General features: G+C 41.8%; 1 protein-coding gene and 1 non-coding gene across 6 annotated transcripts; both read left to right on the forward strand.

Moving 5' to 3' along the window:
• Window positions 1-28,565: 28,565 nt before the first annotated feature.
• LOC128067591 (U6 spliceosomal RNA) lies at window positions 28,566-28,668 on the forward strand. The gene has a single exon (XR_008201404.1). It is a non-coding gene; the product is annotated as a U6 spliceosomal RNA (small nuclear RNA).
• A 1,549-nt stretch (window positions 28,669-30,217) lies between these two features.
• On the forward strand, window positions 30,218-111,826 carry ARK2N (arkadia (RNF111) N-terminal like PKA signaling regulator 2N). Of its 5 annotated transcripts, none has more exons than XM_052660343.1 (6): window positions 30,218-30,509; window positions 64,552-65,334; window positions 85,448-85,630; window positions 98,143-98,269; window positions 101,392-101,459; window positions 107,827-107,957. In XM_052660343.1, the coding sequence occupies exons 2-5, from the start codon at window positions 64,620-64,622 to the stop codon at window positions 101,417-101,419; spliced, it is 1,053 nt and encodes a 350-aa protein (XP_052516303.1). In that variant the 5' UTR covers window positions 30,218-30,509; window positions 64,552-64,619; the 3' UTR covers window positions 101,420-101,459; window positions 107,827-107,957. The 5 variants fall into 5 exon arrangements, with proteins under 5 accessions (XP_052516303.1, XP_052516302.1, XP_052516300.1 ...); XM_052660342.1 differs by having other exon boundaries at window positions 101,392-101,452; window positions 107,827-107,940; XM_052660340.1 differs by lacking the exon at window positions 101,392-101,459 and having other exon boundaries at window positions 107,827-111,826.
• The last annotated feature ends 531 nt before the right edge of the window (window positions 111,827-112,357 follow it).

The raw sequence follows: 112,357 nt of genomic DNA on the forward strand, positions 1-112,357 counted from the left end.
TATTTGAGGTTCTTACAAATAAAGTTGCTATATATGTTCTCATACATGTCTTTCGGTGTACAGACATTTACATGTATTTGAAGTATATACTTAGGATTCAAATCTCTGATACATTCAAATCTAGAAAATACTGTGAAAACATTTCCAAAATTAATTTACATTCTCACCAGCTATGTGTGAGGTCCAGTTGCTCCACAGCTTCATAAATCCTGGGTGTTATCATTAAAAAAATTTTAAGCCATTTTGTGAGTGTTGGTATTATCCCACTTATAGTTTCAGTCTACATTTAAAAAATATTTCTGCATTTTTGAGAGGTGAGCTATGTTTCCCTGCAGTGCCCAGGCTTCTCACTGCCGTGGCTTCTCTTTTTTGCAGAGCACGGACTCTTGGGTGCAGCAGGCTCAGTAGTTGTGGCTCACAGGCTTAGCTGCTTCACAACATGATCCAACCCATGTCCCCTGCATCGGCAGGCAGATTCTTAACCACTGGAACATCAGCAAAGTCCATTTGCAATTTCTTGATGACAAATAAGGCTGAGAACATTCTCACCTGCTTTTTGTTTATTTGCATACTCTAATTTGTAGATTGCCAGTTTAGTCTTTTGCCTACATTTCTTTATTTCTTTTTTAAATTATTTATTTATTTGGCCATATCGAGTCCCTGTGGGCTTAGTTGCTCCAGGCACTTGGGATCTTAGTTCCCCTACTAGGGATCGAACCTGCACCCCATGTATTGCAAGGCAGATTCTTTACCACTTTACCACCAGGGAAGTCCATGCCCATTTTTCTATTAGGCCGTTTGCCTTTCTCTTACTGATTTGTAAATTATTTATATTTTCTGGATATGAGTTCTTTATCAGCTATAATTATTACAAATATCTCCTCTCGTTCTGTGACTTGTTTTACTCTTTTAACAGCATCTTTTGATGAACAGAATTATTGTTAATATCAGTGAATCAATCTTCATCTTTTCATGAGTGCTTTTTCACCTTCATTTGAAAAGTTATTTTCACTGGGTTTATAGTTATAGATTGGCAGTTATTTTAACACTTTAAATATATGATTCAAATATTTTCTTACTTCCATCATATATTAGTTTTCTATTGCTATATAGCAATATTATAACTAACTTAGCATCTTAAAATAAAACACATTTATGATCTCACAGTTTCTGTGGGTTAGACTTCACAGCTTATTTTTGTCCTCGACAAGGCTGTAATTAAGATGTTAGTCAGGACAGGGTTCTCATTTGGGGCTTGACTAGGAAAAGGATCTGCTTCTCTGTTCATTTAGTTTATTGGCCTCGTTCAGTTCCTTGAAGTTGTAGGACGATAGACATCAGTTTTTTGCTAGCTACTAGGTGAGGCCAACCAAAGTCCTGGCCAAGTGAGATTCCCCAGTATGGCTCCTTACTTCTCAAAGACAGCAAGGGTGATGAGACCCCAGTAAAACAGGCACTGTGATCTTACGTAGTATAACCATGCAATATTGTAACTAATCTAACATACTCACACAGGTAATTACGTGCGTCTTGTCACCTTGCCGTATTTATTGGCCACAGGTCCCGCCCGTGCTCAAGGGTGGGCGACATGAGGATGTGAACATCAGGAAGCAAGGGACCTTGGGGGACCTGCTGAGTCTGTCCACACCTTTTCACTGAGAAGTCACTGTATCTCTTGCACACTATATATCTTGTACACTATTGTCCATTCTTTCTTCTCTCAATTTTTTAATATCTTTTTCCTCTCCTTCAGTATGGATATTTTTACTAACCGACCTTCCAGATTACTGATTTTGTTTTCAATCTGCTGTTAGACACATCTAATGCATTATTAAGTTGAGTTGTATCTTTTCCAATTATAATTTCCATTTTGTTCTTTAAAAAAAAAAAAACATGGAACTTCTAGTTCTCTGGTGAAGTTCTCCATTTTTGTCTTTTCTTTTCTTGAACACATCAATCACATGTACCACTTCAGCTCACATCCTTTTATAGGAAGCAACTATCATCTCACAGTCCTGATATCGGGCTGTGAGATGGTACATACGTCAATACATATATTTATAACTTACAGATCTCAGCAACACTGTGAACATATAAAGTGCAAACACTGCAATTCATCATTCATCTCCTCTTTTATTATGCACATAGGACGTGAGTAATAACACACCCATTCACCTCAACATTGGTTACATGAAACCCTAGTGAGAAAACCTCTAAGCCCTTGGTTCGTCTAATAAAATCATTGCCATGGAAGAAATTCTGGAAGGGAGGTATCCAGGTTTGCTCTCTGAGCAACAGTATCTATTTGGAATAAGATGGTCAGAGAAGGAAAAATATAGTAATACATCCCTTATATGTGGAATCTAAAAAAGAAATGATACAGATGAACTTACTTACAAAACAGAAAGAGAGGCACAGACTTATAAAATGAACTTATCCTTGCCAGGGGGGATGGGATAGTTAGGGAGTTTGGGGTAATCATGTACACATTGCTATACTAAAAATGGATAATCAACAAGGACTAACTGTATAGCAGAGGGAACCCTGCTCAACGTTATGTAGCAGCCTGGGTGGGAGGGGGGGTTTGGGGGAGAATGGAAACATGTATATATATGGCTGAGTCCCTTGGCTATTCACCTGAAACTATCATGACATTGTTCATCGGCTATATCCCAATACAAAATAAAAAGCTTTAAAAAAAAGATTAAAAAATAAATAAATGAAAAAAATGGCAAAAAAAAAAGGTTTCTCAAGAAAATTTATGAAGGAGAGTATGACAGGGGCCTCTGAAATGACCCCTGCCTTCTGGTATTCTCTTCTTTGTCTATACCTCTCACCTTGCCCGTGGACTGAGCTTATCTATTTCCTTCTAACAAACAGGACTAATGGGGCACAGTTATGCTAGAACTGTTCTTGTTGTTTATCAAATATTCAAATTTAACTGGGTGTCCTATATTTTATTCTATTTGCTAAGCTGGCAACCAGTGTGTATTCTCCACTTATGATGTCTCTAAATTAGAATTTCAATTATAAGTAGGCAATGTTACAGAAATTTTGACAATGGGAGTCACAACTTTGGTCATTTATGCAAGTAAAAATAGAAAGAAATTAGGTTTTAGGGGACTTCCTTCATGGTCCAGTGGCTAAGACTCTGCACTCCTAATGCAGGGGGCCTGAGTTCGATCCCTAGTCAGGAAACTAGATCCCACATGCCACAACTAAGGGTTCACATGCCACAACCAAAGACCCTGAATTCACAACAGAGGTCAAAGATCCCGAGTGCCCCAAGACCCGGTGTAGCCAAAGATATAAATATTTAAATCTTTTTTTAAAAAAAGAAAGAAAGAAATTAGATTTTGAAACTAACCCCTCATTCTCTTATTGTCCTAATATTTTTTCAGTGTATTCTCTTGACTTTTCCAGATATGTAATTATTTCACATGCAAATAATATAATTTTACTTCCTCCTTATCAATTTTGGATCTTCTCATTTTTTTCTCAGCAAGAACTATCATGTCAATGTGGTCATGGTGGTATTAATAACAGCAAAAATTTTAGTCATTGTTACTGTACAATGACTGTTTCCCAGGTGGCACTAGTGGTAAAGAACCCGCCTGCCAGTGCAGAAGACAAGAAACACGATCCCTGCGTCGAGAAGATTCCCTGAAGGAGGAAATGGTAACCCACTCCAGGACTCTTGCCGGGAGAATTCCATGGTCAGAGGAGCCTGGCGGGCTACGGTCCCTGGGGTCACAAAGAGTTGGACATGGCTGAAGTGACTTGGCACGTGTGCATGGACTGTATAATGAACTACCCCAAATGGCATAAAGTAACTGGATTCTTTGGGTGAGCAGCCGAGATGGGGCACAGTGGGCATTATTCACGTTTGCTCCATCCTGTCTGCAGCCTCAGGTTGGGAAGACTGAAAGCCTGGGGATGGTTAAAGAGCTGAGGGGTAAAATCACCAGGGATGCTTCAGTTGTTTGCCTGGCAGTTGTTGCTGGCTTTGGGCAGGATCTCAAGCTGACAGCCTCGGGCTGAAATATTAACACCTGATGTCTTTGTGTGGTCTCTTCACGATGGCTGATTTGGGCTTATTTCCAATTTGATAGCTGGTTTTTAAGCATTTTAACAGAGCAAGGCAGAGATATAATAGCATTCTTATGACCAATCTTGAAAGTCACAAAGCCTCAATTCCATCATCACTGTATTAGAAGTCCACCCACAGAGTCAAGAGAAAGGGACATACACTCCCCAGCCAGTGGTTGGAAGGTCAGGATTACATTGTAAGAAGAGCGTGGAAGATATCACTGTGGTCATCGTTGGAAAATGCAACCTGGCAAAAGGAACGACTTCGCTGTGTTCCTGAACTGAGTGGAGATCCTTCTACTAAAGTGCCTTCACCTTTAAGCCTAGGTTCAGATTTATTAACATGTCAAGGAAGTCCCTCTGTTCAGAAATAATTGAGTTTTTAAAAAATAAAAACTTGGTTCAGTTCAGTTCAGTCACTGAATCACATCCAACTCTTTGCGACCCCATGGACTGCAGCATGCCAGGCTTCCTTGTTCATCATCAACACCTGGAGCTTGCTCAAACTCATGTCCTTTGAGTCGGAGATATCATCCAACCATCTCATCCTCTGTCATACCTTTCTCCGCCTGCCCTCAATCTTTCCCAGCATCAGGGTCTTTTCAAATGAGTCAGCTCTTTGCATCAGGTGGCCAAAGTATTGGAGTTTCAGCTACAACATCAGTCCTTCCAATGAACATTCAGGACTGATCTCTTTTAGGATGGACTGGTTGGATCTCCTTGTAGTCCAAGGGACTCTCAAAAGTCTTCTCCAACACCACAGCTCAAAAGCATCAATTCTTCAGCACTCAGCTTTCTTTATAGTCCAACTCTCACATCCACACATGACTACTGGAAAAACCATAGCCTTGACTAGATGGACCTTTGTTGGCAAAATAATGTCTCTGATTTTTAGTACACTATCTAGGTTGGTCATAGCTTTTCTTCCAAGGAGTAAGTGTCTTTTAATTTCATGGCTGCAATCACCATCTGCAGTGATTTTGGAGCCCCAAAAAATAAAGTCAGCCACTGTTTCCACTGTTTCCCCATCTATTTGCCATGAAGTGATGGGACTGGATGCCATGATCTTCGTTTTCTGAATGTTGAGCTTTAAGCCAACTTTTTCACTCTCCTCTTTCACTTTCATCAAGAGGCTCCTTAGCTTTTCTTCACTTTCTGCCATAAGGGTGGTATCATCTGCATATCTGAGGTTATTGATATTTCTCCCAGCAATCTTGATTCCAACTTGTGCTTCTTCTAGCTCAGCGTTTCTCATGATGTACTCTGCATATAAGTTAAACAATCAGGGTGACAATATACAGCCTTGATGTACTCCTTTTCCTATTTGGAACCAGTCTGTTGTTCCATGTCCAGGTCTAACTGTTGCTTCCTGACCTGCATACAGATTTCTCAAGAGGCAAGTCAGGTGGTCTGGTATTCCCATCTCTTTCAGAATTTTCCACAGTTGATTGTGATCCACACAGTCAAAGGCTTTGGCATAGTCAGTAAAGCAGAGATAGATATTTTTCTGAAATTCTCTTGCTTTTTCAATGGTCCAGCAGATGTTGGCAATTTGATCTCTGGTTCCTCTGCCTTTTCTAAAACCAGCTTTAACATCTGGAAGTTCACGGTTCACGTATTGTTGAAGTCTGGCTTGGCGAATTTTGAGCATTGCTTTGCTAGCATGTGAAATGAGTGCAATTGTGTGGTAGTTTGAGCATTCTTTGGCATTGCCTTTCTTTGGGATTGGAATGAAAACTGACCTTTTCCAGTCCCGTGGCTACTGCTGAGTTTTCCAAATTTGCTGGCATATTGAGTGCAGCATTTTCACAGCATCATCTTTTAGGATTTGAAACAGCTCAACCGGAATTCCATCACCTCCACTAGCTTTGTTCATAGTGATGCTTTCTAAGGCCCACTTGACTTCACATTCCAGGATGTCTGCCTCTAGGTGAGTGATCACACCATCGTGATTATCTCGGTCGTGAAGATCTTTTTTGTACAGTGTATTCTTGCCACCTCTTCTTAATATCTTTTGCTTCTGTTAGGCCCCTACCATTTCTGTCCTTTACTGAGCCCATCATACTGGTATTTGCATATATCAGAGAAGGCAACGGCAACCCACTCCAGTACTCTCGCCTGGAAAATCCCATGGATGGAGGAGTCTAGTAGGCTGCAGTCCATGGGGTCACTAACAGACGCGACTGAGCGACTTCACTTTCACGCATTGGAGAAGGAAATGGCAACCCACTCCAGTGTTCTTGCCTGGAGAATCCCAGGGATGGCGGAGCCTGGTGGGCTGCCATCTATGGGGTCGCGCAGAGTCGGACACGACTGAAGGGATTTAGCAGCAGCAGCAGCAGCATTTACATATATAATTTTAACCACCAGGGGGCACTCATATTTTAAAAATACTTTCAAAGGGGAAGAAAAAGAACAAACCCTTTCCTTGAAAGGCTGTCCCTGGGGTTCTGGGGCCAGAGGCAAAAATCACATGGTGGAATTCAGTCCAACGGGGACACAGCGCAGCAGTGTGCCTCTTCAGGCCTGCGGATTGCACCAATTTGCCACGAGGCTCTGGCGCTTTGAGTGGAGGATGATGTAATGAAACCTGACCTAGGTTGTAAGGAAGTAGATCAGAGGATATCCTAAGCCAAACACTTCAGAGGGAGTGAACCGCAGTTAGCCGTTACCCTGGAGGGAGGGGTCTGGAGCACCCCCACCCCTTCCACCTTTCAAGTCCTCCCTGAGAAATCAGTGAGGGAGCACTTATTGAACACTGTCTATTCAGCAGCGGGGTCAGTATCTGGTAGGAGAAAAGCTTTCTGGTTACAAAGCAAGGCCTCCATTGCACACGTTATGAGAGAGCAGTAAGGACGGCTGGAGCCAACAGTGTCCAGTCAGGAGCCAATGGTCTGCTCCAGAAGCAGAGGCCACCCACCCTGGGCCCCAGCTCGTCTAGATGCAGGCTGGGCCCTAACCCTTGGGGTCCTGCCAGCAGAACTGTGCTTCCAGGAGCTCCAAATCTTTTCTCTCCCTAGCCTCGGGTGAGGCATCTATTTCCAGTGTTTTGATGTGTCTTGTTTTGGGTTTCGCTTGTCCAAAGTGGTTTATCAAAGCCCCACGTCCCCTCCCCATTTGGGGCTGGAACAGCTTTGGTGGCAGAGAAGGTGGAGAAACTCCCAGGCTCCTACCCCATCCAGCCTCCCCTGTTACCAAGGCTGCTGCCCCAGAGTCATACCCTGCCCCTCCCTCAGAGAGAAATGGATTTCTCTTATCTAAGTTTCAGGAAGAAGCTGCAAAGAGAAAAAACAATTTAGAACCAACCAGGCCCAAGATGATGGAAGATTTGATTTCCAGTGGACCTTGAGCCTCAATATATGCTCTTTCTAATGCATTAGAATCTGAATGACAAGGACTTCCTTGATGGTCCAGTGGCCAAGACTCCCCATGTACGGGGCTCAGGTTCCATCCCTGGTCTAGGAACTAGATCCCACATGCTCCAATTGAAGATCCTGCGTGCTGCAACTAAGTCCCAGAGCAACCAAATAAACACTGAAAAAAATAAAGAATCTAAATGACATACCCACAGGCACAATGACAGTTGACAATTGTCTTGACGACAAGTAGCAAAGCTCAGCTAATTCATGAACATTCCTCCGACTCTTTCCAAATCCCTCCCTTTTACTCGATCCTCCTATACTGTATATTTGGTGTTTCAGCCCTAATCAGGTTGAGAGATTGATTTGTGAACCAGGTTCCTGCCTCTCCATTCATTCAGTTCAGTTCAGTCCCTCAGTCGTGTCCAACTCTTTGTGACCCCATGAATCACAGCACGCCAGGCCTCCCTGTCCATCACCAACTCCCAGAGTTCACTCAAACTCACGTCCATCAAGTCAGTGATGCCATCCAGCCATCTCATCCTCGGTCGTCCCCTTCTCCTCCTGCCCCCAATCCCTCCCAGCATCACAGTCTTTTCCAATGAGTCAGCTCTTCGCATGAGGTGGCCAAAGTATTGGAGTTTCAGCTTTAGCATCATTCCTTCCAAAGAATACCCAGGACTGATCTCCTCTAGAATGGACTGGTTGGATCTCCTTGCAGTCCAAGGGACTCTCAAGAGTCCTCTCCAACACCACAGTTCAAAAGCATCAATTCTTCGGCGCTCAGCCTTCTTCACAGTCCAACTCTCACATCCATACATGACTACTGGAAAAACCATAGCCTTGACTAGATGGAACTTTATTGGCAAAGTAATGTCTCTGCTTTTGAATATGCCATCTAGGTTGGTCATAACTTTCCTTCCAAGGAGTAAGCGTCTTTTAATTTCATGGCTGCAATCACCATCTGCAGTGATTTTGGAGCCCCCAAATATAAAGTCTGACACTGTTTCCACTGTTTCCCCATCTATTTCCCATGAAGCGATGGCACCAGGTGCCATGATCTTCATTTTCTGAATGTTGAGCTTTAAGCCAACTTTTTCACTCTCCTCTTTCACTTTCATCAAGAGGCTTTTTAGTTCCTCTTCACTTTGTGCTATAAGGGTGGTATCATCTGCATATCTGAGGTTATTGATATTTCACTTGGTAATCTTGATTCCAGCTTGTGCTTCTTCCAGCCCAGCATTTCTCATAATGTACTCTGCATAATTTAAATAAGCAGGGTGATAATATACAGCCTTGACATACTCCTTTTCCTATTTGGAACCAGTCTGGTTTTTCCATTCATTAGCCACTGAATAAAGCTTGTGCTATTCCGGCAACCCACTCCAGTGTTCTTGCCTGGAGAATCTTGGGACGGGGGAGCCTGGTGGGCTGCCGTCTATGGGGTCGCACAGAGTCGGACACAACTGAAGGGATTTAGCAGCAGCAGCAGCAGCAGCAGCAGCAGCATGCTGGTCTTAGTTTGTTTTGTTTTTTGTTTTTTTTTGGCTGCACAAAATCAATTGAAAAAGAACCCCCCTGGATGAGATAAGGGGTCTTAGCCTGGGCTAGAACTCCAGAGTAGATCCAGTTAATCAGTTTGCTAACACTCCAAGTTACCAGTTTGGTAACCCCCAAGTCAGTAAATACAGAGCTCACTTGAAAGAGAAGAAGGAAAGGAGAGGAAAATGATTGATATTTTGAAAATATCTCCCTCACAGGATTTTGAGAATGCACAAGGCTTAGCCCAAATCTGTTGTGAGCAAGAACTCAAGGGGTATTAGTTATTAGATGTCCACAATCCTTTACTGGAATTTCCAAAGTCCCAAAGCTTTAAAAACCCAAAAGTCCTTCATAATTCATTTGGCAAAACCTAATCTGACCTAAGCTTATTTGGCAGCAAAACCTCACCTGAACCACCATGCAGCTAATTTTGGTTTACATGTACAACTAGGTATGAGTAATCATATATTTCATTGCAGAAATCTACAGTGATTACAGAGTGCCGTCCCAGACTACACCAAGGATGTTGTGAGTCTATGGTGTAACTGTCTGATTGTCTTTCTAAAATCTAGAATAGTCTGAATTCTGAAACATAACTGACCCCTGAAACCTGTTTCTATATGAACCCTAGGTTCTCTACCTTAACTCTGCTTTTATCTAGCAGGGTGACATGTGGTGATATGGTGACCCTAAGCTTCATGTCTCCCACATTTATCCCTGTTTCCCTGGTGGCTCAGCTAGGAAAGAATCCACCTGCAACGCAGGAGACCTGGGTTTGATCCCTGGGTTGGGAAAATCTCTGCCCTTTGAGCGTGGGCAGGACCTGTGGTCTAATATCTAACAGAATATGGCAAAGGTGAAGAGATTTTTGAGGATGTAATTAAGATCCCAAATCAACTGATTTTTATTTAATCAAAGAGGAAATGAGTGTAAGTGGGCCTGGTTTAATCAGGTAAAAGCTTCAAAAGAGGGACTGCGGGCCTTCCCTGAGGCCAAGGCTCTCTCATGTGTTGGCTTTGAAGAAATTTCGATGCTGTGAGAGGATCTATGGAGAGGCCCTCGGCGAGGAACTGCAGGCAGCTTTCAGTCACTGAGAACACTTGGCCGAGTACCAGCACGAAAACAAAAGACCTCAGTCCTGCTACCGCAGGAGAGGAATTCTGCCAGGAGCCCGAGGGAGCTTGGAAACGGACCTTTCCCCACTCGAGACTCTGATGAGATGGCAGCCCACCTGACACCTTGATTTCAACATATCACAACGCTGAGGCACAGGACCCACTAAGTTAAAGTCAGACCCCTGACCCAAGGAAGCTGAGCTAATAAGCGTGTGCTGTCTGTATCCACCGTCTTGTGGTTGCTGGTTATGCAACAGCGAGAACCAGCACACTGGAGAGAGTCCTTAATCTCCCTGGGCTCCAGCTGCTCATCCATAAACTGGGGGAATGGGTAGACTAAGGTCACATCCATGAGTCTTTCTGGATCCAGCTTTTGGAGACCCTCTGAGATTTTGGGTGCTTTGGTTTTGGCAGAGAAGGGAGAATGGTCCTCCAGTGGGTGAGCAGACATGGGGCAGGGGGCCGTGGGTGCCAATAAAGTGCACACGCAGACAAAAATGCAGACAGCCGAGAACTTCCCGAGTGCCCAGTGACCCATCGTCTGCTAGGCTGGACACTGCCCGCAGCTGGCACCATTCCTGGCTACAGAGGTGATTGTCTTTCAAAAACAGGGAAAACAAGCATCCTCTTTTCCCTGCTCTGTCAGAAAAGCTCCACACCACCCTGAACACTGCCCCATCTCTAGCAGTTTAGGAGGTGCAGGCGAAAGGTCCATTCCCAGCCATCTTCTTCTCGAGACCGCTTTGGGCTGCTGGCCGCAGGACAGGGAACCACAGTGAGCTGAGTCAGGGCGGGCATCAGGTTTCCTGTGAGTTCTTGGCAAACCTCTGGAGAGGGTAAGCTTGTGCTTCCACGTCCTCTCACCAAGCCCCTAAGCCACGTGTCCCTGCTTTCCACACTCCCATGCCTGTTGGGGGGCCTGGACCACCGACGTGCCCCAGGGGTGGCACAGCAAACTTCCCTCCGCGAAGATGCCCTGAGACCCAGATGACACTCTCATTTCACTGGCTGAAGGGATGGTCCCTTATTAAATTCCTTGGGGGATGATCTCATTAAGCCTTGTTATGGGTCACTTCTATTTTAGGGAGAATAAATTTGCTGGAATCTTTCTATGGGCAGCTGGTTAATTGAAACCTGAGGTGGGGGTTGGGGGAGGGGTGTGCACAGGTGAGGCGGTAGAGAAAGCTTGAAAGGCTGGGGAGTGGGGAGCAGGGAGCTGGTTGGAAGAAGGAGGGGAGGGGCGGGGTGTACATATGAGGGGAGCCCATAAGGAGGAAGCCACAGGCTGAGGAGGGGGAGGGAACCTGAAACAAGCGTCCACTGCAGGCTGATCCACTTAGATAGCCTCCTAGCTGCCGCATGGGCCTCTGTGCTCAACCCTGCCAGACACGTGAGTCCAGACCAGCGTTGATGTGATAAGGGCCTAGGCCAGGATGCAGCAACAGAGATGGAAAAGAAGGAGATACGAGAGAACTTGGAAACAAATTTGATATAGGGATGGAAGAGAGGAAAGAAGCCGAGATGACCTTGAAAGATGCCTGCAGGATGGGGAGAGGTGTCAGAGTCAAAGCCCAGCAGAGGCCGAATCAATGCCAAGTTCAGGGCTCTATTGTTTGAAGAATCCCTCTTCACCCACTTCTGGAAGAAACACTTCCTGTCTCCAGTCTTCTGGCTCTTCAAGCGTTCATGCCTGCAGGCAGCTAATGTGAACTGAGTACCTGCTGCTGGTGGCACCCAGGCTGAGCACTGGCCAATGCAAATGTACTCAAACACACGTTTTAGGCCAAGTCACTTGAGTCCCTTCAGAGCAGTTAGCGGCTCAGCATCTCTTTCACTTCAATTTCCTTTTCAAAGAGTTGTGCTGATCTTCAGGATAGGTCCTACAGAGAAGCGGATATAAAGATAATAGAAAATCTTGGGTTGGGGACCATAAAGTCAAATGAATCGCAAGTGGTCACAGGTGACCACTAATTAATTGTGTGACCCTTGCCTGGACTGCAATCAGGCCTGGGTTCTTTCATCTGTAAAAGGAGTGAGTATGGTTAGGTGATTTCTGAAAACTCTCCTACCGTTCTTTGATGCTTTTTTTTTTTAACTTAAATTTTTTAATTAAAAAAAATTATTTATTTGAATTTTAAAAATTTTGACTGCACTCAGTCTTTGCTGTGGCACGCAGGCTTCTCTAGTTGCAGCACTTGGGTTTAGTTGCCCCATGGCATATGGGATCTGAGCTCCCCAATCAGGAACTGAACTTGTGTCTCCTGCATTGGAAGGTAGATTATTAACCACCCACCACCAGGGAAGTCCCTCATGCTTTGATTTTGATGTGACAGTGTTATGAAAAGTTTGGCTTCTACATAAATGTGAGGTAGTGCTTTATTTCAGAAAATGATAATAATGTGAGCACCCACAGAGGGATGTGGGTGTGACATGGGAAATCCCATGGACGGAGGAGCTGGGTGGGGTGGAGTCCATGGGGTCGCAACGAGGAGCACATGACTTAGTGACTAAACAACAACAATGAAGTTAAATCGGTGTCCTTACAGGAGATCAGGACACAGACAATACAGACTCGGGGGCGCCCACGTGGAGACACGGCAGGGAGAAGGCCGACGGTAAGTTTCAGAAGAAGCCGAACCAGCTGACACCTTGATCTTGGAATTTAGCCTCTAGAACTATGAGGAAATACATTTCTGCTGTTTAAGTCGCCAGTCCGTGGTACTTCAGTCCTAGTGGATTAATAAACACTCTGTGTAGGGCCTGCCCACTTGCAAAGGGACTATATTCTGGGCTGCTCACCAGGCAGTAAATCCACTAGTTGGGGGAAGGTCTGAGGTTGTCCAGTCTGTCTGCAGCTGGGTGAATACCATCTACAGTTGCCGCGACGGATTAGGAAGACTGTGGGGCCTGCACACTTCTCTCTGTCCTCCTATTTAGCTTTTATTTACCATAAAGTTGACATGTAAATGTTCACCTGTTTTCTGTGACTTATTTTTCAATTGGTTCCAAACTTTCTTTTTGAGGAGAGGGAGAGAGGGCTATTTATTGCACCTCTACCCCTATCCTAGCAAGAAAAAGGAAAGAAAAAACCATCTCAGCCCATCTTACAAAAATAAGTCTTCCTCAGGGACTTTATTCTTTTTTCTAAACTCCTCTTTCACTGTTGCCCTCATCACTGCCAAATAAGCACTCTGACCCCAAGCCCACTCTTCCCCAGAATGGCTTGGCTCTTTTTGACATCTGCCTAGAAGACTTACCTCCTCTCCTCGATGCTGCAAATTCTCTTCATTCTCAGAGTCTTGGCTCAGAAGCCTTCTTCCAGCCGAGTCCTCCCTGGGCACAGGCCACGACTGCAGCTTCCTGGTCTCAGCTCCCATGACTCTGGGTGCACACTCGCTTTATGTTGTCACATAGTCCTAAAGTTAGGTGAACCCATGCCTGTCTTCCCCACTAGGACAGGGTAGGCTGAGTTCTGAACCTGGAAGGGCTCTGGGTCTGTGTCCCCAGGGCTGGCACGGTGCTTGGCCCCAAAGCAGGTCCATAAAGTGCTGGAGAATGAAAGAGTGGCAGGGTGATATTTTGACTTATTGATTTAGGTTTCTTATAGTATTCCAACTAACTCTTCCATTTCAAGTAGACTGCCAGGTTGGTAATTTCTTGTTTCCTTGATTCGGGTTCGGTGCAAGGCAGAAGGTTGAGGTCAATGACTTTCTTGTCCTTTAAAAAAAAAAAATCTAAACTCAATGAGTTTCATGTACGTTGTAAAGGGAAGGGCCAAGGTAAGAAGGGGAGATGGCCTTTGAGACAGAAGAAATCTTGAGGGCCTAGAAGATAAAAGAAGTGTGAGTAACGTTATCATTGTATAGATGTCCATGATGGAAGTGGCCTGCCCACCTTCGTGGGGTGGGAGGCCTTTGGGGATCCAGTGTTGGCAAAGATTTCTCTCCATGCATCACATGGAAACAGACCCCAGCTACTGCCCACCCACTGTGCTTTGGTAAATGACGGATTGATGTGCGTGAGAAAACAGGCCCTGTACTAATTTTGCAGGCACTTGGGCGTCCTGAGTACAGAAGGGAAATGAAGCTTCAGCAATGACTGCCATGGACTTTCCTGCCAGGTGGGGGCTTTAGAGTAGAAATTAAATTGGTTTATAGACCATAAGGAAAGGGAGCTGAATACAGATGGCCAACATGCACATGAAAAGATGGTCAACATTGCTAAATATTAGAGGAATGCAAATCAAAACTACCGTGAGGCACCACCTCATCCGTGTCAGAACTGCTGTTATCAAAGAGTCTACAAATAATAAATGCTGGGGACGGTGTGGAGAGAAGGGAACCCTCCTACATTGTGGGTGGGAGTGCAAGTTGGGACAGTTACTATGGAAAACGCTACAGAGGTTCCTCAAAAAACTAAAAATAGAGTTGCCCTATGATCCAGTAATCCCAATTTTGGGAATATATCTAGACAAAATTGTAATTCAAATAGATAGATGCACCCCTATGTTCATAACAGCATTATTCATAATAGCCAAGACAAGGAAACAAGCTAAACGTCCATCAACAGCAACGTGAAAGGATAAAGAAGACGTGGTGCACACATACAGCGGAGCACTATTCAGCCATAAGAAGAATCAGTGATGCCATTTGCAGCAACAGGGATGGACTTAGAGATTATTACCCTAAGTGAAATCGGAAACAGAAAGATAAATACCATATAATATCACTCAGATGTGGAATTTAAAATGACACACACGAACCTATCTAGGAAACAGAAGCAGACTCACAGACAGAGAGGACAGACTTGTGCTTGCCAAGGGGGAGGAAGGGCGGGAGGGGGTGGATTGAGAGGTTGGGGTAAGCAGATGCAAACTGTTATATATAGAATGGATACTCAACAAGGCCCAGATATATGCGGTGCAGGGAATTATATTCAATATCTTGTGATAAACCATAACAGAAAAGAAAATTAAAAAACATATGTATAACTGAATCACTTTGCTGTATAGCAGAAATTAGCACAACATTACAAATCAAGTATACGTTAATTTCTTAAAAAGGCTCAAAAAAAAAAATGTGAGCTGGGGATCTAGATTATAATCCACTAGAAGTAGACTCAGTGAATTCCCCAACCAGGGATTGGACTCTGGCCTCAGCAATGAAAGCCTGGCATCCTAACCACTAGGCCACTGGGAACTCCCAGGAAATTTTGCTAAGGCCTGATCTGGTACAAAATTGACTTCTTCATCCCTTTACCTGTTGCCTGGAATGTGGCTGTTTGGGGGTGAGCTGGTGAGGAGTGCACTCACAGTAGCCTGAGGCAGCCCAGGAAGGAGAATCTTTCAGTCAATGGATGGTTTCTGCCAGGTACTAAAGGCCCCAGGAGGGAAAGTTCTTCTAGAGAGCACAGTGAGGACCGTGAGACACACAGACCTCTCTCCACGCTGAGTCACCTCCAGCCCAGTTCAGTCTCCTCTCGTCTCCTCTTTAGCCCCACGCTGTCCCTGATGCCTCCCTCTCCCTTGATGCGGAGACCAGGCTCCCCAGGGATAGTCCGGTGATGGAGTCTCTAATGCCTCACTGGTGGTCGGCCTGGGACATACCATCTGCCTGGAGGGAGGCAGGGGAGGAGAACGTACTTTGAGAGGAGGACAGAGCAGCAGAGAGAAGAGAGGAAGCTGAGTGGGGCTGGGGGAGACAGGGAGAGGAAGGAGAGCGGTGGGCTTGGGTTCGCCCAAACCAGAGTCCAGGACAAGAGTTTGTGCACAGGCCGTGGACTTGGGGAAGTTCCCCAGGAACAGAAGGGAGTAGCTTCGAAGAGTAACTCAGGGAGGCAGGAAGGGCCACCGCAGGGGTCTCCAGAGAGGCCTCGGAGCATGGTCCTGCTGGTGGCCACTAAGGAGCCCGGCAGAGACGGCTTCAGACTTATCTGCCTGCAAGAAGGCAGCCAGACATTTATCCCCCAGCTCTGGCCTCTGCTAGCTTGAGGGTCACCCTGAGGGGTAGTAATAATTCCTTCTCTCCTTCAGTTTATCCAGGGTCCTCCAAGTCCTGGGAGCGAAGCCCTGGGACAGGGGACAGCAGGCAGCTGAGTGACGATAAAGACATGATGGGGCACGTGCAAGAGAGGAGGATGAAGATGGAGCAAAAGGCACGGCTGCTGCTGCTGCTGCTGCTAAGTCGCGTCAGTCGTGTCCGACTCTGTGTGACCCCGTAGACGGCAGCCCACCAAGCTCCTCTGTCCCAGGGATTCTCCAGGCAAGAACACTGGAGTGGGTTGCCATTTCCTTCTCCAATGCATGAAAGTGAAGTCGCTCAGTCGTGTCTGACTCTTTGCGATCCGTGGACTGCAGCCCACCAGGCTCCTCCGTCCATGGGGTTTTCCAGGCAAGAGTACTGGAGTGGGGTGCCATTGCCTTCTCCAAAAGACACAGAGAGGAAGGCAAAGAGGGCGGTGATGGGAAGCCGAGGCAGGGCAGACAGGAGCTGTCCCGTTTGAAGGGAGTTGGAGGGGAGCAGGTTTTCTCAGGTGATGACAGTGGTGAAGAGCTGTCTGCCAATGCAGGAGACAGAAGGAACATGGGTTTGCGTGGCTCCATGGGCTCGGCCCAGGTCGGGAGAGGCCGGCTGGCCGCCCAGAGCCTGTCCTCACCATCCTCAGCCCTGCCACCGAGGAGCCTCCAGCAGCAGGCACACTGTGGGACCCCTGGCCTCCCAACCCTCCTTCCCCCGCCCCCGCCCCCGACGAGAGAGGTTCCTGATCAAGGTGGCAGGGCGGGTGGCCTGCCTGGGCCCTGGGCCCTACCTCTCCACACCACCCACCGCTGTGGCCTCTTCCCGGCTAACACAGTTCACCACGAGGACCCCCTTCATGTGCCCACATGCTGAAGCCCTGTGGGTGCCCAGGCCCTCTCCTCACCTCCCAGCACCACCCCCCTGCCACCCTGCTGGCCTGCTGGCCCAGCTCCCGCTGTGGCTGATGCCAAGGGCCAGTATCCAGCCATGTGCCAGCGCCCCTCCGTCACTGCCGTTTTGTCTTTAGCTTCAAGGAAAGAGTCATTGTGCCATTGCAGCCGTCCCCCACACTTTCCCCCGGCCTGGAAGAGCCCCGCTCTCCCTTGGGGGCTGGGGGGCACATGCTCACTGCCCATCCCTCTGTGCTGGCCGGGACCAGATGGGGGACGAGGGGATGGGCAGTGCGGTCTTTCGGTGCCAAACACAGAGCTGAGGGTTGGGGAGGGGGGTGCCCCGTGATGCCCCGGGACTTGGGGCAGGCAGGGTGCGGGCTGGGCTGGGCAGAGGACAGTGACCCGGGCAGGGGTGCAGCCTGTGGGGACATTTGGGGCAGGAAGCCCACTGCTGTGAGCCTTTGGTGCCAACACAACTGCCTAACTCAGCGTGTGGGTCAGTCGGCCACACACACAGACACACGCTCATCCACACTCACGGCGAGCCCAGGCACAGCCCACACCGAGCATGACCATGCAGGCTGCTGACCCTGTATCTGGCTTCTGGGGCTTCCGGTGAACCACCAAGTGAGCTGAGCCATTGACAGAGTGGCCAAAACCCCGGGACTTCCAGAAGCTCCCTGGACAGCGCACCCTACCCCGTCCACTGGACGCTGTGGGCACTAATTGGGCGCCCCTCAGGCCTCCATGCACCAGTCCTGTGGGGGTGGGGATGGGGACAGCCCCCCAGGAACAGCTCATGTCTCAGGATTCTCTCAGCTGGGAAGGAGCCAGGCAGCAGAACGCAGCCCCTCCTTTCTGGGGGGGGGAAGCCTCTAGGCCACAGAGCCCACTGGCAGGGGGGTGGGGCTGCCCCAGCTAGACCACCCTGGGGTGGGGGTGCACCCACCCTGCCTGGCATCTGCACTCATGTTGATTGCGAGAAGGGACCTACTTCTGGGGGTGGGATCACTGAGGTGGGACCAGAGGCCCACGGGTGCAGGTCTGGGCTTCAGGGGGCGATGCATGTCTGTGTTTACGTCTAGCCGACGTGGAGCCCAATGCCTAGGCCCTGTGCCCCTCCCTGATGTTCACGTGTGTGAGGAGATGCTAGTCCTGGTGCCCCCGCCACACCCCACCCCCATGCTCCGCATAGCTGTCCCCCGGAAACAAGCAGTCCGTTCACCCCACCTCCGTCCACCCCCTTACCCCGCCATGGTGATCACTGTACAATTTTTTTATTTACAAATCCATGCTCCTCTCCCCTTCACCCTTCACCTTGGGATCGGTAGCTTGTTTGTCTGGCTTCTTGGAGGCACCTCTGTGCATTTGTCCTCAGTTGGTCTTATGGATATTTTTCAAAGAATGGTTATTTTTTATGATTTGTCATGGAATTTGTTCTGATAATCATTCTATTATGTGGCAAAAATAAAAGAAGAAAGAAACACAGGTTTAATCCCTGGGTCCAGAAGATCTCCTGGAGAAGGAAATGGCAACCCACTCCAGTATTCTTGCCTGGAGAATCCCATGGACAGAGGACCCTGGTGGGCTACAGTCCATGGGGTCGAAAAGAGATGGACACGACTGAAGCAACTTAGCCCAGAGGGGAGCAGAGGCAGGAGTAAGACAGGGCAGAGGCAGCGGAACGGGGACTGGCTGGGGTGACTCCTTGGTGCCAGTCTCCTCTTGCCCTGGACTCTGGCAGGCCCTCAGGCAGGGACTCTACATCCTCCACCCTTGTAGCCACGGGCAATCTCTTTTGTGCTTTCCAGGTAGATGAGCTGTCTCCTAGGTGTTCCTGGCTTTTATGCCATAACAATTCAGGATTTGGCTGAGAACACGTTTCTCCCAAGGGGCAGTTGAAGGCAAGTGATTATACCAAAGGATGTGACCTGCCAGCCTGGAAGCGAGCTCCCTGCAGTTCTTGTGGCGATGGGAAATCCAGTTTGGGTGATTTGAGGAGAGAGGCTCTTGAAACTTCTGAAGTTTAATGGGCGTGCAACGTTCCTTATTTGTGTTCCACCTACACTTCAGACCCAGTCTCATCCCACCATCGAGGGGGACTCCTCCCACACAGCATCAGTCGTTTCCTTCTCTGAGTTATCATAGCACTCATAACCAATAGCACCAACTCACTTCTCAGCTCTCATCCTATTCTCTCTGGGATATTTTTGTCTTCTCGGGTTGTAAATTCTAGAGCTTCTTGGTATTTTCCAGGTTCCTGGTACACCAGGAATGCAAAATATTTGGCGTTAGGCCTTGGTGAGATCACACAGATGACTCTGTGTTAGACTGGCTCTTCTAGGTCGTCAGAACGTCGTGATTTGAGAATGCTGAAAAACCTGGTGAGCTAAAAATACCTTCCTCTCCCCAGCTGACCTGGCCTGCTGTCTGAAACGCCTTCCTTTTATGTCACTTCCTGACAGCTTCTAGGGAAGTGTTTATTTTCGTTGGACAAAGGATTCCATCACCTCAGAGGGGTAATCTGCTAGTCAGCTATCACTCTAGCAAGAATTAGGTTCCTTAATTAATTTTTTAAAACAAAGAGTAGAAACTTTAGAGACTGAGCCCTAGACCAGGAAGTCTTGGTTGTCAGAAGGTGGGGGAGAGAGACAAGGAGGGCTAAAGTCCTACGGCCTTGAGCGGCAGGAGGTGAAGGCACTGACTGGGTTGGGGGGTCGGGTACGGAAGGGCGGTGCTGGACCTAGTGGGTAAACACAAAGCAAACTGTTGGCCTTCTGTAAGGCCCCTTGCATAGTGGAGGTAACTTGTCCAGGAGACACTAGGGTCCATTAGCTCTCTAAGGGCAGGGATGGCCAGCAGACATCCCTCTGTCTCATCTGCGGTACAAGCTGAGTGTTTTCGTGCATGACAAGGATGGAGCCAGCTCGGCACACACTCTCCAGCTTTGCAAACATCCTGGACTTGTGGTGAGCCTATACTCACCCAGGGCGGCCTCCCGGTCACTTCAGAAAGGGACCTTGAGATGACGCCTGCAGAGCTGGCCTTTGGCCTGTCTACGGACTATGAAGGCCTCAGGGCAGAAATCACAAGCAGAATTAAAAAGCCAGAACGGGGCTTCTCTGGTGTTCCAGTGGTTAAGAATCTGCCTTGTGATGCAAGGGACACCGGTTTGATCCCTGGTCTGGGAAGATCCCACATGCCATGGGGCAACTGAGCCCCCGTGCCACTGCGACTATGGAAGCCCTCGATCCCTGGAGCCCGTGCTCTGCAACAAAAGAAGGCATGGCGATGAGAAGCCCACTCACAGCAGCTAGAGAAAGCCCGCGCACAGCGATGAAGACACAGCACAGGCGAAAATAATAGATCAACAATTTTTCTTTTTAAAGCCAGAACAGTTCCACTAAGTGTTTTAAGAAACATTTGTCTCCAAAAAGGATAATTAGTAAACATATACTAGTTTTCTGCAAAATAAGAGGTGATCTCTAAGCCTCCTTCCTCGGCCTGGTGGCTACTCATGCTTCCCAGTGAATCAATTACTCGAAGAGGAGGGGAGGCTTGTATCCCATGTTCCTGGGGACTTGCCCGCCTGGCTGGTGGGGGCCCTTCCCGTCTGCTGCCTCCCACACAGGTTCTGTAAATCTCTGCTTTGTCTTCCTCCAAGAGAGCCCCATCCTGTTTTCCCAAAGCCTGGTGCTTTTGCACCGACTCCTCAAGAGAGGAGTCACATGAGATACTCTGCTTCGTTTAATTTTAGATTATTGTTGCTGCTGTCAGTCTATTGAAGTACTTTAATGAATGCCTGTATTGTTCTCAGGCCCCAAGCCTTTTTCAAACGATCAGCACATTATAAAACACAATAATGAGCCTAATTCCCTACCCTCAATACACACACACACAAACACACACACACACACACACACACACACACACACACACACACACACACACAATGACATTGCTAAGTCCCCCAGCTACAAACAGGAGTGAAGAGTCTGGGATTTGGAGGCTGTAGAGAAAAGTGGTCCTGATTCTCCTATTTAGTGCTGGTGACCTTGGATAAGTTGTTCAGTCATTGATTCATGCAAAGCAAACATTCAATGGGACTTTCCTTGTGGTCCAGTGGCTAAGACTCTGTTCTGCCAGTACAGGGGGCCTGAGTTCGATCCCTCGTCAAGGAACTAGATCTTGCATGCCACCATAAGCCATTTGAGTGTGGCAGCTAAAAATCTCACATGTGCCAACCTAAAGACCCTGCACGCTGCAACCAAGGCTTGCTGCTGCTGCTAAGTCGCTTCAGTCATGTCTGACTCTGTGTGACCCCATAAACGGGAGCCCACCAGGCTCCTCTGTCCCTGGGATTCTCCAGGCAAGAATACTGGAGTGGGTTGCCATTTCCTTCTCCAATGCATGCATGCATGCTAAGTCGATTCAGTCGTGGCCGACTCTGTGCGACCCTAAGGACAGCAGCCCACTAGGCTCCTCTGTCCACGGGATTCTCCAGGCAAGAGTACTGGAGTGGGTCGCCATGTCCTTCTCCCAACTAAGGCTTGGTGCAGCCAAATAGACTTAAAAAAAAAAAAAAAGAACAAGTATTTATTCAGAATCTCCTTGTATCAGTTGGATATATAATCTCTGTAAGCTATTAACAACACCCACCTCACACTACCCTTCAGGACCGCTTGGAGCAGCTAATGAAGTGGCCAAGATAAGCTCTAAACAAGAGAACATTGTTGGAATTAATCAGTAAAAAGATAAAAACAAAACTGGAGGGTGGGTGATGAGGTCCCAAACCACAATACCTGATCCATCACTTGTGTGAGAAACACACCTATTTCACTGTCTGGTGGTACCTGTGCTTTTAGAGTGCAGTTCCCTCAAGCCAGACCTGATTTACCCAGGGCACCTTTCTCTTCATCTCTGTCCTTGGAAGCCCTGCTCTTTCTCCAAGCCCCTGGTCAAAAACTTCCTCTTCCTCAAGGAATTAATTTCTCCTCCCTCATGTCCCTCCTCTGCCTCTGTGAAGTTTTTCCAGATGGAACCCTGTTATGCATGGTCTCTAGGGAAATAACATGTTCTCCTCCAGGAATCCTGGCTCTGCCCATTTAGCTCCTGTGGTCTTGGTCAGGCACACTGTCTTCTCTGGGCCTCTGTGTCCTCTTCTGTGAAACCTCCCTCCCCTTGCTGGTTGTTGTTGTTTGATCGCTCAGTCGTGTCCGACTCTTGGCAACCCCATGGACTGCAGCACGCCAGGCTTCCCTGTCCTTCACCATTTCCCAGGGTTTTATCAAATTCATGTCCATTGAGTCGGTGATGCCATCCAACCATCTCATCCTCTGTCGTCCCCTTCTCCTCCTGCCTTCAATCTTTCCCAGCATCAGGGTCTTTTCAAATGAGTCAGTTCTTCGCATCAGGTGGCCAAAGGATTGAAGTTTCAGCTTCAGTATCAGTCCTTCCAATGAACATTCAGGACTGATTTCCTTTAGGATGGACTGGCTGAATCTCCTTGCAGTCCAAAGGACTCTCAAGAGTCTTCTCCAACACCATAGTTCGAAAGCATCAGTTCTTCGGTGCTCAGCCTTCTTTATGGTCCAGCTCTCACAGTGGCTCAAATGGTAAAGAATTTGTCTGCAATGCAGGAGACCTGGGTTCAATCCCTGGGTCGGGAAGATCCCCTGGAGAAGGGAATGGCTACCCACTCCAGTATTCTTGCCTGGAGAATTCCATGGACAGAGGAGCCTGGCAGGCTACAGTCCACAGGGTCACAAAGAGTAGAACGTGACTGAGTGACTAACACTTGCTGACTGTGGTGAGGATTGAAGCAACACCACACCTAGGGCCTACGGTGTGCCTTGCGCTTAGTAGACAGGACTCTGATGGATGTGTGCAGAATGAGACTGAATGGCAGGCATGCTTTCCTGGGCTCTCCTAAGACTCTTAGCTGACGTGCTGCTTACCACAGGCAAATGAGGAAACTTTGGATCCTCCCCATCCAGGAATGCTTCCTGCACTGTCACCAGGAGAGAGGAATTGCTCAGAGGCACTCCTTTCTGTTTCCATACCACGGGGACAGGCAGGCGTTGAACTTGCCTTCCAGAGGCTTGGGTGTTGACAGCATCGGCTGCCCACGAAGAGGGAGATGCCGTCACAGGGAAGGGAGGTGAGGAGTCTGAAGAGAGAATTGTCATGTTTATTTGAAACCAAATATAACGTATTTATTGCAAGTCAAAGCTTAGGATCATATGTGATTTCTTTTCTGACACCAGTTCTCCAACGACAACTGGGTGTCCAGCCATTCAGTTCAGTTCTGACACTAACTGCCCAGAATCAGCGCAGGTCCTACAGGTTCAGGGCTCAGCCCTACGAGACTGTCCCTCTTCTGATGCCACGTGCAAGCAGCGGTCCTGGGCTTATGGGACTCCCACTTAGGTTCTGCAGACTATCACAAATTCAGGAGTTCTGTGGTTCCTCCTTGTATGTGTGCAAGTCACTTCAATCATGTCCGACTCTTTTCGACCTATGGACAGTAGCCCGTCAGGTTCCTCTGACCACGGGGTTCTCCAGGCGAGAAGACTGGAGTGAGTTGCCATACCCTCCTTCAGGAGATCTTTCTGACCCAGGGGTCGAATCCGCATCTCTTACGTCCCCTGCCTTGGCAGGCAGGTTCTTTACCACTAGCACCGCCTGGGAAGCCCTTACCTTTGATAATTCGCTAGAATGACTCACAGAACTCAGGAAAGCATTTTTCTTACAGTTGCTGGTTTATTACCAAGGATACAAATCAGGAACAGCAATGGATGAGGGTCGTGGGGGTGGGGCTGGCACAGAGCTTCCATGCTCTGTAGGAGAGAGCATCCCAGCATCTGAGTGTGTTCAGCAACCTGGCAGCTCTCTCCACCCCATCAGGTGGGGCTTATTTAGGTTTCAGAATGTAGGCATTGTTAATGAAACCATTAGCCTTTGGTGACTGAACTCAACCTTCTTCCCAGAAGTGGCAGTGGGGCTGAAAGTTCCAACCCTCTCTCTCCTCAAGGGATAGTTCTGAGAAACTGCCCCCCCATCCAGAAGCTACCCTAGGGGTCCACCAAGAATCACTTGCTTTGTAAATCAATTATACTTCAATTAAAAAAAAAAAGAATCACTTCCTTAGCCTGAATTTGGGCTTCTTACAAATAACAAAAGGCCCTCCTATCACCCAGGAAATTCCAAGCATTTTATGAGCTCTGTGCCAGAGACCTGGGACAAAGAGCAAATATAAGTTTTTTAATTACACCCAGAGTCCCTTGATGTTGTTCCCACTTAAAGGCTGCAGGTTTTGGAGCTGCAGGGGAGAAGGTGGAGGACTAGAGATGCTCTCCTCAAAGCCGGTGTCACCCAGAGGCTTTTACAAGTTTTTGCTTCCCGATCACTCTGTGTTTTTGGAATGTGTCTTATCTGCCACCCACAGGGAAGGTCCTTGGGGCTCCAGGTACTTCTGTTACCAGTCTGGTAGGCCAATGAATTCGAGAGATGAGGTGCTGAGACAAGGAAGAGACTTTAATCGGGGAGTCGGCTGACCGAAAAGATGGCAGGCTACTGCCTCAAAACAACCATCTTACTGGGGTCTGGATGCCAGGTTCTTTTATAGATCAGAGAGAAAGAAGCAATGAGGAACTAAAGTCAAAAGGCAGAATAGGGAGGGAGAAGTAGTGGGGAAGCAAAGTGAAAGGGTCTTCAGTCTTGCAAAACATCTCCAAGGGAATGTCCAGCCTTCAGAAGGGGTGTGCTAATCTCTTCTATTCACAGGTGGGCAGGGACAAACTATCCCTCCCCGAACTGAACAAAGGCACTTCAGTTTACAGTCAAGCAGAGGGGCAGGGTCCTCCAGGCAAGCCATTGAGTATGATTATAATAATAAAAGCAATTCAAACAGTTTCCAATATGGAGTCAGAACTGGCTTCCTCCCTGCGACGCGTCCTTTCTTTTCTAAAGCTTTCCTTTCTTTCTCTCCAGTGGCTGGCAATTCGACTTTCTCCCTCCCTCCCTCAGCTTTCCTACCCCCACTGCCATGGACAGTCTGGGGTCCATGTTCTCCTTCCTCTCCAAGTGGGCCGGGAGGGTCTGTTTTCTGCTGGCCTTGACCCGAACACTTCCCATCAGTCTGGTGAGAACTTCGGACATGGCTTCCCCACTAGTGTTTAAAAAACGAAGCCCCGGCTCCTTCCACTCACATTAAGCCTCTGACTTACTCCTTCAGGCTTCTCACTATCCCTGTCCAGCCATGGGCAGCCAGGCCCTCAGGCTGTCATCCCTCAGACATCCCGGGGACTTTTCCACCTCTTGTCCCCTTGCCCCCAAAGGTCAGCTTCTCTGCACAGCTGTCCTTCAGTCACAGACATTTATTTCCGTGTTGTCTGCCAGGCCCTGAGCAGGACACCGAGGCGGCTGCGAGGAAGGTCGGCCCGAGCGCTGCCCTCCAGGCACTGAGCCCTCCTTCTCAACAGCTGTCTGCAAGCCCGCCGCCCTCCTCCCAGCTTCTCACCCACTAGGCATCTGGCGTCACTTACTTGTTTTAACATCTTTTCAGTTTTCTGTGTCTCCCCAGCTTCAGTGCTTAGATTTCCTCCATCCACGCCCATCCACGTATGGAGCGTGTTCACCGCGGAGCAGGACAACTCGGTCAAAGCCCCTTGGAACTCTCTGCTGTGTCGGATGGATGAGAAAGAAGACACACGACCGGTGCAAAGGAGGGCAGATGTCATGAATGGAAAAGCAGCTGTGTTGATGTGTGGGTACTAGTACTGATGAAGCATCAGGGGAAATCCTCACCCTTCCCACCCTAGAGGTCCCACAGGGTCAGGCGCTGTTACACAGAGCTGTTCTTTTTTTTATTGCCATGTTCTATGGTCTTGAGAGTTCCTTGGACTGCAAGGAGATCCAGCCAGTCCATCCTAAAGGAAATCAGTCCTGAATATTCATTGGAAGGACTGATGCTGAAGCTGAAACTCTAATCCTTTGGCCACCTGATGCAAAGAACTGACTCACTTGAAAAGACCCTGATGCTGGGAAAGATTGAAGGCAGGAGGAGAAGGGGACGACAGAGGATGAGATGGTTGGATGGCATCACCAATTCAATGGACATGAGTTTGAATAAACTCCAGGAGTTGGTGATGGACAGGGAGGCTCAGCGTGCTGCAGTCCATGGGGTCCCAAAGAGCCAGACACGACTGAGCAACTGAACTGAACTGAACTGATGGCATATGGGATCTTATTTCCCTGGCCAGGGATGGGGCCCATGTCCCCTGCAGTGCAAGCGTAGTCTTACCTACTAGACTACTGAGTAATTCCCAGGGCTCTTCTTTTATTTAAAAAGAGAGGAACTTCCCTGGTGGTCCAGTGGTTAAGAATCTGCCTGCCAATGCAGGGGATACATGTTTGATCCTTGGTCCAGGAGGATTCCACATGGTGCAGGGTAACTAAACCCGTGCATCCAGAGCCCCGTCCTCTGCAACAAGAGGAATCATGGGCAGCACAGAGAAGAGGAGCCTCTGCTCACCGCATCTAGAGGAAAGCCCACGTGGAGTTAATGAAGACCCAACGCGTCCAAAAATAAGTAGATTTTTTTTTTAAACAGAGGTTAACACATACTTGTTGAAAAACTTTAAACTGTCCTTTGCACTTATTCCACTTTTTATAGACTTACAGACTTTCCATATAGAAGGGGTGTCACCTGATTGGAAAGAGGGACTTAACCCAAGAGAGAGGAGCCGCCATCACCCACCCCAGAGCCCCAGAGCGGGGCGGTGGTGGTGTGCCTCCACCTCCACGGCATCCTTTCGCCCTGTTCCATTCTGGTTCCACGTGAACTTGTTGCTCTGGAAATATGAGTCCCTCGAGATGGCAACACCACCATACTTGACCCACGTGAGTCTGTGCTTGTGGGAGGTGCTGGCCTGGAGTGTTGCCATCCGAATGACGGCCTTGTTGCGAGTGTTCTCTGTGAGCCAAAAGCTGTGCTGGGAGCTTTACCTAAACTCATTTCACCCTCACCCTTCACGAGAAGTTGTTTGACAGGTGAGGATGCTGAGTCTCAAGGAGGTTACAGAACTGCCCGGAGGTCACTCTGCTCGAGGGAGGCAGACCTGATCCGCACCCAGATCTGTCCAGACCCCAGAGCTCTCAGTCCTGGAGACCAAGTCATCTTCTACTACTCAGCCTGCTTCCGGACGGCCTTCCAATATGGGGACATTACTTTAATTCTGTGGGGTGACGCTGTGAAGCAGAACAGGGGATGTTAACTCTGGACATGGTGACCTGAATGAAATTATGAGGCCACCACAGTGAAGACGGTCAACACCACCCCTCCCTGCACTCAGCCATCCCATGGACTCATGGCAGGTGCAGGGAGATTGCAGCAGAGGTTGCTGATGCCGGCCGGGGTGGAAAGGTCAGGGTGGTTACACGAGGCGGGATAGCCCAGAGCTGAAGTTTCCATCCCTTGGATCCCCCATTTCCCTCATCCAACCAGTGGTTCTAACAATAGAGTCTGCCTCACAGGGGCAAATTTTGAAAGTAACCTGCTCAGTCGGGAGAGAACAGACTAGTCAAAGCCAGGCCAGCCACATCCTGACGCCATGGCTCACGCCACGCTTTCTACAGGCTCCTGCTGTCAGCACAGCCCCAGGTCCAACGATGAATCAGGTGCAAGCAATGAAGCTGAAGATGACTCAGGGCTGGGCCTCCAGGGTTTATGACAGACTGAGTAGAACTACGGATGTGATACAGCAGCAGCTCCGCAGATAGGGCAACAGTGGACACATTGGTAGGACAGTATCTGTGAGCAGAGGAATCTCGAGAGAAATTTCCTACAGAGGCAACAGGATGTGGTTTAGACTGGGCTGGTTTTATGGAGATGAGATTTCAGGAGCTTGGAGGGCTGAGTATATAACACACAGGAGATTCCAGGAGGCAATTCCAAGACAAGCAGGATCAGCTGTCCAGCACTTCCTGCTCCTACAGAAGGGGAAGAAGACAGCTAGCGCCCTATTTAGGAATCTAAATATGGCAGTAATAGTCAAAGTTGCTCAGTTGTGTCTGACTCTTTGCGACCTCATGGACTACGGAGTCCATGGACTTCTCCAGGCCAGAATATTTTCCCTTCTCCAGGGGATCTTCCCAACCCAGGGATCGAACCCAGGTCTTTCGCATTGCTGGTGGATTCTTTACCAGCTGAGCCACAAGGGAAGCCCAAGAATACCGGAGAGTGGGTAGCCTCTCCCTTCTCCAGGGGATCTTCCCAACCCGGAATTGAACCAGGATCTCCTGCATTGCAGGTGGATTCTTTACCAGCTGAGCTACTAGGGAAGCCCGGCAGTAATAGGGATACTAGTAATTAGGATATCAAACTCCCCAGACTCCAAAAATAAGCAGTCCACTCACTGTAGTGAATCGACTTGTTGGTATCAAACAGAAGGAGCCAAGTCAGTACCTCGGAAGTCAGGGTCCTACTTCAGCATCTCTGCAGCACTGATGAGATAAGATCGTGGAGAGGCTGTTTTAAAACTGAATGTAGTGCTCCTTTGGCAGCACAGACACTAAAATTGGAAGGATACAGAGATTAGCATGGGCCCTGCACAAGGATGACATGCAAATTTGAGAAGCGTTCCTTGTATTTCAGTGGAAAAAAAAAGGAAAACAATGTATTTGTCCATATCCAGTCATTCATTTCAGACCGACAGTTAGTCCTTTTCTCTTTTTCTCCTGAAAGAGCCTGGGCTCTTGTCACTACCCCCCAAACCTCCCAAATTCCTTGAGGATTAAAGAAGCAGGGAAATAAATGAATGAAATAACACACATAAACAAAATGTTTATCTGGCACATAGTATGTTCTCATTGAATGGTGGCAGCAGTTGAGAATGCAGGCTCTGGAGATGGGCTGTCTGTGTCATGCCACTTTCTGATGAGCGACCTTGGGCAGGTCACTTTACCACTGTCTGGCTACGTTTTTGTCATTGGGGGCCAAGAATACCACTAAACCCATGGAGTTCTTGTGAGAATTAGATGAATGAATCCATTTAGATGCATAGTACAGTGCCTTGCACAAACAGGCATTCAGAGAAGTTAGCTATTATCATTAAATTATTTTATCATTTTCTCATTAGGGAATGGAAATTTGCCATGCCTGTAGGCAGTAGGCATATGAGTGAACTGGGGGAGCTGGAGGGCCTGATCGAAAGGGGAGACTGACAGCGAGGGAAGCATGGAACCCGCGCTGTGATTTTCAGAATGTCCTCCAGTGGAATGTCACCCCAACTCTCAGCACGGCTCCTGCAAAGGTAAATACCTTTGACATTTTCTCCTCAAGCCCTTATGTATTCATTCATTTCTCAAAACCCTGCTTTTAGGGAGAGCGAAGCGTTGTGAGGTTTGTTCTTTCTCCTTCTTAAGCCCATCTCACCTTTCTTCCAGGTCTCGCGTCGAGCACGTTTCTCCCTCGACGCCAGACCTCAGCGAAGGGCGTCGAAAGCTCAGGGCGCGCTAGTGCAAATCCGGAGTGACTGCAAAGGTGGGATTTGGGGCGTCTGCATAGCGCGTAGGGGGCGGAGCGGGGTTTCCCTGGGGGATTCTTGACTCACCAGCAGGTGGCGGTCTGTCTGCAAGGCGTGCAAGGTTCATCCAGAAAACTTGAACGGAATGTTGATGCCACTGCATGAGAGAGGCACAGCCAAGTCTCCGCGAGCAGAGCCGTGGGCATTCGCGAAAAGGTGGGGGAGAGAACGGAGCGGACTTCCTTGCCGGCGTGACTCAAGGATTCAAACGCCAAGAGCTTCCTTCGATAAACGCTTCAGGAGGGGTGAGTCCTGAGCAGCGTACAGAAAAGGGAGCGCCGACTTTCTCTTAGGGCATTGCCCGTGGCTTGCATCGACTGGCTTCCCGACCGCCTCCCCCTCACCCCCCCGCCCCCCGCGCCCGGGGCAAGACATTTCTTAGAAGGGAACTGCCTGAGCGGATACAGGGAGCGTGGGAAAACCCGGGAGGCCGATGCCAGCACGCCGGGCGAGCTGCAGCCGGAGGAGCGTGGGGTCCGTCCCGCCAGATGGCGCTGTCTGGCTTCCTTTCGGCTTCCCGCGCTCGTCCCTAGAGTTTCCCCCGTCGCAGCGGCCGCTCTAGCCGGGCGGGCTCAGGGCTCTGTGGTTCCGGGCGGAAGTGAGGCGCCGAGCGGAACGGCCTCTGGTGACATTTTCTCCGGGCGGCGCGGACGAGTGAAGGGACTTGGTGGAGGAGGCTGCGGAGGTTGTGGGGCTCGCTTTGGCCTCCCCTCCACCCCGGTTGGGGTCCTGACCGCAACCCTCTACTCGTCGCTGGAGCTTGTGCCGAGGAGAGAAGGCGACGGTGGGGCCGTCGCGTTCCGAGTCGCCGCGGCCCGGAGGGACCCGGCCGGGGGGGGCTCGGTGCGTGCCCCGACGGGGCGCGCGCGGAGCGGGCGACGAGGTGCGGGGCCGCTGCGCAGCGCAGGTGAGGCGCGAAGGGGCGCAGGGCCGCGGCCCGGCTCCGGGCCGAGCCGTGGGACCCGGGCTGCTTCCCGGGGAAGCGGGGGTCAGGTTCAGAGGGACGGGGTGCGGGCCGCGGGCGAGGCTTCTGCGGCGTTTAGGGCCCCGGGGTCGTGACGGGCAGGGCTGTCGGGCGCCGGGTCTTCGAGCCCCGAACCCGGCGGGAGGCGCGGCCCGGGTAGCGGTCGACTGGAGGGACGAAAACAGCCCGACCGCTAGCTCACCGGCTCGCCGGTGACCCTCGCGTCCTCCGGGCCCGGCGGGCCGAACCTTTCTCCCCGCTTCCCTGCCCCCGGTGGATTCCTTTCCCTGGCGGCTGGAGGTGTCGCAGCCCGTGGGCCGCGCGCGGGGGGTGGGGAGCGGCTTCGCGGCCCCGGAGTTGTCTTTCGCGCAACTTTCCGGGGCCCCGGGCGGCCGGGCGTAGCGGCTGCGGCGGCTTTGCCAACTCTGCTGGCCTCGCGAGCCGGGAATCTGGCGCCGACACCTGCTCGGACTCCCCTGAGAGCCCGGGCGACCGCCCCAGCACCGCGGCTGTTAAGGCCTGGGAGGAGGGGAGGAAGGCTCTTTCCGGCTTGGCGCCGCCTGCGTTTTCGGACGCTTCCACTACCTTCCTCGGTCGGCAGACGCCCCCCTGGTCAATGGGAGGGATGTGTCAGTCTCCACAATTGACCTCTTTCTGGCGAATTTGTCAGCTGTGTTTAGAAAAACCTGACGAGGATGTAACCTGACGAGCCTCAACTTCGTCATCTTTCTCTTTTCCTCAGTGGTACTTTGTACTTTATTTTCTCATAGCACCGATTTCAGTGTTTTGTTGGGGCGGCAACTCCCCACAGAACCTCAGCCCGTCATCCATTCTCCCTTTTAAATCGTCCTCTCTGCTGTCACAGAGTAGATGCTTACAGGTTGAAGGAATGAACGTCTGTACCTGTTCCAGATTGAACCGCTTGAGCAGTTTGTGCTGGATGTGCTTTTGGTTTCTCGCCTGAGCTTCAGCTTTCTGAGTCCTTCCACCCAGTAGGATGCAAAACCCACTGATGATGCTTTGTCAAGGTTGGGCCTGTTCATTACAGATACATCTGGCAGGTTTGCTTAGGCTCTTGTGTAGTGTCATGTGTTAACAGTTTGAAATTACTCTTTCTTCTCCTGGGATTTTTTAAGGAGGGAGGCTATTAACTTTCTAATGTGGTTTTGCTGATCCTGGCAATCTGGATCCTTTCAGTAAGAACATTGCCTTTTAACAAGCAGTTTTAGAGGCCTACAGTTGTTACCTGATGTCCTGAGGAGTGACAGCGTTGATCTTTTTTAGTAGGAAGTGTAATATTTTTGTCAAATAGTCTGGGTAATACAATACTTACTTGGGTGCTTTATGCACAGTAAATATAAAATTAGGAATTAAATTTGAATTCAGGAAACTTAAGATGAAATTTATAGGTGATGACCTATATGCTACTTTATGAAGAGCTTTAGTGAAATTTCATGCAGTTTCATAAAATGAGAAATAAAGACATTTCTAAATCTTATTCCTTCAGAGTGCTTTTCAGTACCACTGTAACCTTGAGATGTGAAACCGTACGTTTTTCATAATGTTAACAAAGAGGTAAACTTCAAAACAGAAAATAGGAAAGGAGAAGCTTCAAGGTAATTACACCTGAAGTGTCAGCTAAATATGATTTCTTTAATGGGAAAGTTTTTTTTCTGACATCTTATTTGTGAAAAATAGGATGGACTAGATTTTGGAACTGGAAACTTTCTCTATTGTTAGCTTCATATTAAGCTCACAATGTTACATTACTGACTAATTCAGTTTGTATTACTCTCAAATTCATTTATGAAAGAGTGTCATAAATGCTCTTTGTTGTATAGTTTGCATGATTAAAGATAGATTTACCTTTAGATTCTAATTTAATGAGGTTCTGAGAGAACTGAGTGCTCAATGTTTGTTCTTCAAAGGTTCTGTTTCATATGTGACATTACCCTTAGTGTATGACTAGTAACTTCTAGGGGGTTGTGTAATTACTCATTATTCAAGGGGTGGTTTTGCTGGGATCATCAGTCTTATGGTTTTATTTTGATGTGTGCATGAATAAAGTTGACATATGGGCACTTAGAATGTTTTCTTTCTTTTGAAAGTTTGGAAGTGATATATGTATGCGTACACACAGACACACACACACGGGCTTCCCTGGTGGCTCAGTTAGTAAGGAATGCGCCTGCAATGTAAGAGACCTGGGTTTGATCCCTAGGTTGGGAAGATCCCCTGGAGAAGGGCACGGCAACCCACTCCAGTAGTCTTGACTGGAAAATCCCCATGGACAGAGGAGCCTGATGACTATAGTCCATGAGATCACCAAGAGTCCGACATGACTAGGTGACCGAGCGCGCAGGCACACTGGAGATGGAGACCCTGTGTTTAACTCTGATAAACCATCTTAGACCTTCCTGATTTTCTTGAAGGTAACTGGCACCATGAAAACAGTTTATATTCATATTTACTGAATTGGCAGCCATTGAGAAAAATCTATAAAAGGTGAAAAATGTTGTACTATTAATGTGTTTTCTTTTGAACCACACTGATTTCGGTATTCTGTATTATTTTTATTAGGGCCAAATAAACTTTGCTGTGTAAGTAAACATGAAATAGACATTGATAATTGAGTAAAAAGCTATGAGACTATAGAAGAGGGGAAGAGCCATTGTGAAAACAGAGACCAGACATTCCGATGGGACTTCTTCATTCTCGCAGCACGAATTTATTGGTCGCTTGCTGTGTGCCAGTAGTGCTCTAGTTGCTGGTGCTCCCTAGTGGTGAGTGTGACTGGCAGGCCTTGATGCTAAAGAAACTTTATTTTTTTTCTTTTCCTAAGCTTACACTGCTGGTCTCAGTGTTGTACCTTCTGTAAATTTGGTCAAATGTGTAGTGATATGTATCCATCCTTATGGTGTTACAGGGTACTTTCACTACCCTGAAAATGCTCTTGTCTGTCCATCTCTCTATCCCTGCCCCACCTCCAGCAATGACTGGCCATCACTGATCTTTTTATTGTCACCACTGTTTTACATTTTCCATAATGTCGTATAGTTGGAATCATACAGTATGTAGGCTGGCTTTTCAGATTGGCTTTTACTTAATAATACATATTTAAGCTTCCTCTGTGTCTTTTCATGGCATAATATTTAGGTTGGTGCAAAAGTAATTGTGGTTTTGCATTGTTGAACTTTGCTATTTGATACTGGAATATGTTCTTAAATAAATGTGGTTATATTATACATCATTTAAAAAATTTCACTTATTTGTTTATTTGGCTGTGCCAGGTCTGGTGTGTATGTGTCATCTGGTTCCCAGGGATTGAACCCCAGCCCCTGCAGTGGGAGCTGGGGAGTCTTAGCCGCTGGAACCGCCAGGGAAGTCCTGTTACACATCATTTTAATGGCATTTTTCACTTTGTTTTTTTTACTAATGAGTTATTACTTGCTATTTACTTTGTATTTATTTTAGACCATGGAAATGATGTTAGACAAAAAGCAAATTAGAGCGATTTGTTTATTCAAGTTCAAAATGGGTCGTAAAGCAGTGGAGACAACTTGCAACATCAACAATGCATTTAGCCCAGGACCTGCTAACGTGATGGTTCAAGAAGTTTGCAAAGGAGATGGGAGCCTTGAAGATGAGGATGTGGTGGCCATCCAAAGTTGACAGTGACCAATTGAGAGCAGTCATCAAAGTTCATCCTCTTACAACTACATGCTGCTGCTGCTAAGTCGCTGTAGTCGTGTCCCACTCTGTGCTACCCCATAGACGGCAGCCCACCAGGCTCCACCGTCCCTGGGATTCTCCAGGCAAGAACACTGGAGTGGGTTGCCATTTCCTCCTTCTCCATGAGAAGTTGCCAAAGAACTCAGTATCAACCATTCTGTGGTCATTCGGCATTTGAAGCAAATTGGGAAGGTGAAAAACCTCCATAAGTGGGTGCCTCGTGATCTGACTGAAAGTCAAAAAAATCGTTGTTTGGAAGAGTCATCTGCTCTTAAGCTGTGCAATAGCTATGAACCATTTTTTGATCACATTGTGGTGTGTTATGAAAAGTGGATTGTATATAACAACTGGCAACAACCAGCTCAATGGTTGAACTGAGAAGAAGCTCCAAAGCATTTCCTAAAGCCCAGCTTGCACCAAAAAAAAGTCGTGGTCACTGTTTGGTGGTCTGCTGCTGGTCTGATCCACTATAGCTTTCTCAGTCCTGGCGAAACTGTTACATTTGAGAAGTATGCTCAGCAAACTGATGAGATGCACTGAAAACTGCGCCTGCAGCCAGCATTGGTCAGCTTCACAACAGTGCCTGACTGCATGTTGCAGAACCAGTGCTTCAGAAGTTGAACAAATTGGGCTACAAAGTTTTGCCTCATATGCCATATTCACCTGACCTCTTGCCAACCGATTACCACTTCTTCAAGCATCTAGACAACTTTTTGCAGGGAAAATGCTTCCACAACCAGCAGGAGGCAGAAAATGCTTTCCAATAGTTGGAATACTGAAGCATGGATTTTTAGACTGTAGGGACAAACTGATTTGTTGGCAAAAATGTGTTGATTGTAATGGTTTCCAGTTGATTAATAAAAATGTGTATGAGCCTAGTTATAATGATTTAAAATTCACTGTATGAAACCACAATTACTTTTGTACAAACCTGATCATTTCTTTATAGTGTTGAATACTATACTTTTGTCTGAATCTACCACCTGAAGGTTGGTAGGTTGAAGAAACTTACAGATTTAAACTTGGAACTGGAAGTAGATTTCCAGGTGGACATTCTAGGCTAGGGAACAGCCTAAGCAAAGATGTGAATATCAGTGATTTTGGATGGTGTGGCCAGTGCCTTGAGTTTACAGAGGGATAGATGTAAGCTCAGTGGGGTATCAATCAAATTATCAAATTTTCAATCAAATTTGATAAATTGATATTTATCTTTAGTTGTCAGATTCCAGTCTTAAATGTGGTTGGTGTCATGAAATTTTCTAAATCCTTTTATCTTTCATTGAAACTGCTTACCTTACTCTTCAGAACTCATGATTGAACTTAGGGAAGTAAACAGTGTTTTCTGCTTCTGTGTGGGCAGTTACTTTTTGGCAGAAGTGAGATTGATGTTGTCAGTGTTCACATACGGCTTACAGGTCCTTGTGGTAAAAGAAAGGGACAAGGTGAAACTAAAATTACCTTGCTTGTTTTACTCTCCTGTATTTCTAAACTGCCAGGAGAGAGAATATGTGTTATATATATTGTACACATTTATCATAGCATTTTAATAGAAGTGAATAATAGTAAATATGATTTTAAAATAATTTGCAATGTGTGTTATTTATTGAACTGTGTATGTGATTTACAGTGTTGTGTTAATGTCTGTTGTACAGCAAAGTGATTCAGCTGTGTACAGGTATATGTGTGTGTGCGTGTATATATATATATATATATATATATACACACACACATATACACACACACATATACACACACATTCTTTTTATATTACTTTCCACAATGATTTATCACAGGGTGTCCACTGTGGTTCCCTGGGCCATCCAGCAGGACCTCATTGTTCATCCATTCCGTATATGCCAGCTTGTATTGCATAACCCCACTTTCTCTCCATTCCCCCACTTGTCTTGCTCCTGGCAACCACAAGTCTATTATCCATTAATAGAGTTTAAGTTTTGTTTCTATTCTCTTTCATGTCTTTATTCAAAATAGATACCTCATACCTCTTTGCTCAGATTCTGTCACTTGAAATAGCCAATAGATAGATGAGTTATTATGAGTCTTGAGTTATTAATTTGACTTTATTTACTTTTAAAACTACTTGGATGAGTATTTTATAGTTGTGCTGTGTGCTTAGTTGCTCGGCCGTGTCCAACTTTTTGCGACCCTATGGACTGTAGCCCGCCAGGTTCCTCTGTCCATGGGGGTTCTCCAGGCAAGAATACTGGAGTGGCTTGCCATGCCCTCCTCCAGGTGATTTTCCCAACCCAGGAATTGAACCCAGGTCTCCCACATTGCACATGAAGATTAATCAAAAGTAGAAATCTGTCTGCAGAACTTAATTTGAGGGTGGGTAGTTATACCTGGTTAAACTAAAAACCCATTTTCTGAGCACTCAGGCACCAGGTGGAGATGGGCACAAAAATAAAAGAAATTTATGTGGAAGGAACTCAAATCTAGGGAACCAGATGATTTCTGTTTCTTTCCTGCTCTAAAATGTGGAGAAGAAAAGCAGGCTGTAGGAGAAAAAAGTATTGGATAACCAAACAACTAGTGTATGGAGTTAGCCTTTTCATTTATAAAATAATTTTAAATCAGATATTGGAAAATGATTTTTTTCTTAAATGGGTCTGTAAGTAAAAAAAATGATTGGAGATTTGAATGTTCTTTTTTGTACTGCCAGTTCGTGTACCAAATACTTCTTCTCTGCCTGGACTTAAAGTCCATGTATTGGTAAATTTGTTCTGATTGTTGTTCAGAGAGGAACAAAATTAAATGTTAGATCTTGTTTATTTGCAGCAGCCGTTCCCAAGAATGTGGATAAACTAGGATTGTGTTTAGGTAAGACAGAAATTAAAGTTTTCGTTAGCATGGTTAACATTCAGGAAACCAGGTACTGACCAAAGGAATCAGTAGAAGTTATTTTTTGACTGAGTTATCTGGCTTTAAAAAATAGCTTCTATGATATCCAGAGTCGACGTTTTGTTAGGTGTGTTATAATTAGAGAAAGATATTGTTAAGCATAGGGAAGTTGGGTGTGGACTAAAATTCTACGAAAACAGGACTGTTTTCCTTTCTGTACTAAGAACAAAAACCTCATGTGGTCAAGAGTTTAAGCAGTATCCTGTCTGCCTTAGTTTTAACCTAGCGTAGAAGCATAGTTTATTCTTAAATCAGCATTATATCATCAAGGGTTTCCCATTATTTATCTCTACTATTTGCTATGAGCCTGAGGGCATGATAGGTTTTTGGCAATATTTAGGGGACCTCCGGTCCCAGCATGTGGCAACCCATCTTTATTTGTACCCTCTTCTGAGGGAAATAGAAAATGGCCAGAGCAGAAATCCTGGCGGAAAGCTAGAACCTGTGCTTCAATATCAGTCTTGATTTACACTAATAGTGCTTATGAGTACTTAGAGGGTCTGTCATTAGTGCTGGTGCGTTCTTTGCATTTGATAACTTCCTTGGCTTCTTTCTTGATGCTAGTTTATTCACAGCCCTGGTTCTGGGCCAGATACATGTCAGTGGTGGTAGTATCGGCAACATGAAGTGATTTGAGCAGCCATTATCACTCGGGGCCTATTTATAGTGCTTATATCAGTGGAGAAGAGGTTGGCTGGCAAGCAAGTAAAGCTGCTCTCTTCCCCTGGTTGCAATCTCATAATTTATTTTTCAGTTCCGAGTAGGCCAGATCCATTCAGCTGCATTAATTTTTACTGTTCCTTTCACTCTAGCCCTTTTGCACTCTAGTGTGTTTTAGTCACATTCACTCTTGAAGGAAAAAAAAAATGAATAATTATCACACTGAAAAATAGCAATACTTCTTGATAGCATCTGCTAGTCAATGTTCAGATTTCTCCTATCTCATAAGTGTGTTTTTGCAGTTATTCAGATTGAGCCCAGTAGGTCTCTGCATTGTCTTGTAATCTATAGGTGTCACCCTCGCTTCCGCCCCATTTCTTTTTCCTGGACAATTATCTGTTGAAGAAACAGGAGCCCTCCCACAATGTGAATTTCCAGTTAACGTTGCTGTGGTGGTATGCCAGTCTCCTGTGTTTCTTGTTAATTAGGTTTAAAGGTTGAGCAGATCTGGTTTCTGTAATATATTATCTCTTTCCTCATTTTTTCTATTTTTTCTCTGAGGGGTCAAAAATATTTTATAGGTGATGGTGCATACTTGCATCAGGAGGCGCTTAATGTTGGGGTCTCTGCAGTGTTAGCAGCTGATAATGCTCATTGCCCATTACTTACTCATAGTTCTTTACTCTGAATACCTTACGTCATTCCCAGTTCTGAGTCTTTTATACTCGGTCTTACAGTTATAGCCTCTTCAACCTCAGCCTGTTTCTTTTGAGAGCTGAGGGAAAGGAAGAGATGAGTTGCTGTGCAGAAAAGGGTTGTTTCCACTGTATTGTGATTCTGTAGATGTTTTTATTTCAGTCTTGATCTTTCTTTAAATGAATGCATATGTTTGTTTAGTTTGGCTGTGCTGGGGCTCTGTTGCTGTGTGAGCTTCTCTGTAGTTGCCGCGAGCGCAAGCTGCTCTCTGGTTGCAGCGCGCAGACTCACGGCCGTGGCTTTTCTTGCTGCAGAGCATGGTCTCTGGGGCATGATGGCTTCAGCAGTCGCGACGTGGGCTCAGCAGTTGAGGTAACCGGACTCTAGAGCGCAGGCTCAGCAGCTGTGACATGTGGGTTTAGTTGCTGTGCAGCATGTGGGACCCTCCTGGACCAGAGATCGAACAGGTGTTTCCTTCGTTGGCACTTTGGATTCTTTACCACTGAGCTGTGAAGGAACCCCAATCTTGAGTTTTGATTTCTGCACTGTCCACATTATCTATGCTACAACTTCTCAGTGGAAAAGCTTACCCCAAATCCTGACAAATAATTGAAAGAAGTCCTTCGAAACCAAAATTTATTCTGAGATATTGGTACTTAAGAATACTGTTGTCATTAGAGTATGTTAGTATTTATGTATATAAAATAGAAAGGAGATTAATTTTTCTATTTTAAATGATTTGGGAACATCACTGTTGTAGTAGAATGTCTTCTAAGAACTGAATATCTGGAGAGGGGGTTTCATTTTGATTTTTAGTAAAATACTATTTTTTACATTGTTTGCATTATGTGGCTTAAGATGCTTAGTGTCATGGTGTCTGGTTTTGCATCCTGATAAATATACAGTCACTTTATATAGTGTTCTAAATGTAAGGGAGCAGCTTTACTAGACTTTTAGCAGGTTTGTCTGTTTTGTGTATTTTATCTGGAAAGATAAAAGGAGAATTACTCTATTAGAAATCATGCTGATTCTATGTAATGGAATATATATATTAAACTTTTCTATTTTATTTTATTTTTAATTACTTTTTTGGCTGTGCCGTGCAGTATGTGTAATCTTTACTGCCTGACCGGGGATCAAACCCGTGCCCCTTGCAATGGAAACATGGAGTCTTAACCGTTGGACCACCAGGGAAGTCCATGTGATGGCATATGTTTTTATATACAAGTCACAGTATTTCATTAGTTGTCTTGGTGATTATTTTTAAGTGATTCCGTTCATCAATTCAACCAGTATTTGTTAAATATTATGTTAGGAACTGTGGGGAACTGAGGGTGATTAACATAATCTCTGTTTTCAAAGAAGATTGTAATATAATGGGGCTGGGGAGGGGGATAAAAACATCGATACAAATACGTTGTATCTTTAATTGCTTTGTCATAATGTATTATTTCCCTTCTCCCCACTTATAAGGTAAATACTTGATTTCTTGGGGTTAAATGTTCTTGGTCATTATGTATGTGTGTGGAGGAGGAGGTGGTTTGCTTTAAAATATCATCCTCTTACAGCAGTATATTTGTGTGTCACGGTTAGAAAAATCGGTTAATATTTGTTAGATGACAGTTCTTTTTAAAATAATTGCTAGTATTGTGATTCTCTCTCACCATTAGATTTTCACAATATCTGTTCTGATATCCAACTTGTATAACACTGCAGAATCACTTTTTGTGACAGTCTTTCTGTGACAGCTGCCCATCCCAGCCAGAAGTAAGCACACAATATGGTTTGAAAGCCCTGCTTCAATTTAGTTTTATCTTAACAGATTGCAGTGCTCTCTCTGGTCCCAGTCTCCTGTTCTTGTTTATTGGGGGTAAAAAAAAGAATAAAAAATAAAATTAAAAAACAAAACAAAATATGGGCTCAGTGGTAAAGAATCTGCCCGCCAATATACAGTCACTTTATATAGTGTTCTAAATGTAAGGACGCAGCTTTACTAGGCTGTTTGCAGTTGTGTCTGTTTTGTCTATTTTATCTGGAAAGATAAAATGAAAATTACTCTATTAGAAATTATGCTGATTCTATGTAAATTTTTTTTAAACTTCTCTTTTATTTTTAATTTATTTTTTAGCTGCGCCATGCAGCATGTGGAATCTTACTACCCTGACCAGGGATCAGACCCATGTCCCTTTTAGTGGAAGCATGGAGTCTTAACCACTGGACGGGAGACACAGATTTGTTCCCGTGGTCTGGGAAGCTCCCACATGCAACTAAAACCAAAAGCCTGTGATCCACAGCTGCTGAGCCTGTGCTCTAAAGCCCAGGAGCCACAGCTACTGAGCCCAAGGGCCCTAGAGCCCTTGCTCTGCACCAAGAGAAACGACTGCAGTGAGAAGCCCCCGCATGGCAACGAGAGAGTAGTCCCTGCTTCTGCAACTGGAGAAAAGCACACACAGCAGCAAAGCCTTGCCAGCACAGACGCAAGTAAAGTAAAATAAAACCCAAACCAGGCAAAGCTTCAGAACACGCCAGGCATTTTTAAAAGTTTCTAGGTATAGAGTAGGCAAAGTTTGACAAAGACCCAAGAGTGGTTTTAAAGACACGTGACTGATTTGTCAAGTTGTTTTTTTTTTTAAAACCTCGATTCCAGTTACATATTAGGGAAGTTACTACTACTTAAAAAATGAGTTAGAAGGAGATGCACGCTATAATCTGTTTCATATCATTACTGTCTTGAAAGGAGGAAATTCTTAGAGTTAGCTACATTCTTATTGGTGGTCACATGACTTTTAAGTCTCATCTATGTAAGAACTAAATATTTTTAACAAAAATATAGAAACAGTCCCATTGCTTTGATTTTTAGTGCTAGGAAAGTGCATTTTTGAATCATAAATTCGGTAATAAAAGTGTGTAGTTGAATATTTAAACTGTAAGTCATCTAACAGTATTTAGATTTTCAAGCTAAGCCTATTTTTAAAAAAGAACTTTAAAAAATGTTTTTAGGGACTTCCCTGGTGCTCCAGTGGTTAGGACTCAGTGCTTTCACTGCCATGACCCTGCCTTCAATTTCTGATCAGGCAGTGCGGCCAGATAAAAAATAAAAATTTGTTTAGACTAGATTGCAATGAAACTAAACTGCATCTCCTTGGCTTAATAGCTCCTTTTCTCTCCTTTATTGGCATAGTTTTTACTTTAATAGATAAACCATTTGGCCTTCCTTGGGCATAATGCTAAATAAGTACAGTGGGTGAAAAACTGTACCATTTTCTTCACATATGAAGATAACAAAAAAAATGGTGGTTGTGTGGTTTCTATAAAATGAGTCAAAATGGTGGATGTTTTGTTTTTAGGGAAGGCTATCAAAGGAGCAGTCTTGTTTACCTTCTTAAGTGTAAAATGTAGATATATCTTGTTATGCAAAAGATGGATTCTAATATATTTGTGGGAAAAACAGATTATGAAGTGGCTTGGTGTTTTCTGGACGGCTGAGCCACACCACGAGTAGGGTCCTAGTTACCTCATCAGTGATAGAAACTGTGCCTCCTGCAATGGAAGCAGAGTCCTAACCCCTGGACTGCCAAAGAATTCCTGGTGTGTGTTCTTTAAATATTACTAGCTTGTAGTAATTGAGTAATAGATCTAAGCAAGGATATGGCATGTATTTGCATATCTGGTGGCTACTTTCTGGGGGGAAAAAAAAACAATTCATTTCTAAAGCCTTGTACCAAAAAAAAAAGCCTTGTATCATTATTACGTATATTTGAGAGACACGTGCTATGCCATCGATCTATTTGTAGTTAAAAGTCAGTGCTGAATTAACTGCACAGCAGCAGTTTTTCCTTAAGAATTTTAAATGGTTCATATATTATTAACAAATATGTGAGATTTTAAAATGCTAATTTAAAAAATGAAGATGTCTTTAAGATGCTATTTTAATGAAACATTTTATCTTAAAATGATGTGGAACTTCTTATCCACATGGCCTAGCAAAATGTCTTTTTTAAAATAAATAACTGATTATATGTTTAAGAACAAGACTTCTCTGGCAGTCCAGTGGTTAAGACAATTTGCTTCCACTCTGGGGGACATGGTTTGATCCCTGGTCAGGGAACTGAAATCCTGCATGCTGCAAGGCCAAAAACAAACAGACAAAAATAATATGTTCAAGAGATATTATATGCTTACTACACATTGGGTATTTTTCTAGTGGTTTGGTTATAATAATGAGACAAAATCCTTGCCTTCTTGTATCTTACAGTCTATGAAGCATACAGGCAATAAACTAGACATATAGATAAGCAAGATAATTTTAGGCACTTAAAAAGAGAATAATGGGCTAGGGGTGAGAGGATGCATTTAATGCATTCAGGGAAGGCCTTTTTTAACGTGAATTTAAATTGAAATGTGAATAATTGCGAATACATGAAATATTAGAGCCAATCTCAAAAAGAGCTGGGGGAGTTCTTTCCTGGCAATTTGAACAGCAAGTACAAAATACCCTGAAGGTGTGTTGAAGAATTTGGAGCCTAAAGAGACAGAAATGATGCTGAAGTGAAGTTTAAGCAATACATACCTTGTAAGCTAAAAAAAAAAAAATTTAATTTTATTCTAATTGTAAGGAAATTTATATAAAGAAACTGCCCACAGTTTCTAAGCAAGTAGCAGTCTTGTTTGCCCTCTCCAGTGTAAAATGTAGATGTGCCTTGCTTTATGCAGGTGATATATTCTTGTATATTTGTGGACAAAACTAAATTTTAGCACTAGGTTCCCCACAAATGTGTGTGTGTGATGGGTGGTCTTTTTGGCTGCCCAGAACCAGGTCATCTACAGATGGTTTAGCAACAAAAACCAAATTTTGAATATGAGACTTCAGATATATTACAAAAACTTGTTTTAAAAGGAATCTGTATTAAAACTTCATCTTTTAAATGTAACCTACTTTATCTTTTGTAAATACTTAGGTGTTCAGAATTTTTTTTATTTTGGTTAAAGGGGACTACTTGGGTAGCATGATTTAGTCTTAGGTTGAGAAGCAGGTTGGAAATTCAGAAACTGTTCTAAATATATCTGTCTAAATATATCTAAATATAACTTGGCCATTGACCTACATATTCTTTTCTTAGAAATGAGGATTATACATTTCAGGTTAACTGTGAACAGTAATTAATAAAAATAATTAAAATGTTCTGAAACCCTAAATATAATTGTTTAGATAAGTTGTCATTGTGGATAGATCACTTATTTTGTGTATCTTTTAAAATTACAGCTTTTATAAAAGCCTACAAATAGGCAGTAAAACATTTATGAATTTCTTTTTTTATATATATTTGTTATTAATGGAGTCCTGTGACTCAAAGTACTATCATATTCACTGATATGGTTTTCTAAAACTGATTATTCAGGCATGAAGCATTTGCTAAGGGATATCAGTATCCTCTTAAAATATGTAAGGTTTTTGAGATTGGTGAGCAAGTCAGAAAGTATACTACTACAGTTATATCAGTGGAAAGTCTATGATTGAAAAGATTTCGTTGGGAAGGAATCTGTGTTCTTGAGATTAGAGCTGAAAGCAGTTCTTTGTTGCAGAAAGAATATCAATAGAATATTTATGAAGTAACTACCAGTTTGTTTTTAAAAATCATTAGTGACTGAATGAAATATTATTTTAGGGAGTTTTTCAAATGAAATTTCCCATATCTTTTAAAAAAATATTCCTTGAAACTTTTTGAAAGCATCAAGAGGTCTCAGCTAATTCATGGTTGAGTATTTTATGTTGTGGCTAAAACTGACCAGCAGCACTCGCAGTGCCGCTTGGAGGCGTTGGTTTTCTGATGCTGAGAGCACAGGCCAGAGTAACACAGTCTGTGCTCATGTTACCTTTCCGGGAAGTCTGTAGCCACTGATTGCAGTGGTGTTCTGTCTGCCATGACCCTAGTTTCTGTGGAGATGTTTATGCAGAAGAGGACTGTAACGTGTGTGTGTCACCGTACGGATTTTTTTAAAAGCAAAAGTGAGCTCTGATAGGTTCATTTAACTGTAATAAGTCCAGTGTACAACTGGCCTGGTTGAGTCTGGGAGCTCATTTGATATCATCTGGGCACTGTTTTTCTTTCTCACTGTTTCCTGCTGTTCTTTGTGGGCTTCATTTCCAGCCAGGCATTCCTCTCATAAGGACACAGTTGGCCCTCCTAGCAGCTCTAAGCCCACAAATTTCCCTCAGCATTAATTTAAAAAATTAATAGACTATTTTTAGAGCAGTTTTAGGTTTGTGGAAAAGTTTAGCAGAAAATACAGAGAGTTCCTTCATGCCCCCTCCTCCAGTTTCCCATGTTATTAATACTTTGCATTAGTTTGATGTTTATTGTTTATTACAATTGATGAGCTAACACTGATAACATTATTAAAGTTCAAATTTATATTAAAGCTCACTCTGTGTTGAAAAAGAGACACTCTGTTGAATAACACAATATAACAGTTCTCTGGGTTTTGACAAATGCCTGTCCATCATTACTGTGCTTAGTTGCTCAGTCCTGTCTAACTCTTTGTGACCCCATGGACTATAGCCCTCCAGACTCCACTGTCTGTGGGTATTCTCCAGGCAAGAATACTGGATTGGGTTGCCATGTATTCAGGGGATCTTCCCGACCCAGGGGTTGAACCCAGGTCTCCCCCATTGCAGGCAGATTCTTTACCAGCTGTGCTACCAGGGATTCTGTCATTACAGAATCCAACAATAGTTTCACTGCCCTGAAGATCTCTCCCTATTAATTCCCCCACCTTCTCCACTACCCTCTGGTAACTTCTGTTTTTTTGACACACTTCATTTTCTTGTGCTCCCAAATCACTGCAAATGGTACATGCATCCAAAACTAAAAACTGCATCCATGAAATTAAAAGACGCTTACTCCTTGGAAGAAAACCTAGACCAACCTAGACAGCATATTATTATTATTTTTTTTAATTTTACTTTATTTTACTTTACAATACTGTATTGGTTTTGCCATACATCAGCATGAATCTGCCACGGGTGTACATGAGTTCCCAATCCTGAACCCCCCTCCCACCTCCCTCCCCATACCATCTCTCTGGGTTATCCCTGTGCACCAGCCCCAAGCATCCTGTATCCTGCATCAAACCTAGACTGGCGATTCGTTTCTTACATGATATTATACATGTTTCAATGCCATTCTCCCAAATCATCCCACCCTCTCCCTCTAGACAGCATATTAAAAAGCAGAGACATTACTTTGCCAACAAAGGTCCATCTGGTCAAAGCTATGGTTTTTCCAGTAGTCATGTATGGGTGTGAGAGTTGGACCATAAAGAAGTCTGAGCGCCAAAGAATTGATGCTTTTGAACTGTGGTGTTGGAGAAGACTCTTGAGAGTCCCTTGAACTGCAAGGAGATCCAACCAGTCCATCCTAAAGGAAATCAGTCCTGAATATTCTTTGGAAGGACTGATGCTGAAGCTGAAACTCCAATACTGGCCACCCGATGAGAAGAACTGACTCATTGGAAAAGACCCTGATGCTGGGAAAGATTGAAGGCAGGAGGAGAAGGGGACAACAGAGGATAAGATGGTTAGATGACACCACCAACTCGATGGACATGAGTTTGAGCAAGCTTCGGGAGTTGGTGATGGACAAGGAAGCCTGGCATATTGCAGTCTGTGGGGTTGCAAAGAGTCAGATACAACTGAGCAACTGAACTTTCTGAACACTTTAACTACATCATTCCATTTCCTTTTGTCTTGTAGAGTTTCTGTTAAGAAATCAGCTGATAGCCTGATGGGAATTCCCTTGTAGATTATTTGTTGTTTTTGCCCTTGTTGCTTTTAATGTTTTATCTCTGTCTGAAGAAGGAGATGGCAGCCCACTCTAGTACTCTTGGCTAGAAAATCCCATGGACAGAGGAGCTTGGTAGGCTACTGTCCATGGTGTCACAAAGAGTCGGACACGACTGAGCGACTCCACTTTCTTTCTTTCTTTTAATTTTTGTCAGTTTGATTACTATGTGTCTCGGTATTCCTCCTTGGGTTTCTCCTGCCTGGGAAGGGATTTCTGTGCTTCCTGGACTTGGTTGACTATTTCTTTTCCCATGTTAGGGACGTTTTCAGCTCTTACCTCTTCAAATATTTTCTCAGCTCCTTTCTCTCTCTCTCCTCCTTTTATGCTGTGCTAAGTCGCTCAGTCCTGTCCAACTCTTTGGGACCCTATGGACTGTAGCCGGCTAGGCTCCTCTGTCCATGGGGATTCTCCAGGCAAGAATACTGGAGTGGGTTGCTATGCCCTCCTCCAGGGGATCTTCCCAACCCAGGGATTGAACCCAGGTCTTTCACGTTGCAGGCAGATTCTTTACCATCTGAGCCACCAGGAAAGCCCAAGAATACTGAAGTAGGTAGTCTATCCCTTCTCCAGGGGATCTTCCCGACCCAGGAACCGAACCAGGGTCTCCTGCACTGCAGGAGGATTGTTTACCAGCTGAGCTTCAGGGAAGCTGTCTTCTCCTTCTGGGACCTGTATAATGTGAATGTTAGTGTCTTTAATGTTGTCTCTGAGGACTCATAGGCTGTGCTGATCTCTTCTCATCTTTTTTCCATATTCTGTTTTGTGGCAGTGATTTCCACCATTCTCTCCTCCTGGTCAGTTATCCATTCTTCTGCATCAGTTATTCTGCTGTCGATTCCTTCTAGTGTATTGTTTATCTCTGTTAATTGGTTCTTTAGTTCTTCTAGGTGTTTGGTAAACATTTCTTGCATTTTTCTCAATCTTAGACTTGATTCTTTTCCTGAGATCCTGTATCATTATTCTGAATTCTTTTTCTGGAAGGTTGCCTATCTCCACTTCATTTAGTTGTTTTACTGGGGTTTTTATCTTGTCTGTTCATCTGGGACATAAGTTTCTGCTTTTTCATGCTGAGTAACTTTCCGTATTGTGACTTTTGTTCTAGTTGTATTATTTTGGTTCTTACTTCCTCTGTCTGCTCCTTGATGGTTGAGGCTAAGAGGCTTGTGTAAGCTTCTCTGGTGGGAGGGAATAGTGCTGGGAAAACTGGATCTTGCTCTGGTTGACAGGGCCTTTCTCAGTGAAGCTTTAATCCAATTATGTGTCAATGGGTGGGGTTTCACTCCTTCCCTGGTAGTTTTTTGGCCTGAGGCAATCCAGCCCTGTGGGCTTTGTCCTCGGGTTAATGGCAGTCTTCAAGAGGGTTTATGCCAAGGGGGACCTTCCCAAACTGCTGCTGCCAATGCCGCTGTCCCTGTGGTCAGCCCCTCCTGACCCACACCTCCACAGGATGCCCTCCAACACTAGCAGGTAGTTTTGGTTCAGTCTTCTGGGGGTCATTGCTCCTTTCCTCTGGGTTTTGGCAAAACAAAAAAGGTTTTGTTTGTGTCTTACGAGACTGGAGTCTCCGTTTCCCCCAGTCCTGTGGAAGTCTTGTAATCAAATTCCACTGGCCTTCAAGGTGCAGATTCCCTGGGGATTCCCAGTCCCCTTGTCACATCCCCAAACTGGGAAGCCTGAAGTGGGATTCAGAACCTTTCCAACAGTGGGAGAACTTCTTTGGTATATTTTTTTTTTCCAATTTGTGGGTCACCCACCTGGCGGGAGTGGGATTTGAGTTTATCATGATTGTGCCCCTCCTACTGTCTCACTGCAGCCTCGACTTTGTTTTTGGACATGGGATATCTTTTATTTGGTAAAGTCCAGTGTCTTGGTGGTTGTTCAACAACTAGTTGTGATTTTGGTGCTCTTGCAGGAGGAAATGAGCACTCACCCTTCTACTCTGCCATCTTGAACCTCACAATTTTTTAAAAAGACTGTAGAATCTCTTTTGTGTTCACTGTTTTCCTCCCAGGTGAGCTGATATATTCAGCTATCACCTCTGCTTATAGTGATAATGTCCTGTTGTATTTCTGTTTTTTTTTTTTCTTTGAGACTTGTGTTCCTATGAACATTATCTAACTCAAATCATAGTTGATTTTTTTGTCCTTTTACCTTTCTTATAGACTGCATCTTAGTTTGGATGGTTACCCTGTACCCAGTTGTATATGCCATTAACCAACCCAAGGAGTGTAGTGTTCTGTGTATGTCTTATGGGTTGAGTTTGTTAATAATGTTAAAAAATCTATATTATTGTTGTTTTCCTGTCTAGTTTTATCCATTTAGAATGAGAATTGACATCTGCAACTATTAGTGTTATCTCCTTTCTATTGGGTTGGTGCCAACGTAATTATAGTTTCAGACTGTGAATTTTAGGTCATTGTAACTGGCTCAAACGCTTATTTATTAATCAAGGTAGGAACGATTACAGTCAACACATTTTTGCCAATGAGAAATGTTTGTTTATTCCTGTAGCGTAAAAACTGTGTTTCAGGATTCAGTGAACTCTTGGAAAGCATTTTCTGCCCTCTGCTGGCTTTGGACAGAGAAGGCAATGGCACCCCACTCCGGTACTCTTGCCTGGAAAATCCCATGGATGGAGGAACCTGGAAGGCTGCAGTCCATGGGGTCACTGAGGGTCGGACACGACTTCACTTTCACTGTCACTTTTCACTTTCATGCATTGGAGAAGGAAATGGCAACCCACTCCAGTGTTCTTGCCTGGAGAATCCCAGGGACGGGGGAGCCTGGTGGGCTGCCGTCTATGGGGTCACACAGAGTCGGACATGACTGAAATGGACTTAGCAGCAGCAGCAGCAGCAGCAGCTGGCTTTGGAAGCACTTTCCCTGCAAAAAAGTTGTCGAGATGCTTGAAGAAGTGGTAGTTGGTTGGTGAGAGGTCAAGTGAATGTGGTGGATGAGGCAAAACTTCATAGCCTAATTCGTTCAACTTTTGACTTACTGGTTGTGTGACCTGTGGTCATGTGTTGTCACGGAGAAAAACTGGGCTCTTTCTGTTGACCAATGCTGGCTACAGATGGTGTGGATTTTGGTGCATCTCATTGATTTACTGGGCATACTTCTCAGATGTAATGGTTTCCCTGGGATTGAGAAAGCTGTAGTGGATCAGACCAGCAGCAGACCACCAATGACCGTGAACTTTTTTTGGTGCAAGTTTGGCTTTGGGAAATGTTTTGAAGCTGCTTCTCGGTCCAAGCACTGGGGTGGTCTGTTGTATAAAATCCACTTTGGCAAGTTCTCGTGTAGTTGTAAGAGGATTAGCTTCAACGATTGCTCTCAGTTGGTCACTGTCAACTTCTCATGGCTGGCCACTGTGCTCCTCATCTTCAAGACTCCTGTCTCCTTTGCAAAACTTCTTGAACCACCACTGCATTGTATGTTCTTTAGCAGTTCCTAGGCTAAATACATTGTTGTTAATGAGAGTTGTCTCCATTGCTTTACGACCCATCTGAACTCGAATAAGAAAATCACTCTAATTTGCTTTTTGTCTAATGTCATTTACAGTCTAAAATAATTACAAAATAAACAGCAATAGGTCATTAGCAAAAAAACATAAGGCGAGAAATGTGTATTACAATTATGGGTAACATAACCACATTTATTTAAGAAAGTATTCCAGTATCAAATGACAAAGTTCAATAATGCAAAAACCGCAGTTACTTTTGCAACAACGTCATATTCTGTTAGTTTTTGCTTTATGTAGTTTGAACCTTTGTTAAATGCACATATGTATAAGTAATGTATACATTTGTGGTTTTTATGTTTTCCTGATACTTCTTTTGTATCATTATGAAGTGTCCCTCTTTGTCTCTAGCAATATTTCTTAAAGTTAATTTTGTCTGATATAGATATGTGTTAGATTTCCTGTTTTCTCCTTGCTAGTGTATCTTTTTCCACTCTTTTTTTAAAATTAGTGTATTATTTTTTTTAATCCAAGATATGTCTCTTGAAAACTACATACAGTTAGATCTTTTTTATCCAGTCTGACAAACTCAGCTTGTTGATTGGAGTGTTCAGGGCATTTATATTTAATGTAACTATTAATATGGTTAGACTTACTGTTACCATTTTGTTATTTATGTTTTAATGGCTTTTTTTGTGTGTTGTTGATCTTCTGTATTTACTTTTACTGCTTTTTTTGGAGGTAGGGGTTGTTTTTCAACTATAGTTTTGGAGTTATTTTCCTAGTGGCTATGCTGGGAATTGCATCTTTATCTTCATTTACCACATTCTTCTACTTCAGATTAATACTTATATCCAAGAAAATACAGAAACAGTTCTCCAGTATGGGAGAGCTCTGTCTTTTCCCTCCTTTTATGCTATTATTTTTATACATATAACATCTGTGTGTATTATAAGCCTAGCAATACAGTGTTATAATCAGTCATTTGTACAATCTTGTATTTTTAAAAAGATTTTCTTATGCACACAAGTTGGTATTCTTGATGTTGTCCCATAAATTTCTAAGGCTTTTTTCATTGTTCTTTAATTTTTTAATTCTTCAGATTGTATACTTTCTATTGAGCTCTTATTATGTTCCCTTATTCTTTTTCTTCCATCTTGAATTGGCTGTTGTGAATTTTTCCTTTCAGATGGGCAGAATGTCCATTTAGTTCTTCTTTTATTGATTTGTATCTTTTAATTGAGGTTCTTTACTTGTGGAATCATTGTTACCACATGTTCCTGTAATTTAAAAAATTGTCTGTGGCTTTGCTGGGCCTTCGTCGCTGTGAGCAGGCTTTCTCGAGTTGCAGCTCTCTCTTTGGGGGCTGTTCGTGGTTGCAGTGCTTGGCTCGTTGCAGCGACTTCTGTTGTTATGGAGCATGGGCTCTGGGTGCGTGGGCTTCAGTAGTTGTGGCACGTGGGCTTAGTTGCCTTGAAACTTGGGGTTTTTCCAGACCAGGGTTTGAACCCGTGTCTCCTGCATTGGCAGGCGAATTCTTAACCACTGAACCACCAGGGAAGCCCACTTTCCTGTAATTTTTAAAGCATATTTTTCTTCAGTTCTTTGAACATATTTCAAATAACTCTTTTGAAGTCTTTGTCTGCTAAGCCCAACATCTGAGGAAACTCATTTTTCTAGTGCCTTTTTTTTTTTTTTTTGGCCACACCTTGTGGCGTGCGGGATCTCAGTTGCCCAGCCAGGGATCCAGCCTGAGCCCCTGGCAGTAAAAGTGCCAAGTCCCGACCACTGGACCACCAGGGAATTCCCTCTAGTGACTTTTTGTCTCCTGTGAATGGAGCACATTTCCTGCTTCTTTGGAAGTCTTTTAATTTTTTGTTGAAAACTGGACGTTTTAGATAATATTTTAGCAACTTTGGATTCTGATCATTTTTCCCTTTGAAAACATCGCTTTTTCTTCCTTTAGCTAACTGGGTAAATTTGTGAAATGTGTCTTTCGTCTCTGCTTTTTCTTTTCTTCCTGTTTAAAATTTTAAGCCTGGTTGCTCGTATCCTTTCTAGTGTAGCTTATTGGCCAGTCAGTGCTTGGACAAAAAGTTGTGCTCAAACATCTCATTGCAGGAAGGATTTTTGTTCTTTGTTGATGGACCTGTATGTGGATGGGGGAACCCATTTTAAAGTTCAGCCCATTTTCAAGTCTGTTGAGGTTTTACTTTCTGTTGGACCCTTTGGCATCTCCTCTGCATTACTACACAGCCTCAGCCAAGAATATGCTGAACCTCATTTGTGACTACATCCCTAGGTTAGTAGAACCTATGACTGCCCTGATTTCTTGCTGCTGAGATCGCAGTTGCACCTACAGTGCCCCGGCATCCACTCCAAACTGAATGAGGCCCCTTTGTTAGTGCAAACTGGCAGGTCCTAAGGGCATGCCCCCTATCTGTAAGGCAGAACCTACTGAGCTAGATAGAGGTAGGGGGAGAACAGGAGCAGCCTCAGGCAACACAGATTTTCACTATTCTTAATCAGAATTTTGCAGGTCTTCAAGCATCAGCACTTGTGTTTGTGTATGCTTTTGACTGATTTCCAGAGCACTGAAATTGGCTGCTTCTGTCAATTTTGTCTTGCCTTATAGTTTCATTTTGTGGAGAAGATTTGCTGACCGCCCCCTCACTTGCCCATGGGCTTCCCTTATAGCTCAGTTGGTCTCCATGCAGGAGACCCTGTTCAGTTCCTGGGCCGGGAAGATCCCCTGGAGAAGGGAAAGGCTACCCACTCCAGTATTCTGGCCTGGAAAATTCTCCATGTATAGTCCATGGGGGTCGCAAAGAGTTGAAGATGACTCAGCAACTTTCATTTTTGCTTGCCCACAGCCAGAGGTCTTGCCCTGTTGATACTTAGGAACCCTGTGTACTCATAATCCATTACATCTGTCTCACTCAGAAGTAACAACTGACTTGACTTTTTTCTTTTTTTTTTTTTGGACTTGACATTTTGGTAACCATTTCCTTGCTTCTTGAAACACAACTAGGTGCTTCCCTGGTAGCTTAGTGGTAAAGAATCAGTCTGCCAGTGCAGGATGCAGGTTCTATCCCTGGCTTGGGAAGATCCCCTGGAGAAGGAAATGTCTATCCCCTCCACTATTCCTGCCTGGAAAATCCCATGATCAGAGGTGCCTGGCAGGCTACAGTCCATAGAGTTGTACAAAAGTCGGACATGACCGAGTGACTAAACAGCAACAACTGCACATCTATTTATCCATGTATGATGTGTCTTTTCAGTTTGTCCAGTTTTGCACTTTATAAACATGCGATTATAGTGTAGGGTTTGTTTGCTTGTTTCATTTTTTTTGTTTGTTTCAGTTCAATCAGTCATGTCCAACTCTTTGCTAACCCATGGACTGTAGCATACCAGGCTTCATTAACTCCTGAAGTTTGCTGAGACTCATGTCCATTGAGTCAGAGATGAGTCATCTGCTCATCTCATCCTCTATCGCCTCTTCTCCTCCTGGCCTCAGGTCTTTCCCAATATCAGAGTCTCTTCCAACAAGTTGGCTCTTCACATCAGGTGGTCAAAGCATTGGAGTTTCAGCTTCAGCATCAGTGCTTCCAAGGAATATTTAGGACTGATTTCCTTTAGGATTGATTGGTTTGATCTTGCAGTCCAAGGGACTCTCAAGAGTCTTCTGCGCCATGGTATGAAAGGATCAATTCTTCAGTGCTCAGCCATCTTTATGGTCCAACTCTCACATCCATACATGACTACTGGAAAAACCATAGCTTTGACTATATGTACCTTTGTTGCCAGAGTGATATCTCTGCTTTTTAATATTGTGTCTAGATTCGTCATAGCTTTTCTTGTAAGGAGCAAGTGTCTTTTTCGTGGCTGTAGTCACCATTTCCAGTGATTTTGGAACCCAAGAAAATAAAATCTGCTACTTTTTCCAGTTTTTCCCCATCTATTTGTCATGAAGTGATGGGACCAGATGCCATGACCTTAGTGTTTTGAATGTTGAATTTTCAGCCAGCTTTTTCATTCTCCTCTGACCGATGTTCATCGAGAGTTTCTTTAGTTTCTCTTCACTTTCTGCCATTAAAATGGTATCATCTAGTGTCTGAGGTTATTGATATTTCTCCTGGCAGTCTTGATTCCAGGTTATGTTTCATTCAGCCTGGTATTTCACATGATGTACTTGGCATAGACGTTAAATAAGGAGGGTGACAATATACAGCCTTGATGCACTCATTTCCCAATTTTGAACCAGTCCGTCCTAATGTCCAGTTCTAACTGTTTCTTCCTGACTTGTGTACATGTTTCTCAGGAGGCAGATAAGGTGATCTGATATTCCCATCTCTTGAAAGAATTTTACACAGTTTGTTGTGATCTACACAGTCAAAGGCTTTAGTGCAGTCAGTGAAGCAGAAGTAGATGTTTTTCTGGAATTTCCTTGGTTTTTTATGATTCAGCTGATGTTGATAATTTGATCTCTGGTTCCTCTGCCTTTTTAAAATCCAGTTTGACTGTTTGGAAGTTCTTGATTCATATACTGCTGAAGCTTAGCTTGAAGGGTTTTGAGCATTACCTTGCTAGCATGTGAATGAGTGCAATTGTGCAGTAGTTTGAACATTCTTTGATATTACCCTTTTTTGGGATTGGAATGAAAACTAACCTTTTCCAGTCCTGTGGCCACTGCTGAGTTTTCCAAATTCAGTGGCGTATTCAGTGCAGCACTTTCACAGCATCATCTTTTAGTATTTGAAATAGCTGAAGTGGAATTCCATCACCTCCACTAGGTTTATTTGTAATAATGCTTCCTAAGGCCCAGTTGACTTGACACTCCATGATATCTGGCCCTAGGTGAGTGACCACAGCATCGTGGTTATCTGGGTCATTAAGACCTTTTTTGTAGTTCTTCTTGCCACCTCTTCTTAATCTTTTCTGCTTCTGTTAGGTCCTTACTGTTCCTGTCCTTTTTTGTGCCCATCTTTGCCTCAAATGTTCCCTTGGTATCTCTAATTTTCTTGAAGAGATCTCTTCTTTCCCATTCTACTAATTTTCCATTGTTCACTTAAGAAGGCTTTCTTATCTCTCCTTGCTCTTCTTTAGACTGTGTTCAGCCTGGGTATATCTTTCCCTTTCTCCTTTGCCTTTCACTTCTCTTCTTTTCTCCTCCTCCTTGTAAGTCCTCCTCATCAGCCACTTTGCCTTTTTTGCATTTCTTTTCTTCTTGGGGATGGTTTTGGTCACTCCCTCCTGTACAGTGTTATGAACCTCTCTGTCCATAGTTCTTCAGGTACTCCATCAGATATAGTCCTTTGAGTCTGTTTGTCACTTGCACTGTATAATCATAAATGATTTGATTTAGGTCATACCTGAATAGCCTGGTGGTTTTCCCTGCTTTATTCAATTTAAATCTGAATTTTGTGATAAGGAGTTCATGATCTGAGCCACAGTCAGCTCCAGGTCTTACTTTTGCTGACTGTATAAAGCTTTTCCATCTTTGGCTGCAAAGAATATAATCATCTGATCTCAGTATTGACCATCTGGTGATGTCCGTTTGTAGAGTCGTTTCTTGTGTTGTTGGAAGAGCATGTTTGCTATGACCAGTGCGTTCTCTTGGCAAAATTCTGTTAGCCTTTGCCTTGCTTCATTTTGTACTCCAAGGCGAAACTTACCTGTTACTCCAGGTATCTCTTTACTTCCTACTTTTGCATTCCCATCCACTGTGATGAAAAGGACATCTCTTTGGTGTTAGTTCTAGAAGGACTTGTAGGACTTCATGGAACCGTTAATTTCATCTTCTCTGGCATCAGTGGTTGGGACATAGAGTTGGATTACTGTGATGTTGAATGCTTTGCCTTGGAAATGAACCAAGATCATTCTGTCATTTTTGATATTGCAGCCAAGTACTGCATTTTGGACTGTTTTGTTGACTGAGAGCTACTCCATTTCTTCTAAGGGTTTCTTGCCTACAGTAATAGATATAATGGTCTTCTAAATTAAATTTGCCCATTCCTGTCCATTTCACTGATTCCTAAAATGTCAATGTTCACTCTTGCCATCTCCTGTTTGACCAGTTCCAATTTATCTTGATTCATGGACCTAACTTGCGGCTTGTGGCTCAGCTGGTAAAGAATCCTCCAGCAATGTGGGAGACCTGGGGTCAGTCCCTGGGTTGGAAATATCCCCTGGAGAAGGGAAGGGCTACCCACTCCAGTATTCTGGCTTGGAGAATTCATAAACTGTATATAGTCCATGGGGTTGCAATGAGTTGGACAGGACTGAGCGAATTTCAGTTAGCCTAACCTAACTAATGGACCTGACATTTCAGGTTCCTCCTATGCAGTGTTATTCTTTACAGCATCGGACTTTACTTACAAGTGGCCATAGTTTCTGCTTTGGCTCAGCCTCTTCATTCTTTCTGGAGCTATTTCTCTGCTCTTCTCCAGTAGCATATTGGATACCTAGTGACCTGGGGGGCTCTTCTTCCAGTGTCATGTCTTTTTGCCTTTTCATACTGTTCATGATAGAAACCGTGGCTTCTCTTGTGGAACTCTGGCTCTAGGAGTGAGGGCCCTCTACCTTCTGATACTAGTAGAAATCTGGCTTTCCCTGGAGGGGAAGGCACTGCTTCACCTTGTACGGGGTGGCTGTGTTTTTTCTCCTTCAGCCCTTATCCTCTGGTCTGGAGAAGGAGGGTAAATGATCTACTGTTCCTCTCTGCCACTTTTCAAATGGATTTTCTCTTTGATTTATCCCTATACTGCGGTGTTCTTTTAGCCACTGACCCCTTTATATTGAAATGATTTTTGTTCCTTGATTAATGTCATTTTGTCTATTATTACTTTTGTCTTAATTCTTGGCCACTTCAGTATACGCATGGATGACTGTTCTGACACTACCCACTCAGTTCCCATAATGTTTGTTTTCTACCCTAATTCAGCCACTTATCCATAGTTATCCGTAGTCATACTGTATAACCTGTTTCTTGAACTGTTGTATTTTTATTCCCATTCCATCGCTGGTGGATTTTGGGGGTAAAATATTCAAAATCAGATACTAGAAAATTAAAATGCTGTCTGTCTGTCATGACAATATCAAATTGCTATAAGTCTCTGGTCAGTTATTCGTAATTTCTACAGTTCCCTCATTGCAGACAGTCATTCAGGGATAGCACTTTGAGTAGCACTGTTGCAGGATAGTGAGGTGTGAGAGGACGGTTACGTCCCAGGTCTCATGTGAGTCCCTGGGTTGGCCGCCAAGTGTGGGTTCTTGGCTTTGATGCGGGAAAGAATTCAAGAGTGAGCCATAGTAAAGAGAAGATTTATGAGTGTGGGCCATCTCAGAAGGCAAGAGAGGCAGGCACCAGGGTATGGGGTTGTAAGTTTTTATAGGGGTGGGTAATTTCATAGGCTAATGAGTGGGAAGAGTATTGTAGCCATTTTGGGGAAGGGGTGGGCATTTGCAGGAATTGGGCACTGCCTACTTTTTGACCTTCTGTGGTAAGCCTTGGAACTGTCATGGCGCCTGTGGGTGTGTCATTTGTCGTGCTGATGTGTTACAGTGAGTGTATACTGAGGGTTCAGCTTTCCTGGTGACTTAGTGGTAAAGAGTCCACCCGCCAATGCAGGAGTTGTGGGTTCGATCCCTGGGTCATGAAGATCCCTTGGAGAAGGAAATGGCAACCCACTCCAGTATTTCTGCCTGGGAAATCCCCATGGACAGAGGAGCCTGGGCAGGCTGCAGCCATGTGTGTGTGCCTGGTCGTGTCCTACTCTTTGCAACCCCATGAACTGTAGCCTGCCAGACTCCTCTGTCTGTGGAATTTTCCAGGCAGAAATACTGGAGTGGGTTACCATTTCCTACTCCAGGAAATCTTCCTGACTCAGGGATCAAACCCACCTCTCTTGTGTCCCCTGCATTGGCAAACAGATTCTTTACAGCTGCGCCACCAAGTCTTGGACCTAGTTAGTTCTAATCAGTTTATGTCATGTTCTTGGGCTGTGCCATTGTCTTAAAGTTGCTCAGTCGTGTTTGACTCTTTGCGACCCCATGGACTATGCAGTCCATGGAATTCTCCAGGCCAGAATACTGGAGTGGGTAGCCTTTCCCTTCTCCAGGGGATCCTCCCAACCCAGGGATCGAACCTAGGTCTCCTGCATTGCAGGTGGATTCTTTACCAGCTGAGCCACTATCTCAGCACTGTTTTAGGTCTTGTTGCATGCATGCATGCTAAGTCGCTTCAGTTGTGTCCGACTCTGTGCGACCCTATGGACAGCAGCCCACCAGGCTCCTCTGTCCACGAGATTCTCTAGGCAAGAATGCTGGAGTGGGTTGCCATTTCCTTCTCTAATCTCACGACCCTTCTGTAATCTCAATTTCATTCAGTGTTTTTGGACTAACACCTTCCATCTTTCCAGTTCAGTGTATACCGTTACTCCAGTGGGATGTCCATTCTATAGGTTCACTGCATTTTCACTGCCCTATACCTTCTTAATGTTAGAACAGTAAAATCATAACATTATACACATTCTTGCCTTTTGTTTTTGTTTTACAGTCTTGGTTTTTTCTTGAGTTGTTTTACTTGCTTGTGAAAGTACAATTCTGGTTAAATCCAGCTTCTCCCTCTGCGTTTAGACTTACACAGTTGAACTTGAAAGGAGAAGACACATCCATGTGTACCTTGGAACTTTTGTGGTTCTTTAAATTCATGGTTTCAGCCCGTGCAGTGGGTCCTTATTGTCTGGAGATCATATGCTGTGCTCCCCTAGTTTCTGGACTCTCTCACCGCTGTTTCACCCCAGTCCTGTGATCAGCCTCCCCACCACCTTGTTTCATCCTTACTAACCACCTTGTTTTCGACTTCCTAGAGAAATTTGCAGTCAGAAGAAAAATTCCACAAAGTCCCATTATGTTTGTCTTTGAGCCATGCAAGACTAGAATGACACCTTTTGTTTTGATCATAATTTTTGCCTTGTGTTCTCTTTTGCCTATTAATCATAGGGACAATCAGCTGGTGGGGGTGGTTATTTAATTTGCCGTTAATATATGGGGGATGGACATTAAACAGTGACACAGTTAACTACAGTTAAGCAAAGTGTCCTGAAGAATGATAGGTATATAATATGTGTATGTACCAGGGATCTTATTAGTCTGTAAGGTGCCCATGGCTATCCCCAAGGAAGCAGTATTTATTCTGATAAGGTGAAAAGAGTACCCAGCAAGAGGTAAGGCACAGAACGAGTGGGAAAGGCCAGTGATCTAAAAGAAGCTGGTTCTGTGACGTTCTTTCTAGGCTGAAGAGACCGAGGCTGTGAGTGGCCCAAGATGAAACTGGAGGTATGAATAGAGGTTTTTTTTTGTCTTTTTGACAGAGGTTTTGAGTAGGGAACAGTCACATTTTAGCTTGTTTGTGTTAATGGTTTCTAGAAAATGAGTATTGTGAACTCTCTTTCACGCTATGTAAATCATTGTGCTTAGCAGTTTTTATTTTGTCAGATTTTCCGTAGCATATGTTAAACCCTTTTCCATTTTTCACAAACCCCCAGACCTGCTTTCTTTTTCACCTTGTATTATGCTTTTTGAGGTCTGTTATGATACAGACTCCCTCCAGATTTTCCTAGTAGCCTCATTTACTTGTTTTTTTTTTTTTTTTTTTTTAAAGATCTGTTTATTTCTGGCTGTGATGGGTCTTTGTTGCTGTGCGAGGGCTTTCTCTTGTTGCTGTGAGCAGTGGGGCTACTCCAGCTTGCAGGCTTCTTTTGGCGGTGGCTCCTCTTGCTGTGGAACGTGGGCCCTAGATTGTGTGGGCTTTAGTAGTCTCACCTCTCGGGCTCCAGAGCACTGACCCCATAGTTGTGGCACGTGGGGTTAGTTGCTCTGCGGCGTGTGGGGTCCTCGCGGACCAGGGATCAAACCTGTGTCCCTTGCATTGGCCGGTGGACTCCTAACCACTAGCCCACCAGGGAAGCCCCTTGTTCACTCTGATGCTTATCATTTCACTGTCTCCTCAGAGCAGACCTTTCCATGGTTTACCTTTTCCACCTGTCCTCATCTTCTGTTATCTTAGTTTCTTAATTAGTACAGGACTAATAAAATGCTGCATTTTCATTGTCCAAAATTGACAGCTAGGTTTTGAAATTGCATACAAGTCTTTTAAAGGGGGAGAGAAAAGCATCAGCAAAGCTCAAGTTGCCTTTAACTTCCCTCTCCTCTTGGTCATCTCTCCCTCCTTCCCACCCCATCTTGCCACCCCAACCTTACAGTATATTTTTAATATATTTATAGAAAGTATGTGAAATATAAAAAAAATTAAAACTTTCCCATATAAGCATGTCAGATTTGCCTTGTATAGATACTGTTCTGCCTGCTGTATGAAGAATAGGTTGGTGGGTAGGAGCAAGACTGAATACAGAGTCAAGAGTTGATTGTCAGTCATCCCACTGAAAAATAAATGGTAGCAGTTGTGTTTAGAGCGGTTCACAGTGGAGACGGAGTAGTGGACAAACTAGTAAACTAGGGTGTAGGGTTGATAGAAGCTGGTGAGTGATGGGATGCAGTGAGTAAAGGAGAGGGCGCTGTCGAAGATAACCCTCAGGCTTTTGACATGAGCAGCTGAGACAGTAGTAATACTGTTGACTGAGCTGGGGAAAGCTAGAGAAGGAGCAGAGTAGGGTAGTAAAAAGATGGATTACGGTGAATTGATTCTCTTTGTAAATCTAAATGATGTCAAGTGGATGCCTGAGAAGACTGGAATAGAGTTCAGAGAAAGTCTAAGATGGAAAAACAAAATTATGAGTATAGGGATGGTAGTGGAAACTGAGTGGAGGGTAGCTCACTTTGATGGCAGGAAGAAGACCTAGCCCTGGGCTAATGACTGCGGGATTCGGTAGAGGAAGTTAATCGTACAAAGCAGGCCAAGAAAGAGCAGCCAGAAGTATAACAGGGAAGCCTGAAGGCCAAAGAAGGGCAGTTTCAGACGAGAGTGGTGAGGCGTAGAATGCTGCTTAGACATTAGGTTAGATCTGTCTGTCGGATTCAGAGATATGGGGGTCATTAATGTTCTTGGGAAGAACTGTTAGTGGTTTGATAGAAGCAGATGTCAGGTGAGATTTGGTTGGAGAGGGAATGTGAGAGGTAAGAAAATAGAGGAAGAAGTTTGGACAGCTCTGTTAATAGTTGGATGTGAAAGAAGAGAAGAGTCCCTGGAAGAGGAGATGGGAGATGTGAGGTTGAAGTGATAGGCAGAAGTAGATTGTTTTTTTGGTGAATGACTGAATGAATGAACAGATGGTCTAGTTGAGTGTGAGAGGTTGATGAGTGCCAAGGAATAATCATAACGTAAGGTTCTAGAGAGATAAGAGGAGATAGGTTTTAATAACATATTCAGTGTATACATATATACATATACACAGAAAGGGATTGATTGCCTTTAGATTGGAGGGACGAATAGCATGGGGGGTGGGAATGCTATTCTAATACGATAAATGCTAATTGTTGTGGATTTCACACTTGAATGTAAATTTACTGAAAAACCCTCTGAACATTAAACTAGAGGGTTGAGAGTCTTTTATCTCAAAGATGCAGCTCCCATTTGATAATTTTATCATTTCTAATGCCAGCTACATTTGACTACCTCTACCAGGGAAATCCCACATTTTTCCCCCTGATTGAAAACCATATATGCAGTAAATAATCTGGGAAGATTAATATGTGCATATGACATCTTTTCCCCTGGTGTTTTGGATACTTCATCTTTATTCCATTGCAGAGAATTTTGTTAGAGTTTTTATTTCTACTTTGTTTCACTTTTTGCCATGGGGAGAACTTCTAATAGAATTAACTGACTAAACTTGACCTAAATAGTAATTGGTGTCCTGAGCAGAAAAAACATAAGTCCTTTTTTCCTTCAGAAGACTTTTCAGTAGACTTTTCAGTAGACTTTTATGTTAGAATGGAGTTTTGAGTAGAGTTGTATGTGATACAGAATTCAAGAGGTACAAAATTCTTGTACAGTAAAAAGTCTTTGACTCCTGTGTCTCCATCACTCTCTGTCCTTGCCAGCGCAGCTGGTATTACTCTCTTCTTTACAATCCTTCCAGAGATTTGTGCGTGTATAGACAAACTCATATAATTTCGTTCATTTTACACTAATGGTATAATGTATCTTTTTTGTTCATTTACTGTTATGTATTAGATGCTCCATATTAGTATATAGAGAATTTTTTTATTGTTTATGGCCACATTGTATGGTCATACCATGATGTCCTATTTATCGTTGATGCCAGTGTTTGTGATTAATATGGACATATTTAAGTGGTTTTGCCTGCAATACTGGTTGCTTTTTTAGGAAACAGAAGGCACTGTAAATCTCAATACTTAAAATTGAAGGAATTTGAAAGGTTGATGTGTCATATTGAAAGACATTGATAATTGTTATGTTTTCTTACAAGGAAAAACAGTCTATATTTATTTGTGCTATCACATAATTTATTTACTTGAAGCAAGAGTTTTAAAGATCATTTGGACAGATTTATTTTTCATTTTAGTGTCTTTTCTGGTATTTAAGAAGACTTATTCTAGAGTATATAACTTCATTCTATGCAGAAGAGTCAACTCTAATGTTTATTCAGTTAGAAAACCTTGTTTTATTCCTCTACCCGAGGATATTGCATATCTGTAAATATTTTCTTTTCTTTTCTTTTTCTCTTTTCTGTCAGCATGCTTCATTTCTTGATTTAACTTTTACTCCCTCTGTTGGCTTTCAGTGGTGTTACATTCCTTTTGGAGTGGTGTTTGCAATGACGTTTATGCTGTTTTTCTTTTAGCTCAAAAATTAATGATACAAATACATTTATACTTTTTTTTTGGTTGTGGCATGTGGGATCTTGGTTCCCCAGTAAGGGATGGAACCCAGGCCCTCTGTAGTGGAAATGTGTGGAGTCTTAACCCACTGAACTGCCAGGGAAGTCCCATGGGATTTTTAATTTATAAGTGTTTCCAGTGGCCATGAATGTTATGATTTTCATGAGTGTGTCAGGGACTTCATCAGAATGCCTGTTTTCCTTATTTCCGTGGCTGAGCTGGGTCTTCGTTGCTGCGCGGGCTTTCTCTAGCTGTGCGAGCTGGGGCTGCTCTAGTTGCCGTGCGTAGGCTTCTTGTCGTGGTGGCTTCTCTTGTTGCAGAGCGTGGGCTCCAGGGCCTGTGGTCTCCAGAAGTTGTGGTGCGAGGGCTCAGTAGTTGCAGCTCCTGCGCTCTAGAGCCCAGGCTCAGCAGTTGTGGTGCGAGGGCTTAGTTACTCCGTGGCGTGTGGGACCTTCCTGGATCGGGAGTTGAGCTCGTGTCTCCTGTAATGGTAGGTGGATTCTTTACCAGGGAAGCTGCAGAATGCCCGTCTTGTCAGCAGCTAAGAACAGGACCTGAGGGGGGAGAAAACAACAGATACGTAGAGCGTTTATGTTTATATGTTTATAGTAAGCAAAAAGACTTGTCATATTAGATCAATGAAAGGATTTTTCAGTTATCCTCCAGTTGCTGTCTACCACATAGTGAACTCGCAAGGAACTCCATGGAATGATGTAATGGAGATGTCTTATTGTACCTTTACTAACACCATGCAGCTTAATGTTTGTGTCTGTCTGTGACTTGTGGGACATTATGATAATTAACTTCTTTAACATCAGTTGTTCAGGGTGACATACTTACTTGCCTTACACATTGTTAGCATTCTCTTAAAAACTACCAGTTAATGAACTTCGTGCTGTATTGGTCATAACTTTTGTGGTTAAAGATTAAGTCCTGTTTGTCTTATGAGTAAGTGGAGTTGTAGCACACACAGTGGGGGAAAGATATTAGGTTCTAGAGTTAGCATAGGAGGTGGATAATGCGTATGTAGGGTGTTTTCTTTTAAACCCTTTAAGTCATTCTTAAAATAGAGAGTATTAGGTTTTCTGGGTTCACAAAGTAGTTTATCTGTATTTAGTGGCTATTGTTTATGAAACAAAACATACGTTTAAACACTAGACTCATATTCAGCATGATAAAAGGTTTATGGGAAATAGGAAGAACAGATGAAACAACAGATTCAGGTTTTTTGGCTTAATGCCTGTCTAGAGTAGCTCCTATTGAGCAAAATGGCAGGCAGCTTTGATCACATAATTACTTCTGTTGTTCACTTGTCAAATGCATGTAATTGATGGGTTTTTTTCCTTTAACGAAGTTGTGCATTTGATATCACTCCCCTGTAGCTCACTCCCTTGCTTCTTTTCTTTGAAGATTTGAACATAAAAGTAATCATTCCAGTTAACTTGTTCTAGATCAGTTTTTTGAAGCATTTATATTAGAGTTAAAAATGTGTGCTACCTATATCAGAGTTTTGAGGATCCTTTTCTCGAACACTTTAAATAAAGTTTTAACATTGAGAATACTTGTTTGGTTGCTTTCTGGCCTTGCAAGTTGAGTAATAGAAGATGAATATTGTGCCATTTTTAGTAGCCATGTATCCCAGTATTTGGTTGCATTAAGTCCTTTGACTTGTTCAAGCAATTAATAGATACATATATTTTAGAGGCCCATATGATGGCTACTTTTACTATCCACTTAGAAAGGTAGGAATGTTGTGTTGATTCAGTGACCTGCCGTTTCTGTTTATTGATCTTTGTGTGTTTTTGTACAGGTTGGTTTCCTGTTACATCTTTGACATAGTTTCCTAGACCACTCCATGAATTAACTCGAAAATCTGAAATGAAGATGGAGGAGGCAGTGGGAAAAGTTGAAGAACTCATTGAGTCTGAAGTGCCACCAAAAACATCTGAACAAGAGACAGCTAAGGAGGAAGATGGATCTGTGGAACTGGAATCTCAGGTTCCAAAAGATGGTGTGGTAGATTCTACAGTTCTTTCTTCAATGCCCTGCTTGTTGATGGAACTGAGAAGGGACTCTTCCGAGTCTCAGTTAGCATCCACAGAGAGTGACAAGCCAACAACTGGCCGAGTTTATGAGAGTGATTCCTCTAACCACTGCATGCTTTCCCCTTCCTCTAGCGGCCACCTGGCCGACTCAGATACATTGTCTTCTGCAGAGGAAAATGAACCGTCCCAGGCAGAAACAGCGGCAGAAGGAGACCCTTCTGGAGTGTCTGGTGCCGCAGTTGGGCGGAAGTCTCGCCGGTCACGATCCGAAAGTGAAACATCCACCATGGCTGCCAAGAAAAACCGGCAATCCAGTGATAAACAGAACGGCCGAGTTGCCAAGGTTAAAGGTCATCGGAGCCAAAAGCACAAGGAGAGAATCAGGCTACTGAGGCAGAAACGGGAGGCTGCTGCACGGAAGAAATATAACCTGTTACAGGACAGTAGCACCAGTGATAGTGACCTGACTTGTGACTCAAGCACGAGCTCATCAGGTGATGATGAAGAGGTTTCAGGGAGCAGCAAGACAATCACTGCAGAGATACCAGGTAGAGGATGTTTTTTAAACTGACTGTAGAGCACCTCATGGCATTTCTCAGCTCTTGGGCTCAGTTAGATGAGTGACACTTGAAAAAAATCCAGGAGACCTGCAGCTCTATGTAAATTTGAAGACTGCAGTGTATTAACAAGACACGCCAATTAAAAAATCTGTTTTGAGGTTTCTAGTGCACTTTAGCACATCAGCCCGAAAAAAAAAATTTAATGATAGAGACGAGATTATTTTTAAAGAATGGAATTTCTCACAAGTCTCTTTCTCTGTAACCCACTACCTGAACTCCCATCATTGCCTTTCTAGCACTGCTTAGATCTAATACTGACTGTTCAGTGTTATTACCAAGTACATACTCCTCAGGAATGGGCACCTTGCTTTATTATATAGCCACTGCACTCAAGCTGATGGTGTCTGAAATAACATGTTCTATCTTTTGTTAAAGGTTTCTAATAACTGTTCCTGCTAAAACAGTAGTTTTATGCATTCCCCTTCTCCATTCAGTGCATGATTAGCTCGTTGTCACTTGCATTTGAAAAGAATGTTTTTTGAAAAATTTCCCCCTTAACACCCCCAAGTTTAAAAAGTTCAGTAGAAGTCCACTGTTCCAGCTCTCATTGATATGAGTCTGTAATTTATTACATGTTTGACATAATCTGCTTTCTCTATATTACTTCATCTGATACTGTGTACTGTGAAGGCAGTCTTGAGATTTCCTAGTGGAAGAAAAATGAGATCTGAACAGTCCTTAATTGGGTGAATTCTCATTGTTGAAGAGACTTTCGATTAGGAATATTCTGTAAAGTAGTCAGCATGTAATAGATCACGACAGTGTTATTTGTTGCTGTGGTAAAGAGGGGGAAGTTTTGGTTTTCAGAGTTTTATGGGTGACTTTTTTCCTCCTAGTTTTTGAAAGGTTTCTGATTCTATACATCAGCATATTGCTGATACATGAAGAATATTTCAATAAAAATCATATTGGTTAATTAAATCTATAACCAAACTTACAGAAACTCAGTAACAAGAATGATTTTATAGGTGTTCAACTTACAATAAAAGTATCATGCATATAGTGTATTAAATGTGTTCCTAACAGTTGTTGGACATGCTTACTGTTTTAATATCTGTTGAATTCCTTTGGTAGTTCCCTGTGTTAGAACTACTGGGAGAGAGGGTTTAATTGAAGCCCATCAGTTGACTGCATGGGAGGAGCAGACACTGGGGTTGTTCTAAGGCAGGTATATTTACAGTTTATATTTAGTGTTTTAAGGAAAGCCTATTAACAACCATACAATTGTTTATGCATTCTTAGGTCCTGTACTAATCTACTAATGATCATAATGGATCTCTTGATACAGTGCTAAATTCCACTCACTAAACAGATTTTTATGTAACTGCCCAATGCTTCTTTGTCTTTTTATGGAAACGGAGAAGGTGGGTGAACAAAAATTCTCTTTCAAGATAGACCCCATGGTAGAGGTGGCATGAGAAATACCTTCAAGGACGTTCTCCCTGTTTGGCTTATATAGATTAGGTGTGCTTTGTTCATGTTTTCCAAACCCCTCTGCTAATTGACTACCTTGACCAGTATCTAAAACTTCTAAAATGCCAGTCATCTATTTCTTGTCTCTTCTGAATGGTATACCAACTGAAACACCAAAGTAAATTATCTGTATCTATAATTTAGTTTCTGTTTTGAAAATATGTAGAGTAATCATGGAGAATCAAATGGTAGGTAAGCCGCAGGGCCTCTATACATGACTATTTGGGCTGCACACCGCATTTCTGAAGGTGCTGTACGCATAAGCAGCTATGAATGGTTTTTCCTAGAATTATGCAAAGTGACAAAGATAGAACAGCTTAAGTTTAAATATTAGGAAGTTCATTTCAACTATCCACATTGTTATCCCTGAAAAAATTTGACATTGATTGGCCTTTTCTGTTGTCATAATTATGTGTACCTTGTTTTCTTGAGTCACATTATAACTTTGGGGCAGGAGGGATACACTCTGCCCTAATAGCAAGGCAGTTGCTGAAAAGTTACATAGATTGTAAAGATAGGATAAATTGTGAACTGACTTGAAACATGAGTGCAACACCGTGGACATTCAGGTGAACTTAAACTGGATATGTCTAACAGCGAATCTCCTGGGATTTGGAATTTGCCTGCAGTGATTTATACAGAATGGAAACCAAGAGGGAGAATAAAAACTGATATTCTTGCTTTACACTTTCATTAAGTTGCAAATAATTTTAGTAGTTCAGAAGTGCTTTATAAACTTTGTTTGGCAGCAGTTTAAACACTGAAGGAATTATGCTAAATGTTGACTTAATGCCAAACAATTTTAACAATTAATGCATTTTCTTTTAAAGAGTGAAAATAATGTTGCAAACTTACATAGTGCCTGGTGATGCATAATAATTGAGTTTGATATTTGGACCACAGATGTTTACAAAGTGGTTTTGTTGTCTTAGTTAGGGTTTAGCTGACAGGCAGCTTAGTATCCACACTAGGTCATTCTCTCCTTGAAGTTTTCCAAACTATTGATATATTTCTCTTTTAAGAATCTGGAAGTATCATATCAAGATAATTCTGGCAGTTCTTTCATTTGGGGGACTTAGAGATGAGCAAAAATAGAGTATTTCATAGTGGATATTAATGTGAAAATAGTATGTGGTGGTTTTGAGTATTCAAGGTTTTTATTGAGTATCTCATTTATAGATCTTTTTATATTATTAATCATTCTTTGCAGTTTTATTATTGGAGCGTTATTTCTTCATGGGTTGTGAGAAACATCAGTTTTTCTGTAAAATCACTTTGAAACTAGATATATAAAGTCTGCTCTTGCAGGGAATTTTTGTTTTGTTTTGGCTGTGCCACATGGCGTGTGGGATCTTAGTTCCTTGATCAGAGATTGAATGCAAACCCTTGGCATTGAAAGCATGGAGTCCTAACCACTGGATGGCCGTGGAACTCCCCCAGGGAATTTTTATTTTAGTGAATGTGAATAACGGACATCAGACTTCAATTCAGAAATTCTCTGAACAGTGCATCATTGAGGGTGGGCAGCAGAGAAAAGTTTTTCCAGTGACATGTTTTTCATGAATATTTAGTGTATAATAAACCTCACGGTAGCTTCATCGTGTGTGTGTGTGCTCAGTTGGTCACTTGTGTCTGACTCTTTGCGACCCCGTGGACTATAGCCCACCAGACTCTTCTGTCCATGGTGTTTTCCAGGCAAGAATACTGGAGTGGGTTGCCATTTCCTGCTCCAGGATATCTTCCCAACCTGGGGATCAAACCCATGTGTTCTGTGTCTCCTACATTGTCAGGCAGATTCTCTACCACTGTGCCACCTGGGAAGCCTGTAGCTTCATCCTGCCTTGTCTATAGTGACCTACTTTTGTGTAGTTTAGTAGTGCACCATGAAAGTGACCACTTGGACGGAGGTTCAAAAATAGTATCCATCTTGATGGGTAAGGGTCAGTTGGTTTGCATTTAGAAAATCTAATTGGTCTATTTTGGAGAATGTCAGGCTGTAGAGGACAGCTAAGATCATCTGAGTCCTTAATCCTTTGTGGTCAGGCTGGAGCAGCTCAGCCCTCCTAAAGCTAGGATCTCAGCATTCACAACTCACCACAATTATTTATACAATGAAATCCCTCACGATTAGCTATCATTTTACTTTACAATTTTTCCTATGTAGAGACTTATTGTGCCTGATCATTTAACTCTTGGAAATGAAAAAAAAGTTTTCTGTAAGTAGTAAATCCTTCTTAGAAAAATTTGAAAATAGAAAAATGTGAAGTCTAAGACTAAAATCCTGTTTCTGTTAACATTTAAGAGTATTGCCTTCCATAATATATAACAGAATTGATCATACTATGTATACTTCTCTTTCCCTCCAATACTGCATTTTGAGCATTTAACCAAAACACAATAGTCTCCCTAAAACCATGTGTGGATTTTGAATAATTTAACTAACTATAAAATAACTTCCCTAATGTTGGCCCTTTGGGCTGTTTTTAGCTTTTGCTATTATGAAGAAGAGTATGAACACTTTTAAATCTCTCAACACATATTGCCAAACTACTCTTTAAGACTTTATTGAGTTTATTTCATCCAGGAGTTTAAAGTGTTGGTTGCATTATTTTCTCTCTTTTGAGTGTTTATGAAAATGTTGCTGGTTTGATGGAAGAATTATATCTTGGCGTTAATTTGTATTTCTTTCGAGCACTATTGAAGTTGAAAAATCATACTGGCCATTTGTGTTCTTTTGGTAAACAATCTATTCATGTTCTTTGCACATTTTCCTCTTGCTACACTTTTGTTTAAAATTGATTTGTGAGGGTTTGTAACCTACTGAGGGTTGAATTACTTTAAAAAATTTTATCATTAATTTAAGCTGTAGGGACTCGCACTGGAAGATGAGACCCCAAACCCAGGTCGGGAATCCTGTAACCTTTTTCCTATATTGAATATGAGGTGACTGAAAGCCCCATGGCCATAATTTAAAATCTGATTGTATTTTGGCAGCTGTTTAGGATACTCATTAAATACACTGATAACAAAATACCAAGACTGTGTAATCAGGTGAAAACTGCCTGAAAGCAGTGATTAGTAAATGCAAACAAAGAACATAGTATCTGTGCAGTTTTCAGTCTGGCTGTGTGTTAGAATCACTTGAGTGGGGAGCACTTAAAACTTATGATGCCCAGGCTCCATTCCAGACTTGTTAAATCAGAATCTCTGGATCTGACACAGGCATCAGCATTCCGCCCCCCCAGCTTTTTGGAAACGTAATTGACATATGACATTGTGTAAATGTAAGGTATATAAAGTCCTGATTTAATAAATGTCAGTTCAGTTCAGTTGCTCAGTCTTGTCCGACTCTTTGTGACCCCATGGACTGCAGCACGCCAGGCTTCCTTGTCCATCACCAGCTCCCTGAGCTTGCTCAGGCTTATGTCCATTGAGTCAGTGATGCCATCCAACCATCTCATTCTCTGTCGTCCCCTTCTCCTAAATGTATGTATTGTGAAATTTATTAGCATAACACACCTCTTACTTTGCATACTTACGATTTATGTATTAGAAAGTTGTCTTCCTTTCAAATATATGATGCAGTATTGTTAACTGTAGTCATTATGGTGTATTAAATCCCTAGAACTTACTCTTATACAACTGGGAGTTCGTCCCCTTTGATCACCTTCACTCATTCTTGCTGCACTCTGTACTCTCTACCAAACTACTCTGTGCTTTTATAGTTTGGTTTTCTTAAGATTCCACATGCAAGTGAGATCATACAATATTTGTCTTTCTCTGACTTATTTCACTTCGCATAAAGGTAGCAGCATTTTTAAGCTCCCTGGTGATGACATTGGGCAGCCAGACTGAGAACTACTCAGTTAAGCAGTGATATGTGAAGTCTCTCATAGCTAAAAATCATTGTAGTCTGCTTCAGTTAAGTTCTGAACAGTAGAGTCTCATTTTTTTTAAATGTTCTTAATTATAAAAACCACAGCACAGTCTTTATTAATTAACAAACAGGCAATTATAAATTTTTCTCCATTTAAGTGGTTATATTAAAAGCATGCATTGCTTAAATGTGATTTCCTCAATACTACAGTGTCCAGATAATGTTACGTTACATTTAGAAGCTTTGAAATGTTACTGGTAGGTATTCTCTGACAATCTCTAATGTTAAAGCACCGAAATACTATTTTCAGCGTTTTTCCTAATTTATTTCCTTAGGTGAGTGCCCTTAAAAACTTCGTGTATGTAAAAGCATAAACTTTGGTTTTGATATGTCTTTCTCAAAGTAGGATATATTTTAGTGTTAAAAGGACATATGTGTGTTTAAGATGAGAATATGGTCCCTGGTTGGTTTTCTTTTTTTAGATGTAGTTTTCAGAGCAGTTGTAGGTTCACAGCAAAATAAAACGGAAGGAGAATAAATGGGATAAATGAGAATAAATGGTAATGAGAATAAATGGGAAACGGAGATTTCCCATTTATTCCTCTTCTCACACGTGTGCAGCCTCCTCCACTACCAACACCTGCACAGAATGGAACGTTTGTACCTAGATTGACACATCACTCAGAGTCCATAGTTTACACGTTAGGGTTCATACTTGGTATTGTACATCCTGTTTGTTTTGACAGATGTAATTGCGTCGTCTTTTTAGACTTTAAAATGTCTTTGCTTTTAGTGTGTTTTGCTGCTAGTCATCTTTATAAGGCTACATCTTCTTTCACTGTCCTTAGCACAAGTGTTCTCACACCATTTTGTTGAATTCAGCTTTTAAATGCTGAAAAATAAGCAGCACCAGAATCTGAAACATCAAAGTAGTTGTATAAATTCCTGTCCTATACACTAAAGTTTACCCAGCACTTATAATGGGGATAAACTGTTTAAAGAAAGTTTAATATACTTCAAACTCCTTTTAGTTTCTCCATAAGCTAAATGTGTTATACTTTGGGGAAAGGTACGTCCTTCTTGAAGAAGTTGACTTACAAATAAGGTGTTTGTTTTTTTTTTTAATGTGGAGAGAGGGCATGGAATGGAGTAATCAGGGGTGGAGGAATAAAATGAAGTTAGAGGGAAAAGTTGGTAACAGTAAACTTCATGAAGTTTTTATTTGCTAGGTAGAATTGGGCTCAAAATTTGTCCTGTAGCCTTTTAGGCATTGAAAAGAGGTGAGGTGGCATGATATAAGCAGTTCTCTTTATAGAGGAGAAACACTGCTTTTCTTGATACTGAGGCCTGGGAAACTTTTCTTTCGCCTATTCATAAAAAGCCACTATGAGATAAAGTAAACTATATTTTCAGAAGCACTCTGGGATAAATACAATAGAGCACTTCATGGGGGCAGTTCTTCATGGGGGCAGACTTCTTGATATAGGTAGATGGTTAAGGCCAAGACTGATTGAGTCCATCATTCATCCATTCAGCAAGTTTTGGACGCCTGCTCTGCGGCATTGGGAATGCAACAGTGAATGAAACGTGTCTGCCCTCGTGACACATGATCTTTTTTGAGGAGACAGATAATAAATGAATTCATCATGCGCTCTCAAGTAGAAATATACATTATGAATGATAATAAAGCAAGATATAAGAGTTCAGATAAAAATGAACTAGAGATGGGGTAGAATAGCTATTTTAGGTAGCATAGGCAAGAGTGATCTGAGGAGGTAACATTTTTAATAGTTACTTGAAGAAAAGAAGAGTTCATTATAATTAGTTTTATTAGAAACCCAAAGTATTTGGGACCCAAACCAAAACTAATCTGGCCTAGTTCAAGGATAAAACACTGTATATAGAAGAGCATATCCTAAAACTGGAATCCTCTGAAACCACTGTTCTACTTGATATTAATAGGTGTACACTGTCACACATTTGGAAAGTGCTGGATCATGTGGAAACAGATTTGTCTACTGCAGGACAACTCAGAGCCATTAGTGTGCTACCCAAAAGAGGACGATATGATTTGTATATCCAAAACTTAACCACAAAACTTTTTTTTTTGAGATTTATGTTTTAGTACCTTGCACAAACCAGGGTTTATAAAAAATATTACACAGCAGTATACATGGATTTTGTATATCCTTTATGTGGTTTTTCCATAAGGAAAACAATTTTTTTTTAACTTAAGAGTAGTTGATGAAAATCAATTAACTGAGAATTATTTATACTGACTTATTATGGGTCAGCTGTTAAAACAACTTTTAGAATTTTAAAGTCATGGTGTGAAAATATTCAGGGATACAGTGATATTCAGTCAGGGTTGTACACTGGAATCACCCAGGGGGCTTAAACAAACCTAATGCCTGGGAGCTGCCTACGTTTTGGTATTTGTTATACCATTCCAGGTCTTTATGTTTAGCAAGTCTGAAAGCTACTGTATACTTTCAAACTTGAGTAGTTAGTTGTATAGTACAAAATACAAAATCCTAGGCAGATTGTGAAGCTGTGAAAAAAGGGTAGTGTCATGTTATTTTTCTCAGAGTTACTTTTGTTTGGTTAATTAAGTGCTCCTTATCATTGCTGAATCTATTTGTCTGTTCTTGGTAATGCTTAAGTCATTTTCCTGAATAAGCATGTCTTAATAAAAATACAATTTTCTGATTTAATGACGTTTTATCAAATGGCCTCACTGCATTTAAAACTGACTTCAGTCATACTGGCGGATCTGAAGGAGTACACAGCGAAGTTTTAGGATTACTTGGCAGGGGTGCTGTGTGTGTTAGAAACGTTATAGGCAGTGTCCTAGAAGAGGCCATGAGTTGTTATTCCAAGATGGAGAGAAATTCCGAATGTGGATGGAAAAACTAACTCACCTTGACACTGGTGAAGAGAACAAGCAGCTACTGGAACCCAGGGAACTTAAAATGCAACTAGTTGGCCAAGGCATTTCCCCTATCACCCAGTCAGATGCTTATATGCAGTTGCCTGATTCCCAAGAACTGCTGCAACAGCCCTTTGTGACTTGTCAGAATGTTGACAGCACATTAGAATTCTCAGACATTACCATTTTCTGATTAACTTTATTGAAAATGGGAATATTATAGAACAACCTTTGAATCTATCACAAAATTAATTGTGTTAACTATCTGCTTTTTGAATTGTGTAAGAAAGAATATGCTTTTGCCCATTTTAAGTTTCTTTTGGTAATGTTTTAAACATTAAATAGCAAACAAGTTGCTTTTTAAAAAATCAGTTCTTCAAAACAAAATTTTATGAATTCTAGTTAGAGTTTTGTTACATGTGCTTGGAACATAGAACCATGTTTATATGATGATAGGAGTGATCCTCATCTTTATGCTTTTCTCATGCCCCAGACATAAATATCAGTAAGATATAAAATAGGGAATCTTAGTGAATCCAGATAGGTAAGTGGTTAATTCCCTTAGAGTCTCTTAGCATTAATCTCTACAGCAGTGTTGACTTGCTTGTGATTCCTGTAAGGAATGATGTAATTAATCTCATTCTGGAGGTCATGAGTGAATATTGCATGAGCATTTTTATGCCATTCTTTCATAGGTCATTTAATGAACTGATTTTGTTGCTAGTCTTTAATAACTTGTATGAAATAGCCTTTGTGTGCAGGAAGAATGAATTACTTTTTGAGCAAATTAGCACTCTGTACCTGCTATGTGAGATACTGTAAGGAACGCAGATTAGACAGGAGTTTGAGTTTATGTGTGAGAAAAGCAGTATTTTTCCATTGTTACATAGATGGGTTTTTATTTTAAGCTTTAACTCTCTAAGCAGTTACCTGGCAGAATCCGGTGAAATTGGTACTCTGATGTAAAGGGTAACCTCTAGAGGATAGAGATGAAATGGTCACTCTATTTAGGGTATGTGTTGAATGAGTTTTTAAATTAATAGTGACTAAATGTATTGGCTAATGTACTACCAATTTAATTTTGTTTTCAGTCCCTGGACTGAAAATAAATGGTATGTTAAAGAGTCCATGGTATGTGTCAAAGGGGAGAAGATAGCACAGCATTGTTAGCTTTGCAACATGATAGATTTCCAGTGTGGCCTAGGACTGAGAAATAGTGTGAGGAAAAGCTAAGTTAAGAAGAAAATTTTCAGTAGGTGTATATAACTTTGCTAACATTACCTTGTGCTTTTTTATAAAAATTGTACTTCCTACTGGATTTACTTACAATAAAAATATGGTATTTTCCCCTTCAAATTTATAAGTTAACTTCTCAATATGAGTAAGGTTATTTTAATATTTAATATAGTTTCAACTTTGAAAAAGATCTGATTGTATGTTTTGCAAGAGGAAAGATAGGTGATATATTTGGAGTTTCATATATAGTTGGACATTAGAATGACAGGAGTTTGAACTGCACAGGTCTTATATGCAGATTTTTTGCACTAAATATGAACTGTGGTTCTGCACAATCTGTGCTTGATAGTATTCATGGATGAGGGACCACAGACTGTTTATAAAGTTGTGTGTGGATTTTCTTCAACTGTGCAGCAGGTGGGAGCCCAACTTTAGGGTCAGCTGTATAAACAATAAAGACTTTTGTTTTATTTCAGTAATTTACCAGTAACTACTCAGAAAAATTGTCATCACTTTTTCTATTTAGTTCTATATTCAGATATCTACACCTTGTAAATTAAGTGTAATAGATTGAATCAATTTATTTTGCTTTTTTGAAGTGAAAAATGACTTTTAAAAAAATTTTCTTTTTAGAGCTTAATATATGAGAATTGGGAATTAACTTTGGGAGAGTTATAACTGACGAGTTTTCTCTGACATGATAGCACAGCACTTGTAAACTACTTCAGCTAATATTTTTTTAACTTTCCTGTTTTATGCCAATAAGAGCATATTGGTTTTGGGTGAGAAGTTTTTGGCTAATCTATAATATTTATTTGAAATTAAGATGTTTTCGCGGAAGTTTGTTCCGTATTCGGCTTCTCCCTGGGATCACAGATTTTACTAGACATGGATTTTTATATATAAGAAAATGTCAATTTCAGCATGTTAACATGACTGCTTTTCTGTGCATGCATAACTGCTTCAAGAACTTAACGGATTTCTTCTGTTTCATGATTTAATGTTTCATATATTAAGCATGTAGTGAAATGCTTTTTATTTTTAAAATAGAAAACATGAATGAATCCTTTAAGAATAACATAAAAAATAATGTAGACATTATTCTTAGTATTGACTGAATATGTTCTGATCCTTGTTGTTATTAGATAATGGAGTAGGGAAATCTACAGATTTTTCTTTTTTGCCTAAAAGAGAAAAATGTCAGTCGAGTGGAATTATCAAGCTAAAGTTTTAATAATTGATATTCAAGGTAAAAATATTGTAACTATTTGAGAAGGTGTCGAACATAATAAATTTGAGGAAGCCTTTTCTACATAAATATGTATCAAGATACCGAAAGAGGTTTTAATAGAAAGAGGAGGAACACCAGAATGTACTGATTTAATTCATAGAATATATGCTAAAATATACAAATTTATTCCAAAACAATTTTATATTTTGTGGTTTGAAAAGTTTAACCTAAAGAATAATTTTGTAACAGAAACATACATACAATTTTTCCCCCTGATTTTCAGTTTGTCATGGTGTCTTGAAAATGTGTTGCTGTCTTAAGGAGTATTGTTTTGAAACACAGTAGTCTTTTTTTTTTTAATATGCTTTAAAATAATTATGCTTTTTCCGGATTGTCTGATTTAAAAATTCTTCTTTCAGAAAAATTTGTTTTTGTATTGTGGACAAAGAAGTATTAACTATTTGAAGTAGTTTTAATAGTTTTTTAAAAACTTGACTGCTGTTTTGGATTATTCTCCTTCACTGAGGCAGAGTCTGTATTCCTAAGATCATAGTCTAAATACGTACTAAGAAGTGGAAATTATTTTTGGATTATGTGGTGGCATTTTTATATAGGTATTATTTTAGAAGTGCCTAGTGCTCATCCCTTGCTCTGTGCTGTGCTTGGGTGTTCAGTCGTGTCCGACTCCCTGCAACCCCATGGACCCACAAGGCTTCTCTATCCATGGGGATTCTCCAAGCAAGAATACTGCAGTGGGTTGCCATGCCCTCCTCCAGGGGATCTTCTCAGCCTAGGGATTCTTTGCTGTTTGGGCCACCAAGGAAGCCCATGAATCCTGGAATGGGTAGTAGCCTATCCCTTCTCCAGGGGAACTTTCCGACCCAGGAATCGAATTGGAGTCTCCTGGATTGTAGGCGGATTCTTTACCAGCTGAGCTACCAGGGAACCCTGGTCTTCCCTTAACTTACCTTAAATTGGCTTAATTTTCCTAGAATTTTAAGTATAGGGAATATATCCTGTTTGGGCTTTTTTGTGGTGTATAAAGGGCTAATGCTGGACAGAAACGTCTTTTAATTGATCTAGATCATATCTAGCGTTGATCTAGACATGGTTGAAATGCTTTTTATTTAATAATATAATCCCACTCTGCTCAGTGTTATGTGGCAGCCTGGATGGGCGGGTGGGTTTGGTGGAAAATGGATGCTTGTAGATATATATAGCTGAGTCCCTTTGCTGTCCACCTGTAACTGTCACAACATTGTTAATTGGCTACCCAGTTAATCAGCTGTACCCTAATACCAAATAAAAGGTTAATAAAAGAAAAGAGTGTAATCCCAGGAGAATGTGCTCCCAAATATGGCTGCCATCAGTGTCTACAGGCCCCAGGGCAAGCCAGACAGTGGCCCCTCTGCTTCTCTGGGAAGCTTGGGAGATCAGCAGGGAGATGACCTTTGGAGAGTCACTGAGGACTGGCATATTGCAGTGCTTTGTAGGGAACGAATGCAAGAAAAGAAAGAGAAGACAAACGCAGATTGTTTATTTAAAATATCTTTGCTCATTTTAATCAGTCCAGTTTTCAAGAAAAGGATCAATTCTGAGAGAAATAGAGGAAAGATTAAAATGAAGACTGTTATCCCATATTTGGATTATGTCGTCTCTCTAATGTCTACATATGCAGTTTAGTTGCTGGTATTTAAGGGGGCTCGCTGGTGAATATGTTTTCTGATCATCTATCTACAGACTGTTTTCTGCCCAGTCTCCTAGTTCAGTGCTGTAGTATATTAGATCCTAATCATTTGTAAGAAAATTTAACCAGCAGATTAAGATTAGAATTACCAGGTTATTTGAGCCTCTCATTGCACAATACCTTTTAGTTATATTAATGTGTAATTTGTATGCATTATTAAAACTTGAGTGTAATAGGAGCTCAAAAATTTAAGTTAGAACACAAAACAATAAAATTAAAATCTTGAAACTTAACATTTTGCATGAAGTTTTTTTTTTTACTTAAAGGATCTGTCATTTTGGGGGCTCCAAGAGAAAAGCCTGTTTTTTGTTACTAAGTCAAAGGAATAAGCCTAGTCTTAAGACTGTGTGTTTGTGCACATGCTCATGTAGGTGTGTGGACCTTCAGAATTACGAAATAATCCTGTATTCTTATTAATGCTATAGTTGGCAGGTTGTGCTGGAAACATAACTATGCAATAGTCTACAGGGATTTTAATGGATTCAGGTCACTAATATATCCATTCATTGCTTCCGAAATGTGTGTTAAAAAAAATTGCCATATACAGGTTAGAGTGATTAAGTTAGAGGGGAAAATTGATTTTTTAGATTATCAGGTAAAGATTTGGACTGCTTGTTTGTTTCATCAGCAGACTGAGTAAAAGAATATACACGAATTCGTTTATTTTGCTTCATTGCTTTCGTCATTCCTTAGTTATGTGTATTTAACAGCAGATCTGAACTGAAGGTCGAGATATAGCACAATTTAGTGAAATTTATTGCTTAAGGTTTATATGCAAGTCAGATAACATGGGCAGGTTATTTTACAGAAGGTGACTTTTAGAAATAATTACCTGTTAAATTTTGCTTAGCTTGTATTGATTTCCTCTCCTGTTCGAATTATTCAAATAGAATAGTAAGGGCACAATGGAAAAGATTTTGTGGGGTTTCACATATGAGAAAACACAATATCAAAACAATTTAAGCAGATTTATTAAACTGAAATTTAATTAATTTTTTATTAAATTTGTTCTAATAAAAATTGTTCTCAAAGAATAATTCTCAGAATCTTCTCTAAAAATGGCATATATGCCCTCAGTCATTGTACAGATAAGAAACTTGTCATTTTTAATCTGTCTAGAACAGTTGTATGAGTACATTAATAGTTATCAATGTGAAAACTTCCAAGTTCTTTACTTTTCATTTTTTTCGTGATTCTGTTTTTAATTTCTCTGAAGTTTAGGAAAAGTTAGTGGAGATTGAAACCAAAGTAATGACTAGATCTTTTCATATTGTCTTAAATTACTACAACATACAATAGAAGACACATTAAGAAATGAAGGAATAATAATCCATGAGGAAGTGTATTCTTTGATAATGAAGTCTTATAACTTTAAGATTTGGGAAGAATGTTGTCAAATTGCTGTGATTTTTATTTTTACTGCATTTTCTTTATATCTTTTACCTAATTCTGCATTTGAAGTGTATCAGTTGACCTAGATAAATAAAAAATTTTAAAAAGAAATGTTTCTTGTTACTCTATTTAGGATCCTTTTACATTAGTTATAGTGATTCCCTAGCAGTTAATTCACATTAGGTGTTCCTTAGTACAGAAACCTGCTTTTCCGTAATGAAATGAATGGCATTAGTTTGTAGGTAATATCACTAATAATAGATTTTACATGGTGTTTTTCAGATAATTTTCAGTCTTTTTGCAGTTGGTATATTGAAAAAGGAAGTAACAAAATATCAGTGCTAACATAAAAGGTGGAGATTCTTCTCCTTTATATGTCCTTCTGAGTTACCCTGTTAAAAATTGAAGACTGTTTAGAAAATAGCAAAATGTAGCCTACCTTGAGGAATAATCAAAAAGCTGAATGGATGTGTCTTTAGCAGGGTACATAGATATGAGGATGTGGCTAAAGCCATATCAGATTTTCATGTTCTTCTTCCTGTATGTAGTGTAGATGTTTTAGGTTTGTTCTCCATTGATCTGAATCCTCAGAACAGAAATTGTGGATTTGTCCTTGAAATACAAGGATAAATTGAAAGGTGGTGACCTCTGCAAGTGTCCTGTTTTCTGTATTTAATCTTGAATATTTCCTTTTACCTCTTTGATACTTTCAAAGTTAACTGTTCATCAGTATTTTAGGTAACTTCTCTGGGCAAAATGAGCTGTCATTTGTCAGTATGATGTAAGAACAGATGTAATCCTTCAAACTCTATTTCTCCCTTGTAAACTGAACATCTAAATTTTTAATAATTGAGTTGAATATAACAGGAAAAGCACAAAACAGGCATCAATTCATTTTTATTTAAAAATGATTTTTTAACTTATGACAGAATTTCAGTGCATATTGCTGCATTTTACTTTCATTTAGCACTATCTTATTTTTCTTTTTACTAAAATAGCTTTATAATACTATAAAGAAAAAATACCCAGTTTTGGGTATTTAAAGTTGTTTTTTTAGAAATGGCACTTTTTGTCTTTTCTGGTTGATACAGTTATCTTTTCCAAGAGATGCTTTGAAAGTTACTGCTTTTATTCAGATGGTTCTTTGTGTATGTGTGTACATATATTACATATATATGTAGATTAATAGTAATAAAATACAACATATGTATTTTCTAAGGTATTTTATTTTTTCTTATTCCAAATAATAATTTTCCATCTTGGTAAATATTTAGATGTGTTACTAAAAAGCTAGTTTTTATTAGGTAGGTTCTGCTAACTGCAGATGTACCTTCCAACTATTGAGGTTTGCTTCTTTGAATCCCTAAGGCTCACACCTCATTTTCCCTACATTTCTTTTCCTAACTTGGCTACCATACACATGCTCCTCCTTCCTAAAGTGCTTGGCTAGGTAATTTCTGAGAACTCTTCTTTTAGGTGTAACTCTTTTTGAATCTCACTATTGGAGTGAGACTGAGAGTGACTTCTACCTCCTCCCACTTTCTCTAGATGTTGTAGATAATGGCACTGAGCTTAGGACCTTTAGTGACTAGGGAGACAGAACTTCTGTGGGGTCCTTTGACAGCAGCAAGAAAGTTTTTCTTTCGTCTTCTATGAGGGGTTTTGGGAAACTGGCTGTAGTAAAACAGAGGAGGAATTTATTCTGGTCTTTGTTGTATATTACTCTAGTCATTGAAATGGGAATTGAATGAGTAAACGCTGATTGTCTGTTGCTCCACCTTCCCTTGGGACGAAGATTTAGCAATAGAGAAGGAGGAGTGACGTTTCCAGATGTCCATGGGATACAAGAGGAATCTCTTGATTCCCAGATCTGATTAGATTTCATACTGGGAGTCTGACAACACTTGTGTTAGTGGAAGGGCTTTGTAGGCAAGAATGATGCCAAATATGGGATAATCCAAAGTGACCTCCATGTGGCTTTAAAACACTTTCATATGAATACATCTAAGCTAACATTTCACTTCAAACAAAAATAAAAATACAGAAGCCATGTATGTGATGACCTTATGAATCCCAGCAAAGCATTTACTTAACAATTTGGGTTAATCCATGACCAGTAGAAGGCACCAACTCAGGCAGTGATATTTTCTGAAAGCTTCTTGCATGCAGGCTGTGTACAGCAGAGTTTACACAAACATAAGCAAACAAAGAAGTAGGGTTAAGTGCTAATTTATAATGGAAAGGTGGGCAGGTGGACCAGTATTTGAACTACTGTGTTCTGTGTCATATTTTAACCTTCATCATAACCCTGTGAACAAGCTGAGTCATAGGTTGAGAAGAAGTAGGCAGGATTTTAACCTGTGTATTTGCTGCCCAAAGTCTATGCACTTCATATACTGCTCCCAGTCTTACCCTGTGTATTTCCCATTCCCTCACCACTGAGAACAACTGTAAACTACGCTGGTTTTACCTACCTAGGACTCAAAATTTCTCATCTGTAAAATGGGACTGGTAACTTATATATTACATAGTTTTAAAATTCTGTGCTTTTGGTTGTCAGCTTTGGAAAGAGGGATTTGGAAAGATAGATGTAATAGAGGGTGGATGTTAGGCTTTGTTTTGCTTTGTGTTTTGTTTTCATGATTCAAATTGTTTCCGTGAGATTTAGAAGAGAACACATTTGACTGAAAAGAAGACTAATTCATAAAATTAAACACTGTTGATAATAATACAGAAGATTTAAAGTCACATAGGGGTAAACTCCACTGTAGTAGGAATGTGTGATGAATAGATAGATCTGTATGTCTTGTTTCATTTTTCTTTTTTGGCCGAACTGTGCGGCAAGCTGGATGTTAGTTCCCTGACCAGGATCGAACCTGCACCCCCTGCAGTGGAAGCGCAGAGTCTTAACCACTGGACCGTTTGGAGAGTCCCACACCTGTATTTTGGTATTCGAAAAGTTAGAACCTGTTTATAAAGTAGGAGGTCAGAGAGCGGATGCAAACCTGTCTAGCACGAGATAGACCAAGTTGATGTTCTTAAATGAAGCAGTGGATTGCTGAACATTTTATTTTTCTTGTGATCAGCAAGAATTTCAAGATACTTAAATCAGACACAGCACTTGGATTAACCACAGACCAAATAGTTAAATTTACCTTTATAGAGAGATGCTTTTAATGACTATAGAAAAACATAGTTCATCATTATAAATTGATGATGTATGGTTGACAGATACGAAATGGGAGAATGTGCAGTTTGAATAACCTTTTATGTTGTAAACATGGAATGCTTAGTGACTGCATTTTAAATTGGAAATGTTTCCATGTGTAATTTTACTTGAAGTTGCTATTTTGATGTTTTAAAAGTCAAAACTGTAGCAGCACAGTTGTTTTAGCATCCTAGAGGAACAATCAAGTCAGAGGAAGAAAAATAGCTTCATGCTTATTCCCTCCTGTAATAAATCGATAGAATCAAATTAGAAGCATAGATAGCTGCTTCTGTTATTAATATTCCTGGTTTTTCTAGTTCCTCTTAGTGGTTTGCTTTTATTTTTTTCTTTCAAGAGATACTTATTTTAAAAGGATCTTACCTCTTAATTTTGCTGTGTAGCAGAAATCATGTTTTAAAAGAATACCATAAATTGTCCCCATTAGTTAGCTAATATTCATACTTAGTGATTCAAAATCCAAGCCTTGATGCTTAGTTCTTTAAACATGTCTTACTTAATTTTGGTTTGCTGATAGTGTGAGATGACCTTGGGACACAAGATTCTTAATTGTGATTTCTTGTTGTAAGGCAAAATTGGAAAAACAACCTTTCCTTGACTTTATTAAAGTTTATATAGTACTGACTTGTCATTGTTTGAATATATTAGATATGAAAAATGACAGTGATAATTTATTTTAATTTTAAGTATAATTAAAATGTGAAAATATTACTGTCTTTGTTTATGATGAATACTAAATTTAAGCTAAGCTATAAGGTGTGCTGTTTGGAAATATGGAAGATACAAGAATGAAGCCAGATAACAAGTTTATGCTTGTATATCCTACTGATGAAGACTTTCAGACAAGTTATTTCCATGGGTAGGTGATGTTACTCTGCATGTACATCTGCACTTATACTTTTTGCATGAGTTTCGTGTAGGAGTGGGTACAATTTTGACTTGACTGTTGACCTGTTGCCTCAGTTGGGTGGTTGTGAGTTGTGGGGTGGGGGAGTGTGAGGGCAAGAGGTTGTGAATGGTATTTGTGATACAAATTTTTAAATAAGTCTCTTTTATTATTTTTTTCCAAACACAAAAAAACACTTAATAAAACCCTTTAAAAAATAGAATATTTGGTCAAATAGTCAATATTGTACTTGACCTTCATATCTTCTGCAACCAAATATTTGGACATCCCACATTATCTTGATTCCATAATAATCATTTTGAACTCTGACGAGAACTCCATAAATGATACAGCTTTCTTTTCTTTTCTGAAAAGAAAAACCGCAAACATGAACCAATATTTTACTGTTTGGTCTAAAATCTATTACTAACTGATACTAAGGCCACACTGTTGAATTTTATGAACTTGATGTACCCTTTTGGGGAAATCGGAAATTATTTTTAAGTAGTCAGCTGAAATTGTCATGATCGTCAGAATTTCACATTGTGACATGTCTGTTCCTTATACGGTGGCACCTAACAACTCATTTACTTTTATGTTTGGTCATTTTTTATTTTAAAAATGTTGCCGCATAAGCCTATGGTTTGGGAACTTAGTCTTAAGAGATAAGTACCCCAAGTGTGTTTCATGTTTTGTTTAGTGACAGTTTACACAATGGATGTTTGTATTAAGACAGTAATCCTTCATTGTGTTCTATTTTAATGATTCATTGGCATATGTATTCCTTCATAGTCAAGAGTTTCATAAAATAGGTGTGTTTACTGTTAATTTATTAGATATTAAAAAATTTTTTCCTAGAATTAAGTGATTTGCCTTATAACTGTTGGGAGAGAAAAAGCATAATATTCAAAAATGGCAGTTAGTAGTAAGGGATATGCTTCATAGTTGATTGAAAATGATTTTTGCTTTTTACTTTTATATTAGAAAAGGTAGCACTAGCATTTTAAAGCATGAATATTTAATTATTTAGCATGAATCACTGCAGTGTACTTACTTCAGAGCTCAGCTGCCCTTTTAAGCAAGTTAGGGTGATTTGGAGGTAGAAGGGCTCTCTTTATTTTTCCAAAAGTTTTAATATCTTCCTCTCAAATAACCCATAAGGTTGTGTATCACTTCCTTGGAGTGTCACCTGGTTGTTTTTCTCAGGGAAAAGACAATAGAAATATCCCTCACAAGACATCCAAATCCTGAAGATGAATTTTATGAGTATTATCTTTTTGTTGGGGGCTTCCCAGGTGGCTCAGTGGTAAAGAATTGGCCTGCAGTACAGGAGATTCAGGCTGGATCCCTGGGTCTGGAAGATCCCCTGGAGTAGGAAATGGCAACCCACCCCAATATTCTTGCCTGTAAAATCCCATGGACAGAGGAACCTGGCAAAGAGTCAGACCTGACTTGAGCACGCACTCATCTTTTTATAGAATGTTGTAAAATATATAACATCCCTAATATTATAAAAGGGCTTTACTGGAAATAGATGTTGGTCAAGTAGAGCTCTTGAAGTAGGAAAATATATATTTGACTTTCTTCTCTGATTCTACTAGGGACTTCTAGTATTAGCTACTAAGAGGAAGAAACTAGGTTGATCCTCTTAAAAAAATATAAATTCAGTTTTAATAGTTTGTATCAGTGTTTCCTTTAAAAAATCAGCTTTACCTTCTCTATAGTCGCCCCCTTTCTCTTAATCTTTTGCCCTTTAGCAGGATGACAGGAATTGAATGTAACTTTTGTTTAGTATAGTCTTGTCTTTGTTCTTCATAATAACACCCTTTTTCCTCCTTCTCAAATGTGTCCCTCATCTTTGTAAGCTGGAGTATTTCTTTCACTTTCATTTCATGTACAAAATAATTAGATTGTATAAAGTGCAGCTTTTCTGACTAGGTAGAATAAGAAGATAAAGGCAACAGGCATTTAGGGGGCTTTTAGTTATAGAAGTATTTTTCACCCCACGAGTTAGATACAAGTATACATTTTCTTTCCTCCCTAGATGGACCTCCAGTTGTAGCTCATTATGATATGTCTGACACCGGCTCTGAGCCAGAAGTGGTAAATGTGGACAATTTATTGGCGGCTGCAGTAGTTCAAGAGCACAGTAATTCTGTAGGAGGCCAGGACACAGGAGCTACCTGGAGGACCAGCGGGCTTCTAGAGGAGCTGAATGCGGAGGCAGGTTGGTCTCCCTATCCCTACCCCTCCTTCTCTGATGGTATAATATGCATGTGTCCTGGCAGCTCTTTTCCTTGCTTAGGAAAGCAGGCCAACTAGAAACATCTAACATTAGATGATTGTGGCTATCCAGGATGCCCTTTGTAACTGAAAAGATTTGGATAGCATGTCATTTGTCTTTACTAATCAGAAGAAAGCAAAAATGAGAATATCATTGTAGGCATAGGTAGATTTCAGTAGACATCTTGAGTTAAAAATGCCTAACATATGTAAAAATCAGCCGGATGACCTGATACTGCCTCCCACCCCCCACCCTCAATCCCCCCTGCCCCCACCAGTGGATTCCCGCACTTAGCTCTGAACAGGGAGTGACCTTGCAGTCTGGGGAAGTGAGCTGTTTCAGTTTGCCCTGTGGACTGTTCACTGAAGTGCCACACTGTTGTTCTGCCTCTTAATGCAGTGTCCCTGTTAATTTCTCTACACTAGTCCTCATTTTGTCTTTTCCAACTCTTCAGTTGCTGTCTCTCAGGAAAATCTTTCTCCCTGTCTTGCATTGTTTATCTTGGTTCTGTGATGATTCTTAAGAGTGATGTTTTATTCTCTAAGAAACCTGTTGCTGTTACCTTTGAAAACCTTGCACAATGCCTCCAAGTCTCCTTCAGTATGTTCCCCAAACCTCTTTCTTCCAACATTCTTTCTAATTTAAAGCTTTTTCTAAAAGTACTAGTGTTTTTAGAAAAGTTTAAGAAAAGAGGTAGAGGGGATTGAGAGACAGACTTCTTCTATAGTGTGTATTTTCGTTACTGTTATAGAAGGGTTTTAGTTCTCTAGTTAACTTATAAATTCCATTGGCTTAATAACTACCTAGAATATTATTTTTATGGGAAATGAGTTTTTGTGTTACGAAAATAGCAGTGGGCTATGATTTAGAACTTTTTATATTGAAGTTGTTAGGAAGTAAAAGACAGTTCTACAGATCATTGTCATTAATTCATTCATAATCCCTGATTATAACTAAATAAAAAAGTTTCTCTTTATTTGTTGAGCTTCCGATTAATTTATTGTGACTAATTTTGGAACAGGACCTTGATTTAGTTTTAACTCTGTTGTGACTGCTAACTGCCTATTTAACCTTGGACAAGGTGATTCTCCTCTGGATTTCAGTTTTTATTTGTATAAACACTTGCTTTGTCCAACAAGTGTCTCTTAAGTGTTTATTACTATGTATTGTGTATGTATTGTAACATTAAATGCAGTCTGGTCGGTAGATGTAGACCACTTTATTGTGAATTGTTAGGGAAAATATGAACAGTTACTGTTTGTTTTTTTTTGCTTTTCATAGAGAATTTTAATATTAGGTTGAACTCTTTGGAATTGTTAATAATTGAGTTTCTGATCTACAACCAATTTAGCAGTCTAATATGAATTAACCTAATAGTGCAGCATTTGGGCATCTTACCATATCATTAAAGTCATTAGCATTGGTGGGGGTGGGGAAGCTTCACATTTTCAGGTTCAGGTAATTGTTAGCTTGATCATTTAAAAAAACATTAGCCTTTGGTGCTTAGCTCTAAATTCTAAGAAATAAAACATGACAGAAGTATTTGATGAGGCAAACATGCATGACTTCCTTCCTCAATTCTTCTCTCTCCACTCCAGCACTGCCTTGAAATTGATTTTTTTTTTAAATTTTATTTATTTATTTGGCTGCTCTGGGTCTTAGTTGTAGCATGTGGGATCTAGCTCCCTGACCAGGGATCGAACCGGGGCCCCCTGCACTGGGAGCTCAGAGTCTTAGCCACTGGACCACCAGGGAAGTCCCCTGAAATTGATACTTAATATTCGGTATTCCTATGTATTCCTTCATAGTTTTACTGCATTTGCTTTGTATCTGTAAACAAGCATGTTTAAATACTAAGTAGTATTACATAGAAGGTAATCATTTGCCACTTGCTTTTTTTTTAGTTCAACATGTTGTAAAGTTTGTTCTTATTAAGTACTGCTGTAGTCCATTCACTTTTCACTGCTGTTTAGTATTCCAGCATATGCATATATGACAACAGACGTACCCACTCTCTTCTTGAACATTTATGGTGCTGTTTGAAATGATGCTACCATTAGCATTTCCTGTACGTGTCTTTTGGTACATGTGTGATAATTTCTCTAGGATGTAGTGTATCAAGAAAGCACATGTATGTATTGGGCCATAAATCATGTAGATTTTTGTGTATCATAGGACGTGGACATCACTGTTCAACAGATCCCCATGGTATTTTCTTATGAAGCCATTTATTGATCATTCAGAGTCTTTTTTTTTTTAATCTGACATGCAGGTATGTGAGTTTTAAATCTGACATGCAGGTATGTGAGTAACGTATGTGTGTGTGTACTCAGTTATATCCAACTCTTTGCAACCTCATGGAGTGTAGCCCGCCCAGCTCCTCTGTCCATGGAATTTTCCAGGCAAGAAAACTGGAGTGGGTTGCCATTGTTGTCTCCAGGGGATCTTCCCAACTCAGGGATTAAACCCGAGTCCCTTGTGTCTCCTGCATTGGCAGGTGGCAGGTCAGGAAGCAATAGTTAGAACTGGACATGGAACAACAGACTGGTTCCAAATAGGAAAAGGAGTGCATCAAGGCTGTATATTGTCACCCTGCTTATTTAACTTATATGCAGAGTACATCATGAGAAACGCTGGACTGGAAGAAATACAAGATGGAATCAAAATTGCCGGGAGAAATATCAATAACCTCAGATATGCAGAAAGTGAAGAGGAACTAAAAAGCCTCTTGAGGAAAGTGAAAAAGTTGGCTTAAAGCTCAACATTCAGAAAATGAAGATCATAGCATCCGGTCCCATCACTTCATGGGAAATAGATGGGGAAACAGTGTCAAGCTTTATTTTTTGGGCTCCAAAATCACTGCAGTTGGTGACTGCAGCCATGAAATTAAAAGACGCTTACTCTACTCCTTGGAAGAAAAGTTATGACCAACCTAGATAGCATATTCAAAAGCAGAGACATTACTTTGCTGACTAAGGTCCATCTAGTCAAGGCTATGGTTTTTCCAGTTGTCATGTATGGATGTGAGAGTTGGACTGTGAAGAAGGCTGAGCACTGAAGAATTGATGCTTTTCAACGGTGGTGTTGGAGAAGACTCTTGAGAGTTCCTTGGACTGCAAGGAGATCCAACCAGTCCATTCTGAAGGAGATCAACCCTGGGATTTCTTTGGAAGGAATGATGCTAAAGCTGAAACTCTAGTTCTTTGGCCACCTCATGCGAAGAGTTGACTCATTGGAAAAGACTCTGATGCTGGGAGGGATTGGGAGCAGGAGGAGAAGGGGACGACCGAGGATGAGATGGCTGGATGGCGTCACTGACTCAATGGATGTGAATCTGAGTGAACTCTGGGAGTTGGTGATGGACAGGGAGGCCTGGCGTGCTGCGATTCGTGGGGTCACAAAGAAGTGGACACGACTGAGCGACTGAACTGAACTGAAGTGAATACCCTCTAGTCTTGATGTAATTGTCGTAGTCGGAATTTGTTTTGTGAATTTGAATATACTTAACCGTATCATAACAAAATGTTCATAGAATTTATGCTCCATTGCCAGTTTATAGTTTTGAGACTTGGACTATTAGTATCAGTTAGATCACCATTCTTGTGTTTGGAGTTTAAGATAACTGTTGTAGTAGTTAATCATAATCTTCCTCCTCTCCCTCCCAATAGAATAAACTCCAGGCACTGAGTTGGACTGTTGAGGGTCTCTGTACACTGCGCTGGTTGCTCAGTCACGTCTGACTCTTTGCGACCCTGTAGACTGTTAGCCTTCCAGGTTCCTCTGTCCATGGGACTCTTCAGGCAAGAATACTGGAGTGGATTGCCATTTCCTTTTCCAGGGGACCTACCTGACCCGGGAATTGAACTCAAGTCTCCCGCATTGCAGGCAGATTCTTTACCATCTGAGCCAGCCACTTAGGATGGATATTCAGTGTCTAATAGCAACATTTCAGACCAGGTCTACAGCCCTCCATTTAGAATCACGTAAGCAATCATTAAGTGGCTTGTAGCATGTCTCTTTTTCTAAGCAACTGGATGTTCTACTATGCAAAATAGTTTTTACTATTTAGTTGTAGTTTCAACCAAGGCGAAAGAGTTGAAATTAGGAAAGCCACTGATCAAGAAAAGACCTAAACTTTCCTTTTCAGCCCTTGCCATAGGTTTACTTTTTCTCATTGATGCTAGAATTAAATAGTGTAGTGGGTGGCAGCCTCCTGTGAGCAAACAGCTGGATTTTGAACCAGCAGCCTCTTACAGACTGACCTCACGTAAGTTATGCAGAGCCTCAGTTTTTCCTGTCAAAACTGAGATAAAACTAGTATCTACCCCCAAAGGTTATTATATTGTTATGTGAAAATTCTTAAAGAGATGGGAATACCAGACCACCTTACCTGCCTCCTGAGAAACCTGTGTGCAGGTCAAGAAGCAACGTTTGGAACTAGACATGGAACAATGGACTGATTTGAAATGATGCTACCATTAACATTTCCTGTACGTGTCTTTTGGTACATGTGTGATAATTTCTCTAGGATGTAATATATCAAGAAAGCACATGTATGTATTGGGCCATAAATCATGTAGATTTTTGTGAATCATAGGACATGGACATCACTGTTCAACAGACCCCCATGGTATTTTCTTTCGCATATTGGGAAAGGAGTACGCCAAGACTGTATTATTGCCACCCTGTGTATTTAACTTCTACGCAGAGTACATCATGTGAAATGCTGGGCTGGATGAAGCATAAGCTGGAATCAAGATTGTCGGGAGAAATATTAATAACCTCATATATGCAAGATGATACCACCCAAACAGCAGAAAGCGAAGAGGAACTAAAGAGCCTTTTGATGAGGGTGAAAGAGAAGAGTAAAAAATCTGGCTTAAAACTCAACATTTAAAAAACTTAAGATCATGCATCTGGTCCCATCACTTTATGGCAAATAGATGGGGAAAATGTGGAAACAGTGACAGACTTTATTTTCTTGGGCTCCAGAATCACTGTGGATGGTGACTGCAGCCATGAAATTAAAAGACATTTGCTCCTTGGAAAAAAAGCTATGACAGACCTAGAGAGCATATTAAAAAGCAGAGACATCACTTTGCTGACAAAGGTCCATGTAGTCAGAGCTATAGTTTTTCTAGTATCATGTACAGATGTGAGAGTTGGACCATAAAGAAAGCTGAGTGCTGAAGAATTGATGCTTTTGAACTGTGTGGTGCTGGAGTCCCTTGGATTGCAAGGAGATCAAAGCAGTCAATTGTAAAGGAGATAACTCTCAATGTTCATTGGAAAGACTTGAAGGCTCACTCACTGTAAATGTAGATGAGGCTGAGAGAGGCTAAAGTCTGAAGTACTCTTGGTACAGTCATTACACTAAACTAATTTAGAGGTCCTCCTGCTTCAGAAATTAAAAATTCTAAGCAAATCTCATTTTTTCCATCAGTCTTCTTTTTAAGAAGGTGGATTATGAACATTCTCTCCATCCTTGAAATTGGGCTGGTAATCTTGATTTGTCCATAGTACAAGCTTAGTTGTAGTGAAGAGAAAAAAAATCTTGGGTTTCCTGTTCTTAGAGCAGGGCTTTTTATAACCAGACCAGAATGACCATGCTTCAGTTGTTAGCACTTTAAAATTATCGTATCAAGTCTTGTGAAGGAGATTTTGTTTACCTGCTACATGTGGACTGTAAGATTTCAGGTTTCTAATCTCCTTTTCTACCACTTTTTAAAGTTGTTTTTTAATACTTTTGTTGAAAAAGCTCAACACAAGGTAATAATTTGCTTCTTTTGAAACTCTATGAGTGCTTAAGATAGTAACCTTTTTTATACCTAACATTCCACTGTCATCACTGTGTAATAATTTTGTATACTGCAAATAGGCTTACGACTAGTTCTCATTAGATAGCTGATTTAAAAAAGGAAATATTTGCCCTGATAATTTAGTTACTACCTTTTCTGGTCTACTTTCTGACTTACTTATGTGTTGCAAAGGTCAGAGGTAGGAGGTAGGAGGACAGAAATTTAGAATTTTCTCATGAAATGAAAGAAGTTATCTTTTCAAAAAGCTCCACACACAACTACACAGACAGCCAGCTGCCACAATAACTGAATATAAATCTTCTGCTTTATTTTCAGTCAAATATATGGTAACTGTGATATTTACGCTTTTCGTGCAGAGCTTATTCTAGAATAGGAATAGATTACTACGACTGACAGTATTTGAAGAACCTCGTGCATCTTTGACTCACTTCTGTGTGTGCTTTAGGCCCTGCTCTGCTGTTGGATTCCTTTGAGGTCTAGGGGTGTTGGCTGGGGCCGTGTAGGGGTGACCCGAAGGCCAGAGAGCGTTCGCCTCTGCACAGGGGCTTCCAGAGGAATGTGCGACTTTCCGAAGAGGGTAACATTGAGAGAAAAGGCTTGATCGTCCTGGCTGTGAAATGGAGGAGTGGATGCATTCCTGACTTACTGGAAAATGCCATGGGGTCTCTTGCAGAGCATGGCACCCCACAGACTTGGTGTGTGGCACATTTTATTTAATGGCTCTGAGAGGAAATGTGGCAGAATACTCACATCATTAGTTTAGAGTTGTAAACACTCACCAGGAAATTTGTTTGTATCCTGCCACCCGACCCCACCCCACCCTTTGGCCTTGTTTTGCCTTATACTGACTTTTAGACCAAGCAATAAAGAAAATGGCTGCATTGAGGTGTCGGAATCAAAGGCCTGCAGGAGAGGCAGCGTTTTCAAGAAAGTCATGTTTCCACAAGGAGGCAAAGAGAACGTTCAGTGCCCTTTTCCATACAGCTGGCATTCCATAGGGCAGCGGAAAAGTTGTAGGAAGGTGAGTAGTAGGTGGCTGGAGCAAAGGAGGAAGACAGTTGAGTAGGGGACAAGACTGGAGGAGGGCACAGCGACTCATTCCAGTCTTCTTGCCTGGAGAATCCATGGGCAGAGGAGCCTGACAGGTCACAGTCCATAGGGTCGCAGAGTCGGACACGACTGAAGCCACTTACCACATATGCACACGGGAGAAGACAGACAGATGGGCAGCCCCAGAGGGTTGTATTTTGTGAGTGGCCGGGAGGGTAGAAGTACATTTTACTTCTCATAACCATTGCTTTCCCTCTTATCTCTTCCTAATGCTTTCTCCTTTTGCTTAGCTATACTTAGACTGTTACTTCCTGCTACGCTATTCCTCTACCTTATTGAACCCATCACACAGTCCTTTTTTAGCTCCCCTAGTTGCTTCTTTCTTCCTCTGTCTAGTTTGTTCAGCTCAACTCTCCTTTGCTGATATCCTCAGCTCCTTATATAGTTGACTTTCTTGTACTCAGCTGGCCAAGTCTGATCCCTGGATGCACGCTTTAGAGCCTTTATCCATGCTGGAGAAAGTCAGATGAAAAGTTGAGGGTCATATTAACTTCCTGACTTGCAGCCTCACCTTGGCTCTCAGTACTGCCCAGCACTTTCCTCCTTTCCTTAGGCATCATTCTTTCTTCACAGTGGCTAGCTCACTTTTCTAAACCTACTCTAAACTGACTCTGCTATCCTATTCACACCTGTGCTCTGCAGATGGCCCTCTGCATTCTTTACAGATCAAGATTACCTCAGCTTTCTGCCATCAAAGCTGTTTGCTCTCTGCCTTTTTTCTAGATATGGCCGGTAAAAATAACTGTATGCACGCACACATCCCTGTCCCTCAAACCCGTATTCCTCTTAGTGCCGTCTGTTGCCGTTTCCTCCATAGCCAGATGTCTTCGAATGTGTCTGCTCCTTCTCCCCTTCTGTTCTTCCTCAGCCTGCTTTGCTGCAGTAGCTTCAGTCCCATCATTCCTCTGAGGTTCCCCGGGCCAGGGTTGTGTATGGTCATCTTACCACCTGTTCTACTGGGCTATACGTAGTCCTTCCTCTTATTGTGTCTCTCTGTTGGGCATTGTAGGCACTTCTTCCGAGAAATGCTCTCTTTATGGTGCCCTGGCTTCATATCTTCAGGTTTTCTTTCTGTCTCTTGGTTGACCTTGGTGAGCGCCTCTTCCTGTGCCCATCCCTTAATTACTGGTTTTTGTCAGGGTTTTTTAGGCCCCCTTCATTCCTCTGGATGAACTTTGCCTTCTCCCCTATTGGGAGGACTTACCTGCTATTTCCTCTCTAGACTGCTGACCTGAGCTTTAAAACAGTAGTAACTTCAACTGCCTGTTGAGCAGCAGCATCATGCCCTAAGCAGCCACCCTCAACACGTCCATTGGTGCACTGAATGCCACCAGTTACCTACATCAGAAACCTTGGCGTCAGTTTTTCCTTTGCCTGATTTCCAAGATTACTCACTGTGTGTTCTTACAGAAATGCAGACTGTTCCTCCTTTTGTTTCTTTCCTGGTTCAGCCATAGCCATTTCTCACCCTGGAAACTATAGCAGTCTAACTGGTTTCCTTGCCTCTAATATTTCTTGTCCCGCTACTCATTCTATTTCCATACTTGAAAAAATTTTAAATTCAAAATCCGATCATGTCACTTCTCTGCTGAAATCCTTCATTGGTTTCCTAGTTTTCAAGGTCAAGTCCAGATTCCTTACCCGTGATCTGACCTCTGCTGACTTTACCAGCTCATTTTTCATTACTTTTTTTTTTTTTTTTACTACCATTACCCCAGATCTTACCCTAAAGGGTGATTTTCAACCCTGAAGGCTACATGGTGTTCCTTGCGCTGCTCTCCTTCACCTGGGCCTGCTCTTCCCTGCGAGCTCAGTGTTCTTGATTGTTCTCCAGTCTAGGAAATGGTCCTTTTCTCTGTGCATGGAGGGCATTCTTTGCCTCCCTCTCAGACTAGTTTCCACACCATAATGCCAACGGACTGGTTTTTGGTATCCGTGAATATACTGTAAGCTTGTTGAGGGTGGGAACTCTGCCTCCCTTGTTTGTTCCCTGTAGTAGTCCTAGCGCTGAGCACAGAGCATTTGCTGTCGCTTAGTCGCTTAGTCGTGTCCAGCTCTTTTGTGACCCTACGGACTGTAGCCCGCCAGGCTTCTCTGTTCACGGGTGTTTCCAAGCAGTAATACTGGAGTGGGTTGGCATTTCCTTCTCCAGGGATCTTCCTGACCCAGGGATTGAACCCATGTCTTCTGCTTGGCAAGCGGATTCTTAACCACTGAGCCACCTGGGAAGCCCAAGCACAGTGCCTAGCATGTCATAAATAAGAATTTACTTTAGAAATAAATAGATGAAGTATACTGTTAGAGCTGCGCACAGCAAGTCTGCTTGAAATACTGACTGTGGAAAAGCTGAAGTTTGGGAGAAAAGGGAGAGTGTCAGTTGGTATTTCTCCTGAGCAGTGTGTTTGGGACTATGTGCGTGACGGCAGTCTAACTACAGCACTGAAGTGGAAAAGAGACAAAAAGCTTTGCCGCAAACAAAGTACTGGGGTCAGAGCAAGAATCTCGGTTTACCAAGTCCGACTTAAGCAGCCGCCCTAGGTTTAACAAAACTGGGTCTGTCTGGTGGATGTCACCTTTGCATGCTTGTAGAGTTCAACATCACTGCCCATACCACACAGAATCCTATCTGTTCTTTAATATAGATAGGATTAACAAGCCTATGTGCCGTGTGTTCAGACACTCAGTTGTGTCCAACTCTTTGTAGCCCCATGGATTGTAGCCCGTCAGGCTCCTCTGTCCATGGAATTCTCCTGGCAAGAACACTAGAGTGGGGTGCCATTTCCTCTTCCAGGGCATCTTTCTGACCCAGGGATCAAATCTGTGTCTCTTCCATCTCCTGCATTGGCAGGGTGGATTCTTTACCACTAGCACCACCTGAGAAGCCCACTGTGAACAAGCCTGTGCAGACTGTAATACAGTTTCAGTCACTGGTTGTATCTAGAAGACTTTAATCTTCTGTTTTCTCATATATGCATCAGTTTCAATTGAAGAAAAAAAAGGTGAAATAATAATATTAAAGAATTGTAAAAAAGACCCACAATCGTTTACTTTTCATAGCTTTTAACCAGCACATACGTAGTTTTAGTGTTATATGTAACTCTGTGTGTGTTATACATATATTTTTCCCAAGTTTCTACATAGCAATCTGGTGAGTATCATTTGACATCATGACTCTGCTTATTTAAAGTGTTTTCTGTAAGGCTAAATTATCAGAGGTGAGATTATAGGGTCAGAGGGTATATAAATTATAAGTCTTTTATGCTTGTGGGACTGTCCAAAATTTTCAAAAAGGATTACATTACAAGTTTGCAGGAGTATGAAAGTACAAGGTTTGTCTTGACCTTGAAGCATAGATACGAGTAAGGTGAGAAGGGAAGAGAGAGTTGTATATATAAAATCTTATTTATATTGGTTTAGTTGACCTAAAGATCCTCTTGATGAGGGTGAAAGAGAAGAGTGAAAAAACTAGCCAAAAACTCAACATGAAAAAAAAAAAGGCTAAGATATGGCATCCAGTCCCATCACTTCATGGCAAACAGAAAGGGAAAAAGTGGGCGTAGTGACAAATTTCATTTTCTTGGGCTCCAAAGTCATGTTCAGTGACTGCAGCTGTGAAGTTTAAAGCTGCTTGCTCGTTGGAAGGAAACTATGACAAACCTAGAGAGCATGTTAAAAAGCAGAGACATTACTTTGCCAACAAAGATCTGTCTAGTCAGACCTATCGTTTTTCCAGTAGTCAGGTATGGATGTGAGAGTTGGACCATGAAGAAGGCTGAGCACCAGAGAATTGATGCTTTCGAAATACGGTGCTAGAGAAGACTTGAGAGTCCCTGGAACTGCAAGGAGTTGAGTCAGTCCCAAAGGAAATTAACTGAATATTCATTGGAAGGACTGATGCTGACGCTCCAGTTCTTCGGCCATCTGATGCGCAGAGGCAGCTCCCTGGAAAAGACCCTGATGGTGGGAAAGATTGAAAGCAAAAGGAGAAGGGGGCGGCAGCGGATGAGATGGTTAGACAGCATCACCAACCCAATGGACATGAATTTGAGCAAACTCTGGGAGATAGTGAAGGACAGAGGAGCCTGGTGTGCTGCAGTCCATGGGATCTCAAAGAGTCAGACACGACTTAGTGACTGAATAACAACAACAGTTGTTGGATTTTTTTTTTAATAGGGAGAAATAATTTTGTATCAGATGACAATATATTTAAATAAAAATACATCTTTAAAGAGTAAATGAAAATTTATACCTGTTACAACTCTGTTTATTCCATGTTTACTCTTAGACATTCTGAAATTCATCCTTCTAAGTCAGAATATTCAAGAACTGAATACATAGGTTTTTAACTCTTTGTCTCTGGTTTTTTTTGGCTGTGACATGTAGGATCTTAGTTCTCCCGACTAGGTATTGAACCTGTAACCCCTGCATTGGAAGCGTGAAGTCCTGTCTAACCAGAGGAGTGCCAAGGAATCCCTCTGAATTTTAACTCTTTTTAGAATTGTTTAAACAGCTGTGTACTTCGGTGCTATGCCATTAACCTGTATTGAGAGTCAGTTCTATTAAATTCATGTTTAGTGTTGGAAAATGCATTTTATTGCACCATGAAATAGATGCATTGTGAAGATCTTTGTGAGAAAGTCCTTATAGGCTCCAGTGCTTTCCAGGGTGAAGCATTGTGTGGTGCTTTCTGTCTAATGGGGAGTGTCAACAACATACAAGTTATATATTTCAGTTTCTCAGGGCAAAAATTGCTATTTGCTTCTAGTCTTCCCTTTTAGATGATGTTTTGGGTCCAGTTCCCCACTCCCCCACCCCCCACCCCCCACCCCCAACCAGAGATCAATCAAACCTGCACTACTGTCAGTGATAGTGCAGTCTTAACCACTGGACTGCCCAGGGAATTCCTTTGGGTTTGATTTTGTCAAGTCTGGATTCCTGGAGAGAAGATTGTTAAAATTGTTTAAAATTGAGAGAAAATTATTAAATCTTTTGTAAGGTTTCCCAATGTAACTATGATATTAATAATCCTTTTATTTCCTCCATTTGTGCCTTTGAGCTTGTCTGGTTTAGGATTTTGTTATATTAAAATGATAAGCAGTAGAGAACTCCTTTGACCTGAGTGGAGACACACCTACCCACAGGTCATTTAAAAGCAGAGTAGAATTTAATGCAAAAAGCATCACAAAATAGAGTATTATTGCAGTATATACATACCTACATTTATATACACAAACTTGTCAGAATACTCTAGAATTTTTTCTCCTAAGGAATGGCAGTAGAAAGCAAGAGAATTGGAGTTCTTACTCTTAGGTACTTCTGTGTTGTTTGAACATTCTTTTAACAATCAGTATGTATTGTTTTGTTTTTTTTATTTGACATAGGTAACAGTTTCATGGAGGCAAGCTTTTATAAGGGCACTCTGTTTCAGTGATTAAACTGAGAGGAGAAATCCATCAGTGTGATGTTTCTGCTGCTCTTAAGGAATCAAAATATAGTGCTTAGTTTTTTCTCCCCTTTCTCTCTCAGGTCATTTGGATCCAGGATTCCTAGCAAGTGAGAAAACATCTGCTGGCAATGCACCACTCAATGAAGAAATTAATATTGCCTCTTCAGATAGTGAAGTGGAGATTGTGGGGGTTCAGGAACACGCAAGGTAGGAAATTAATTGGAGAGAAGAAAATGGTATGGCATGGCTGGCATGAATGTTGGGAGCTATTTCTCAGCTTCCTGTAGTTTAAGAAATACATTTTTGGGTTCAGGAGTGGGAACTTATATACACCCGTGGTGGATTCATGTTGATATATGGCAAAACCAATACAGTATTGTAAAGTAAAAATAAATAAATAAATAAAAAATATTAAAGTAAAATTAAAAAAAAGAAATACATTTTGATTATAGACACTTGATGGGCTTCAGAATGTATTGCAGATTGTCTTATATCAGAAACATCTTGGCCACACATGTATGTGAACCAGAACTAATGTTTTTCTCTTATTTTTAGCAAATGGCTAGATGGCTTAACAGATTTTTCAGTTACGGCAGAAGTATCGCCATACTTCCCCGCTTCTCACCCATATTTTCTTGCCTTTCAGTTTATCTTGAAATATATCGGGAACAAATAATTGGAAAATCTACATTTGACATCACACCTCTTCTTAGAGCACCTCCCCTTATCTTCCATGAAAAGTTACAAGTTACTTTAGTCAGTTCTTAACAGTATATTTCTGGTGATGTTCATGTGATTTAGGGTATCTTGTTTCTTAGGAATTAAAAAAGCCGTAGGACATTGATTTAGTGTGCAGTAATAAAAATTATTTTGTGAAGTTTGTCATTCTTTAAGATAAGAGAGAGCAAGCTGGAGCCCACGGGCCAGATCTGGCCTGCTGCGTCTTTCCATATGGACCTCAAGCTGAGAATCGTTTCTACGTTTTCAAATGGTTGGGAGAAAAGATCAAGACATGTTTTGATATGAAAAAATTAAATGAAATTCAAATATAATTTATCCATAAATAAAGGTTTGTTTGAACAGACCATGCTTATTTACTTACATATTGTCTATTTTACACTCCAGTGGCAGAACTGCGAAGTTTCTTCAGACACCTTAGGGTGCACAGAGCCAAAGATATTTATTGTCTAGCTCTTTGCAGAAAAAATTTACTGACTCTTCCTTTAAGATATGCTCCTAAAAATTAGTTGCAGCCCTGTCAGAGATACACCTGAGAAACATTTAACACACACATACAAAACAAAATCTCGTTTTTGGAAAAATCTGTATTCTCTGTAGTGAACAATTTTTCTCCTGTGCCACAAGAGTTACGATTTTGTGATTTCCTCAGGTAGGTATACAAGATAGTATCTTGCCTTATTTTTAGATCTGATTTTGATCTTTGGTTAGCAAGATAATAAAACATTCACCAGCACTTATTTCTTCTGTTGACTTATTTAAAAGGTGCATTTAGGAATGGAGAAGTGGGGGCAAAATACACATGCACGTAAATTGAGGAATCCTTTCTCTAATGAGAACTGATTTTACTTTCTGAGAGGATTTTTTAGTTAAACAATTGGGGCTTTAAGGGTGTAGAGTTAAGTTGTAATTTATCAAGCCATCTCCCCGTAAGTGGCTAATTCTCCATCAGAATATTTTACCTTCTATCCTGTATTTATGCCCTAAATACAAGGGCATAAATGTCTGCATAGCTGCTTCCTTTTTTCTTGTCTTTCTAAATGGTTATTCCCCCCTATTCTGGTGGGAAAGAACTTTCATTCTTTAACCTTTCCTTACCTCATACTTTCTTCTCTTCCTTAGTAAAAAACTTTTTCCTGTTATGTTCTCTTTCATTTTCTCATGTATTTCCTTCCAGCTAGCTGACTTATTCATCAGATGAAGAAGATAGAACTCCAGGTTTTTTCCCTTAGCATACATTTGTCATTATTTTATTTCAGCACTGTATAAATATAAAAGACGTTATTAGACTTTAAGCCCCATGTCAAGATCTTTCTAGGATATATTTTCCATTTCCGACTCTGTACTATAAAACTTACTCTGCCTATTGACTGATAGATTGATGTAGGTTAATTATCTTCTGTTGTGCCAGGAGCACATTATCCAGTTACCAACTTCCTCTTGACTTACTTTTCAAATTTTAATTCAGTGTTACTCATGTGTTCCTACTTAAGTAGGAAAGACTAGGTCATGACCTGTGTTGTCTATTTAAGCTCTTGCTCATTCTGAGACATATCACTTGGTCCAATTCTCTAATAACTCCTGCCAGTTCTCCCTTCTTTATTGTTTCTTTGTGCCTAGAAATGTTACAGATGCTACTCTTCTTTTCAGGAATTTCCCCAGTGACTCAGCGGTAAAGACTGTGCCTGCAATGGAGGAGATACAGGTTCAGTCCCTGGGTCAGGAAGGTCCCATGGAGGAGGGCATGACAACCCACTCCAGTATTTCTTGCCTGGAGAATCCTGGAGTCTGGTGGGCTACAGTCCATAGGGTCGCAGAGTCAGAGACGACTGAAGTGACTGAGCACGCACAGCCTTCTTTTCAGATTCTTTGTTTAACTTTCCTTTTGTAATGAAATCTTCAGCTTATCTTCCTACCAATATTTTTGTTATCTGTAGTTGAAATTATATTATTTCTGTTAAAACTTGTAGATTTAAATTCTAAGTTTCTCTCACCTTCAGTACACACACACACTCAAAGATTATCTTTAGTAGACCCTTCTTTGAACTTGTTACAGCCTGTTATTCAGATTGTCATATTACTCTATGAGCAAACATACTTATTTCAGTCTTAACTAAGCCAAATGACTTTGGGTACATTTTAAATAACATGCTATAACATTACTTTTGAGGACTTTTTCTTACCAGGCTCTGAAATATAAAGATATGTTTTTGTTTTTTAAATTCTGATCTTTTAGTTTGAATCCTGGGGAAATCATATCTTAGCAGTAACAACTTTATCTTAAAATCTCAGTGTGGGTAGAGTTGACAAATTCTGTTGGGAGTACTTTGAATGGACTCTTATCATTATGAGGGGATCTCTTATTTTGGCCCTTGGTCTAGGAATGAGTAGAATCTCACTGACTGTTGTGCCTTTCTCAAAAATTTTCTAGCAGTTTTATTTAGAAGAAGCCTGGTAGTCTTTCAAACACTGAGGTTAAAAAGCTGAGAAGCAGGTTGGGGGATGGAGGGGGTGAGAGGCTTTCTTATTGGTTGCTTCGAAATTGCCCCTTGAGCTGGCTGTATCTCATCTGGAATTTGTTTCTTTTACAGGTCTAGGGTTGCAGTTATGAAGTATTGATGGGCTTCTGGCAGGGTTATCACTTGGAAGAAGGTTTTAGGTTTTGATCCACATCTTTGTGTTCTAATTTGATTTTTTGCATGCATAGATGTTTTGTTTGGATTTAGCTGACCTTTTCTTGTTTTTCCTTTTGGTATTCTACCTTGTGGGCTTTCTGAGAGCTTTAAAAAACTCAGACTTCGTTCATGAGTTGTTCTCTTTGGGGATTGTGGTTGTTCTGACTTGCATTGGATACCATTTTTCCATGTTAGAAACATTGTTTTTTTGACCTTTGCATTCAGTAATTCTGGTTATGACGTGTCTCTTTTTTTTTTTTTTCCCATTAAACAGTCATTTTTCTTTTCTTGCATGCTAACGTCTTTCCCCGCTCTTTTATTTTAGATTTTGACATATTCCCTTAGCTTACATGTGTCTTCTAGTTATAGTCTAGAAAGCATGCTTTCTTAACTTGAATGCGTCTTTTATGGCTGCCTTGGATTGCTGTGATGAACTCTCGTCATTGTCTACATGTCATTTCTAGGTGTTATTTTTGGACAGTCCAGTTTTATAAGGTGCTGTTTGCTAGTGAGGTGGGAACTTCCCTAAAATCTCTGGTTCTTCTGCACCCACTTACTTTTGCCATAAGTTTTAAGTTATGACCCTCTTTTTTTATCCTTTGTCCTTTATCCTTTGTCCTTTTCCCTTCTTTACTTCTACCAGCCTCATTGGTAATTCCCCTAGGAAGATGAGTGCATGTAGCACGGGTCTTCATGTTATGAAACTGTGTTGGAACAGTTTTCTTAGTACTTGTTCTCTGAAGCTTTTATGAATAATCAGACTCTTATCTCCTTTCACAAACATGGTCCTATGGTCATTGGTAATGTTGATTGACCTGTCAGCAGAAGAATTAGTGTGGGAAGGCTTTTGCATTTAAGACTGATTGTATCCTAGAACCACTTGATAACATTAACCCTAAAAAAGCAAGGGGGGTGGGTGAGCATTTCCCTGAAGCTACAAGGATTCATTCCACCTTCAGTTCAGAAAAATAAGTAAGAATGTTATCTAAGAGGTCACCTTCAGGATCTGTAAATGAGAGCAAAAAATGATTAATTTTTAATGTTGTTTTCTTAGAATAGTAAGTTAACTGTATCAACAGCTGATCATCATCAGAGCCTGCCCTCTTTCTGTGTTTTTCTTCCTTTCTACTCCAAAGTCTCTCCTTTATTGGTTTTAGTGTATGAAGAGCAGGAAATTATTATATCAAAACTTATTGTTTACAAATAGTGGATTGGTGGGGGAAATGGAAGTGAGGCCTAAGCAGTTTTTCTTGGCTGTAAGACTCAAAATGTGTCTCGTTTTGTAGACCTGTTGCCAGTCATATGCAGATTAAATGCTTTGTGAGGAAAAAGCTTGTGTCTGCACTAGAATCTGATTGGACTGATTGTAAGACAGATGAGTATAGTCCCACCCCATATCTTTCATAATAGAGAAAGGATATGTGCTAATACATGGAACTGTTTTATGGTAGTTAACCTTCCCAAATTTTGAGCTTCTCACATCCTTCTTTTTAAAAAAATGTATTTTTATTATTTATTTATTTGGCTGCACCAGAGCTTAGTTCCTGCATGCAGGATCTAGTTCCCTGGCTAGGGATCAGACCTGAGCCCCTTCATTTGGAGGGTGGAGTCCCAGCCTCTGGACCACCAGGGAGGTGCCTCACATGAGCCTCCTGTATAGGGCCTGTCTGTGGGGTTAATAACAGTTGTTGTAGTCCCATTTCTTCCTGAGTTTTTTTTTTTCCCTTTTTATCTAAGTTATTCTGTAATGTACCATCTTATAAAATACAGCTTGACCTTTTTCCCCGTACTTAAAAAAGTGTGTTAAAAGTCTTGTTCTATCCTCATCCATCTCCTAGCTACCATTTTATTTAAGGTGGTTGAGGTCTTAAATCATAAAAATTGTTTTGAATGTTTTGTTGACTTGTAACACACAGAGAAAAGCTATAAGTGTGCCTTCTAGCTTTTGTACCCACACCCAAGTCACCAGCATTCAGAGCAAGAAGCAGGAGTCCCCCCGTGCCACTTCTTAGTTATACCTTCCCCTGTCCCCCTCCTTGTCCCCGAAACTACTGTCCTGACTTCTAACAGGATAGTTCACCTATATTCAGAATCTTATTCACATTCCTGACAGATGCCTCAGCAATTACTTAAATGTTTAAAAGGCAGATTATTCTGTTTTGTGTAATAATGACCATTCAAAACTTGCCTTCTAGAAAACAATTGTTGGTTCTTAACTATGCTCTCAAGATTGTGTACATAGAGGAGCTGCCTTCCATGGTGATTCTCCCTTCTTTGGCAGCTGCCCTTCAGTTGCAGTTAATAGGAGACAGAAAAGTTTTTGACCAAAGAAAGGATCATCACGTTCTCCAGAGAATCTAAAATTTTGAAGAGAAACAGAGTAAGAGGATTGGTGGTTGTTACTGTTCAGTCACTAAGTCGTTTCCAACTGTTTGCGACCCCATGGACTGTAGCACAGCAGTTTCCCCTGTCCTTCACTGCCTCCCAGAGTTTGCTCAGATTCGTGTCCATTGAGTCACTGATGCTGTCCCACTATCACATCCTCCACCACCCTCTTTTCCTTTTGCCTTCAATCTTTCCCAGCATCAGGGTGTTTTCCAATGAGTTGGCTCTTCACATCAGGTGTCCAAAGTGTTGGAGCTTCAGCTTCAGCCCTTCCAATGAATTCAGGGTTGATTTCCTTTAGGATTGACTTATTTTATTGAGACTTCACCAGCACCGTGATTTGGAAGCATCAGTTCTTCAGTGCTCAGGCTTCTTTCTGGTCCAACTCTTCACATCCATCCATGACTACTGGAGTAACCATAGCTTTGATTAGACACACCGTGGTCGGCGCCCTGATGTCTCTACTTTTTAATACACTATCTAGGTTTGTCATTGCTTTCCTTGCAGGAAACAAGGGTCTTTTAATTCCATGGCCACAGTCACTGTCCGCCGTGATTTTGGAGCCAAAGAAAATAACATCTGTCACTGGTTCCACTTTTTTCCCTTCTGTTTGCCATGAAGTGATGGTTCTTTGAGGTGCTCAAGTAAAGGTGACTTCTAATAAATTTTCTTTTTTGCTTAAAGTAGCCCAATTTGTTTTCCAGTAACTGGAGCTATTTATGACATAACTACAGAAGCAGTTTAGTTTATCTAGCTGAAGAAATGCCTTATTTCCTTATTATGTCTCCTTCAACCTTTCCTCATTAATAAATAGCCTCTCTAAACCTCTCACTGTCCTACTCTAGACACTTTCTAGAATCTGCTTTGCTTTTTATTGTATTATTCCTGGCGGCTAAGCAGTCTTCTTACAATAAACCATAGTGTATAATACTTCAGGTGCAGTCTGGGAAAGACATGGTTATTTAGTTGGAAATAAACTCCCCAGAGGAGACCTAATTTTGTTCTGGTTCCATGGTTTACTTTCTTAAGACCCTGGGAAGTTGTCTTTTGGTCTTGGTTTTCTCTTCTGTAAAATGGGAAGATTGGATTAGGTCCTTTTTAGAGCCACTCCTTGATGTCCTGATGTTACATTGTGTGATTATTTTAGGAGCAGTGCAAAGTTGGGAATGAATACTGCTTTTATTTCAGAATTATTTCTTGCAGTTCTGTCAGAGATTACATTGACTTTTTTTGGTAGCTCTTCATTCCCTGATTTTTCTAAGTTTCCAACCAGCTTTTACTTCAATTACTGCTTGTATAAATGAGCATTTGAACTGTTGAAGAACGTTATATTTTTTAATTGTTGGTCTGGGCTTGTCTTTGCACCCTGCTGACTCTTTTGTATTTTACCTTACCCAGTTTAATACACACTTTTGTTAAGTGGCAACATTATGTTGTGGAAAACATTGGACCAGAAATCAACTTGGCCTGAAGTTCTCTTGCCTACACTTCCAAACAGTGTGACCCTGAACAAGTCATGTAATCTCTGTAATCCTCAGTTTCCCTGTGAGAGTATGGATAATAGCTTCCACATCTACTTCATGGGTCTGTTGGGTGTGTCAGATGTGGAGAAACTACTTAATAATTTTGGTATTCTGTTGTCATCAATCATCAAAACCATTTCTTGAAAATGTTGAATGGACTCCTTTGACTGACTTTCTTCCATGACTACTTGATCATTTAATCTCAGTGTATTTAAAGAGTGGACAGATTTGGATCAGACTGTGGGTTTTTGTGTGTCTTATTTTAATGCTTTTCACTAGCTACTCTTTGAAAATATGGTGGCCTCTGGGTTAGTAGCTGCTTGACTCATTTCTGGAAAGATGATGGCCCTCTGATAACTATAACAAGTCCATATTCTACCCCTACTTGGCCCCAAGGGATCTGTTTTTTGGTACCTCTCTTGGGAAGGGAGTCCTTTTCAGGCTGGACTTTGTAGGAGCTGGGCCTCCTTCTGTGATCTTAAGGATCCTCAGGGGCAGTTCTGTAGCTATACTTTGTCTGTGCATGCGTCCTCAATCTCCCAGTCATGTCCAGCTCTCTGCGACCTTATGAACTATGGCCCACCAGTCTCCTGTGTCCGTGGGATTCTCCTGGCAAGGATACTGGAATGGGTTGCTATTTCCTTGACCAGGGGGTCTTAACCCAACCAGAGATCGAAGCCACATCTCCTGTGTGTCCTACATTGGCAAGCACATTCTTTACCACTGAGCCACCTGAGAAGGCCAAATTCAAACTGAAACACCATCTTCTCCGCCTTCAGACTCAGATGAAACTACACCATTGGCTCTCCTGGGCCTCCAGCTTACTGACTGCAGACCTGGGAACCTCTCAGCCGCCATGAATTCCTTATAATAAACTTTGTCTGTTGTTACTCTAATGTTGCTTTTGAACCTAGAGGTGCAGGTGGCTTGGAATAGAAATTAGAGTTCTGAAGTGAGTAAGCATCACTCATTGTATACAGGTTGTCAGAACAGCTGCTTGCGATCCACTGTAGTAGTTTGTGTGATTAGAATCATGCCGCTTGCCCCTTCTCACGGCTATTGCGTAGTAATGGGTCTTACAATTGAGATGGGACGGCATAAGGAGCAGTGATAGCTTGTGCTGCTTGCCTTCCTCTCGTTTGAATCAAAACTTACTCCGTGGCTCATCCTGGAGGTTCATGGTTCTATCATTTGACTGGAATATGCAATTCAGTCTGGAGGTATTTCTGAAACAATTCTCTCCCAGTTGGTGAACTTCGAGATACGTCAGCTTGGTAGTTCTGACACTCTTATAGAACACTTTTAGAGAATCTAAGCTAAGTACTTCAGCCTCGTTATTTTCACTAAGCTAAAACGTGTTTGTGATGAACTAGCCAGACTTTTCTGTTGTCACCTTCAAGATGAGGAAAATTGATCTTTAATTCACATTATTGTTGTTTAGTCGCTAAGTTGTATCTAACTCTCTGTAATCCCATGGACTATAGCCTGCCAGGCTCCTCTGTCTCTGGGGTTTCCCAGGCAAGAATGCTGTAGTGGGTTGCTGTTTCCTTCTCCAGGGGATCTTCCCAACTCTGGGGTCAAACCCATGTCTCCTGCACTGGCAGGCAGATTGACCACTGAGCCACCAGGGAATCCTCTTTAACTCATGACCTAGTACTTACATAGACATTTAAAAATCTAACCCGTGAAAGGGGTATTACCGTTAACTGTTTTTGGAAGTAGTATTAACAAATACGGCACGGAACTTATTTTAAGAACAGATTTCACCTATATTTCTTATTGTTTCATTTGCTCAGACTAACTGGGCATCTTAATTTTGCTTGGGATTTATATGCTGCCCTACCCTGAAGATTCCAGAGACTTAAATGAATTCAGAGAAACAACATCTTGTCCATTATCAGTATTAGATCTAGACATAACTCAGGAGCTTGTGACTGAGACAAGGCTTTTGGCATTTCTTAGTTGGAAGGACTGATGCTAAAGCTGAAACTCTAGTACTTTGGCCACCTCATGCGAAGAGTTGACTCATTGGAAAAGACTCTGATGCTGGGAGGAATTGGGGGCAGGAGGAGAAGGGGACGACAGAGGATGAGATGGCTGGATGGCATCACTGACTCGATGGACGTGAGTCTGAGTGAACTCCAGGAGTTGGTGATGGACAGGGAGGCCTGGTGCGCTACGATTCACGGGGTGGCAAAGAGTCAGACACGACTGAGCGACTGAACTGAACTGAACTGAGGCTACACTGAGAGAGGCAGGGAGACTGACAGACAGACAGACATATAGGGAAGGAGGAAAAGGGGGAAGGATATTGGTTGTGGGTTTTATGAGCTTGTGTAGTAGGCTTATCTTAGGAAAAGTATTAATACAATGAAGTCGTGTTGCCTTCTGTTTTTCCCTCTGGTAGGGTTAACCATGCTTTTGCTCTTCATCTCAATTGCAGGTGTGTCCATCCTCGAGGAGGTGTGATTCAGAGTGTTTCTTCATGGAAGCATGGCTCCAGCACACAGTATGTTAGCGCCCGGCAAACACAGTCATGGACTGCTGTGGCTCCTCAGCAGACTTGGGCTTCACCTGCAGAAGTTGTTGACCTCACGTTGGATGAGGACAGCAGACGCAAATACCTGCTGTGATACAGTGTCACTGTGTGTCCTCTGCACTGTTCCCCTCTACTTCCTCCTCCTCCTCTTTGTGACATGGAAGTTCATTGTCATAGCTTCAGCCTCAGAAGCTGTTTGTGGCATTTGTATAATCAAAAACTCATGGAAAATTGCTCTCCTTCCCCCTCCTTTTTTTTTTTAAATTAAAAGAAGTCACGTAGGAAAATAACTTATCACAGAGAAAAGAATTTCTTTTCTTGTTTCCCTCAGTAGGAATATGAGAATGATGATGTTTATTAGACAACTTCATTTTACTTGGTGACTTTCAGTCTTAGGAAACTCTGCCCTCCTTTTAGAATGGTATTTTAATTACCAGGTAAAATGGATTTCAGTTTTTGAGTCTTGTATTTATTTTTCTGTGTAATAAAATTAATATGTAGACTTAACCACTGTCAGCCCACCCATTGGCACTCCTGTCTTAGGGCATTTGCACACATATTAGTCAGGTCCTTATTGGCACCTAGTAGGGCATGTGCATTGAAAACCTGTCCTCAAAAATAGAAGACAGAAGTTAACTTTTTCTTTTAGCTTAAGTCTTCTGCCTTCTGTCCTAACTTTGCTCCTGGCTGACTTCCCACAACCCAAATAATTAACATGCCCTCTTTGTGTTTATAAGTACTGCTTAGGTGACTTAGTTGATCTCCTTGTTGCAATAATTCATAACCCTTTGGAAAATATCTCCTTGTAGGGCAGAGGCATTTCAGATAGATACCCACCATGAGGTTTGAGCACCTGAAGAGCGTATTGAGAGATCCCTTTCCCCCTCCCTGGTTTGTTCAATGGGAGAAACAGAACCTATTACTTAGGTAGACTATGCCTAAGTATATAGCTAGTAATATGAAAGTTGTGTGACTTCTAAGGCTACAGGCACTTGTAAATCTGAGAGGACAATGCCTTTTTCCATAGTTAGTCTCTCCAAAAAGGATGCATAACAGCTGTTCAATGCTTGAGCTGAAGTTGACCTGATGCTGTATTTGGGTATTTTTCTCCTCTACCTTTTAAAAGTGGAAAGATCAAAATGTATCATAAAAATCAGATACAAAGCACATTAATGGCACTGTAGATTTTGCAGTATCTAACAGGAATTTTAAGGGGTAGTAGGAGCTTCAGGGAATTCAGGAAATGCCAGTGTTGGAGTTTCATGGCATTAGTTACTACCTTTTTTTCCTATAACGTTGTAGTTACTAGTGAATTATTTTACAAGCAATACCTAGAGTTAGAACACTATGTACTGTGCACAGGGAACAGTGAAGTAATATTGGCGTAGAAGACCTCACTTTGTGTTTTCCCACAGTTTTTGTTTGCTTTTTCTTTTTGGTTTCCATTTTCACCGTACAGTGTGGCTATAGCCCTTTGCCTCCCTTCCCGAGCGTCTCGGTGGCTCTTCCTCACCGTGAGAGCATGAGGACGACCGTGTTCAGTTTCCATTCAGTGGACACGTGTTTACCAAGTGCCTGTTCTGCGTGAGGCACTGTGTGGGGTGGTGCTGTGGGGCTGCTGTTTTGAGCAAGACAGCCCCACATGCACACAAGTCAGAGTCTGCCTGGCTCCACCTGCCTGGCCTTTTCTTCTATATTTTGTAAAGACTCGTTTATTCCTTCACCCTTCTTCCTGCTGTTTGAGTTCGTCTGTGTATCCTTCTATGGGAGTATATTTAAGCATGTCTTCTCTTCTGATAACATCTCATTTGATCTGGCCTCTGTTGTTCATCAACTTTTAATTTTCCTGTGTATCTACTTTTAATAGATCAGGCAAGATCGTGAACCTCCAGTTTTAGCCCCTCATACATGGCCACAATTCTAGGCAAAAACCAAAGACCCAGAGGCCAGAGCAAAATAGGACCTTCTGCAGATTCACTACTGGTATATCCTTGGACCTTCACATTTTACTTTAGGATTAATTTATTGAATTTTACTGTTACACATTGTTTTTGACTTGAATTAAAATGCTAGACAAAGCAGAAATGTACAATTTCTGGTCTGTATTTTCCAGGAATATCATTGGGAAAAGGATAGAGTGAGTTATATGACTTGAAGTTTTTGCAGCTTATTTTTCCCCCAGTATCAGGGCAGAGCCCCATTTTATTTCATTTTTAATTTAATTTTTTGCCACACCTGGTGGCTTGTGGGATCTTAGTTCCCCAACCAGGGATCAAACCCACGCCCTCAGCAGTGAAAGCGCAGTGTCCTAACCACTGGACTGCCAGGGAATTCCCCAGAGCCCCATTTTAAAGACCATTTTTGCATTACCTGTTCTTAGGTTAGCAGTGTGTTTTGTTCACTTCCATAGAGCAGGTGATTTCCCAGGACATGCTTTCTTTAGTCCCTCGCAGTCACCCTTTAATGAGAATTCTTTTGGTCTGTTGTATGCACTGTGGGCTGGGAACAGAGAGTGGAGTTTTAACCAAGCTCTTCTATGGCTTTTTGCGTTTGCATTGTGTTAAAGTTTGCCCTTACCTGTCCCTTTTCCACCACCCTGACTGCCTGGCTTAGTGCACCAGAACAAAAATTAAGATGCAGAAAGCAGGGAGGGGAAGGGATGGTGGAAATAGTCAGCTTTTCTCCCTACTGGTTTGAGACTTTTCCACCTTCTATCTACAGAGAGACTGTGTTTCAACTCTTCTTTCATTGCCAGGTCCAGGAGAGTAGGGATGTGGTTTCTGGCAAGCTATTAATGATAAAATTCTGTGGTAAATATTCTGACATTTAAAATTTCTTTAAAGGGGATCTTTTCTAACCAGTTTTGCATTTGGTAACATAAACACTTTATACTTCACAGTCTCTTCAAAGTAATATCTCTGCTAAAATGATACACTTTGGTCACAGATTGGTTTTGGCAGGAACATGGCTAAGTGGCCCCCTTCCCTCAATTTGAAACCACAGAATGGTAACTTAGCTATTGCATATTGCCCTGCGTGATGTAATTGCTGCTTGCTTCATTTTGATGGAAGGGGCCAAACTGAATGGACTCCATTATTCATAGCAACTGATCATCCCGTAAACTCTGCTTTCATTTTACCAGTTGTGAATATGAACCATCTAATTTGCTAATTTAGTCAATTGTTCGTTGTTACTTTTAGCAAATTAGCACCATAGGTAATTTAAAAACAAATTTGTTGCCTGCTTTTTACATATACTGTGTCACAAGGTTCTTGAAAAAGCTGGGGGCACAATTTTGTCTTTGAGTTTAAAGTTGTTTTTTTTTAAATGCAAAGAGCTCCCCCCAATCCCTGTTTTCAGTATGTGTATGATGCGACTTCCATGTATATATAGAAATGACTGCACCCTAACCAGACTCCTCAGATTGTGCACTGTTTGTTTAAAATAATCATGTATTTTAGTCCAATGCTGTTGTATTTTTCATTTTATTTAAAACACTACGTACTTCTTATTCTTTTAACAAGTTTTAAAGGATAGTGATCTTAAAAAAAAAATCACTGGATAACTAGGAAATAACTTTTTGTTGCTGTTTTGTTTTTTAAAGAGTACAAAGGTCTTTAGAGCCTTTTGCTCCTCTTACCGTGAAAATGAAATGTTAGCCATTGTATGGCTAGGAACCAATGCACTTGGTGGTTAACGGATCTGCTGTTGCTGGAGCGTGGACTTGACGCAGTGACGACAAATCATTGCTTGGAATTAATGTTTTAAAATGTGCAACTCTAGTTTTTAAAATAGAATTTGGTTCTTCTTTACGTTCATTATTTAGTTTTTGTTTTCATTTAGTATTTAATGGTCTTTGGAGAAAAAAAAATAAAACAGAGTGTTATATATATATTTTTTGGTGCAAGATAAGATTTTCTGTTTTTTGAAATAAGTCTGTAGCATAAAGGTTAAACTATTTTAAGACAAAATAAAATAGAGTGTATTTAAACAAAGATAATTTCTGAGGATTTTTTTTTTCCTGTCTGCTTCAGTTAATTAGATGGTGCCTGGAGCAGCGCCCAAGTTTAGCTTTTGGATGTGAGAGTGAATTATATTTTGTTATCAGATCTTATTGTTTAAGTTGCCTGATTTTTTTTTCCAAGCAACAGCTGTATCCTACTCCTAGAATGTTTTGCAAGTAGCCTTTGGTGTATTAGATCTAGATAAAAATAGTTTTGTATTAGCTTTCCTGTAGCCCCCACTTCCCGTTCCAGTTTGAACCAGTGAGATTTCAAAGTCAACCAAAGGCTCCCTAGTGCTTGACCCCTTTGCTCCTGGGAACTAAAGTCAGCTGACAGTTACTTCCCAGAGTTCAACGTGCCAGGGTAAGATGCCGTGATTGCGTGCACTTTGCTCATGGTTGAAGCAAATGTAGGATGTTTCAAAAATAGCC

This window comes from Budorcas taxicolor, chromosome 22 (genome assembly GCF_023091745.1).
Source record: "Budorcas taxicolor isolate Tak-1 chromosome 22, Takin1.1, whole genome shotgun sequence".
NCBI classification, from domain to species: Eukaryota; Metazoa; Chordata; class Mammalia; order Artiodactyla; family Bovidae; genus Budorcas; species Budorcas taxicolor.

Bases quoted from the DNA above. Each gene is read 5' to 3' on its own strand.
- ARK2N (XM_052660340.1), top strand. From the start codon at position 64,620: ATGAAGATGGAGGAGGCAGTGGGAAAAGTTGAAGAACTCATTGAGTCT. The intron at 65,335-85,447 runs GTAGAGGATGTT...TTTCCTCCCTAG, and splicing joins AATCACTGCAGAGATACCAG to ATGGACCTCCAGTTGTAGCT. The intron at 98,270-107,826 runs GTAGGAAATTAA...TCTCAATTGCAG, and splicing joins GGGGTTCAGGAACACGCAAG to GTGTGTCCATCCTCGAGGAG.